The sequence below is a fragment of the Nymphalis io genome, chromosome 27, assembly GCF_905147045.1.
Source record: "Nymphalis io chromosome 27, ilAglIoxx1.1, whole genome shotgun sequence".
NCBI lineage: Eukaryota > Metazoa > Arthropoda > Insecta > Lepidoptera > Nymphalidae > Nymphalis > Nymphalis io.
In genome coordinates this window covers 5,429,217-5,551,112 of record NC_065914.1, presented here as the reverse complement: position 1 = coordinate 5,551,112, position 121,896 = coordinate 5,429,217, and the positions used below count along the sequence as shown (strand labels likewise).

At 34.0% G+C, this 121,896-nt stretch overlaps 1 protein-coding gene across 1 annotated transcript; it reads left to right on the top strand.

Annotated features, from left to right (window-relative positions):
* Positions 1-2,758: 2,758 nt before the first annotated feature.
* Positions 2,759-119,878, top strand: LOC126778828 (scavenger receptor class B member 1). The gene is made up of 13 exons (XM_050502530.1): positions 2,759-2,929; positions 54,656-54,802; positions 92,971-93,062; positions 94,935-95,095; positions 104,523-104,661; positions 106,062-106,189; positions 107,113-107,197; positions 108,514-108,644; positions 113,517-113,638; positions 114,138-114,272; positions 115,002-115,120; positions 115,657-115,788; positions 115,864-119,878. Exons 2-13 carry the CDS (start codon positions 54,682-54,684, stop codon positions 116,380-116,382), a joined length of 1,884 nt encoding a protein of 627 aa, XP_050358487.1. The 5' UTR covers positions 2,759-2,929; positions 54,656-54,681; the 3' UTR covers positions 116,383-119,878.
* The last annotated feature ends 2,018 nt before the right edge of the window (positions 119,879-121,896 follow it).

The window sequence follows — 121,896 nt, the reverse complement described above, 5'->3', positions numbered from 1 at the left end:
AAGTATGTCGGTATAGATTTAAGGGAATGTTTTTCTTATGTATGTTTCCAATTGTATGTTGCCCTATCTAGATCCGATGCGGCCAAAAACCAATAATTACTTATATACCACAAAAATCCAACTAATTATGTTGTATATTCTGAAATATTATAAATCAGCTCATTGTGATTTATTTGAGTTATACGCGGGTGAAACCGCGAGCACAGCTAGTCATTAAAAAAAATATTAAACATACTAGGGCCAGGATCTGGGGCACTCCTATTAACATATATGAAATTAGTAGTATCCTGATCCACCAATAACCGTTATTTAAGTAATGGTACGTATATGAGCAGTGACTTAAACTTATACTTTATACTTTAGCTTAAATAATTTTGCCGCGGAATTAAAAAAAAAAGACCTCGGAATTAAAAAATATCTTGAGCTAAAATGTTTTTTTCAAAAAGACACGCTTCCATAATTTTATATTATTATCTATTACGTCAAACAAAAACTAACCTTATTAACGTTACAACAAATTCTATTGTTCTCTAATTGAATACAGAAGTAAATTAGTTTTCACAGTGACAAACGAATATACGGTAAGCAGTTATGACGTGCAGTGCGGTCTGCGAATTATTCACCCAGAGACACTACGACTGTCATAGAAGAAATTATGTATGCTAAAAATATATATCAATAATTGATAAAACACTCGTTATACCTAAAGCGCGCCTTCGAGTCTCGACCAAGGGTATATTATTTATAGTAAAATAGTAAATGTCATTAGTACATCTGGGAGATATTTCAGCGCTTATTTTTCGATACAAATTTACAGTAAGTAACCGCCTGTTATGTCCCACTGCTGGGCTAAGGCATCCTCTCCCTTTTTGAGGAGAAAGTTTAAAGCTTATTCCACCACGCTGCTCCAATGCGGGTTGCTAGAATACACATGTGACATAATTTCAATGAAATTAGACACATGCAGGTTTCCTCACGATGTTTTCCTTCACCGTCAAGCACGATATGAATTATAATCACAAATTAAGCACATGAAAATTCGGTGGTGCTTGCCCGGGTTTGAACCCATGATCATCGATTAAGATTCACGCGTTCTAACCACTAGGCCATCTCGGCTTTTACAAATACAAATTTAGCGGGTTATATAATAGGCGAGTTCCAATATAAACACAACCACAGATAGTGAAACTAACTGCTGTTTTTAAAAATTATAATCCGTCTTTGTTTAGGATCCATCCTAATTGACTATTTCATTGGTCTGGTGGTTAGATATAAGACTGCAGATCCTAATTTATTGGGTTTTTCTGTCGAAGATTCTCAATAGCAGCCTGGAGTCTGGAAGTTGGAAGTGTCACTTCCGTGCCCTGGAATATGCGTAAAGCCTACGTTCTACGTTTACCGGTTGTTTCGGATTGCCATCCTATCGGATTATGAGGGTGAGCGAATAGCAAGTGCATCTGTGTTTGCATTATACTGCGCACTTAATAATAATAATATCCTGGGACATTATTCACACACGGCCATCTGATCCCAAACTAAGCAGAGCTCGTATTATACTAGACAACTAATATACTACTTTTCTTTTGTAAATATATACTTAGGTATAAAGATAATTACACCCAGAGGACAAACTGACATGTTTATACACACAAATGTCCTGGGTGGGAATGTCTGGCTGGGTCGAAAGGCAATTATCTACCAACTTAGCCAACCGGCTCGGCAAATCGGCTTGACTAATCTCTATTGAGATTGGCCGCCGTGGCACACACAGCCCAACATATGTGGAGATTGTTACTTAATTAGTATGTTTTTTTTTTCTATATGGCACTACTAAAATTTAACAGGTAAAATAATTACGAAGAATTGTACACCATACCGCTTTATTAATCTAATATCCTTTGACCAAAAATCAATTAGAGATGAGAAAGCATTTCATACATACCATTTATTTTGTTTTCTCTATATAAATGTATGTTTTCTTAACTCTGGTGTACAGTAAAGTATATTCTATTGTATATATTGCAAATGCAACGCCGTAATAAACACGTATTACGTACAAAACAATTAAGGGATACATTTAGTTAACAGTTATGATCGAAATAAGTGGCCCAGTGGAGCGAAAGCTATGACGCACCTGCGGATTCGTAAGTCTTTTGTTTACTAAGAAAGTTATCTAAGGTCATTTTTGTTAGCTAAGGTCGTTGCGTGCCCTTCTTACACTGGAAAAAACGTATTACGCGTTTCTGTGTGTCCAAGGCGCCGAGTGTGCACCGAACATCGGAACCCCCTAAAAAACCAGCGGTACACTATCCGTCTTAACGAGGAGTGCCACGGGATTGCTTGCGCATGCTACCGTGACGGAGACATTGCCTGCAAATAAATGTAATTTTCTTAAAAGAAATTTTAAATCAAAGTTCAATCTCAAAATATCTCTATCATCTGTATCTTAATTATTTTGTTCCCAACGTTTAAATAAATAAAAAAGTGTGTGTTGACATTCTAACATTAAGAAAAAGCCTTAACAAAAAATTATATATTATATCCGCATCTATGATAAGCAGTTCTACTTTTCCAAACACCACACGCCACTTTAAATTTAACCGTTTCATGCAAATCAATGACTTATTGGTAAACATTTTAAGATTCAAAATGGGAAAAAATGTCATTGTTCATAATTATGTACAGAACGCGCAAGCCGAGTTACAACCAAAGACTGATTCAGGCAATCGCGGTTACACGCAGTTGGCCGTTTCGGGCCGAATAGTTTTAACGTCTCGCGCATGTGCAGAAAATGCATCGGAATTAGTAAAAGCATCGGAACAATTTCGCGCGCTTTTTTGACAGTGTTTTTTTTTAAAGTGTTGTTTTGAAATGTGACAGTGATTTAAATTTGGAATTTGTTATAACAATTTTCTCTTCATTTATTTAGGTACGTAATTTTTTTTTAATAATTATAAGATTTTATTTAATTATATATAAATTTCTTTTTAAAAACTATAAATTAAAAACAAAATCGCATGGCTGTAACACAATTAACGGAAACTTTCAGATTTAATCTTCAATGAAAGTAAAGTAATGATTTGCATGGAATCATTATTTTACTTTAATTTAACGTTTTTCTTCTTTAGAAATTGCAACAATTATTAAGAACTTATGAACTAAGACTCGAGCGCGATTTACAAAAAAAAAAAAAAAGACAAATGAAATAATACAAAAAAGGTTTTTTACACATAATTCTTTGTCATCTTATTTTATTATACACAATGATTGCTATATTATGTCATTATCGGTTTTTGCTAAGCTTTCACTGTCCAGTGGGGATATTGTATGTAGGGCAGTAGGACAGTCGAAAGTGATCTCAAGATACGGAGGCTGCGGGCAGTGCATTTTGTAAATGTCATATCTCTGATGCTATTCATATTTTATTATTATTGGCGGCATTTTTTTTTTTGCCTTAAGTACAATTTATTCTTCATTCAAATAATTTTATTACAAAATATTTTTAAATGACTAAATTATATTTAAATTAATAAACGATAAAATTACTACAACTAAAATTAAAAATAAGGATTATGTCAATATTATAAAAAAAGTTTTTATAATTTTATTATAATTAATTACTAAAAATATATACAAACTTCTTATTATTATTTACAGTAGCAAGCTTTAATCTAATATTTATTATTATAGATTGAAAAGTATATGATTATAGATTAAAAATTTAATAAAAATACAAACTTATTTAAAATATTATTACGATAAAAAGTAATACAGAGACAAACTTAATTTATGTAAAATGAAAAATAATTGGTTAAAATTAAATATATAGTAATTTATATTATTATTAACAACCCCCACCAACAACATAGACAGGTTGTATGTCCAATCAATTTTATATTTTTATACTTTTTCATTAAAAAAAATAAACATTTGAATATTAACATTTTTCAAAGTAAGTAACGAATCAACCAGATTATATTTAATCCAGAAAAGTTTGTCTTTTATTAAGACGTTTATTAGGTGTTGCTATATTTATTAATTTCCTAACACCAACCTAACAAGCTCGGTATTGCAACATATTAAAATTTATGTTCATTTGAAATTAGAATGGATTTCTAATATGGAATGGATACATAAAAATTATATATAAAGTTTTTTAAAATAAAATAAGGCGTTAATAAAGGTAATTAAAAAAAATAAAATTTAAAACATTGTTCTTTTATTAAAATTTTAAACAATATTCAATTATTTAATGAACAGAAACCGTGTTATTGTTTTGTTTTCTAATTCTTAATTCAAGGTAAAATTTTACCGGTATTTTCATAAATTTACTAATAATAATTACTGTGGATTGTATATTTATTTGCTTTAATAATAGTTCACAAGACGCATCGATTTTGTTCAATCATTATATTAAAAAAAAAAATTAAATTTAGAAGTACTAATAATAAATCTCAAATACTAGCCATTTGAGTGGGATATATTATTATAATGTATGTGTGTGCGCAATCACAGGTGTATTCTATATTCACTCTCATAGTCCAATAGGACGGTAATCCGACACGATTGAAGAGAGATTTCATTCCCAGGCACGGTAGTATAACACTGTCCACTTCTTAACTTAACAATTAAATCACATTATAACTTATACATTAAACAAATACAATATTTTAATGTACCATTGTTTTAAGTGTTATTAAGTTACCTTACATAATCTCAGACATCTTAAATATCAAAACTAATTACTATAACGTTCGAAATTGTAACTTCGGTTTAAAGACATTTATTTATTTCTCATTAAGAACACAAAAGTTCACTTATAATAAGAAATTACAATAATTTTGCCTGAGGGTACATTTAAAAGTTTGCCTTCCGAATTATATACAGTGAGATAAAATGTTGCGGGTAGTTATATTACACAAACATGTTTAGGTAGGGGTTAAATTAACTTATAAATTATTTTGCACATATTCCATTACACGTTTTTTGAATATAGGAAAACTCTTGCTATTAATGATTAAGTCTGATAATTTATTATAAATTTGAACTCCTTCAAATAAAATGTTTTTCTTTCCATAGTTGGTTCTGGTTTTTGGAAGTTTTAGTTTATTACGTTTTCTAGTGTGGTATGTATGTGTTTTTTTATGAAAGTGTAATTGTGAATGTGTTTTATTTGTTATTATTTTTCTAATCAACATGCAGGTTTTTAAAGTGTATAATTGATTTATATTAAGAAATTTTGTTTTTTTTGTATAATTCAGCGGATGGCGTCATATAATCATATTTATAAAGAACTTTAATAATTTTATTTTGTAAAGTTTGTAATGGCTTTATGTTAGAGTTCGCAGCAGTTCCCCATATTTCAATAAGATATTCTATATGAGGTTTTACTAAAGAATTATAAATAATAGGACGAATTTTATTAGGTATACATAAGGAAATTTTACGTAGTGCTCCTATCAAAGGGGATATTTTATTTTTAAGATGATCAATGTGGTATTGCCAGGTTAACTTGCTATCCATTATAAGACCTAAATATTTTTCATGATCAGTTTTATTTATAGGTTCGTTAAAAATTGTTAGTTGGTCATGATTTGGTATATTTTTATTTTTAGGCGCGAAGATCATATATGATGTCTTTTTGGTATTAATAGTTAATAAAGTAGACAGAAGCCATTCGCTAATAACATTTAAATCACGTTGAGCTACGTCAATTATATTTTTAATGTTATCACCAAAGTAAAATAAGCTTGTGTCATCCGCGTAAAGAGTTACATCTCCAGACAAATTGTACTAATGCTATTTATATAAATTAAAAATAATAGCGGTCCCAAGATAGAGCCTTGTGGTACTCCATATGTTAACGTTGCGGGCTTACTTTGAAATTTTCTGATTTTAACAATTTGCTTGCGACGCTGTAAATATGATTCTAAGATTTTGATTGCCGAACCTGTTATACCTTCTTTATGTAGTTTTTGTAACAATAAATTATGGCTGACCGTGTCGAAAGCCTTTTTAAATCGATAAAGATACCTAGAACGATTTGCTTACTATCCAACGCGTTTGTAATTTTGGTGACAATATCCACAGTTGCTGAAAGTTTATTAGATTTCGGACGAAAGCCATATTGTTGACTAAAAAAGAAGTTTTGTTTATTGAGGTAATTATAAAGACGGACATATATTAATTTTTCTAAAATTTTTGACAAAACTGGTAAAACAGATATCGGCCGATAATTCCCTGGATCTGTTTTACTTCCGGATTTATAAATTGGCGTAACTTTAGCAATCTTTAGACTTTCGGGGAATTTTCCTTGTGTAAGACATTTGTTAAAACAGTCAGTAAGATTATCTAGAATAAAGTATTTTATACACTTTATATCTTTTACTCCGATGTTATCGATGCCTTTACTTGTGTTTACGTTCAATTTGTCGATTATTTCACTAACCTCTTTTTTTGTGGTGGGTGCAAATGACTGAATAGTGTTATTTTGTGAATGTTTTCACATTTAGACTGGAAGTAAGTTTTTGATGATATGATTGGAGTATTTTACTTGCTAAATCTGAACCAACAGTGGAAAAGAAATCATTAAAAAGTTAACAAATCTCATAAGGATCATTTACTACTATATTGGAATCTCGAACAAGATTAGGAGGTATGATATTTATCTTATTTTTGTTATTGACGAGACTGTTAATTAAATCCCACATTTTTCTTGGTCGCTTTTTACATTTTTCAAAGGCGTTGGAATAGGAGTTAATTTTAGCATTTCGTGTAGTTTTGAAACCTTCGTACCTTTTGGTTTTGAATGTTGTTTCCCTTTCGGTATTTTTAATATCAGCTCTATGTTGGTTCCAGGCAATATTTCGATCACGCAAACTATTCAACACCTCTTTGTTTATCCAGTCTTCTCTGGGTTTTTTTAAAATGTTTATTTTTGTGCATTTATTTTCTTGAATTTTAGTCTTAATTAAATTTTCTAATATTTCATAATCGTAGTCTTTATTTTGGATCACAGTTATTTCCATTGATTTATATAAAGCAGTATAATCAGTTGCCAAGTATTCATGTGTCTCTCTTTTCTTATCAACTTTAATCTGTTTGATATCTAGGTAAATCTGCTTATGGTCAGACAAGGGGGTATCAAGGAGAGCCATGTGGAAATTCACACCTTCCATATTTGTCAAAACGTGGTCTATAATAGATTTTGTTGTGTGTGTTTCTCTTGTACAAAAGTCTTCATTGAGATTGTTAAGGATTGCATATCCAGCTTCATTTATCATGTTCTTATAGTTATTTGTATTATGGTCATCACTTAACAGATTGATATTAAAATCTCCAAATATTAAGCATCTACGTTTTTTCTCTAGCTGTTGACTGTAGCTTTCTATAAAATCTTTTGTTTTTGTATTAGGTGGTTTATATATAGCTCCAATATTAATTGCATATTTTTCTATATATATCCAAATGTATTCGTTTTCTTCTCTATTAATAACTTCAACATTTTCATGCATAAGACAATTATGAATATATATAGATACTCCTCCCCCAATCCCACCCTTTCTATAACTATATATGTGCGTATAATTTGGAATCTCAAGTAATGATGCATCTAAATCAGACTTTATTCATGTTTCAGTAATCAGTATTATATGTATAGTGCTTTTTATTGAGTGTAGTATGCATTTTATTTCATCTAATTTATCAATTTTTACAAGACTTCTTATATTTGTATATAAAAATTTTAATGATGATTTAGTTTTATGTATTTAACTTGAACTGATTGTCTTCGCATGCTTTATTTTTTCTAACCGTACATAAGTATATACATACAAATACATTCTCTTAGAACTAAACGGACAACAAATAATTATAGTTATAAGTAATTAGAATCATAATTACTAGTGTAAATAAATACTAGATGTATATTTAAATGGCATTTAAATGTTGCCAGAATAAAATATTTCTTAATAATGGTACTTGATGGTAGGGCTTTGTGCAAGCCCGTTTGAGTAAGTGTTAGTATTGATTTGTTTCGATTTGAAGGGTGAGTAAGCCAGTGTAAAAACTTACAAAAAACATTCTTCCCAAGTTTATCCCATTGACTATGTAAGGGATGGTTAATATTTCTTACAGTGCTTATGTCTATTTGTCAAGCTGTCTATCTATTTTGAATAAGAATATATAATGGGATTTATTTTGGAAACACAAAAGTGTTCCCATGAGCGAATATACGGTCAGTTTTTTTATATCTCTGCTAAAACAACTGTAACAAGGTCGTGTTTGTAAATCATAATTGTTTTGGATATTATAGACATTAAGGATTACGAAAGCCTACTTATAAATATATATAAACCGTAAAAATATATTATATTAAATTTGATTATGATAACTATTAAAAGAAAATTGACGCATTTGAAATTTATCCGTTTAAGTGGAATACAACTACAAAGGCACCGATTAACAAATTAATTATATACTGGCTCACTCACACAGGAAATAAGTTCTTAGGCAACAGTCTGTTCTATTGCCACATACCAAATTAATATTGCTGTCTCAGTCGAATGGTCAGTGAGCCAGTGTAATAATATAAACAAAGAATAAAATAAAGAACCAACTACTGACAGTTTTTTTTTAATACGGGGACGTTATTGTCTGTGGTCGTAACTTGTCGATATTTTTTTAGCAATCATTAATTATTTTTAGGGCATAACTATGATACTTTTGTTCTTACGCTCCATTGGGTAGAACACTTGAATTTTAACCGAAGATTTTGGGTTGAAAAGCCTGACAAGACCTGAATATTTATTTGTTACGTGTATATAATTCAACTCTTATATAATAATAATAATGTCCTCCAGACCGCTTTCGGCCACGGCAGCCAATCTCAAGAGATATTAGCCAACTGCGCAGTAGATATTATAGTGCATAAGTGTGTGCGCAAACACACAAAAAATCAGGTGCACTCTTTATTACTTAACTCTCATAACTCTGTTGGGACGGCAATCCGACACGATCGGAAAGAGTTCAGGCGCAGGATCAACGGCTTTATGTGCTTTTCGAGGCACGGGAGTGTACACACTTACAACTTCCAGACTCCGGGCTGTTACTGAGAATTTTCTGACAGAAAAACCGAATAACTTTTTATTGGCCCGACTTGGAAATTGAACAGTGTTACTTTTTCAAAATATAAAGTACCCATAATGTTCCTTAGATGGGCACTAAGTTTTTTAACAAAATATCACATATAAACCTAAAACACAAATTGAATTGTTAAAAATAACTTAAACTCCGGTTTAGCGAGTCACAATATTTATTAAATTATTATTTTATTATTATATATTATAAATATTTATTAAAATTCTCGTTATAAGTAAAACGTTGATATTGTTGAATTTATATTTATAATTTCTCATAATATGCACTCGTTTTACCTCGTGTATATTTTTCAAAAGGAAACCTGCATGCGTCGTAATTCAATAGTTCTCTCTTTGTGTACCCGTTTTGGAGCGTGGTGGAATATACACGAAACATTTCAAAAAATTAGGCTTCAGCCCAACAGTGGGACACAAACACTTTACTTTCACATAGTGTTATATATAGTATGTGTATTTTATATTTACATTTATTTATTACTTTGTTTTAATTATAGACTAATGTTATTTTTTTTATTATAACAGCACCATCTACCTCATATCCTATGAGGTTTTACTTACACCGTTGTTAGCCTGGAAGAGATAACTATGTAGCGATAAGGTCGCCAAAATTGTATGCTACTTTTATTTAGGCTGTATCCATGTATTGTTTTTTTCTCTTTGTGTGTACAATAAAGTATAAATAAAGTAAATTATTTACTTTTTCCCCCAATTATTGTAGAATACAACATGAACCAGAATAGTGTAGATAAATTTAATTAAAATTTAATTAATAAAACTAAATTATGTTAATATGTATAATGTTATATATTTAAATTAAGGTTAAAAGGCTCTTGTGCGACTCAGAACTGTTAACAATCGATTACCGCCATTATTGATAAATATGTAGTATATAAGCCGAGATGGCCCAGTGGTAAGAACGCGTGAATCTTCATGTTCCGATGTTCCGAAACCGATGTTCGTGGGTTCAAGCCCGGGCAAGCACCACTGAAGTTTTTCATGTGCTTAGTTTGTGACTATAACTCATCTCGTCCTTTTCTGTGAAGGAAAATGTCGTGAGGAAACCTGCGTTTGTCTAATTTCACTGAAATTCTATCACATGTGTATTCCACCAACCCGCTTTGGAGAAGCGTTTATAAGCTCTTCTCTAAGCGTTTATAAGCTTTTATAAATCTTCTCCTCAAAAAGGGAGAAGAGGCCTTAGCCCAGCAGTGGAACATTTACAGTTTGTTACCATGTACCACCATAATAAATATTTCTTTTTTGAAAAACCGTAACCACTGAGCGACTTGACAATTATTCTCGAAAAGAGTCTCCATTTTGTGCAAGCCGGATAGGTTCATCTTATGAGATATTCTACCACCAAACAGCTATTGTTGTGTTCCGGTTTGAAGTATCATCAGTGCAACTACACCGATTCCTCATCCACTACGACGTACCTAGACGGGCTGGCATACGCAGATGCCTACCCCGCCCCTTGATCGTTTTAGGGGACTTCAACGCTTACTCCAGGGCTTGGGTTAACCCCAGAGACCTCAGAATCGTCAGACATTAATTTCTAGGCTTATTGGTGCCAACTAAATCACGTGACACGATACGATACGATATGATAATAAGGTAAATATTAGACGCCGTTTTCTGAACTCCGTTTTGGCAACTACATTTTTCTTAAACGAAATCATCTGTTCTGTATTATTTAATTATTTTTGAAGAATTTGAAATAGTTTTTGAACATTATTTATGCAAATATCGTTATATGATCGCTTACATTAAGTCATTAGGCCAATCAATTTTTTTTTTAAAGTATTTAGGTCAAGTTCGAGAACCAATCATTATATAATGACTTGGAAATTTAGTTTTATTCACATATTTAGTATCTGTATTCGTAATATATGATAATAGTAGAAAAATAGAATTATGTGTAATATACACGTAATCTTGTCAAATTTTACAATAAAGCGGTTTATGTCGGCCATATTAGCTTTCTAGTGACGTCATATAGTTTTGATATAAGACATTTATTGTTTGTTGAATGAAGATAATTCAATAGATTAGTGCTGAAAAACTTTAATTGTACTCTAATGACTGATAGAAAGAGATATTTATATATTTTTTATTAGTTTTAGCTTGCGTGGTGGGGATAAGGAGTCAGCTGTTAGATAAAAAAGGCTATGTCCTTTCTTTGGGTTCGTTCTACCTTCATATCAAGTTTCATCAAAATCAATTCAGTGGTTTAGTCGTGAAAACGTAACACACTTTCGCCTTTTTAATATTAATATAGATTCACGATTTTTGCTATCATAGTTCCTGAACGCAAATTAATGAACACAGATAATATTATTATTATATTATCTGCTTTTTTCAGTTAAATATAAGCTTCTGAAGTCATTATTAAGTTCTCCCATACTAGATAATAGCGGAAACGCCATAATAAGGTTCGAAGACCATTACACTTTGGAATCAGACCACCAACCAGCCAGTTATTGCATTACACACGACCCACTAGCGAATGTTGTAATACCTTATAATCAACTATTTCATACTTTTACTAACCCAAGCTAAACAACATCTACGCGCTCTTTCACACTTAACGACGGCACAGTTACGTGAAAGGGACAGCAATAGTGAATGGTTAATTTATTTTAATTTTTGTTTATCAACTTCCGCTTTTTCGTCAGTAGCTTGTTTAAGAAAAGGACAAAATATATTCGCATCTTTGTTTTTCATTTAAATAAGAATGATATAATGACGTAAATTAATTAAATATATATACATTTCTATGTAATGCAGTCTATTGTATGTCTTATTTAAGTAAATAATTATAACTGCACCTGTCCTTCGATTACCTTCCCTTATTTCCCTAACAGATTGTCTGGAGTCACTTTGTGATAAGGCCATATATTTAACATGTTATTTACATATACATACATATATCATAAATTATATATAATAAATATCGTGTGTAATAAAAAATAAAGATTTACAAAAAATAAATTTATTTAAGCATCCTTTTAACAGTACGTTAGATTCTCCTTATTATTATTTTAAAATAAAGCTACGACCGGTTCGAAATGTAGATTCTACCTAGAAGAGACAAGAAACTCAGTAGTTACTCTTTTCCCACCTAATAACATATCTATGTAATTTAAATTAGTAAGTAATTATCCCTTTATATAAGCTTCTTACTTGCCTATATAATTTATTAAAGCTAGAGGTTAAACAATTAATATTAAAGACTTTAAACAACATATTAACAAATATGTGTGAATTTAACGTACCGTTCAATTTAAGTAATTAATAAGTGTAAGGCGAGATGGCCCAGTGGTTAGTACGTGGGAATCTTAACCGATGTTCGTGGTTTCAACTGAATTTTTGTGCGCTTAATTTGTGTTTATAATTCATCTCGTGCTTGACGGTGAACAAATCATCGTGAGGAAACCTGCATGTATCTAATTTCACTGAAATTCTGCCACATGTATTCCACCAACCCGCATTGGAGCACCGTGTATAAGCTACAAACCTTCTCCTCAAAAAGGAGAGGAGGCCTAGCCCAGCATTGGGACATATACAGGCTGCTACCATTACTATGTAAGTAAGTTTATTTTAAGTTATATAAGATTCTATTTGGTTTCATTACAACGATACCAATCTACAAATGTGTAACGGTTACGATACGTTTCCGATTCTATTCCGAACCAACTTCGATTTAACCGCGACTGGATCGTTGAGTTAGTGGGAACGGTTAAACGACAACGATTACGTTTCGATTCGATTGCGATAAAGTGATAATTTGTTAGTAGAATTTTCCCCTTGTCAAAGTCACTAGACGCTATGGCGTCTAGTCGAGAGGAATCGTTTGTTCTTTTTACGTCTAACTGTAAAATGACGATCTAAAAGCGGGGTATCTTTTCGGCTCACGAATTGAATGTATTCTTTATAGCTGACCGTTCACTTTCCGATCTGTTAAGGAAAAAATATCAATTGAATTTTTTTTTTTAAATATACTTATATGACCTGCTTTAAAAGAAAACCGAATTCTATATCAAATTATATTATAATTCGAACGATTGTGTAACATACAAACAAACTTAAACATTCATAACATTAATCAAGATAAATAAAGATTAAAAAAAAAAACAAAATAAATGTACAAAAATAAATTTTATTTATCTTATATAATCTGTTGTAATTTAGCTTAATTAAAAGCGCGCCACAAAATCTGACATCTGCCACAGATTATAATTAATTTTGTTTCGAAATTGATGCCCCGTGTATAAAGCATTTTATTCGCCACACTTAACAAAATAACACGGTTTAGTTGCTGTCTTATCTTTATACGTACATACTCACCGTAGCTTTTTACAGATTTTATTTTGAGATACTGAGATATATAATTACAATTATTAAATATTATTTGTGCTATTAGCAAATGAAACACTTGGAGCTTGATAAGAGTGTAAAACGGAACAGCCGTAAATATCCCATTGCTGGACTAGTCACAACCTGTGGATGTTTTGGGGCTCAATCCAACCGCTGTTCCAACGTGGGTGGATAGATACACATGCAGGTTTCCTCACGATATTTAACACCCCATAATATTGCTTCCACTTATGACAAAGTCGTTTTATTTTTCATTCCACAAAATGGAAAATGAGTAACGACATTCGTATATTTTTATTTAAATATATTTATTTTAATACATTGAGTAGCAAATTATTATATCTGGAATACATTTGGAACATATATAAATAATAACGAATAAAATCTAGTTAGCTATTCGTGCTAATAAAATGAAAGTACTCTTTTCTTTTTTTTGTTATTATAAAAACCCCTATTTCCATTTAAGCAATCCTATTTTTTTTTTTTTTTATATTCTCCGGGAGGGCAAATGACTCTACTCCACCTGTTGGTAAGTGGTAGTAGAGTCCAAACGCGACGACGGCCAGTACAGACGGGAAAAACGTTCTGCACTAGCCGCCTTCGCCTTGCCGGCCCGCAAGATGCCTCTTCACGCCTCGTTTGAAGGAACCCGGGTTGTAAGAGGAGGTTGTAAGGAAGTGCGACAAAGAAAGGAGTTGCCAAATTTCTTTGTTCGCGATGGAATTGATGTCACAGTTAGGCGGTGACATCGAGAACCAGCTCGCGTGGACTTAAGAAGGAAGGGGGAAGCAGGAATTAGAGAGAATAATTCCTCAGAGCACTCGCCGTGATACAGTCGATAGAAAGCGCTCAGTGCTGCTATCTCACGACGCAATTGTAAAGGTTCAAGGGTGTTTGTGACCTTTACGTCACCAATAATGCGTACGGCACGTCGCTGCAACCGGTCCAAGGCCTCAAGTAGGTACTTAGCGGAGCCATCCCAACGGTGCGAGCAATATTCCACGCAAGACCGTACCTGTGTTTTGTACAGCAGGCACAGTTGTTGTGGTGTGAAAAAGCGCCGCACCTTGTTCAGAACTCCGAGTTTCCATGAAGCTGTTTTTATAACAGCCTCGATGTAATCCCTTGGACTAAGGTCGCAGCGAACGTCAATCCCCAGCATGGCGATTTTGCTTTGCATCACCAGCGGAGTACCACAGAGGGAGGGAAGAGGGGAAAATGTTGACTTTTTCGCCGTGAGAGCGCATACCTGTGTTTTCTTGGCATTAAACTCAACAAGATTATCAGAGCCCCATTTGGCGATGAGCTCTAACGTCCTATCGAGTTCAATGACAAGATACTTCCGCCTCTCCTCAATTTCCGCTCGCCCAGCCACTGCGCGTCCGTGGTATCCACCATGCACTGTACTATCGTCTGCATAGCAATGTATGTTCCCAAGAGAGAGCATATCATTGATATGCAAAAGAAAGAGTGTGGGAGATAGCACAGATCCCTGGGGGACCCCAGCATTCACTACATAGAATTGTGAAGCGCAACCATCAACTAAAACACGAAGGCTACGCTTGTGTAGGAAGCTGGCAATCCAGGTGCATAGCTGAGCAGGCAGACCATATGCCGGCAGCTTGGAGAGAAGACTTCTGTGCCAGACCCTGTCGAAAGCCTTGGAGATATCGAGGCTGACAACCAACGATTCTCCATGCTTGTCGATAGCTTCACCCCAGAGGTGCGTTACGTACGCTAGAAGATCACCTGTGGACCGTTTTGGTCGAAACCCGTATTGACGATCATTAATTAAAGAGTGATCTTCTAGGTAATGGATCGGTTGGTTGTTTAAAATCCGTTCCATCATCTTACAAAGTACTGAGGTGATAGCTATTGGCCGATAATTTGCCGGGTCAGACCGATCCCCTTTTTTGGGAACCGCTTGCACATTAGCTCTTCTCCAAGCCTCCGGCACACTTCCCGAAGAGAGAGAAAGTTGGAACAGGCGCGTTAACACAGGAGACAGCTCCGCTGCGCACTTCTTCAGCACTATGGCTGGTATTCCATCGGGACCGCTAGCTTTCCGTACATCAAGTGATTGCAGCTCCGCACGCACATCACGTTGCCTAATTTTAATGTCAGGCATCGTATGGCCACATGCAGGTATTGTAGGTGGCAGTGCACTACAATCATCGATGACGGAATTGTCGGCAAAGAGTTTAGCCAGGAGATCAGCTTGCTCTTGCGGACTGTGAGCTAACGATCCGTCCGGATTTCTGAGCGGTGGCAGCGAAGGTTGGCAGAAATTGTTTTGCACAGACTTGGTCAGACGCCAGAAGCTACGGGAGCCCCTAGGATGCGAAACAAGGTCATGACCAATCTGTACAATGCGCTGTGCATCCGCTCTCGTGTATGCCTTTCTACAGGACTTGGAATTTTTATTATAGTTTGCTTTCAGTGAGTCAATGTTAGATGCCCCGCTAATGCAGCCGTTGATCCACTTGCGATATGCCGCCTGCTTAGCTGATACAGCATCGGCACATTCACGAGTGAACCAACGGTTACGCGTACTCCTACTGACGAGATCTGAGCTAGGAATGTAGTATTCCATTCCCAGCATGATCTCGCCAGCAACAGCAGCGGCACTAGCTGTCGGGTCATTCCCACTGAAGCAACGTTCCTTCCAAGGGACCGACGCATAGTAATCGCGCATACCGTCCCAATCCGCCGACTTATAGTGCCAAACGCGACGTTTGCATACCGCTAGTGGCGGCAGCTTGGCCTGTGGCACTCTGGTAGAAATAAGGCTATGATCCGAAGAGCCAAGAGGAGCCTGAACCACAACCTGATATTCCACCGGGTGAGAAGTCAGCAGAAGGTCCAGTAGAGAAGGTGCTTGACCATCAATGTCTGGGATCCTGGTGGGCTGATCAACCAGTTGGGTCAAGTCATGTGTGAGAGCAAAATCATGAGCAGTCCTTCCAGCATGGTCAGTTTTGAGGGATTTCAACCAGGATTCATGGTGAGCATTAAAATCCCCCAAAAACACCAATTCCGCGTTAGGAAATTGCTCTTGCGCAGCATCTGCCACCCGACTAAGATGGTCAAATAATCGGCTTGTCTCCAAGTCACCATTGTGGGATCTGTAGAGGCACACGTAGACTCGGCTCTGACGAACCAGGTCCACACGTACCACCAACATGGAGAAGGAGGGGTCCTCCAAGCAGCGCAGTCGGTGACAGCAAACATCCGTCCTGACGAACAAGCATACTCCGGCTTTCGCTTTGAAGGATTCTTCAAGCGTGTAGCCGGGATAATTAAGGTAGCTGGTATCGGCAGGACGGAGTATTTGTGTCTCCGTGAGAAACAACATTGCTGGCCGTGCTGTCTCGAGATGGTGGTGGACAGCGTTGAGGTTAGTGTGGAGTCCTCGGATGTTAGAGAACTCGACCTCAAACAGCGAGGGTATGGTGGGGGTGTGCACCGCTGTACGACCGTTATTTCTGTTTTGTTGCGCCATTTGGGAAAAATAGAATGGAAAAGAGACTTGAAGCGAGCGATGTATTGCCACGATAGGGATGGGCAAAGCGTGGAGGCGTGTTTCCCCAAGTGGTTGCCAAAAGGGAAAATACACTGACCCGCCGGACGGAAGGGCCCCCGAACCCCCCCGGAAGTGGCCGCCGGGACCCCACCTACCGGTCACCAACCGGCACGACGGTCCACCCCGAAATTATGCGTGGCCTGGTGGGGCAGCCTCACGAGCTGGTTAGGCACGCTCGGGCCCCTGTACTATGCCACGGGCGGCCAGCGGAACAGCCGTTTCTTCGGGTCTCCCTGTCCGGCAGGTCAATACATTTTCCCCCGTTTCCCCCGGCATTGGTTCAACAGCCGTCTCCAATTGGACCAACACCCATCGCGGCAATACTCGCTCGGGCTCTGGCTGTACGCTGGCTGACCTCGAAACGCGGCTGCAAGCCACTTCACGAGTTTTTCACCATGCCTACGGTGGTAACAAGCCAGGCGGATGTTAGCATCCTACCACCACCTATTGGTCGAAATTAATATTTTTAAGAACAGAGAACGCATTGATTGGTCGTAATCTGTTTTAATAATATTAGTATTACAAAAATATTACACTTATGATATCTCCCTAAACGGTTTCGACATCGACCACTCTCAAACGAGACTAGCCACTTCCGTTGGATATTATAGTGCACAGGGATCTTTTACCACTATGTAGGTACCACCCACTCGTGAGATATTCTACCGCCTTACATAAATATTTGAAATTGTGTTTTTTGAAAGATGAATGAGTCAATTTAGCCAACTTAGTTCTCAAGGTTGGTAGCACATCATTGATATTTCTTACAGGGTAAGAAATAAAAATAAATGTCTATGGGTGACCACTTATCAGGCTCATTGCCCGCCTTATATTAAATTAAAAAATATATAAAACAATCAGCAAACTTATCCTACAAAGAACTATCGGCTTGCGTACTTTCCGAGGCAAGAGATAGTAAACATTGCCAACTTCTTAAGTCTGCTGGTGAAAATTTCTTCTTAGATAAACCTGAACTTTTATCTTTGGTCTGCGAAAGTTTGATCATTTTTCTCAGTATTGGTCAAAGTTAAAGTGACTGGCAATCAGACTTCGAAGATTTTATTTTTTATTTTTTTATTTTTATTATATCTGGGAAACAAACAGTACACGCCACATATACTACACAACAAATTAACTCGATCACACACCAATCAAGTTTCCACTCAAAACTAATTCATGTATGACAGTAAACAAGCAATTTTGTAAATTACAAATAATAATTATTAAGATTCAAACAGTTAACAACAGCAAAACAATATTATATAATAAAAATTAAATAGATAAAATAAAAACATTGACTAAGTTAACAAATGCACACAAACTCTTTTTTTAAATGTATTGTGCGTACAAGAAAACATGTCCAAGGCAATAAACTTTCTATTGTAGCTCTTACAAGAGCGATATATAAATTCATTTTGAGCATAATTGGTTCGAGTGGAGGGTAAGTGGAATAAAGCACTATTGCGTAATCTGCACGCCTTATCTCTTCTCTCTATTCTATATATTGATCACACACCATCGTCCCTTAAAGAACACTTTAAATTTCTTGGTTGCGATAGCGCACAGAACCTGCGTTCTTCGGATGATAATAAACTAGTTACCCCCTGCAGCCGGACACAAACCTATTGTAACTCTTTTACTGCAAAAACCATCAAACTATGGAATGCACTACCCACAGATATTCGGCAGTCGAATACATTGAGTATTTTTAAATACCGCTTGAAAAGATAGATAGATAGATAGATAGATAGATAGATAAAGTCTTTATTTGGATCACACCACATGAGTAAAAATAAGAAGAAATGACAAAAGTAACACAGAGTTTAAGTTAATTTATGTCGTAGAAAAAGATAAATAAAAAATTAACTAACTTACAAAAATATTTACAAAAATATTTTGCATCCAATTTTATTTAATCTATATCTATTAAATATAATTGGATGCAAAAAGCTATTATTTGTCTCTATCCAAGTAAGGTATGTATGTATGTATGAAGTAGTATATAGTTTATAATTATCTATGTATAATTTTATATATATATATATATATATATGTATTTATATTTATATGTGTATGGATGTATATATGTATGTATGTGTAAAGTTAGTTAGTTAGTAGTTTATTAAATATTTAGTTTCTCTTTTTTATATGTAAATGCACTTACCTGTTCTCTTACAAAAATTCTTTCACCATAGGTTGTCTGTGAGAGATCGCTAGATATGTTATGCAACAAGTATTAAAAAAATAAATTTTTTATTTGCTAGGATATTGTATAATAAATAACAATATATAATAATAATTTAACGGTTCTTATGGTTGCAAACTATTTACCTAACATAGCAAGTTCAACGGTAATTAAATTTAGTAAAAACAAGCCATATCAAATCAATTATAGATTATAGCTTTATCTGAGTATGGGGGGGCGCAGTCAAGGTATAAGCTATCTATCCAGCGGTTCTTGTACATTTATAATTAATAAAGTGGATATGAGTTGACCTATAATGTGAATGTTGCCTTATTGTTCACGCAGATATCACCTGTAATTGAGGTACCAGTTTTGTCTTAATTTTTTCAACTCTGTACATTTATGTATGTGTGTACTTTGTTGGTGATGTAATAAATAAATAAATACCAGGTACCAGACTTTGTGAAAGCCCGTCTCGGTATGTACCACCGACCTATCAGATATTCTATCACCAAACAGCAGCAACTTGTTTGACGGTAGAATATTTGACGTTTTGCTTTTATTTATTTGTGTATATAGAATAATTAGCCTGGATATAAAATATAACGCAGTTGAATGGCAGAAAATTCGAGAATATTTAGTCTGACGTCATCTCTCATCCGTCTCATCAATATACCGTAATGATCATCATTTTTCTTTGGTATGTGAACTCGTTTTTTACATTGATTGGCACAATTGATGGACAGACAGCAAAACAATTAAAATACATACATATATCTAGTATGTTTTATCTGTTTACATTTTTTTTTTGTTTAATTCTCTATTAATGCAACAAATTGAACTGAACTTTCAAACAACAAAAAATTGTATTTGAATGAAAGACAAATTTTTTGGTGAATTGTCTTTGTCTTTTGGTTATATGTCTGTGTGTTCGTTTATGAACTGAGCTGTTACACTGGCTCACTAACTATTCAGACCATAACACAAAAATACTAAATACTGCTGTTTGGTGCCAGAACATCTGATGATTGGGTACCCAGACTTGCACTTGGACTTACCATCAAGTATGACAAAGTTGTTGGGTTTTTTATCACAACAATTTCAGTAACAACCTGGGGTTTGCTGGTTGGTACTGGTTTCATTTCCAGTCCATAGAAACCTTTAGCCATTAGTCCTGTAGTCTTAATCTTTCAGCTCGTGGTTATCATATCTGAGTTTCTTGCCGGGTTCTACTTGAACATCACCGGTCTGACGATTCAAAAGTAAATTAAGAGACTTTTTCAATGATGATTTTTTTTATTTCATTTGACATATCCAAGCTAGTAATAATGACTCCGGACAGGAATCGAACTTTCTACCCTGTGTTAATAACCAGGACAAAAAGAAAAGTATGAATACAAGATCTTAAGCAAACGAACAAGACTTTCTCTTTAACACTAACAAAGCGTTTTGCCCAATCAAGTATAAGTAAGGAGTGTGTATACTTTTGTATATATGTGTGTTTGTTACCAATTAGAGCCTAAACGTTAAATTTTGGAAAGAATAGATAATTTTAAGAAATATACTGAGTGTGATTATTTTTAGGACGATGTACCATCGACCACTTTATAGTAAATGGTCACAACAACGCATAGAAAGCGGTGCTACAAATGAAACAACAGTGCTATTCCGCTATGAACTCACTTCACTAATCAGAGGCGAATTGTTGACAACCGACTTATGTTGATATGCTATTTTGGTACGTGGGTTTTTGAAATGTTATGATTATAACGGTCAATGTCGCATATCACTTTGTGATATTTTACGACAGTATTCTGCGGTGAGTTTCGAGTTTGTTCTTACAGAATAGCCGTACAGGATACTCTGTCTAGAGCTCAATGAATGCGCCGCCAGCATTAGGATCAAAGACGCTAGGTTCTGTAATTACACTGGCTCACTCACGATTGACAATTTAAGGTAAAGAGAGTATAATCGATAAAAGAACACAAGAATCACTAATACAAACATTACACTACTGGTGGTAGGGCTTTGTGCAAGCTCGTCTGGGTAGGTACCACCCACTCATCAGATATTCTACCGCAAAACAGCAATACTTGATATTGTTGTGTTCCGGTTTGAAGGGTGAGTGAGCCAGTGTAATTACAGGCACAAGGGACATAAAATCTTGGTTCCCAAGGTTGGTGGCGCATTGGATATGTAGGCGATGGTTGACATTTCTTACAATGCCAATGTCTAAGAGCGTTGGTGACCACTTACCATCAGGTGGCCCATATGCTCGTCCGCCTTCCTTTTCTATAAAAAAAAAAAAAAAAAAAAAAAAAAAAAAAAAAAAAAAAAAAAAAAAAACACTAATATAATATACGTAAAAGTATAGTTAAAAATATTGTCATCAATTAAAGCAAGCTTTGTGAATACGTCTCGTATAAAAACAATTCATGTTTATAATACGCATTAACCAAAACTTGTATGGTCAGCAGAAAAATTTAAATTTATTTATATTTTATTTTATCTACCGTTAGTTATTTATTTTTACTTTATTTATGTCATGTTTATATTCTAGCTGATTAAGACTTCGTCGGCGCAGTTCGTTGTGCTGACATGAAAGCAGAGATGCGCTCGACAAATATGCTGTTTTTTTAACGGTATAGTGTATTTAAGCCCGTGGTCTCCTATAAACACGCTTACTTTACCATCGTACGCCACGTCACGATGCTTATTATAGACATGCACTATTTTGGTTTCATTATAAATTTAAATTAAAAATTTTAAAATCCGTCCACCAACAATTCATCAAACAAACAATTACTGTAAACACTTATTATCGTTTATTCATCCCCTCTTCCACCCCCCATAACTATTAAACGGTTGAATCAATATTCTTCGAACATAGCCTAAAACACTCTCGATTAAGAAATCTTTCAAACAAAGTAACTAAATTATGATCGGTTTATACATTCGAAAGCTACGATCTCAAGTGGACAGACAAACAGAGATACAGACCCACAGGTTAAACTTATAACATCCCACGTTTTGCGTCGTAAAAACGCTGGTGTCTGCAAACTGACGTCGTAGGTGACGTTCAAACACTTTGGATTACGTATCTTGTTATTCAGAGCTATTGTAGCGTAAACAACATAACAATTTAAAAAAAAACGACACGTTTATCGACTATATCTGTGATAGAGACGTCGTTCGCTGCTGAGTATTAAACGCTGATGCTTTCTGGCGATCGATCGATCGATCAATCGATCCGATGTTCACACTGAAGCCGGACGTTACCTATATCAGTTAAAAAGAGAGCGAAGCCCATGTAGCTTTCGGTGGTCAAATTGATATGATATTTCCTTAAAAAAAAAGGAAACCCTACTATACTTTTACTGTGATAGGTCTGGTTTGTCGTATAAATGAGCCAGTGTAATTACAGGTAGGTACGAGGGACATGTCATCTTAGTCCCCATTTTTGGTTGCGTATTATGGGTAAGCAATGATTAAAATTTCTTACAGCACCATTATCTATCGGCGGGCACTTGCCTTCCTGCCTTTTTATTTTAAGTATTAACAATAAAAGTTAAATAAAATTGCATGCACAGATAAGCAAGTTAAATATTTATTTATATAGATAAATAACAAAAACAATAAAATCGTTATAAATAATTGGAATATCATATGAGGAAAATACGCAATATAAATTAAATTCAATAAAGCAATAAATAAACTTAACGCTTACCATGTCACGCCGTACGCAGAGTCGCGAGGTAATATTTCAAACGACTGGCGTCTGCACATCGCAGGCGTTCAAACGCTTCGCGCGTTTTTCATTTCGAACCATTGCAGCGTAAGCGTTATATCGAGCGTCATTACAAAATGTCAAACTATATATCATCACACGATATTGTTTATCAACTATTGTTGTTATCGAAACGTCGTTTGCTGTTGTATAGTGATCGCTGACGCTGTCGTTGAAACGTCGAACGTAACCTAAAACAAATACAATCTCCCATTAAATGCTATACGCCTGACTTCAGCGTTGGATTTTGGATACATTATAGAAAAACAAAATTTTGTATCTTAAATATCTAAATTGAAAACAATATTATACGGAACCTAGTACGAATCTAGCTCGCGTTTATTAACTTTTTCATTTATAATTGCTTACGTCAAAGCTAACGTCGTGGTTTGCACTTGAACAGATAACACGATACACAAATCTCCTCTAACCGTTTGCTTGCTTAAAATATAAATATGAGATACAAATCAAACTGGGGCACCACTCAAAGGTCAGGGGAAAGCACGCGAAAATATCTCAAATTATTCGTTCAGACGACATTGTTGACACAACCTTGTAACTGTACAGTGTGCTTAAAAAATATAATTAAAGTCCAGCAGGGTAGGTACTAACCACTCATCATACTGGCGGTAATAATATTGTTGCGTTCCGCTCTAAGGGTTGATACAGTGTAACTACAGGCATAAGGAACATGACATCTTTGTTTTAAGATTTGGTGTCGGTTACTTACAGCGCTAAGGTGTATGAGCGGTGTTGAACACTTTCCATCAAGTGGCTCATTTGCCCGTCTTACTATATTATAAATAAAATAAAAAAATTAAACCCGACCAACCTGATTTAACAGGGATAGTTAATACATCTTAATATATATTTTAAATATATATATCTCATATTTATTTAAAATTCATTTTCGCCTGGGGCTTCGACAACGAACCAGCAATAGAGCAAATTTGTGTAATAAGCTTCTAAAGTTCTCTCCAGAAAGTGCTAAATCCAGCCGTGGATCATTTACGCGATACCTTGCGAATAAAAAAGCCGATGGCCTGATCGTGAGTTCAAATCCAGGCAATCCACGCTGAATTTTCATGTGCTTAATTTGTGTTTATAATTCATCTCTTGCTTAACAGTGAAACCTGCATGTGTCTTTCATTTCACTGAAATTCTGCCACATGTGTCTTCCACCAACCATTGAAGCAGCGTGGTGGAACAAACTCCAAACCTCCCCGAAAAAGGAGATGAGGCCTTAGCCCAGTGAGACATTAACAGACTGTTACTTTACCTTGCAAATAATAAAATAAGTAGTCGCTTCGAATTAACAATGATATACTAATGATTACATAATCGATTTGTCAAATCTATCTTCATATATATTCGAACCAGGTCAAGATTTTGTAATATTGGTTCTAGAAAAAACCTAATCGGTTTCATATGAGACAATATTGGTTGATTTCTTCGATAATTTTTAAAATGAATATATATTTTCAATGCAACTAAGTATATTATATCGTATGATATGTATTTATGAACATTAAAGCCTTAAATATATTTAACGGATTATAATCCCAACCGAATCTTTAGACACAGTGTTGTCAGCATAGCTAACCTCACCCTCCTTATCCATAATGAATTTAATAAAATGTGAACTTAATAAAATAAGTAATGAAAACTACGGACAATGTGTAACAATTTTAATGCACAAAACACTTTCCTTATCCTTAATCGTATTGTTTATTTTTTATTATTGTATTAATCCTTTTGTATCGCAATTCTGATCCTCTGGGTGAAAAATTAACCAACCCTCCTGTCAGCGGTAAACGCAATAAGTCGATACGTTATATTTTTAATAAAAGTTTTTAAATTACTTCAAAAAACTTGGTTATACAGTATTTGGTCACGACATCGACTTTAAACAGATTAAGTTGGATATTTTGTATATAAAAAAATGATTATGCTACTTTTAATATTAAGTGCGTTTTATTTTATGTACGAAGTAGTCGTTTTCTTTGATTTTTTATTGTAGATTTAGAGGCAACAAGTGTAGGTATGAATATTTTTTTTCTCGTCGAAATCCATCACTCAGCTATCATTACAGCAATTTAGGTTAAAAATAGTTTTTTTTTTGCAAGAATAGAATGCAAGTCATTAAACGGTATTACAAAATTTTATTAAGAACTAAGTAATTTTTTTATAGATTAGATAGGCGGATGAGCATATGAGTTACCTGATGGTAAGTAGTCACCAACGACCATAGATATTGGCATTGTAAGACATGTTAACCATCGCTTACATCGCCAATGCGCCACCAACATTGGGAACTAAGATCTTTGATCGTTCTATCTATCGTATCTAAGATCGTTATCTTCGCGTGCCTTTAATTACACTGGTTCACTCACCTTTCAAACCGGAACACAACAATACCAAGTACTGCTGGTTTGTGGTAGAACATCTGATGAGTGGGTACCTACTCAGACGAGCTTGCAGAAAGCCCTACCACCAGCATATTTAAAAACGAACATCTTAACTTTACTGGTGGTAGGGCTTTGTGCAAGCTCGTCTGGGTAGGTACCACCCACTCATCAGATATTCTACCGCAAAACAGCAATACTTGATATTGTTGTGTTCCGGTTTGAAGGGTGAGTGAGCCAGTGTAATTACAGGCACAAGGGACATAAAATCTTAGTTCCCAAGGTTGGTGGCGCATTGGATATGTAAGCGATGGTTGACATTTCTTACAATGCCAATGTCTAAGAGCGTTGGTGACCACTTACCATCAGGTGGCCCATATGCTCGTCCGCCTTCCTTTACTATAAAAAAAAAAAACTTGCACAAACCAAAGTCAATGTCACATATGACATTCTGTCATTTGACGATCATGTTCCGCGATGAGTCAACTCTGGTCTTACAGGCGACTTCTACAGACAAATTGTCACTTCATCGCAATCGAATCGAAGCGTAATCATTGCCAATTAAACTTTATAATATTCAGTAATTTAATGATCGACTATTGGCATATAAGTTAACAATTAAGTTTGGTTTTGACAACGGTATATGTTAGCATCATATCGGTTCGGTTCCGATCCGAATAAATATGGAATAGTCAAAGGTGGATTGGAATTGAATCGGGCACGAATCGTCATCGTTATGTATTAGAAGAATTGGCACCCTGAATAACTCAACTGTCTTGTAACACACCATGAAGCTATAATGACTATGTCCTATAGAATATCACTCTTTAACAGCTTAGTGTCAACAAATTACAAAAGAAATATTATAATAATATATTTTATTGTAAGCCAAAAATATATTGTAAAAACGCGATGGCCCAGTGGTTATGACGTGAATCTTAATCGATGATTGCAAGCAAGCACCAATGTATTTTCAGGTGCTTAATTCGTGTTTATAAATAGTCTTGTGCTCGTGAAGGAAGAGATCGTGAGAAAACTTGCATGTTGTGGCTGACGACCACGCTGTAAGCTCCAAACCTTTTCTTCAAACGAAGAGGCCTTAGCCCAGCAATGGGATATTGCTTGCCTGGGTTTGAACTCGGAATCATTGATTAAGAATTTAAGAGTCTTCTAACCAAAGCGCCATCACGACACCTTACACTACACATATGTAAAATATCGCTACTAGCCACAGGGGTGGCGCAACGTTTATAGCGAATAAAACGGACCTACTAGATTATATACTTGCAAAAGTGCAGACGTGGTCGTGTATTTGATAGTAACCTGTGAGTTTGTTGTAATATCAGCTTACCCCCATAGAACGCCAACCATCTTGGGCACCCTGCATCCTGCATCCCGTACCTGCCACCTTTTTCAAATCGTCGGTTCACTTTGCCGCAGGGCGTTCTACACTACGTTTGCCTAAGCGTGTGCCTACAATTAAATATTACTTGAAACACTAAGTACGAGTCAGACATGACTGGTTGATAAATACATGCGGCATTACATCCGTTGGGTTGCCTCACGATCATTTCCGTACAACACGATGAACTATAAACACAAATTAATCATATGAAAAAAAAATCACGTTCCATGTTCCACTACACCTTACCTCACCGACTTGTAAACATTTCCATTTGAATATAAAATCAACAAATTATAATAATTCAATTATCGTAACCAATGAATGACACATCTTTGCGTGACAATCTAAGGTTGCTTATTATTGTTATGATCTTAGAACAAAATGTAATGTAAGTGGTATGTTTTTCTTTCATTTTTATCCCCACAGACATGTTGTGACTTTGGTGTATCTTGTCTTTAATCTATATTGAGCATGTTTATTACGAAGTATCACAATCTACGTTTCAGGATGAAAAACTTTTGAGAGTGTTAGTTGTCTTGTGTCTGTGTTTGTTGAGCCCTCAAAGGTAGGTTTCTCTCGAGCGTTGAGCGATTGTTGTAAGCACCGAAGCAGTCTGGTGACTCTCGGCAGCTGTGAAACGTTGAAGTTGATATTTATAGTGAAATTTATTACTAAATTAAGGGTAAATGAATAATATATATTATGTTTAACTTGGTGGTAGGGATATTCTATCGCGAAATAGCAATGCTTAGTATTGCTGAACTCCGGTTTCAAAGGTGAGTGTGCCAGTGTAACTACAGGCAAAAGGGACATAATATATTAGTTCATAATAATTCGTCAAAAGATTGGTGGCGCATGGACAAGTAAAAATTGGTTTATATTTCTTTAAGCACGAATGTCTTACTTGCCATGTGTAGGCTATTCCCTAAGAATAAACTTGAAGCTCACCGCAGTAAGCCGTCGTGAAACGCCATAAAGTGATATGCGACATTGACCGTAATAATAATAACATTTCAAGAATACACGCATCAAAATAGTATATCACAATAAGTCGGTTGTCAACATTTCACAAGAGCGTAATGAAGTGAGTGGCACTGCAGGTGGCTCCAATGCCCGTCAACCAACCTATTTTATATATATTTAAAAAAATGAGACATTAAGTATTTTTATAATGATATATAGCAACATTGTATAAAGTATATGTGTCAAACACACACAAAGGAACAGAGAGTGGCGGCGAAGAGGGGGCATAACATAAGAGTGTCATTCGGACGTACCCCAAGGCGCACTAAGAGACGTTTCACACAATAAAACAATCGAATGAATAAAACTTTACCAATGCATGTTCGAAACGAAAAAAAAAAACGAATAGAATTCGAATTAAAAACAATCGAAAATCTTTAAACAATGACAGGAGTGTGATTAAACGTGCGCGCGCAGCTGGGGGCTGGTGACGCGGGCCTTTCAGTCGTTTTTTTTTTTAAATCTCTGTCAATCGTAGGCCAAGGTATCGTTAACGTATGCCATAATTCGTTTATGTTTAGGTTGTAAAAATATCGTTTCATAGTTATAACTATAACGCTTAAAGCGAATATGTAGGGTTTTTTAAGGTGAAGGATTATTGCAGTAATTAAACTAAATGCACTGTTTATATTTTTTTTTGTTTTATTTTAGTTTTTTTTTTACCGATCGTTGTTACCTATACCAACAAATATATACTAAAATGTGTACGGTCACGTGATTCAATTCGGTATGCATGTTAAATTGTTGTAATAAATAAGGCTTATTGTACTGTACAGGATTATATAAATGATAAAAGAGTTTTATTTAAGTATTCGTTGATGTTCATTGATACATATATTACAATGTACATTTTCTGAAAGCGTATCTATTGAGTCTCTTGCCGGTTCTTCTCGATATAAACTACGCTGCGAACCGGATCTTTATGTTAAAATTGTAAAAATACGATTCAAAAATGCTTGTATATCATATAGCCTACATGAATATATTTTGATTCGTACATTGACTTTGATATGTATATATATATGTAATTATGTGCGACTAATCTCAAGATAGATTAGCCAATTACACTACAGTGCAGGCGTATGTACGCAAACACAGGTGCACTCTCTCCCTCACTCTCATAAAACGATGAAACGGCAAATCCGATACGACCGGAAATAATTCAGGCGCAAGACCAACGGCTTTACGTGCTTTCCGAGATTGGTTTCCGTCAAAACTATATTTATAATTAGAATATGTATGGCTAATTTCTTGTAACACTGATGTCGCAGTAATTAGAACACCGTAGGCTTTGGGTTCGAACTCGGACAAGCACCGCTGAATTATCATGTGCATTTGTATTTATTATTCATCTCGGTGGTGAAGGAAATCGCGAGGAAACCTGCAGGTGTTATATGAAAACTTGTCGGATGCGTATCCACATTCCAGCAGAGTGGTGGAAAATGCTGCATAACTTATCGACCTCAAACGGAGAAGAGGGCTTAGATCAGCACTGTATTTTTTTATAGTAATATATAAAACTCACATACTCGTTACATAAAAAATCTTTGCAATATAAACTAACACACATTATCAAAATTCAATATAAACAAAAATTTTATTGTGAAATGATTAGTGAGTGTACTAAAAATTTGAATATTTACAATCGAGGTCGTTCATTCATTCGTTCATTATGGACCTTTGAGCTTTAAACTGCTACTCAATGTTGTTACCTATATGATATAAGAAAAAAAAAATTAAGCGGGCAATATCTGTTTATCTTTATATATTTGATATTAGTTTTTTTTTTTTTGTTTTAACACACACTTTCGTCAATTTCAATGAAATTAGATACATGCAGGCTTCCTCACGAGGTTTTCCTTTACCGTAATCCACGAGATTACTTATAATAACGAGTTAAGCACATGCAAATTCAGTGGTGCGGGTTTGAACCCATGATCATCGGTTAAGATTCACGCGTTCGTACGCCTGGGCCATCTCGGCTAAGCTCGGCTCGTCTGTTCCCACGGTAGACAAAATAGTTTTAAATGTTTAAATACAAAATACACCCAAAGTCGCGACGGAATTGAGCCCGCAACCACGCAGCGGAAAAGCATACTATCAACTGCGCTAACGGGCTATTCCTCATTTATAGCCAATTTAGTTATGTAAATATGTTAGATATAATACATACTTAAGCAAACAAATTGAAATTGCAGAAAAAAACAATAGTTTGGTGAAATTTTAGTAAATAATATGATTAAAATATTATACATAAGCGCTAGCATTTCCAGTAACCTCTGCTCTATGAATAGCTTCAAGGTTTAGGTTATACCCAGTTTAGAAATATGTTACGCAACTGTATTTATCAATAATATATAGTTATATAAACATCATCAGTTAAAGCCTTAAGTATTAAATAGAATAGTAAATTATGTAAAGTAACAATGTAAGCACAGTGCTGGACCTTGACTCGTTTTAGAGGAAAAGTTATAGAACTTTCTTCGCCACGCCACTCCAATGCAGGTCTTATCTAACACATGGAGATTTCCTCACGGTGTTTTTGCTGGTGCTATTTTTTACTGACAACACGTATGTCAAATTTAATTACGATCTTTTAAGTAGTTACGCGTAACGAACGAAAACACAAACACTTTTTCGCATTTATAACATTAATTAGAATAATTAGGGTTAATAAGTAGGGATACAAGTTTCTAAGCCGGGCATCTTTAAGGTTAAACATCTTCTAGACAAATGTGTACCATCTTATATTGTATCAGTTCTTAACACTAGATATTGTAATCAAGCGTAAGTCTGTAAGTGGTATAAGGTTTGTTCTTCACTCTAAGAGTACGTGAGGCACGTAGCGCCTGTCAGAGACATACGCTAGCTCGAAATGGGGTTTGAATCCGGGTCCTCGGAATCCGTGGCCTTATAAACTCTATTAATTAACTATTAACCAGAGAAGCAGTTAACATAGATACGTGGAATATGACATAGGCATTATTTATTTAATCCATATTTATTTTAGTTTTCTTTAATTATAAATTGGTTTAACAACCTTTATGGCTCGATGTTTCACATCAGCCGAATCTGATCTGATTTCTAAAATAACACCTTTTTGGTCAGAATATAATGACGCAATATATAACACTAGGAAATGCATATCTCGGTCAGGGTTGCCATAAAAACGTTTATATTCAAAATATTCACTTTTTTATTGAAAGTAATTATTATTTATTTTTTAGACAACTCAAATATTGTTTGCCATAAAAAAGATAATTACATTTTACGTTACATATCTTATAATTAACTTGATTGGCTATTCAAAAGAGTTTTTAAATCAATTATATTTTTAAATTTAATTCATACTTGCAAAATTTGACTTTTACTCTCGACAAAAAAAAATCTAATAACATTTTTTTTTAGTCCTAACCTAAATGCGGGACCTCAGAAATCAGCCTTAAAAGCTAGCCACTAAACGAACACCATCATCATCCACGGCCTTCCATATCCGAAAATGTCAAACTCATCGGGAAGTTATTAAAAATTTCACACCTCCTTGAATTAATAAAAGCTTATAATAACGTGACAGCCCTAGCTATATTATCTGTGTGTCACTAGGTAATCTGACGTAATAGACGTAACTTGTTCTGTGCTTGCGGTGGTAGGTACTCGGATGGTATGGGAAAATGTCACGCAAAAACACCATCATTATTGTGTCAATATTATCATGGTGTTTGTAAATATTTTGATGATTTTACTGATAAATAGAAAAAAAAACTACTAAGCTAATATACATATAACTTATACTTGAAGATGCAGCGTGTTTCGAGATTGTTTTAGTATATAATCTCATTATATAAGTAGCTGCGCTTAGGGGAACTCCCCTTCCTTAATATGTATGTTAATTATAAAGCCAAACTGATATTTTTTTTATTGTTTGGTAGCTATTGATGAGTCTTAGTGTTTTATCAATAGAAACATTTTGTAAATATAAATAGGAATGGTCGAAACAGGAAATAATCAATAAAAAAATAACGAGCCGTGATGGTCCAGTGGATAGAAACGTGAATCTTAACCGATAACATCTAATTCAATCCCGGGATAAATTTGTATTTATAATTCATTTCATTTTGCTCGGCTGTGAAGGAAAACATCGAGAAAGTCCAACCAATCAAGTTTGCAGTATAGAATGCGTTCGGTACTCAAGACACATCCTTCTAGCAAGATGTCCTGTCCAAAGGAAATTAAATTTTGAATTTAGAATAAAATAATTTGAAATGGGCTTATAATAATTTTTGACAGCCGAAGAACTTTTTTTTCTATATTAGAGGCAAATGTTTTAGAAAGAATTAATTTCAAACAATAGTTGTCACCAAATATCCGATTTTGCAAAGGCATTACATTCTTCTTAGGACAAAGTATTCGATTCCTTAATAAAATCCCGTAGGCATTTTACATAATCTATAAATATATTATACATACATAAATGCGAAAGTAACTATGTTACGCTTTCGCGGCTAAACCACCAATTTTGATGAAATTTAATATGAAGTAACTTTTAATCGTAAGGAGAACATAGGCTACTTTTGATTTGATTTTTTAAATGTTTGGACTAGCGCTTGACTGTTATCACACCTGATGGAAAGTGAGATACAGTCTAAGGTAGAGCGCCATGCCTTTTGAATACTTAACACCTGTCTGTTTTATTATTTACCGTCGTAGTTCAGCTAATTTTCACAAAAAAATATTTATGCACCTAAACCATCCAAATAAATGTGTCCGTTCATTGGTGAAAACCTTATGAAAATAATTTAGTAGTTTTTGAGTTTACCACGATTTGAGACATGTGGAGGGGTTACAGTTATATTTTATACAGTTATGTTTTATATATATTTTACATAAATGATAACGCTGACACATAGACATTGGCATTGAAAGAAATGTTAACCATCCCTTACAACACCAGTGCGCCACCAACCTTGGTAACTAAGATGTTATGTCCCTTGTGCCTGTAATTACACTGGCTCACTCACCCTTTAAACCGAAACAGAACAATACCAAGTACTGCTGTTTTGCGGTAGAATATCTGATGAGTGGGTGGTACCTAACCAGACGAGCTTGCACAAAGCCCTACCACCAGTAAAACCAGTATATCTTTGTATGATATTCTAGGCAATCAAAAAAATAAAGCTCATATTAATATGATTTGTTTAAGCAAGATGTAATAAATCATAATGAAGGCATATTATATTGTAGAATAGTATAAAGATGATAAAAGAGCTTGGGAGTTAGTATCCGTGGATTGTCATACAAGACACATAGCTTTCATTGAACATGGTTAATATATATACACAAGTTGGACTGACGATATTGTAAGGGTCGCGGAAAGTTGTTGGATGCGGATAACGCGAGACCAGTCGTCAAATCCTTGGGGGAGACCTTTATCCAGCTGTGGACATTTTCCGGCTGATACGATGAAGTACATATATTATGATCGTTGAAAAATAATAACAATTGAGTTTCTTGCCGGTTCTTCTCGGTAAATTCTACATTCCATCAAGATTCCAAATTGCTCGTAATAATCTAAATAAAGTCCGTTTTGCTCTTGATTTTATTTTATTAAAAGCCTGTGAATGTCCCACTGCTGGGCTAAGGTCTCCTCTCCCTTTTTGAGGGTTTGGAGCTTAATACACCACGCTGCGCCAATGCTGGTTGGTGGAATACACATGTGGCAGAATTTCAGTGAAATTAGACACATGCAGGTTTCCTCACGATGTTTTCCTTCACCGTCAAGCACGAGATGAATTATTATCACAAATTAAGCACATGAAAATTCAGTGGTGCTTGCCCGGGTATTTAATTGAAAAATCTTAAATACGTATTTATATATTAACATTGTCACAATAAATTGAGCAGTAAACAGTTTTGATACTTGACATTGAACATTGTTATCTATTTTGAAGGTTAAATCAAGTTTTTTTTTTACGATACAACATTAAATGTATAAAAACAACTAATATCAAGCGAGGCGAAACGAAAGGTCGTAACAGCCGCTTGGCGCAGGTGTTGACGTTGCTTTACAAATGATTACCTCTTGCGGTCGCTTTCACTTGGCGTGACCAAGACCAAGTGACATATACACACAAACCCGTGCGAGATTATCGCAAAGTTACTGTATAATCACTAGCATATATATTATAAAATATATATGTATATATATAGTTTATAATAATTTAATTAATTTATCTAAGCTTTAAGATATATAATATATATACCTATATAAATATATGATGGCCCGTATGGTAATGACTTATATTTAAAAGATAAATAATAAGTTATCAATTGTACTTAGTCAACTTACTTTTAATATGTTACTCTTCTAAATATCATAAATATTAATTATCGCCGCATAGAAAACAATGCTTGACTTTTTTAAGGAATTACTAATATTCCTATTTACCCCTCCAATTAAGCGTTAAGCTTGTGACCATTGGTGTCAGCCATTGCACTTTTGACGTTTAACAATTTACTATATTAAGCGACAATATTATTTGTCTTAAAATAAATCGAAACCAAATGATAATATTATTATTATTAGAAGTAATTTTGATTCGCCACCGGATCGGAACGTGGGTTGGATCGGTTAAGATTCACGCGTTCTTACCACTGGGTCATCTCGGCCTTTTATTTTTATTTCGACATAATATTATTATTGAGTTTATAATATTAACAGCTAAACCCAACACACGTTATCCTTATATAATAAATATATTACACATATATACTATTCTACGTATTCGGCCAGTTATTATGTATTCAAATACCGAATATTTTAAAACAGAAGTAAATAACAAAACACGGTAAAAGCACGGTCATGTAAGTTATATTAATGCTGAACATACATTGGTTGTTCTCTAAAGCGTATTTTTTACTTTATCTATCTAAAAGATCAATGGATAGTAAAATATGTCAATATTTTTTTTAAGAGATCAACAACACGTAACTATTAAAATTTTAACCAAGTGGGTAGTTAAGTTGGAAGACTGTACACTCCCGTGCCTCGGAAAGCACGTAAAGCCGTCGGTCCTGCGCCTGAACTCTTTCCGATCGTGTCGGATTGCCGTCCCATCGGATTATCAGAGTTAGGGAATAGAGAGTGCACCTGTGTTTGCGCACACACTTGTGCACTATAATATCTCCTGCGTAGTTGGCTAATCTCTCTTGAGATTGGCCGCCGTGGCTGAAATCGGTCTGGAGGACATTATCATTGTTATTATTAGTTATTATGTAGTAACAACAAAATTAAAAAATAAGATCGTAATTATCGTAAATTTAAATTATAGATTTTAGAGAAAATTAAATTACTATTTTTGATTTATCTATATTTTATAGTTATATGATAAATGCGAAAGTATATGTCTGTTACGCTTTCAAGACAAAAACACTGAGGAAGGATATACGCTACTTTATCCCCCCTCCCCCCATGCCTAACATGCTGATGAAGCCGCTGGGGAATACTGGTTAGTAATAATAGAAGTTAATGAGCCATTAGGGTGCAGAAACAACATTTTCGCATTATTGAGTGTTGCGAGGCGTTCGTGTATTAATGCATGCCGAATAGATTTGCAAAATATATGGCTAAATATTCGGCCACGCCAGTTGCAGAATATTCATATATAATTTTTTTTTTTTTTATAGAATTGGAAGGTGGACGAGCATATGGGCCACCTGATGGTAAGTGGTCACCAAACGCCCTTAGACATTGGCATTGTAAGAAATGTCAACCATCGCTTATAGCCAATGCGCCACCAACCTTGGGAACTAAGATTTTATGTCCCTTGTGCCTGTAATCACACTGGCTCACTCACCCTTCAAACCGGAACACAACAATATCAAGTATTGCTGTTTTGCGGTAGAATGTCTGATGAGTGGGTGGTACCTACCCAGACGAGCTTGCACAAAGCCCTACCCCCACAGTAAAATACCACCAGTACATCGAAGTCCTTTATTATCTAAAACAGATTTCCTACATCCGTTTTTGAATATAAATTACAAACAATATTACTGTTTCGACTTTGCAAACATCTTTCAAAACAGGATTTTTATTACCTATCAACTGTTATTTCCTTGCCTTTATGTTAATTTTCAAAGACATTTGTTATCAAATTATTAATTACCTGTATTGATTTTTTTTGTCACACAGTGGTGAGCTTTGGACAATCACGATACTTACCACTAAAACGGAAATATAGTATGTCCCTTGTGTCTGTAGTTACACTCCCCTTCAACATGGAACACAATACTAAGTACGCCTGTTTGGAGGTACTCGAGTATTTAAAAATTGTAATGTGTAAAAATACTAAAACGACAGACTGCAATTAAATATAATATCTTTTTAAATAAGCAGATAAGTCTTACCGTACCGTAACAGCCTGTAAATGTCCCTCTGCTGGGCTAAAGGCTTTCTCCCCCCTTTTTGAGGAGAAGGTTTGGAGCTTATTCCGACACACTGTTTACATGCGGGTTGGTGGAATACACATGTGGCAGAATTTCAGTGAAATTAGACACATGCAGGTTTCCTCACGATGTTTTCCTTCACCGTAAAAGCACGAGATAAATTATAATCACAAATTAAACACATGAAAATTCAGCGGTGCTTGCCCGGGTTTGAACCCACGATCATCCTTTAAGATTCGCGCGTTCTTACCCTTGAGCCATCTCGGCTTATAAGTCTTAGAAAGTTAATAAAAAAAACATTGCGAGTAATATTTTATTATACAAGTAAAGTATCTTAGCATAAATATTTTTTAGGTTAAATTATACAAATGACACTGACGCTAAATAAATCAATTTAAAATATAAATCTGCACTAACTTTCCGCCCGCGGCTTCGGTCGTGGTCTTTGTGTTAGCTCAAGTTATAAGCCGTCTCTATTCAAGATTCCATCCATGCATTCTATCAAAACACCGTTTTTGCGTGATTGAGTAACAAACATCCGAACATACACTCATACTATTAGAAGCATAAATTACAATTACTTTGTGTAGGTACAAATTAATTTTATTCACAATTGGGTCACCTGATGGTTAGTGGTCACCATCCATAAACATTGCCATTGTAGAAATATCCGTCCCTTATATCACCAAGTTTGTAAACAGAAATACTTTTTCTCTTTAATTGTTTGCCAGTAACTCCTTCTAAATTAAACTAGTTTCTTACAAATATAGATTGACCATGATGATGAATGATTGAATGAAATGATTGAGACATTCATTCATTTTATATATAAATATCTGAAAGGGAAAGCCGAAGAACCGGTCCATCGCGCGATTACGTTCGTTCTCATAGTTTCTCGGTCACTCGCTTTATTTGAAGAATTTCTGCATTCTATTTACAATATATTTTTATAGCATATAATTTCATTGTAAACAATGATATCGAGATATAAGTATATGTTTAGGTATACTGACTTGTGGACAGACATTTGGATTGTTAAAAATATTAACTATCCCTTACCCCAGTCGATTTTATGTTCCTTGTGTCTGTAGTCTCTCTTTCAACTACGGCACTGGTGGTAGGGTTTTGTGCAAGCTCGTCTGGATAGGTACAACCCACTCATCAGATATTCTACCGCAAAATATCAGTACTTGGTAATGTTGTGTTCCAGTTTGAAGGGTGAGTGAACCAGTGTAATTACAGGCACAAGGGATATAACATCTTAGTTCCTAAGGTTGGTGGTGCATTGGCGATGTATGCGATGGTTAATATTTCTTACAATGCCAATGTCTATGGGGGTTGGCGACCACTTACCATCAGGTGGCCCATACGCTCTTCTACCTACCAATACTATAAAAAAACCTACCCAGACGGACTTGCACAAGTTGCACAAAGCCCAAATTCTCGATGAATAATAATAAATATTGATAACTTTTATATATAGACGCGTATATATTTAATATCACAATGCCCTTCCGGTTGCATCGGAGTTTCCGTGTCATGGCGTACCAGTGTAATTACAGGCACAAGAGACATAACATCTTGGTTACCAAGGTTAGTGGAGCATTTGCGATGAAGGTGTTGGTTAAAATTTCATAAAACGCAAATGTCTATAGAAGGGTGAGACCACATATCTTCAGGTAGCCCATTTGCTTATTTTTTATAAATAAAATATACACATATATATAACCCTCGTTAATTGGCAGGGTCACAAATTCTGTGGAGATATGAATAAAATCATTAAAAATATATATCGATATACATATATAGAGTATATGTATATATATATATATATATATATGCTATATAGGTGATACCACTGACTGTCTCATCGTGTTCGATTGACTTCAAAATTTAGCATACTTACTCCTTTTATGATGTAGACGCTCACTAAGAACGCAAATTCTATCCAAAATAATTTTTTTTCGTCTACCCGTACAAAGCGGACTCGGGTAGCTAGTATTATATACAATTGTATTACATGATTTGTTATGACATTATAATTATATATACATAACTAAATAGCAAGATATTTTCCATATTTAATCAGTATCTACTAACTTATAAGGCTTTACATAAGCCCCACCATTGTGCTTGACTTGTGCTATGTCCTAAAACCCATATTTGAGTGCATTCGCATAACAAGTTACTGCAGTGACCTCCATCTCTTTATAATGTAACCTAGTAACAAATAGAATTGGAATTCTTAACAGTAACTTGTGACATTATTGTTATTAATTAAAACAAGTGTATTAGTGGATGGTAAGACCTTGAGAACTAAGATGTTATATATCCTTGAGCCTGTAGATACACTGGCTCACTTTACTATTGCTGTTTAGCACAAGGGACATAGCATCTTAGTTTCAATGGTTGGTTACCACTTACCATCAGGTAGTCCATTGACCTGATTCCATGAGACATAATTCGTTACGTGCCGAAACGTGTAACGTCAATAAAAAATTAACATGTTTGTCGTAACGTGAACGTAACCTACGTTCTAATAAAATGATATTTATGATATTATTTTGATGTTCTCATAGCTTAACATAAATTACCGGAGTTTTTCTACCGAAATTCTTTGTTTTTCTTACAACCACAAACATTTCAAATTAATATTTAAATCTGTACGTAATTAAAATTAAAATTGACTCGAGTATTTATATTTCAATATACACAAGTTTTTGCAAGCAAAGTTCATCAAAACGATGTGTCCCCAGTATTTTTGGGGTATTGAAGTCAGTCAGTCATTATAAGTATTTAAACACGATATATATAATTATAATGTAATATATATTTAAAATTTTCTTGTCATTACAAAACATGACTAACAACATGGTATAAACTTTATAAAAAAAATATCATCTCATCTCTCAGCCGAAAGACGTCCACTGCTGGACAAAGGCCTCCCCCACGGATTTCCATTTTGGCCGGTCTTGCGCTGCCCGCATCCAGCGGCTTCCCGCGACTCGTTCTAAGTCGTCGGTCCACCTTGTAGGGGGCCTGCCCACGCTGTGTCTTCCGGTTCGTGGTCGCCACTCGAGAACCTTTCTGCCCCAGCGGCCGTCGATTCTGCGAGCAATGTGTCCCGCCCACTGCCACTTCAATTTAGCAATTCTTCGGGCTATGTCGGTTACTTTGATTTCATCATTCCTGATTCGATCTCGCAGAGAAACTCCGAGCATTGCCCTCTCCATTGCCCTTTGAGTGACCTTGAGCCTTCTTATGAGGCCCATTGTGAGCGACCACGTCTCTGATCCGTAAGTCATCACTATTTATTGATAATTGGTTAAAACTTACTTAAAGAAAAATAAACAACTAACATTGAACTGACGCGATATTACTCGCGATCTTGATTATAAATATAAAAATATGTTATAGTGTATAATATAAGCCGAGATGGCCTAGTGGTAAGAACGCGTGAATCTTAACCGATGATCGTGCGTTCAAACCCGGGCAAGCACCACTGAATTTTCATGTGCTTAATTTGTGATTATAATTCATCTCATGCTTAACAGCGAAGGAAAACATCGTGAGGAAACCTGCATGTATCTAATACCACTGAAATTCTGCCACATGTGTATTCCACCAAGCCGCATTGGAGCAGTGTGGTGGAATAAGTTCTAAAACCTTCTCCTTAAAAAAGGAAAGGAGACCTTAGCCCAGCAGTGAGACATTCACAGGTTGTTACTAGTGTATAATACACCAGAGCTTTTAACAAATATGGAATATGTAAATATACGATATGTTTATCTTTATTGCTACTTCGATTGGAATTCGTACTCTGCCTGTCCGTTACACATTTAAAGCTAAACCACTGAACCGATTTTGATAATTTTTGGTATAAAGAAAGCTTGAACTTTAAAGACGACGAAGCTCCAAGACTTATCCGTAAAAGCAGATGATTCTTAAGCCTAGCTGTATATAATAGCTTGAAAATGTCCCAACATTTTTAAGCTATTACAAACTTATCTTTTGCTCTTATTGAAATTAAAAATTAAAGTCTGGAGGTTATCATTTGGTTAAGATGGTTTGCTACACTAGTTCCACCCTTGAACATTTTGGCTTACTAATAATCTTATCACATATCGAATGAGATTAAAATATGTTGACACACAGACAACGGCGTTATCTCGTCGGTTAGATGCAAAATATTCTCTCAATATCACGTATGACACAGAAAACACGTAGGAGTAATGTTTCATATTTTAGCTATACTTTTTTTTAATTTCTAATAAGTTGGCAGACTGGCAAACGTCTAGTTAAGTGGTATTTTCGGGTAATGAGATATGTATGTGGAGTGGCACATTGTGGTAGTTACTCTCTCTCTATTCAAGTGGAAACCCAGCAATATATATAAATATATATTATATGCTATATATGAACACGAATTAAGATCATGATAATTAAGTGATGCTTTGATTAGAACCTTCTATATATTCTACCGAATTTTCTGTTAATTAAACATTTTATCGAGATTAATTATTCATTTTATTTAGGCTAGACTTGACGTCACTGCCTTTTTTTTACGAGAATATTTAAATAAAAAATCTATTTTAATTTAGGTGCTTATATTTTTTTGTAACGTATTTACAAAATATGTAACCATTTTATGAAGATCCATATTTTAATTTTATTATGAACTTTGTTTATCATTAAAACGCAGGAAATTTTTAATCAATATCAGCATGTTTTTATGATACAGAATGTGCCTCCTGTCTTTACACACTACATAGACTTTTTCACGTTGTAACTATATATACCTATATATATATATATATATATATATATATATATATATATATATATATTTATTATATATTTGTTTGTCTTTCTTTTGTTTTTGTGTACAGGCGAGAACGAACTCATGGACCTTTTTTTCATGGATCACCTGATGGTAAAAGCGGTGACCACATCCATAGACACTGTCATTGTAAGAAATATCAACCATTCCCCATAGCGCCAATACAACTGTAAACTTCTTTGTCCTATGTGTTACTTACACTGACTCACTCACCCTTCCAATTGGAACACAACTTTACCCTCAGCGATGATGTATTGTTTGTAGGCAATACAATTAATAAGAAAAGGTACATAAGATATTTAAAAGATAAGAAAAAACCATAATAAACCGTCAAGTCATATTCATGAGTTGTGAATCGTTTGTGATCGTCAATCAAGGTCACCATAACGGTTCAGTTTAAATCGTTACCGCTATACGAAAAAAAATCTTTGAACCAACTTAAAATAACGTGCTAATATAACTCCGGTCAAAGACATCGTACAATCGTTCGTTCGTAATAATAGCCCACTATTATGGCATTCAAAGATGGCGGAGTGATGGAGACACGGGGATTGTAATCGAGGGATTCAAACTCAAAATGTAAGCTTCACAGGATTTTTAAGATTTAAGCCGAGATGGCTCAGTGGCTAGAACCCGTGAATCTTAACCGATGATCGTGGATTCAAACACGGGCACGCACCACTGAATGTTCATTTGCTTAATTTATGTTTTTAATTCATCTCTTACTTGGCGGTGAAGGAAAACATTGTGAGGAAACCTGCATGTATCTAACCATCATCATCATCCCTTTATCGCCCACTGCTGGGCATAATTTGCTTGCAGGACATAACATCTTAGTTCCCAAAGTAGGTGGCGCATTGGCGATGTAAGAAACGGTTAATACTTCATAAAGCACCAATGTTTATGTGACCTTAATATTTCGAATGATATTATATGAATTAATTCGTACATGATCATTAAAAATAAACGCAAAACCTAACAGTGGAGTTGGCTTTCGTCCAGCAGTGGGATAATCACTGTTACTTGAAAATAAAACATTTAAATATATATATATATATATATATATATATATATATATATTTAAATGTTTTATTTTATATATATATATATATATATATATATAACAACAACAGAAAATTTGAAATAATTTAGTGAATTTTTAATACAAATTAAACAATTGAAACACGCCTAATTAAAAGAAAAAAAAAAAGAAAATATTATTTATTCAAGTAGACTTATAAGTATATAACACTTTTAAATCCTTATATTACAGAGTAAAATTTAAGGTAAAGCTAGTAGTTTTTTCTTATTTTATTGCAATTCCGGATATTTAGATTGAATGGTATTTGGTCAGCTTATCAAGGCTAATATTACTATTTACCCCTCATATTAAGCGTAAAGCTTGTGTTAGGAGTAAACAATAGCCCAAGGGATCAGGATTGAACCTGCGAATTTTACATCGCTAACCGACCCGTAAACCATTGCACTATTGAAGCTTACTAATTTGTTCAAATATAATTCATGATATCGTCATATTGTTGGATTACTTTAAATATAGCTTTATATAGCACCGGTTTGCAAAATAGATTCTACCGTGAACAACCGACAAGCAACTATGAAACAGTTTATTAAACTATATATTTAATAATAATCTATTCAATACTATAGTTGTCTCGCTTCTTTACACGTCATTAATTCGCTTGACACAATTCCATTGGCTCAAGCGAAGTGACAGTCCCACAGATAAAATATAACAGCAGTAAAAGTGTGGATCGTTTAAGTGGCTCTGACCGCAAATCGAACATTCACAAAAAAAAAAAGAAATTAAATGACTTATCACGCAATACAGAACTACTTCACATTTGTTTCTATTATTTTTTTATACTTCCATAACTATTGTATATATTAATCTGTCGTTGATATTAATAAATAACTATGATTAATCAATTATGTCTGTAATAGCGCTTTACCCGCGACTTCGCTGGCGTCATAATTAAGAATTATTAAATACGCATATAAATGGAATAAGCCCTAAACCTTCTCGTCAAAAAGGGAGAGGAGGCCTTAGCCCAGCAGTGGGACATTAACAGGCTGTTACTGAACTACTTAATGAAATACTCATTTCCGGTTTTTCTTCAAAAATGAACGATTTTCATACAAACATTTTATCACCTTTATTATATCATACAAACTTTTTAAAAGTTTACCTACTGTGTAATATAAACTCCTATGCAAACTCTCATGGTGCTAGCCCCAGTAGTTTGAGCTGTCAGTCAGACATTCTTTTATATGTATGCATAACAGCCTCATTGCCCTCGGTTAGCATAGAAGGCCGCAGACCTAGTTTTCGGCCGCGTTCCTTACTTGAGGTTCAAACTTGTTTCATACCAAATTTCATCAAAATCAGTTTAGAGATTTAGCCGTGAAAGCGTAACAGACTTAGTTACTTTCCCATTTATATTAAAATAGATTATATTTAAATATAACGTGATATATTTGCTATCATTTGAAGGATTATGTTGAGCACTATAATTAGTTATTGTAGAAGGAAAAATGGCATTACTCGAAGTTACTCATTATTGGCATTTATAATCATTATTATTTTTTTATTTTTAATATTATAATTAATATTTAAATGCACCTTACAGTTAATTTCCGTAGTGTTAGCATTGGTTTTATTATTTTTGTAATATAATTATATATATTTCCCCTAATTAAGAGTTGTGTTACGAGTGCGAAAACAATAGTCTATATTCTATTTCACGTATGTATGTCAACATTTTTGTGTACATTGGCTGATATGACGTTGATAGTTGAAGATGTCAGAAAAATATCATGCCGAGTGCCGACTGGGAGCTTTACAATACCAACGTAATACAATACAAACGTGTATGAAGATACGAGTAAAGCTGGAACGTGTAGGGTTATAAATATAATAAGTTTAAAAATAGTAATCAATATGTTTTGTATGTAGACACCACACCACAATGCTCTTGCGTTGTATTGCGAAAAATATTTTACGATTTTACGGTCGAACGCCAATCGTTCACTGGTATAGAATTATATAATTCAATCATTACAATCGTGTTTATTTATTTATTTATATTTTATATCACATTGTAAATAACAGCTGTGATATTGTAAACTCAATTCGAATCTTACTTGTGTTGAAAACCAAGTAATGGAATCGATTATATTTAAAGCGTGTTTCTTTTAAGGCTTCTTTTGCAAGCTCGAGCATCACTAGCGCTTGACTGCAAGGTAGTGTAAACAGGAGTTAAGGCCTTTAGGCACATTGATAGTATAATTATTTTTGGGGTACGGCCTCGCAGCTAGCAGGCCCTAGCCCGGTGCCATGTCAGCCTAGTCATAAATCCGGAGCTGAATGTAAGCAAATAAGAATCGAATAAGGCCTGTTATATTTTCAATGTGGCATCGGTACGTTTCCGGCTTCATGTATAGTAAACCTAAGTTTAGTAATTATTTATATCAACTCACATTGGAGCAGAGTAGTGGAATGAGCTCCGCGCCCTCTGTTGTCCAGCAGTAGGATTTTCTATCTAACACTAAATATTCATAAATACGTTAGTAAGTAAGTAACAGCCTGTAAATGTCCCACTGCTGGGCTAAGGCCTCCTCTCCTTTTTGAGGAGAAGGTTTGGAGCTTATTCCAACACGTTGCTCCAATGCGGGTTGGTGAAATACACATGTGGCAGAATTTCGATGAATTTAGACACATGCAGGTTTCCTCACGATGATTTCCTTCACTGAAAAGCACGAGATGAATTATAAGCAGAAATTAAGCACATGAATATTGAGAGATGCTTACCCGGGTTTGAACCCATGTTCATCGGTTAAGATTCACGCGTTCTTACCATTGGGCCATCTCGACTTCTATAAATACGTTACCTTACGTTCAATTGTATAAAAAAATGCTTAAGAGGTAAAATAGCGACACTGATGACATAGAAACAGTCATGCTAGTATAATTAAAAAAAATCGTGCTTAGATTAATTAATATCTTCGCGTCTTTCCGGGTAATTACATGTGCATGTAAAAAGCCCGTAACAATTGTCAACGTGTCAATCTATTGATGTTATTAACGTCTAACCATGATTAATCAATTATATATGTATAACTGCCTCGTTGATATAGCGGTTAGCATATAAGCCCGCAAACCTTGAGGATAGAAACTCGGTTAGCTCGTTACCTTGGAAAGCATGTAAGTCGTTGGTACGTCTGAACTCTTTATCCTTTCCGTTCCTTACATCGCCAATGTGCAGCTTGGGAATATGGCGTTATGGCTTACTCAGCCATCGAACCGGAACACAACAATACTAAGTATTGCTGTTTTGCGGTAGATTTTGATGAGTGGGTGGTATCTACCCAGACGCGCTTGCACATGTCCCATCAGATCATGACAGAGAATGAAGATATTGAAGAGTTTTTAAAGAGATAAATTATATCGCAATACCATCGCCTAGAACGCCAGAATCAGATTCGTATCACGATAATAGTAATTAAACAAAATATATTAAAATAAATACGAATTTAAACAAAAGATAAAATCGTGTAGTTTTTTTTATTTATACATATTATAGGATGTACTTTCGTATTATTTATATTTTTATACTTTATATAATATAATTCTCTATATATTACTTAGCATACATACATTTGTTTTATTTTACTGCCTCATTGGTCTAGTGGCTAGATGTAATGCCGCTAAGTTGATAAAATTTACTGATAACCGCCTTCACGGATTTCTGTTTACCTAAAAAATTGACTGGAAGAAAATGCGTTCAGGCATCAAGTACGCCTCTTGTTCCAACTATATATTGCGGTAATTAATAATAAAATACATTAATATTATTTTAAATAAGATTGACTTATTTGTTAGAGATGGAAGATGGATGCTAATTACAGATCTTGAATGATTTGACTTGTTATTTTTATGGCAATGACAAGTTACAATAGGATATAAAAAATATATACAGTACAGTACAGTAACAGTAACAGCCTGTTAATGTCCCACTGCTGGGCTAAGGCCTCCTATATATATATATATATATGATATATATATAATCATAAATATAAAATATCGAGGAACATGAAGTGCTTAATTTTTTTTCATAATTTTAAGAGTATACTTCTTAAATTAAGGATTCTCTGGTTCTGCGGCCTTATATCTACCAGACCAGCGAGGCAATCAAAGTAAATAAGATAAATATAAAGATATGCCGTATGCAATAGATTAAAAAATAATAATAAAAAAGTTGTTAGTTTTTTATCACTTGATAACTCTCCTGGCTAAAATTGATCAGTTGGTTTAATTATATTCTTATATTACAATACAGATTAAACAAAGATAAAACGGCGGGCGCAGTATTAAAATAAACACACATAATTAAACTTTGTTCCGTTAAAAGTCGAAAAGTATTGATTACGAAAGGTCGAACCTCCGTCTGTGCAGTCGGTAAAGTTAATAGAAAAAACGCTGTTGTGTAATGTATGTCTACATTCATACGGTTTCGCGGTAATCGTGGCCTCCATTTATTTGAGTATGTTTAATTTATCTACCTTTTACCTTTACAACTTCATTCATGTATTTTATTACGGATTGTTACTTTCCACTGGAAAACTTATCATCCCGGAACTTAGTTGTTTAATTTGTATTAATATTTCTTATAAATAAATTAGAGGTGACCCAGTATAAATTACTCATTGCGAATTATTTTAAGCTAGGAATTTATGTAGGCTACAAGTATTCTTTGTGCCTTATTAATTAAAACCAGTTGCATAGTCAGCCTTAAAAATGTAACAGAAACCTATTTTTTAAACTGTGTGTGGGCATGAAGATAAATATTTTAGTATTTAAAAATAGGCAAGCAGACTCATGCATCTGATAGTAAACCAACACCACCTTAAGATATCGGCACAATGATATAGCTTTTATGGTATATACTGTTTTTGCCTGCCTCGTTGGTCTAGTAGCTTGATGTAAGGCCACAGATCCGGAGGTCCTGAGTTCAATTCCCAGGTCAGCCAGTAAAAAGTTATTAGGTTTTTCTGTCAGAAAATTCTCAGTAACTGCTCGGAGTCTGGCAGTTGGTAGTATACACTCCCGTGCCTCGGAAAGCACGTAATGCCGTTGGTCCTGCGCCCGAACTCTTTCTGATCGTGTCGGATTGGCTAATCTCTCTTGAGATTGGCCGCCGTGGCTCAAATTGGTCTGGAGGACATGACTCTTTTTAGTGATATTTTTTCCACTTATTTTATATCAGCAACTAGAACTTGATGCAAAACACAGTTAGTCGGGAAGTTAGTTCGTTAATTGCTTATAATAATTCAAATGCATAAATTAAGATTTGTTGAATTACCAAAAAAAAGCAAAGGAAATGTATTTTTTAAAATATGTTTAAAAATTGTCGATCAATATATTTTATAATAAATATTTATTTCACATATATATATTTTAATTCGAATATTTCAATATATTTTATCAATTTCCTGCATCTAATTGACTTTTTATAAGCTTGTGCTAAAATAAATTATATTTATAATAACTCAAATACTACCGAACTGATTTTTATCAATGGAAGGAGTGACTCCGAAGAAGGTTTAGGTATAATTATAATTCATGGTTTTCTGTTGAAGATGATTGACGGCGATAGAAGCGAAGGCTTATATTTCTCACAATGCCAAGGGATATGGGCGGTGGTGACCACTTAACATCATACGGTCCAGCGAAATAAATTTAAAAAAATAACCGAAATTACGTATATATATCATTTTTTTTTATAGTATAGGAAGGCGGACGAGCATATGGGCCACCTGATGGTAAGTGGTCACCAACGCTCTTAGACATTAGCATTGTAAGAAATGTCAACCATCGCTTACATATCCAATGCGCCACCAACCTTGGGAACTAAGATTTTATGTCCCTTGTGCCTGTAATTACACTGGCTCACTCACCCTTCAAACCGGAACACAACAATACCAAGTATTGCTGTTTTGCGGTAGAATATCTGATGAGTGGGTGGTACCTACCCAGACGAGCTTGCACAAAGCCCTACCACCAGTGAATTAATAAAAATTATAATTAATAAAAATTATAATTAATAAAAATTAATTCTCTCTAATTCCTGCTTTCCGCTTCCTTCATAAGTCCACACGTGCTGGCTCTCGATGTCAGCGCCTAACTGTGACATCAATTCCATCGCGCACAAAGAAATTTAGCTCTCATTTCTTTGTCGCACTTCCAAAAAATGGAATTCCTTACCAGCTCACGTGTTCCCCTCCTCTTACAACCCGGGTTCCTTCAAACGAGGCGTGAAGAGGCATCTTGCGGGCCGGCAAGGCGGGGACGGCTAGTACAGAACATTCTTCCCGACTGTACTGGCCGTCGTCGCGTTTGGACTCTACTACCACTTACCATCAGGTGGAGTAGAGTCATTTGCCATCCCGGCGCATATAAAAAAAAATAAAATAAAGTAAAGGTAAATTAAAATATATAATCAGAGTTCTGATTAACGACGGCGGTAGATTACTGTCAAGATTAATCGCATTCACTAAATTTTTATCAAAATCGGATAAGGCCGCTAAGGTTTCCCTAAGGAAGTTACAACACATTACATTTTCCCCCGGGTCACCTTAATTTTCCAGGTTCTTTATCAAAGTTATACATACGTCTATGCTATTTGTGCCTGTATTGATTCACATTTTGTACATTTCACTTCCTTTTTTCTAATAAATCGATATGTTTGTATGTTCATCCTTTATGCATTCGTAAAATATTAATCTGATTGTAATGAAACTTTGGTGAAGTGTTTTGCGTACGTCTTCGAAGGTCCTGACCACAAAAACAAGATTTTTATCATTATGTTTGTCTTTTAATATAAACGTTTTCTATGAAAACCCTTATTCTATCCTTGCAAAGGGTGGAATAGTTGGAGTCATGGATATCTTAATTACTATAAACATATTTACAATATAAAGTAAAATCCTACATGAAAAAATACATAATGAGTAATTATTTAACACAAACAAGAAGCTTTAATTACAGGCCGATTATGTATTACAAATATACGCCATATTTGCCCTCTAAAAATAAATTTAATTAATTTTTTTTCATTACTAGCTAGAACTCGATTAAGGACACCAATGATGGTGAAATAACACGATCGTTGGTGCAACTATACCAACGTTGGTGCAATAATACAGGAGGATGTGTTTTTATTACTCAGAATGTTTATATATTTTGAACAGAAGTTATTTTTGTTAGACGTTTCCTTAATATTTTCTATTAGAATAAAAATATATGTCTAGTCTAAATATATGACATAATCTAGGTCACGACTAATAAAGTACTGGTGGTAGGGCTTTGTGCAAGCTCGTCTGGGTAGGTACCACCCACTCATCAGATATTCTACCGCGAAACAGCAATACTTGATATTGTTGTGTTCCGGTTTGAAGGGTGAGTGAGCCAGTGTAATTACAGGCACAAGGGACATAAAATCTTAGTTCCCAAGGTTGGTGGCGCATTGGATATGTAAGCGATGGTTGACATTTCTTACAATGCCAATGTCTAAGAGCGTTGGTGACCACTTACCATCAGGTGGCCCATATGCTCGTCCGCCTTCCTATTCTATAAAAAAAAAAACGAATTGTATATAATGTAAATTATAAAATCAAAATAAACTTTCTTAAAGCACTTTTACACGGCCGTCATTTTAAAGTATATAATGTAAAGCTACTAGAAATAACCAGCAAGAAACTCCATATTTACTCAATCAAAAAATAGGGTGGTAGGGCTTTGTGCAAGCTCGTCTGGGTAGGTACCACCCACTCATCAGATATTCTACCGCAAAACAGCAATACTTAATATTGTTGTGTTCCGGTTTGAAGGGTGAGTGAGCCAGTGTAATTACAGGCACAAGGGACATAAAATCTTAGTTCCCAAGGTTGGTGGCGCATTGGTGATGTAAGCAATGGTTAACATTTCTTACAATGCTAATGTCTAAGGGCGTTTGGTGACCACTTACCATCAGGTGGCCCATATGCTCGTCCGCCTTCCTATTCTATAAAAAATATATATATATATATATACATGTTATAACGTATACAAGTATTATGTATTCTCTATACAAATCGAATACTAACTCCAAGCTCATTTATAAGAACATGAAAATCACGTTTAACACTCAATAAATCACTTGTCAATACATGTATATATTGAAAGCGGATGAAATTGCGAAACGCATCTCATTATATAACAATATTATATACTGAAGCCGAGATGGCCTAGTGGTTATAACGCGTGAATCTTAACCGATGTTCGTGGGTTCAAACCCGGGCAAGCACCACTGAATTTTCATGTGCTTAATTTGTATTTATAATTCACCTCGTGCTTGATGGTGAAGGAAAACATCTTGAGGAAACCTGCATGTGTCTGATATCATTGAAATTCTGCCATATGTGTATTCTACCAACCCGCATTTGAGCAGCGTGGTGGAATAAGCTCCAAACCTTATCCTCAAAAGGAAGAGGAGGCCTAAGCCCATTAGGAGGAAGGAGGAGATTAACAGGCTGTTACTAATACTACTATACCAAACCATTCTCCGAAACGCATTTAATTTATTAATTTTCTAGTTAATAATTACAGAAATAACCTTTTTTATTAGTATATGTATAAAGCTACATAATCTCGTACAGCATAATAATATGCCTTATATATTAATACTTTTTTGTATATAATCAATAAAGATGACATAATATCAATCATTTAGATAATTTGTCCAATATATTTACATTTGTCAACATATAATATAATTCTTAGTTTGTTCTAAATGTCATTTCACGAAAGGCAAAAGTCATGTGTGATCGTTCGACGTCAGCCTTGACCGCGATGGTCCGCAAATATTACATGGAAATGTTGGTAAAAAAAAAATTAAAATTCAAACGACTCTAACCTTTAATACGATAGCAATAAACGCCGGCAACTTTCTAATTATATATATATTTTTTCGAAATTCCCTCTTCTTTATTAGTTAAGTAATAATTTTTAATTTTATATTCTGCGTTAAGAATTTTTAGAAGATAAAGCGTCTACTTGAGAAGACGATTGACAAATACTGTGTTTTCAACAGGTGTAGGTAGCTAAACTTATTTTTTAACGATCGGATGAATGAAGATTGATTGAATACATAACAAAATACAATAAAGAAGTGTCCTTACAAATCACTATATATTATAGTTAAAGCTATGCACTGTCATAGACAGGTTTGGCTTTTTCTATGTTAAATGGTCGCCGCTGCCCATAGATATTGGTGATGTAAGAAATATGAACCGTCCTGACGATAGGACAGACATTTGTGTGCATGAACATGTCTGTTTGTCCTGAGTCTGGTTGTAATTATCTATGTAAGTATTTACAAAAGAAAAGCACTATATGTAGTATATTAGTTGCCTGGTTTCCATAGTACAAGCTCTGCTTAATTTGAAATCAGATGGCCGTGTGTGAATAATGTCCCAGGATATAAACTGTTTCTAATCTCGCCAATGTGCCACCAACCTTGGTAACTAAGATGTTATGTCCCTTGTGCATGTAGTTACACTGTCTCACTCATATTTCAAACCGGAACGCAATAATACTCAGTAATGTTTAGCGGTAGAATATCTGATGAGTGGGTGGTACTTACCCAACATGCACAAAGCCCTACCACCTAGACTTATGTAATACTAGCCATTTGCCAATGACATTTTAACCATAGAATCTTTATATACATGCAGTTGACAGGAATGTGATACACAATTCGTGTTTCCTCTATTCTATGATAGAAATTCGAATAAGTCGTATAATTTCTTATTTTCGGCAAGTTTTATTGATCTTTACTGTGATTAACTGACTGTGAAAGTCAAGCATCCACCAACCACGCCAACTGGCTCGTCATAATAATAACAATACGATACTACTTGTGCTTTAATATTTGTCATACTTGAATGACACTTGTCATAGCGATCGCTTTCACAGTATACAAATCTTCTACAGCGCCACCTAGCGACTAGTTACAACAATCCTTTTTAGTTTTTTCGGTGTGTCATTTCCGAACCGGTTGTAGTTTCTAATTTGACTATCAATAAGTGGTAGCGTAATGCTTCTGTGTTAGACACATCATAAAGACACATAGCTCGAAACAAACATGTGTAAATATCAATTTACACCTCATTAATGCGTAATGTCTAGATATCTAGAAATCTTTAAGGCAAGGTTAGGTTAGCCCTTGACCGAAATTCCAGACAAATACTATTTACAATAAATAATATACATTGGTTATATATAAAGACCATCTCAACGTTTTTATAAGCCTGCATATTTTTTTTGTATTAATCTCTTTATTTATGGTATAATCCGATGTTTAATAAATAAATTTAATATATAGAGTACAGTAACACTGCTGGACTAAGTCCTCCTCCCCCTTTTCGAGGAAAAGGCTTAGAGCTTATTCCACCACGCTTCTCCAATGCGGGTTGGTAAAATACATATGTGGCGGAATTTTAGTAAAAATTAGACACATGCAGGTTTCCTCACGATGTTTTTCCTACACTGTTAATAATATAAATTTCAGTGGTGCTTGCCCGGGCTTGAAACCACGATCATCGGTTAAAATTCACGCGTTCTTACCACTCGGCCATCTCGGTTTTATATGATGGCTTTCTCATTATTTTAGGGAACCCAAAAACGTAAGCAATACTAACTGCCATTACAACTGTAGTTAATGCTACGCCCGAAGTCACGCTCTAGTTAAAAAGAAATAATATTTGAATTAATTAATTGGCTTCTTTCTAAACTGGAAGTGTTTTTAAATAACAATTTTACTTTTAACTAATGACCTTAATCTTATTCATATGAAGTAAATGCCCCACTGCTGGGATTGGACACATGCTAACCTCATGATGTTTTCTATCACGAACACAATATGAATTATAAACACAAATTAAGTGATTCAGATTAGATCAGTGGTTAATACACCGAAGATTGTCTTCGGTGTACTAACCACTGAGCCATCTCGATTGATAATGCTGGTATATTGGTCTAGAGGCTGGTTTAAATGGCAGCAGTTCACGAGGTCCTGGGTTTGGCTATTAAAAATTAACTTGATTTTTTTATTAAGTCTATTTTTGACTAAACAATTTTAACAAAAGAAAGGAAATAACAATAACTACAATGGCCCTGCGATTAAAAGCTATACAGCCTTACTTATAACACATATTTATCTCTTTCTATCATCATTGATTCGTCATTCGAAAGAAGAAAACATTGTTTAACTAATGACGTCCTTTAATGGAAGAATTTAGTAAAATGTGTTGTTAGGTTTCTAGCTAACCATATTATTAACAGTAGAATCAAAAAACTGCCCTAATTGCTTAATAGTGACAAATATTAATTGCTGTTAATAGTAATAATAATAATATCCTGGGACATTATTCACAAACGGCCATCTGATCCCAAACTAAGCAGAGCTTGTACTATGGAAATCAGGCAACTCATACTACATATACTACTTCTCTTTTGTAAATACATACTTATATAGATATTTACACCCAGACTCAGGATAAACAGACATGTTCATCCACACAAATGTCTGTCCTGGGACTCGAACCCACAACAAAGTATCTACCACGCCAACCGGCCCGTCAAGTAAAAAAGTTATAATTGTATAATGCCGTCATAGTGCTTTCATATGCTCTCTACTTGTATTGGTATTAATATACAAGTTGTCATGGTAACGGACACAAAATAATGTATTTGTATAGGTTAGTAATACTGTCACACACTAAGATACTTCAGCCCTTCGGCTGCTATCTGGCAAAAGCACCCTTCTCTTAAGGAAAGTTAGAGTTCATTCAAATTAACGTTATTTTTGATTAAAAACACATATTGAAATATGTTTTGTGTGTAACTTATTAGATTACCAAATAAATTCACTATTTACCAGGTGGTACTATTGTGTACCGCCCACTTCAGTTATTTTAACGCTTAATAGCAATACTTGGTATTGTTGTTTCGGCTTGAAGCGTGAGTGAGCCAGTGTACCAGGCACAAGTCATCTTAGTTTCTAAGGTTGGTGGCGTTTTGGCGATTTAATTTTTGTACATCGCCAATGTCTATGGGTGGTAGTGACAACTTACCACTAGGTGGCCCATTTGCCCGTCCATCTATAACATAAAAAATGCTTCTCCAGTGACCGTTGGATGATAAAATCCAAATTGCCTCACGATGATTCCGTTTGTGACTAATAACTCAATTAGTAAAAACTCGAAAATTCAACTAGATCGAATTTGAACCGGCAATGTTCAGTTAATATCCGCATGTTTTATCCACTGAGCTATCCGCTCTTTAACTTGTCATTACCGATACTATTAATATAATAAAACATTTTGTCAACAGGGGCGTCGAATGTGTAACATTACATAATGGGCCATAAGCAATACTTGGCCGTGGGCCAGTCGGCCCGGAACCGGCTCTTCGGGATACCTAACAAGAAACCAGTGCCGCTGAACATGTTGATATCGCAACAGGGGAAGTTAAATCATGGTAAGTAAATAAAGACATTATAAATATATGTAATACTAAACTTTAAAAATAAGTATTATATAAAAAAAAATCGACACTCACTTCATTACTCACGAGTGAAATCTTGACAACCGACCGTGAAATTTTGCCTGCACGCTCTGAGGTACAGATAAGGACATAGGATGCGGGACACTGCCCCCCCACCTTCCCAACCACAAGTGGGCGGAAACTCATATTAAATGAAATAATTCGATTTTGAGCAAATTTTGATATAATTATTTTACTTTTTCTATTTTTAAATAATAAACAATGTTTGTAATTTATGTGTATATGTCATATACGTATTTATAAACTATTCATATTGTGATGAAACCGCGGACAGAATCGAACGCTCCGCCCCAAAAAAACCCTTTTTTTTCTCTGTTTATTAATATAATGCCCGTTAATATGATTATTATGAAAACGATGTGCGATTATCCCGTAATAGATTCGTCTTACCTTGCTTTAGTTGATAACATATATTTTTAAACGTCTAATCAAATTTAAAAATTTGATTATAAAGTCAGTATAATTCATATCAATAAGCTTTGAAATTTTTTTATCTTTTCTATCACTAGAATCCTAATAAAAATTATAGCTTATATATTTATGGTATTTGTAACGGGGTCATTATAAAAAAAGTATATTTTGATTTTAGAAAGAATTATTTGAAATTGTGATTTTGTTTATTTTAATTTTTTTTAGACATTCGTTCGTGTCTGAAGTGTAAAACGTTTTACATCGAGCTCATTTTTTAATTATTAAATACATAACTTTAAATATAAATAAATCTATATAAATCCGCTTTACAATCAGTTTTAATAAATAATCAAGCATTGCTTACTCGACCCACAAACATTACATATGAAATATTAGAAGCCGATCATGCAATTTTTATGCATTGCCTCATAATTACGCGTTTTTATAATTTATCATTACGCGGTCCAAGTGATAAGAGGTCAGTTTTAATTTTTTTTCCGCAGAAAATAGGTGAGCGGATTGGATATTATATGTTGGTAAATGGTCGTCATTGCGAAATATATGTATTTTTTTAGGATGGTAAGTGGTCACCAACGCCCATCGATATTGGCATTGTAAGAAATATTAACCATTGTTTACATAGCCAATGTGCCACCAACCTTGGGAACTAAGATGTTATGTCCCTTATGCCTGTCACACTGGCTCACTCACCCTTCAACCGGAACACAACAATACAAAGTACTGCTGTTGCGGTAGAATATCTGATGAGTGGGATAACCTACCCAGACGAGCACAAAGCCCTACCACCAGTAAAATTAAGCATCTAACGTCAACGCGAAATCAACCTTGGTAAAATATTACGCCCCTTGTGCCTATAGTGTGAACTACAAGTTCACTCGTCTTTCAAATCTTAACACAACAATACTAAATATTGCTGTTTGGCGGTAGAATATGTGATTTGGGGTACTTGCACAGACGGGCTTGCACGAAGTCCCACCACTAAATGAGTTATTTACTAAACGATATTCTATACCTCTTTATAGTGTTAGTAAAGATATATACTTGTACAGTGTAAAACTATCCTTATTTGTTAGTTTTTTTAATATGATTTCAATTTATAAGTCGATAAAAATAAAAATAAACTTTTTATGATGTACATTAACTGTATATCGTATTTTTTTTTGCAATATATAATATATATATGACGAGACGAGGCGCCGTCATCGATTTAAGGCTATTAAATTTTCGACGAGAGTGATTATATACTTTTTGTTCTTATGTCACTATGTCGGAACGCCAAACGGACAGCCATCTCGTGGAAAGTCATTGATGGATCGCTGTTAATTTTAATTACGTTTGAATTATAATACAAGATGTAATTTAACTAATATCTCTAGTGAAACGCCGATTTATATACATATTTTTTTTATTGAACAGGTAGGCGGACGAGTATATGGGATACCATATGGTAAGTGGTCACCAACGACATTGACATTGTAGGAAATGTTAACCATTACTTACATAATCAATGCACCACCTTTTTTCTCGCTGGAAAAACGCATTACGCGTTTCCCACACGGGAACAGTGGGGAGGTATGTGGAACTCACCGGTTTTCGAGGTGCCAAGTGCACCCCGAACATCGGAATACCCACTAAAACACCAGCGGTACCCATTTCGTCTTAACGAGGAGCACCACGGGATCGCTTGGCCAATTTGCAGTAGAATATCTGATGAGTGGGTGGTACCTACCCAGACGAGCTTGCACAAAGCCCTACCACCAGTAAATGTTATATAAAAATTAATATGCCGCCGCTATCGCTTATGAATTGGCGCATACAAATAAAACACGCGATTCTTAAATATGCAGTGTGCTGTCTGCAGTGGCGTCGTATTACGAATTGTTGAATTTTTATTTCGTAAAATTGACGACAATTTTTTTAAACGTTTATTTAGCACTTATATGACAAATAAATGTACGTAATATTAATTAAAACTAATTATTCCTTGCGACTAAATTTCTAACATTAAATTCTGTTTTATCTATTATATTTCATATTCATATAGTATATAAATGTCCTACTGCTGGGCTAAATTGGAATGCTTGGAGTTTATTCCACCACGCTCCAAAAAGTGCCAAATTAAATACAAGTGATAAATTTTCATAAACTATAGTCTCCCAAAATTACAAGTACGAAAATAACCATCAAATAAGGCAGTTCCCAAGCATGTCTTGGAGCAGACACGGCTTTTAGAGTTGAAATAATAACACCATTAAAAAAGTGTGAAATAAGGAACGTTATCAAGCAAAAATATTTACATTATTATAATCACGTTATAAATCATTATTAACGACACGTAATTAACCGATTATAATCTAATTGTCTATGGAAAAAACTATAAGATTATCTCTGTTGGGAAGATTAATTCATAGGAAAATATTTTATTATCTATATAAATTATAATAAAAATAAAACTGTACGTGTAGCATCGTACACTTGATTGTATAATGTCATACAAATTAAAAAATATTATAGCTCTCTCTCTATTTATATCTACGTTATATCTTTCTTCTCTTTCATGTACCGAAATATGCTTAAACGTGACGCGTCGTTGAAGTGTTGGTTAAAAATTATAGTTTACTATGATATGAAACTTAAAATATCTAGATTCAACAAACATAAGATTTTTTTATAATATAGATAGGCGGAAGAGCATATGGGCGACCTGATGGTAAGTGGTCACCAACGCCCATAGACATTGGCATTGTAAGAAATATTAACCATCGCTTACATCGCCAATGCGCCACCAACCTTGGGAACTAAGACGTTGTCCCTTGTGCCTGTAATTACACTGGCTCACTCACCCTTCAAACCGGAACAAAACAATACCAAGTACTGCTGTTTTGCGGTAGAATATCTGATGAGTGGGTGCTATCAGACGATCTTGCACAAAGCTCTACCACCACTATGCAATTAGCATATGAAAATTCAGTGGTGCTTGCCCAGGTTTAAACCCAGGTTAAAATTCACGTGTATGTATTAGAGATGTTAAATAAATAGATTAAAAGAAATAAAACCTTATCCTTATACATATAGGAATTATTGTATAAAAACAGTATACAAAGCATTTCGAAATTCTAACTTATATTCATCCCACAAAGCAAAAAGAACGTGATCGCTTATAAGCATAAGTTCTTGTCAATACTTCTATAGTAATATTATGAATATAGACTAATACCAAACCTCCCAATGACACGCTATCGGAAACTAATACACTAGAATTTACTTATTTAAATATATATATATATATATATATATATATATATATATATATATATATATATATATAACGCGAGACGTGTTGTCCGTGCCTTTGGTGGATTAGCTTATTTTTATTAATGTTATTTTAATCTGCTTGCATGTTTATACACAGTAGGGCTTTGTGCAAGCCCCTGGGTAGGTACCACTCATCAGATATTCTACCGCTAAACAGCAGTACATAGTATCGTTGCGTTCCGGTTTGAAGGCTGAGTGAGGCAGTGTAACTACGGGCACAAGGAAAACAACTTTGTGACTAAGGTTGGTGGCGGAATAAAGGAATAGTATAAAGTAATATTTAATAGTAATATTTCTTACATCACAAATGTCTATGAGGTGACCACTTAATATCATGTAGCCCATTTGCCCGTCTGTCTACCAATACGATAAAAAACAGCATCACAATCTAAGTTTCAGGACCAAATAGTCAAGACATAGATGTTGATTTGCATTATTTATCGCAGTCCAGATAAAGTCCAGGTGATTATAATAGTTAAAAATGTATAAAAAAATCCATAGCGCGTTTGCTAGAACATTATATTTAATTATGGCAAAAACTTGAAAGCAATTTATATGCAAAATATATCTATATGAAATACAGATATTTATGATTAAAAAACTGGACGAACGGGATGTAAGATAAATTATATCACAACAAATGTATTTTTATTTGTCAAAAAACTAGTACCATGATTATAATTACGTGTTGTTAAAAGCCGAGATGGCCCAGTGGTAAGAACGCGGGCAAGCACCACTGAATTTTCATATGCTTAATTAGTGATTATAATTCCTCTCGTGCTTGACGGTTAAGTAAAACATCGTGAGGAAACCTGCATGTGTCTAATTTCACTGAAATTCTGCCACATGTGTATTCCACCAACCCGCATTGGAGCAGCGCGGTGGAATAAGCTCTAAACCTTCTCCTCAAAAGGGGAGGAGGCCTTAGCCCAGCAGTGGGACATTCACAGGCTGTTACTTTTACTTTTTTCAAAGACTTAAAGTTGAGTAAACTTAAAAAATATTTTAATAAATAAGCAATAGGATGTGAATATTAACCATTCCTTACATCACCAACGCCACTAGCCTTAGGAACTAAGATGTTATGTTGCTAGTGCTTGACGTTTCACTGGCTAACTTATCCTTCAAACCAAAACACAACAATACCATGTAATTCTGCTTGGCCGTCGAGTAAATGATGATAGCGTATTAAAACGCAGGCAAACACCGCTGAATTATAAATTGCTCATTTTGAAATGAATATCTGTCATGAATGAATATCTGTCATGTGGTTCCACCACCATAAATTGGAACTGCGTCGTTGGTCTAGGGGCATAATAAGTAAGGCCACAGACCCGGAGGTCCTGGATTCAATTCCCAGGTCAGGCCAATAAAAAGTTATTGGATTTTTCTGACAGAAAAATTCTCAGTAGCAGCTTGGAGTCTGGAAGTTGGAAGTGTATACGCTCCCGTGCCATGGAAAGCAAGTAAAGCCGTTCGTCCTGCGCCTGAACTCTTTCCGGTCGTGTCGGATTGCCATCGGATTATGAGAGTTAGGGAATAGAGAATGCACTTGTGTTTGCGCACACACTTGTGCGCTATAATATCTCCTGCGCAGTTGGCTAATCTCTCTTGAGATTGGCCGCCGTGGCCGAAATCGGTCTAGAGGACATTATTATTATTATTGGACCAGGTGGAATAGCTACAAAAATATTTTCAATAGGAGAGGAGGACTAAGCGCAGCATTGAGATTGTCACTTACTTATATATAAAAATGCAAATTGCATGTACATATATATCAGAGTAATTAACTGATGTAATATACGATATTATTTTTTTATATGATTAAGTTGGCATTTCGAAACAAGCGACTTCCGGTTGTATCTGTGTCAAGTGCACGGAAGACCCTGGAATGCCCCTGGCTACTTGAAAGTGGTCTTACCACATTCTTAAGATGAGTTGACTAGTGTTGTAAGTTAATCGATATATAGATTCTTATATAAGTTCATCGTTTTTACAAATATATGCTTAAATAATTAAAAAGTACATTAGTTTGATAAAATATTGTATACATTTCTGTTTTATACACAAAAAATATCCAAATAAACCTTTATTCTAATAGGCTCAAGGGTATAATAAGGGTACTTTTGAAAACTTTTCACTTTTCTACTTTTTACCGGTTCGGAGGGTAGATTCTACCAAAAAGAACCGACAATCAACTCTTTTTCAACCTTTTAATTACAGAGTTAATCAAATACAATTTTTTGCATATCCTGCTTAGAAATCAACAAATAACTTTTTTATAATTTAAATATAATCTTGTGTTGAGTAATATGTGTTATTTATCAAAATTTTTATCGTCATGATAATTTAATTTATTAAGACGCAAAATTAAAAAATACGTTTGTCATTATTATAGAATCGAACAACGTGTCTCAAGAAAGATTTACTGACTTTGCAAAGTCGGAAAAGTAAAGCGTTTAGAATAAAATATCCGTTCCAGATAAATCACGTTTATATTACCGAGATGAGATTTAATCAAAGAGATACGAATATAAAGTAGGTAGTACGAGGTAAAGTATAAATTAAAGTAAAGTACGAGAGATGGTCCAGTGGTAATAACGCCTGAATCTTAACCGATGATCGTGGGTTCAAACCCGGGCAAGCACCACTGTATTTTCACGTGCTTAATTTGTAATAATAATTCATCTCGTGCTTGACGGTGAAGGATGACATCGTGAGGAAACCTGCATGTATCTAATTTCACTGAAATTCTGCCACATATGTATTCCACCGACCCGCATTGGAGCAGCGTGGTGGAATAAGCTTCCTTTTTCTTTCCTTTTTAATAACCTTCTCCTCAAAAAGGGAGAGGAGGCCTTAGCCCAGCAGTGGGACATTCACAGGCTGTTACTGTACTGTACGAGAGGTCGTGTGAAAACTTTTGGAAAACTTAGAAATATCTAAAAACACTACTAAGGGCAATGTGTAACGTCACTATTAACGACTCGTTTTCTTTTTTTTTTTATTTCTATCAACAAACGCAGATTTTCTCACGATTGTTTTAATCGACGAACAAGAAATATATAAACAAATTACTTTATTACGTAAAAAGTTAGCACTTATCACTCATCAGATATTCTACCGCCAAACGCAAGACTTAGTACTGATGCGTTTCGGTTTGAAGGGTGTGATCCAGTGTCCACAGGCACAAGGGACATAATATGTTCGTTCAAGGTTGATGGTGCATTGGTGATGTAAAATGCGGTTAATATTTCTTAATTCGCCAATATCTATAAGCGGTGGTGACCAGAAAAGTTATAACTCCCGAAGGGGAACAGATTAACATATGAGCAAAAAATTACTGATAAATCGTCGTAATGTAAACTGGATATCGATATGATCGCATACCTAGTGCCATCTTGAAATTACTGTCATCGCTGACATTGCCAAAAGTACTCGGTATGTAATTATAATAACCCTTTTAAAGTTATTCATTACTAGCCTGACCTAAATGCACAATAATTTCATCTCTGAGCGAGTCAGGGCCGTGTCGTGTAACCTAGATTCTGATCAGTTTTAAAGACCTACTCGTTTTAAATAAAACAATTCGTATTCATTAATATTATCATTACATATGTATATTTTAAAAATAACAATCTGTTTTGATTCATACAAATTTATATTTATAAACAATATTTAGTAATATCATCACAAATATCAGTCGGAAATACAATATGCATTTATGCAGAAAATATCATACAAGATCTAGGAAATATTTGAGTGCAAACACAGGTGCAACCTCTATTCCTTCACTCATGCACACACACACACACAAACGTACACATTAATAACTACACTAAGATAGTCCTGCACACTGGCTAGGTGATCAAATGAAGTGGAAATTCTAAGATGCAGGTTGTCGCCTAGTTTGGAAGTCAATAAAGTTATTTTTGAGTATCAACTATAATTAGCCTACCACATGTCATGTACCTAGTTTTTATATTATAATTGTGTGTGCGTTTTCTTTATTATTATACCCTTTTTTTAATTAAAAATATAAAAAAACTATTTATCATAATATACTACTATAATATATATACAAGGAGACTCTAATGAGCACTTTTGAATTGTCAAGATTAAATTAAATTTAGCTATCACCGATATGTAGATTCTACCGAGAATAAATATGAAAATCAGTAGTTATTCTTTTTTGACAATTAAGCTACATTGATAATTAAATACAATAATGTGAAACATTTCTGAACAGCACTGTTCTATTTTCGAATCCGTTTTGTCTCGAATGTTCTCCTTAACAGAACGAGGAGTCTTTTGACAGTTACAGTTTTTTAAATTTCGAATTTTGTATTAATAAATGAATATAAATTAAATACAATAGTGTGAAACATTTCTGGACAGCACTGTTCTATTTTTGAATCCGTTTTGACTCGAATATACTCCTTAACCGAACGAAGAGGCTTTTGACAGTTAGTTTTTTAAATTTGGAATTTTGTTTTAATAAATGAATCTAAATTAAATACGATAGTGTGGAACATTTCTGGATAGCACTGTTCTATTTTCGAATCCGTTTTGTCTCGAATGTTCTCCTTAACAGAACGAGGAGGCTTTTGACAGTAAAAGTTTTTTAAATTTGGAATTTTGTTTGAATAAATGAATATAAGTTTTGTATTTTAATAATCACGACTTCACACGACCTTCTTTTGAAATCCTTTAACAGTATCCAAGGATTTTAAATACGTGCCGACTTCTTGATTTTTTTAAGTTTGACGTTAATCTGGCTAATCATTAAATATCTTCCGTCCGATCTTTGTTGGACCAAATCTTGATCCAATGTCAAGGCCAAGGTCGGTTAACGTACGAACGGGGAGGAGGCGTATCATATCAATTTAATAGCCTCTTTGTCTAGCTAATAATCCAGACAGATTATTCGACTGCTGATTACGATCTTGGACTTAATATTTGGTGTTAGGGCTTTGTGCCCAAACGGGTAGGTACCACCCACTCATCACACATTGTGCCACCAAACAGCAATTCTTTGTAATGCTGCGTTTCGGTTAAAAGAGTGAGTGAGCCAGTATTATATCTTAGTTCCCAAAGTTGGTGGTGCCTTGGTGTTGTAAGAAATGGTTAATATTTCTGATGGTACCAAAGTTTATAAGCCTCAATCTCAAGAGAGATTAGCCAACTACGCGGGACATATTATAGTGCATAAGTGTGTACAAACACAGATGCACCATTCTCACACTCCCATAATCTCATACGACCGGAAAGTACGTTTCGAAGCAAGGAGGTACACTTCTAGCTTAGTTGCTTCTGAGAATATTTGACAGAAAAACCCAATTACTGCTTATCGCCCGGACCAGAGGTTCGAACCCCAGAACACGGGATCTATCTTATATCAAGCCATAAAGCAACACGGCAGCATACTTTTACTGTTACTTTGAAATAAAAAAAAGAAAGGTTTAGAGCTTATTCCACCACGCTGCTCCAATGCGGGTTGGTAGAAGAAGATTTTCGTTCATCGATGTCGAATTATACTGCAGACAAGCGAATGGACCAACTGATAGTTATACGACACCACCGCTAGTAGATATTGGTGCTGTAAGAAATATTAACAATTCCACACATCGCCGATGCGCCACCAAACATGGGAACTAAGAATCTATGTCCCTTGTGCCTGTAATTACATTTTCCTACTCAGGTGAGAGCAGAGTGAGCCCGTGTAACTACAGTCAATTTCAAATCGATCTTGCATAAAGCTCTACCACCAAATAAAGCGCAGAGTTTTTTAAAAAACTGACTGACAAATATACGTGAATCTATTTGACAATTAACTGACTTCACTTCAAGGTAGTCCGACTTTACAAACAACCAATTTATAATATTACTCTGTCTAAAATTATTTCAATGTTGTGTAAACAATAGCGTGATTTAGAGAATGTATTAACGCCATCTATGAGTCAGGTAAGTTAACTTTTCCGTTAAATGTCTCTCATAATATTTAAGCGAGTATTCTAACGACTATTTTGATTTATTATGGACGAAAAATACATCGTCTGTTACGTGATCGCTTAATAAATAAAATAATATAAAGTTTAACTGTAGTTTATGCTAATTTAGAAGTTCACTATAATACCAAGTTCGCCCAGCGGTTGAAATTTGAGAAATTTGCATTTTTTTTATATTATAGATAGACGGGTAAATAAATGGGCCACCCGATGTTAAATGGTCTTGACAACTCATCAATAGCTTGCAAACAAAAATAAAAGAAAATCGTTTGACAATGTTGAAATATTGTTTATATAAACAGTACAGCCCCGGCAAGCTGAATTTTCATTTGCCTAATTTGTGTTTATAATTCATCTCGTGCTTTAGGGTGAAGGAAAACATAGTGAGGAAACCTGCATGTGTCTAATTTCATTGAAATTATGCCACATGTGTATTCCACCAACCCGCATTGGAGCAGTGTGGTGGAATAAGCTCCAAACCTTCTCCTCAAAATGAGGAGAGGAGGCCTTTAGCCCAGCAGTGGGACATTCACAGGCTGTTTCGGTTTCGGTTTCGGAATGTTCCTTTTCGTAATTGATTTGCGATATCGTTTATAATTTTTTCAGTGTGATTGTATATATATATTACGAGATCTCCCTAAACTATGATCGATTCTCTTGATATTTGTCAAGTACCCCTTCCCCAACGTAGACGCTCACTAAGAACGGATTCTACGCAAATCCTATACAAAATATATTTTTCTTCTTATCTACTCGAAGCCGGGATGATAAGCTAGTTACGTTATAATTGCGTTAATTTTCAATGGTAGACTTTTGACTATCAATTAGTAAGTGTAACGATTCTATATTTAATCAAGATTTTAGTCTTTGAATTTGATATAATTAGTATTTTTTTAATACTAGCAATGCCGGTTTATCAAGGTAATAATATTCCTATCATACCCCTCCATTTAACTGTACTTGTGTTAGGAGGATATTATATTGCTAGACGTTTAAGCCGTTGCGCTATTGCTAGAACAACATTTGTGATGTATCGTAATAAAATTAAAAAAATATATGTTAAAGATAAAGGCTGAGTACAGCGGTGCAGAGGCAATAGTGCCAGCGTCTTGGGTACAATTCCACTGGTCAATCTTTTAGACGGCGAGTCTTTGATTTAAATTTGTAATGTGTATTTTGTTTTTTCTATTTTAATTTTTCATCCAAATAGTAAATTCATATGTTAAAATCATACATCTACTCTACTACTGGCTATACACCTGCAATCCGGTGTTGCAGATGTTCATAGATGGTGAAGATTTTCCATCACGGAAACCTGCTCGTTTGCCCCCTATTAAATATATCTAAAGACTTTAAAAAAAAAACAGTTATTTAACAGACGGATATATTTACAAATTTTATTTTATATTTGGTAAGCAAACATTAGGTAATAGGAAAAACTTTTTTCTCTTTCCTCCTTACGCGTTCAACGTAAAAACCCATAATATGCGTCCTTCACTTGTTCCTTTTAAATAAACTTTGACATTAAAAAAAATACAAGTCATATATACAAAAAAATTAACAATAAGCGACTAATATCTTCAAACATGTATAATATATTGCTAATAATAATGTACCTTAGGGTAAATATCCTTCATATATATATGTACTCATAATTTAAACTTCGTATTGGAATTACTTGATTATCTATACAGGGCTTATATATTAATTGTATATGCAGCCCGGGATTTATGCCTAGGCCCTCATGGCGCTAATAGAATTATACTGTAACTAGGCTAGATTTCCAAGGACCTGTAGGTCCCACGAATAGTTAGCAAACAAAAAGAAAATCGTACTAAATTATTGTGTCTTACTATGTAACTCATCCCCTGGTTCCAAGGCCTCATTGTTGTAATTTTTTTATAAAAGGGGTCAATGGCAACTTATCTCTGAAGTTCAATATGCCAATAAGATATCCGTTTCCGCCCGTGTCGATAAGGGAAAGGAAATAATAATGTTGATATATTTTTATTTATCAAATATTGGGGGCGTATTCAGGATATTGGTTTTCTTTTCAATCTTTTGTATGTCATATTATTGTATATGTTAATATGGGGGACAATATAAGTAACTCTGTAGTTTAATATCAATAGTTCAATCCACGTTGACGCCCTGTGTGTCTTCGATATTGAAATGACTATATAAGAGCTTATGACGGTTGGCTTAGTGGCTTAACAGATTGCAGATTGCAAGATCCTTGCTTCAAAACCCTGATCGGGCGGATAAAATTATTTAGTTTTTCTGTTGACATATTCAGAGAGTGAACTTGTGTTTGCGTACACTTGTGTAATATAATATATCCGGCACAGAAAGCTGATCTCTATTAAAAATGGCCGCCGTAATTATAACCACATTCGCAAACATTAAGCGAGTTATCTTAATGCATCATCTTTAATCGAAAATATAATTTCGATAGATTAATACGAAAATTAAACTTTAAACAGATTTCCGACACCTCAAGTTAATACATTCATCCTGAGGTATTATTCATTTCTATCATAAAACTCCACAGCTATATTTAATTTCGTATAATCAAAATTTTATATCGTATAGTAATAAATAAGACTTATTTTAATATAATAAAGAAATAAATGGATAATAAAAAGCGTGTTGTTGGTCCATTGATTTGAATATTGGATATATAAATTAAATTGTATATAAATCGTTGAGTATATAATTTTATTTGAGTTTCTTGTCGGTTCGGTTGAATCTTCTGTCCTTTTATCTTCGTGTCTTCTGTTCTGTCTATGTCAGGTGGTAGCTCGATATTTAGATTAACAATTTCGTCACGATTCGAAATTGCATAATAACAGCATACTATATTATTATTTAGGGAGAAACTTCATGTTTCTTTGACAATATTAAAGTATGACTTCAATTACTTCAAATATATTTTATATCATATTTAATAATACTGATACTGAAAAGATAGCGACAAACACGTTTTTATAACTCATTTAAAACCGATAGCTTGAATATACGTTTAATAAAATATTATTGATAATAAGAACATTAGACGGAATCAGTGAACAATATATTATTTTCACATATGTCGTCCGCCAATAAATGTACATATCAAATACCTTAAACGAAGGTCAATGGCATTCCGGATAAGCTCTAAGACATTCAAGCAGAAATTAAAAAATATACATAATCACAATTATAAAATAAAAACATATAAATTAATAAAACCTATTTATTTTATAAATGTCACTCTACAAATAACAGATCAATTAAAAATCTAATAAATATATAAAAAATGGGAGTTTCAACGGTCGCGGTTGCAACGTAAATTATTTCGCTGTATATGTTGTTTATTAAATACAATCCGACACGACCGGCTTTACATGCTTTCCGAGGCACGGGAGTATACACACATCCAACTTCCAGACACCGGGCTACTGAGAATTTTTCTGACAGAAAAACCCGATAACTTTTATTGACCCGACCTGGGAATTGAAACCAGAACCTCCGGGTCTGCGGCCTTATATCAAGCCACAAAACCAACGAGGCGGTTAACTATACAATAATATATTTTTGTTAACATACAAACAAATACTACATATACTATAACAAAAATTTCTTTGCGGTCAAAGTCATACACTTATTTCAGCCTAGCTCTCATTCGCCAAGTGTATTTAGTGTAAAATGCGAAATGTTATTTTGTTCCACAAAAGACGAATATTATCAAAAACTTTATTTTAAACAAAAATAAATTATCTTTGGTTTAACGTTACAAAGCAATGTGCAAAAAAATGGCTACCAGCGCTCAGCTTTGAATGAATTATCAACCAGTCGGATGCTACGTGCAATTAAAGAAATACCGAGATATGCTAATATACGTTGGAAAGGAAGATAGCGGAGATGTATCATTCGCTTAACAAGCTGAATAGTTTCTTCTAGTTAGCAAGTTCCTAACTAAGTACTACAGACAGAATTCCTAATAGTGCGTAGATAGTTTTACCTGCGTCTGATCTCTGTCCAGTCTTGGCAGACTGCCTTCCTACGTCGACTTTGTTAGTAGGATTAACGAATCCACTTGTATGTGAATTTTGTCGACCATATCACAGGGTTACAGGGCCGTGTAACACTGGTACAGTCGTAAAAGAAATATCTCACAAAAAGTAAAAATGTTCATCCCCTCTATCCCTTTCCACTAATTTTCAATGTGTTAAACCCCCAGTTGTTTGAGCTGTGCGTTGATATGCCATGTCATGATCAGCCAGTCAGTGTTTTACTCTAAGTAAAGAGATAATTTAAGAGATAATTGTAAAATGATGGCTGATAAATAAATGTTCTAAAATATATTCGGAGTGGTTATTGGGAATACCTTGATCAAAATCAGGCGAAACCGTAAAATTGAATATTTATATTTAAAATAATGAATATTTAAATTGCTTACGTAATAATCGAAAATGGCCACGAGATGAGCAAAGACGAAGGATCATGCGTAAACGGAGGCCGTTGTCCTGACGAGGAATTTAATAAAGAGAAAAACTATTTTGTTATTTAAATGAAATTATTAAAAACACCAAAACATATTAGCATAAAAAATAATATCGCGGAAAAAAACTACCGATTCCGTATTTACCATAAATTATTTTGTCATAAACAAAACAGTAAATTATAAACATTGAGACCTTGAAAATTTTTGAGAGGTTTCCGATAAAATTATTTAACACTAACGTTAGTTAATACATGATTAATTATATTATTTCAACTTAAGATTTATAAAATAATAATTCAATCAATTATAGACTGAAGTTGATATTTTTTGAAATTTATAATACCTTACTAAAAAAACTACTAAACAAAATATGCAACGCGATGATGCAACGCGTTTCGAAAAAAGGTTTTAGTGTATAAACTATAATCGTGATTTTCATGTTCTTGTCACGTTTAAAAAAAACCTTTGGTAAACATTCAACTCCCAAATGTTTTACTTTGCAAATTTGCTATATTTTAATTTACATAATTATTAACATTAAAGCCTTAAATATATAATATACAAATTTAAAATTAATGTACAAATCGTGATTGCGGGGAATGATGGCAAGAATGCTAACATCATTTTCCCTTTAAATCGCAATTCCGATTCCATTATTTCCCTATTATATATATATATATATATATATAATAGGGAATATATATATATATATATATATATATTTCTTTTTTTTAATTGTGTAACTACATAACCAATATAATAATTAAAAATATGTTTTTAATAAATGATAATTATTCTTCAAATGAATAATTTATAAATCCAGTATTTTTTTTTTATGTAATAAAAACATGATTCACAAATTTGTCAATTTTTTTTTTAAATTATTTGTATGACCTTTTTTTATTTGCATTTTATCAGATGACAAATTCGTTCTGAATTCAAAATCATTTATTCGGTATATATATATAATTATTAACTGTCAAATAAAAACTACCAGCGGTTCGGAATAGAAAATTCGGAATAGAACTACTGTAGAAGAACCGGCGAAAGAAACTGAGCGGTTTATCCTTTATTTTGTATTGATTGCCATTTTTAACCGACACGATACAAAAACACTCCTATGACCCAAAAAATAATAACAAAAATAATAAAAATTATACGAATAGCGATTTTGCAGATTAAAAATCTTATTAACATCGGCTGTGAAACCCGAAATTAGAATGCCATATATTTTTATATGTTTATAAAATTGGTAGGCGGACGTTTTAATCGGCATCCTGATGGTAAGTAGTTACTAACGCCCAGACATTGGCGCCGAAAATATTAACAATTCATTACCTCGGCAAGGCGCCACCAACCTTGGGAGCTAAAATGTTATGTCTTGCCTGTAGTTACTGTTCAAACCGGAACACTGCAATGACTAATGAATGGGTGGTACCTCCCCGGATGGGCTTGCACAAAGCCCTACCACCAAGTAAATTACAATTGCATGGTGGTGGGGAACTGGTGAAATAATTAAAATACACTAGGGGAGCCTTATCTACGAGTCTAATTCCTTAAACTGCAGAACTGAGCCTATTCCCTAATCTATTTATTTATCAAGACCCCGTTGGAACATAACATCTAATGTGTCCTCATGTGAAAGACAATAGAAGTCTTTTCAAAATGGCCGCCAAATATAAGGTTGTCGAATTGAAGAGGTATATGAATGAACAATCGAACAATGTAATTTTCTAGACAGGTCGACGTCAAAACATTTTTTTATCTCAAACCATTGTTTTGTAAACGTTGATTGATATTTATTTATTACACAAAATATAAAGTTGTAATACGTTTTACTTAATAATGCTTTTACCAGCGGTAGGAGTTTGTGCAGGATTTTTGTCAAGGATTTCTTAGTGATGTGATTCTCTGCCTTACAACATGTTATTTGTTGTGGCTTATAATTAATGTTTGTAAAAGCTACCAAATATTATAATTGGATATAGAGCGTATATAATATAGTTTTCCTAATTATTCTATGTATCCAGTATGTATAGAAGTTTATCTTGAATAATTGTATAGAAAAATGAAAAATTCAAATACATTTCGACTCTCGGTAGACTGCCTCGTTGGTCTAGTGGCTAGATGTAAGGCAAACAGAAACTACAGAAACCAAGGTCCTGGGTCCAAATTCCAGGTCGGACCAATAAATTATTATTATAATTATTATACCAATATGTTATTGGGTTTTTAGTAGAAGTTGGTGTGTACACTCATGTGCCTCAGAAAGCTCGTAAAGCATTCGTCCTGAGCCTGAACCTTTTTTTAACGTGTCGGATTGCCGTCCCATCGGATTATGAAATTTTGAAATTAATTAATTTTTGCACTATAATATAACCTAAGCAGTCTGCTAGAATTTCTTGAAAATGGCCATCGTAGATCGGAATCGGTTCGAATATAACATCATTTATATAATATTTTTTTTATTGAGTATTTAATTTAAGTTCAGAATTTAAAAATATTCACTTATAATTTTAAACAAAAGAAAAATATAATGTTTTTAAGTTGACAATAATTAGTATTCATCCATTGTAAGCGTTATTTTTTTTTTTGATTTTTTGTCATTATTTAATACGTTTACAAGCAAAACCCGCGGCTTCGCCAGCGTGGAATTTCGTAAGGAAATCTTGTTTCTTGTGTCCTTGAAAATTGCAATTTTAAATGTTTAAGCCATTAGATACCATATAACAATAGACATAAAATATAATATGCTTTATTGTACACCAAAAGAGTTACAGTAATACACAGCTTAAACATAACCAAAAAACTTTAATATACAAAGGCAGTCTTATCGCTAAAAGAACGATCTCTACCAGACAACCTTTGGGTAGAGGACATAAAATAATTAAAGCGCTAAGGAGTTACTCACGATGTTATCATTTACCATAAAAACAACTAAGCACATGAAAATTCAGTGGTGTTTACGCCGATTTAAAACCCACAGATATGTTGAGATTGTTTTTTACCACAAGCTCATCTTGACACTATATATAAAAGCATTTCGATTATATACTCGCCACTTATCACAAGCACTCTGATGATCGTGGGTTCAAACCCGGGCAAGCACCACTGAATTTTCATGTGCTTAATTTGTGATTATAATTTATCTCGTGCTTTACGGTGAAGGAAAACATCGTGAGGAAACCTGCATGTGTCTAATTTCACTGAAATTCTGCCACATGTGAATTCTACCAACCCGCATTGGAGCAGCGTGGTGGAATAAGCTCCAAACCTTCTCCTCAAAAAGAGGAGAGGAGGCCTTTAGCCCAGCAATGGGACATTCACAGGCTGTTACGGTACGGTACTCATCACAAGATCACAAAATCCGCCCGATTGACTTGAAAGTCACAGTTACTCCGTCCCCGACGTAGACGCTCACTAAGAACGGATTTTACGCAAATCCTATCCAAAATACATTTTTCCTCTTATCTACCCGTTCGAAGTCGGGACTATTAGCTAGTATGTTTATATATATAATAATAATATAATAAAGGTAAACAGTTTTGTCCTAAGTAAACACCCATTAAAATTACGAGTGTCTCTTTATGATACCTTTATGACATGATACCAATATAAGCCGTAATGTGTGCATATAATAAAATGTTGTTCGTTATAATTTACCTCAAATACTTTTAGCGTTGCCAATTAACATCGTGTTAAAGAAACTTTTATTAATAAAGTTTAATACTTGATTAATGAAGGTACCACCCACTCATCAGATATTCTACCGCAAGACAGCAGTACTTGGTATTGTTTTGTTCCGGTATGAAGGGTGAATGAGCCAGTGTTATTACAAGCACAATATGTATATAGGTGAAGTAAGCGAGGGTTAATATTTCTTACAATGCCAATGTCTAAGGGCGTTTGGTGACCACTTACCATCAGCGATGTAAAAGTCACATGTTCAATTGTGATGATAGTTGTTCCCTTGGGCTATTGTCGTCCCCACTCACAGCACAGGCTTTACGCTTACTTGGAGGGGTAAATAGCAATATTAGTCATTCTTTTTTTTTTACTAGAACCAATGTCTTATATACTTAAAATACAAAATTAAAATAAAAAGAACAAAGTACACATTACAAATTTTAATTTAGTTAAATTTATTTCTTTAATTTATTCTATTTTTAGGGCAGAAGTGAAATATTAATTAGAAAGAAGTCATTAATCACAATTTAATAAAATTAAGGACACGAATGGAACAAATGAAATTAGCTAATTATGTGATATAAAAACGTTTACAAATCACATCAATGTCTCATTTAACAGATAGCAACTACTACGATAACCGCGCGTAAAAAAATAAGAAAAACAAAAGAACGTCCGTGACAGCTACGACATGCTATTTTCCATAGATAATCTCTATCAAAATTATATACTAAAACCTTCTCCGAAACTGCATTTTCTGGTATAAGTTTTATGTGTATTGGTTTAATAGATTTTTTTCATTTATGCATTATAAAAAAAAATGGTGTTTGTGTCAAGGTACTCACGAGAATTGATGCGTAAACATATGAGCCCTACCATGTACCGAACTTACGCACACATTAAAGCATTTACAAGAGCAAATCTTACGCTGACGTTATCTAACGCTCGAAATATTACGCTTACTCGTCTGACGCTCAAAGTCTCAGTTCCGTGTAACCGAGCGCTAAGGTGTTTACACATCAAAACGTCTGATTTATAAATTAATAAATAAACTAAAAACCGTCTTTATCTTCGCAATCGGCACACACTTATTAGTCTAATTAAAAAGTTACGTCTACAAGAGAACACGGATTATATAATAGTTTCATCATTTCTCGATCGTCTCTCGTTATGTATGTCACCCGGTTATGCTTCGTGAATATACAAGTTTTTAATGTGCATTCCTGAATAATTTGTCTTTATATATATTTTATACATAATATGATTAATATTTAGAGTATTGCGATAGATATACAACGTATTGCTGTTTAATGGTAGAGTATGAATGGGTGGAAATACCCAGGCATGTTTGAAGATAATATAATGCAAGTATTAAAAAATAACAAAATTAATTTATTAACAGTTTCATAAGGGTATGCTAATAGCGTCAACATAAAAATGGATTCGTAATTCTAAGTTCATTTCCCTTTAAATGTCATTAAACCTGGTCTCAATAACGATAAAAAAAGTTTTATCCCAATGCTGTCATGGATATATTGCTCTCAAGATATTTTGAAGCAAATTTTATGACATTCTTCATTGTATTAAACATACATTGATCATATTCATTAAATGTTTCTTTTTTACTATCTCTACTACAATATTTAACTTTTTGAGTTTTATTCTGTCGCTACTTTTATATTGTGATTAATTTATACAAAATACATCTACACATTTAGTACATATATGTTTAAAAAAAATTTTTTTTTATAAAGTAGGAAGGCGGACGAGCATATGGGCCACCTGATGGTAAGTGGTCACCAACGCCCTTAGACATTGGCATTGTAAGAAATGTCAACCATCGCTTACATAGCCAATGCGCCACCAACCTTGGGAACTAAGGTTTTATTTCCCTTGTGCCTGTAATTACACTGGCTCACTCACCCTTCAAACCGCATCACAACAATATCAAGTACTGCTGTTTTGCGGTATAATATCTGATGACTGGGTGGTACCTACCCAGACGAGCTTGCAAGCTTGCACAAAGCCCTATAAGTAAAAAATCTTCAAAATCTTGTTCGATAGACTTCAAGACTGACCCATCGCCGTGAAATTTGGTACATGACTATTTTTCTCAATTTCAAAGGCCGGAGCCGCCGCAGAAAAAGCTGACGTGAATATTTGCAAACATCAAATCCTATTCAAAATTATGTCTTTGTCATATGCACTTGAAAGGCTTGGAGTAATAGTGCAAAAATTTTATTAAAAATATAAAACCTCGTTCATCTTATCGCCTCTACTGGTGTTAACAGTTACCGAAATGCTGCAACGGGGAAATGCTGCTAACATTCTTGCCACCATTCCCCGCGGTCATGATTTGCACATGCACATTTTATTAGTATACATTTAACGGTTTAATATAAATAATTATTGTAAAGAATTTATACATCCTTTTTTTCATAAATGTATTTATTTATACTAATATTATAAAGAGATAAGATTTAATTTTTGTGTATGTTTGTTTGTAATGGATTAACTCAAAATCGACGTAGACGATATAAACATTTATTTTACCTATAGAAAGCTGCATTATCTGTGAGTAACATAGGCTATATTTTATTTTAAAAAAAATTAGAGGTCCATACGGAAATTGCCAGAATGTAACCCAAGCTATGCTAGTGTACTATATACTTTGTTGCAATATGTTCAACCGATAACATATAATAAATGGATAATATACAAAACTAACAGTGCAGCATTATATACTTACATTATTTATTTATCTTATTTATTTGCATGTGTGTGTTTATTAGACTAAAATACGTTTTGAATGATAAAACTTTTAGCGTCCTATTAGGCGCTTTTTATTAAAATGCACTTACATATACTTGTATTTGTATGTCTGGCTGATATTTTGAAACGTAATTAAAACCAGTTTCATCAAACCAATTTACCTTTAATTATGCGAACACTAGTACAGACGACAAAACAATTACAAAAAATTAAATTGACTAAAAATTACCGGTTTATTTAAAAAGGCTAAATTACTAATCTTTTTATGCTTTTTTTTTAAACCACTTTAAAATTGAAATCAAAATATCTGATCAAAACCCTAAAATTATCTTGATAGCAAAAAAATCACGAAATGTTCTCTAAAGTTTGTGTTTTTCTGATATACAATAGTAATGCTATAGGTTATTGAGACTAATTTAAATTGAATAATTAATTATATTTTAATTAAATATAGTCAGCCCAGGATTTATGTTCAGGCCTAAAAGGCCTAACCCAGCCGAGGACCCAGCCATAAAAAGCATAATTTTACTATAAACGCTTCGGAATGGGGGCCTCAAATGTCATTGCTTAGGAGCCTTGGGTCTCTATGTCCAGCCCTGAATATATAACATAGTATATACAGTAGTAATAAGCGACGCGTAGGTGAAAAATGAAATTTTAATCGTTTTGGACGTACTTAAAAAAATGATGAAAACATTATATCTAATACGGAATTCACGTGCACTTTCCTGACATTAGTCAGTTATCATTGAAGGTCAAGTGCAGTAACAGACAAAGGTTTGGTCACGCATTGGCGTGAGTCCAAATCATTTCATCACGAGGACGAACCGAACAATCGAACTGTCACCACTTTAAATAATTTTCACATCGCATTCCATTCATATGTGATCTTAGACTCAAACTCCTTATTTTCAAAACATCCTTCCTTGTTATATGTACCCAAATATGTAATGACAATCTTTTTTTATCTCAAATAGGTAGGCAGTCACTTGTAGACATTCGCACTTTAAGAAACATTAATCATCCGTTACATCAACGCGTCAAAAACCTTGGGAACTAAGATGTTATGTCCCTTGTGTTTGTAGTTACACTGGCTTACTTCCCCGTCAAACCGGATCGCAATAATACTAAGTATAACATGTGCAGACGTTACCTGAGTTAGGTGTTACCTGCCCGGGCTTACAGAGCACCAGGTGAAGAAAAATTGAGGATAAGCATTCAATCGACTGTCGAAATGTCGACTGCATAGAGCCGCGTTTGGCGCATTTGAAAGTTTTTTCGAGATATCTTTCGAAATATCTAGGATTTATCGTTTGCCTCGCGTGTGCCTCAGGTGTGTAAATTTCCTTACGATTTTTTTTCACGAGATTAATTATAAGCACAAATTAATTACATGAAAATTCAGTGGTGCTTGCCCGGGTTTGAACTCACGATCATCGGTTAAGATTCACGCGTTCTAACCACTAGGCCATCTCAGCTTTTTAATTTATATTAATTAAGTAATATCAAATTCAAAAAGCTACTGAAGCAAAATTCTGAATAACAACTAATTAAATTTTTAATGAAAAGAGTCGTATGAGCTAGTTTTAGCCTTTTTCACCAAAAGGCTTAAGCCCTGCCAAATATATATTTTTTACCACTTTTAATCTTTAAAATATTATCGAGATTTTGATTAAAAAATTACATTTCATAAATCGAACGCGAAATATGTAAATTCAAATCTCATACATAATTTGTGAAGTTAATTTTTATATTATATATTTATATTATCATTTATATTTTCGTTATCTGTTGTCATTTGTAAAACACGTGTTTTTAATCTGTTTGTTTATTTTTTTGTGGTTGAATTATAATTTTAATTGTATCTATATAACAAGTGAGAAATAAAAAAATTAACAAGGGATACAATATTAAATATCATTTACATAAAATTGAAGATGTGAGTCGATGAAGGCGATACGTAACTTTTTATACATAAACTTATAATAAAGTTTCAATTCCTATTTTATATATTATAGCCAGTGTAATTACAGGCACAAGGGACATAAAATCTTAGTTTCCAAGGTTGGTGGCGCATTGGTGATGTAAGCGATGGTTAACATTTTTTAGAATGCCAATGTCTATGGCCGAGACATAAGCCGAGATGGCCTAGTGGTTAGAACGCGTGCATCTTAACCGATGATCGTGGGTTCAAACCCGGGCAAGCACCACTGAATTTTCATGTGCTTAATTCGTGTTTATAATTCATCTCGTGCTTGACGGTGAAGGAAAACATCGTGAGGAAACCTGCATGTGTCTAATTTCATTGAAATTATGCCACATGTGTATTCTACCAATCCGCATTGGAGCAGCGTGGTGGAATAAGCTCCAAACCTTCTCCTCAAAAGGGAGAGGAGGCCTTAGCCCAGCAGTGGGACATTAACAGGCTGTTACTACTAATGTCTATGGGCGTTAGTGACCACTTACCATCAGGTGGCCCATATGCTCGTCCGCCTTCCTATTCTCTAAAAAAATCCATGTTAAATTTGAAAAAATAGATTTAATACATTTGAACATAACGCCTTATTCAGTCGGTTCATGTAATCAGTAAATGCATAAATAGAACAATGTAAGTAATATGTGTATTATCGCTGTTATATGCCTTTTGTCTTATTTATTTATTTTTACATATAAGATATACATATCTTAATAGTCACAAAATTATCCGACATAGACCCCATTCATCTACTGTATGATCCTAAGTACTTTGAAGTTGATCCCGTGGCGCTCCTCGTTACGGAAAGGGTACCGCTGGTTTTAGTTCGGGTTGCACTCAGCGCCTTGGACACCGGCGAGTCCCACATACCTCCCACCATTCCCGTGAGGAAAACGCGTAATGCGATTATCCAGCGTGAAAAAAAGCTCATTGTATGGACATATTCGTTAAAAACCTTCATATAAATTCGATGGCAGCAAAGTAGATACGGACGTCTGCATTTTTGTGAAAATGCTTTTTTTACGAAAATAAGCTCATATTAATCTTATCTAGAAGTCTGTATAATTTTTTTTTTTTTAATTTTTCTAAGTAATTACAATTTTCTGGTACGTAAATGAATACACCTACACTCGATTTTTAAAATACGCCGCAGTAGAAACGGACATTTGAATTTGTGCGCCTTTACTTCGGAGTATCCACAGATGATTGAACCGCAAACAAAGACATCAGTCACTTATCACACTCTTGCGCATACGCGGTTAATTTATCGCACTTTTTGTTAAAATAATATTGTTTATAACATTCTACGTTTATGTATCCTTAAAATATTAGTTTCTATCAAGATACCTACCATGATTTTTACAAAAATATCAAACACAGTAGCGTATTGGAATCAACAGCAGTTGACGACGCGGAATTTAAATAATAACATAGTTTATTCGCACCTAATCGTTAACGTTTTGATTACTTTCTTTTTTCATTAGAAGTAGTTTGAAAGTGATAATAATTATTGAGTTATAAGATTATTTTTTTTAATTTTATACTCGGTAACTAATCTTTACTAATATTATAAAGCTAAAGAGTTTGTTTGGTTGAACGCGCTATTCTCAAAAATTACCGGTTCAAAAAAAATTATGTTAGTGTTCCCTTTTATTCTATTTAACATCAAGCCACAACCAATAGGAGCTAAGCATCAATAAAAAATGTTGCAGAAACGGTGAAAATGTATTCTTTTTGAGAGATTCCGTTGCGTGCGCTGCCTAAACGGTTAAAGATAAGCAACAATCACGTATGCCAGAATTGTTTTTCTTAAAAGATAAAAAAAAGCATCCACGATATCATATTTGTATCATTTAAGGATGACTTACTATTACCTTTTTTTATGGTAATCATATTAGTTCGAAAATAATCCATTATTTGCGTAGATTTTCTTCTCATTGTTTTGTTAAATTTATAATTACTCGTTTTTTTAATAGTTAGTTAATCATAAGTACTTATTTTTTAAATACAGATTTACCTTTCAGTTTTAAAAGGATACAATTTCTTATTAAGGTATCGTTTGCAGTCATAATAAGTCAAATAAAGTACAGAGACAGACATTAAAATATACAGTACAGTATCACAGTAACAGCCTGTGAATGTCCCACTGCTGGGCTAAGGCCTCCTCTCCCTTTTTGAGGAGAAGGTAAAAATATATCGGAATAGATTTAAGGGAATTCAGTTTTTCTCATGGCCAATTGTATGTTGCCCTATCTAGATCTGGGTGCGGCGAAAAATGTTGTTATTACTGAAATACTATAAGTCCGCTTTTAGTGATTTCTTTAAGGATATACACGGGTGGAACCGCGGGCACAGCTCGTTACCAATAAAACACTTAACTGAGTGATTAAAAATAGCCTGATATTCTGTAAATTCAAGGGTGATTATACTTTTAAGAAACAGTGATATTTATTTTTTATCTGTATGTTAGTATTATACATTATTTATATTAATTAATAAAAAAATGGTTTTTTTATAATTAATCTAAAGTATAATTTACTTAAATATAGTTTTGATTTTTTTTGTCCATAAACAAAAATATATAATTATTATGAATAAATAATAAATAAAACAGTATTATTGTATATGCATTATTATTAAAACAAAACATTTGTGTGGTTTAGGAATATAAATGAGTTTAACTGAGAGTCGTAGATGAAGCTATGTGAAATGTTATACGCAAAGTAAATGAAGACATCTACAAAATTTTAGTCTAAAAATAATAAATAGTGTTTTTATGTCTCTTAGATTTCTTTAAATATCCTTAAAAAATAGTTCCGGCGGTTGTTATCTTAATTTATTAAATATTTTAATTATAATGAGCTCTATTTTGATTACAACGAATAAACGGATATCAGGCAGATGTCTTCTTTTACGTTGAGGCTTTTACAAAGTAAAAAAATACATCTACATTATTTCATAAAAACAACGAAATAGCGATAAAACTCGTTTTACAATAAATAAAAAATATTATATTAAATCATCGTAGAAAATTTCAAGTTAATTGATACATAAATGTCGAAATGGTAACTATTTTTTACTTAATGTGCTCTCCTGAAAAATTGCTATTATGTAGATGTCCGTATCTACTTTGTTGCCATCGAATTAATTTAAGGACATATGGTTAAATGAAAGTGAGATTTTTAAAGTAGAATCAAATTTCATTCTGGTTAGAAAAAAGTATATTACGGTTTTTTTTTTATTTTTGACCATTATTATTTTAATAATCACTTATTATAATTTATGTTTGTAATTATATAATAAAAACTTATGTATAAATGGAGAATAACAAAGTGTATCTTCCATTGTTGAATCCCAGTTCTTTTAGGAGGCCTACAGCCTTACATTCTAACTGATATATCGGCTGAACCGTAATGAAACTGTTTAGACTCATTTCGATTCTTAGCGAAGTATCTGTTACATTCAATTGGTGTAAAAGTTGTCCAAATATTCAATTCATTTATTGAAATATTAGAAAAATACTTTAACAGAGCTTTGGAACAAATTTAATAAATATTTCGAAACCTATTTCACCAATCGAATGTGACAATATGACGTAGCGTTATGACAACATTTTTTCATTAAATTCGTTCGACAATCGTATGGAAATAGTTCCCTACAAAATATGAAATAAAAATAAATGTTAAATATTATAACCTACAATTATTTTTTATCTGTTTAAATAGTTTTATACTCGTGTACAGTTTACTATCCGTAATTACAACCACATATAATATTATAAATACATATACATACTTACTTATTTACTTAACGATACAAAAAAATCAAATATTATTTAAATTGTCGCACTACCAAAACCACAAAAGTGTATCTCGTGTGCATTTTCGTTTCTAGATTTACATAAAATATACACTAAAATTGTTTCCTCAAAAAATGTATAATTTAGATGCTGATATATTTATTTGTTGAAACTATGTACAGACATTTTCATAATATACAAAATTAAAAAAAAAAAACAAAACACATTACAAATTTATGGCAAAAACACGCCGTCTAAAAGATTGTCCTGTATCTGACTCAACCTTGGGCCAGCTCTTGGGTCACCAGAAGTGTAGACCAGTTTCTTAGAAATATCTTTTATGATTTTTTTGTATCGGACGACCATGGACCTAATGTTTCAAAACCCAGCCCCTCAAATTCATATCCGTTGGATATAAGTAAATATTTGCGGCGCTTGAGTATTAGGGCAGCTTCAGCGGCTTAAAAGTTTAAATGTCAAATCGGGTTAATAAAATGTAGTTATAATGTACTAATTTTTCTTTATAATTAAAATTCAAATTAAATTCTCATTAACAAACTAGTTTGAATTTTTATAATGACGTATCTCAAAAATTTAATTATTTTTATTTTTATCATTTCAAATATAAATGAATAGAAATATTCCGTCTAAGTCTGTTTTCTGTCACGTTTAAATCTAGCCTTCAGCAATTAAGCGAAACACGCAACTCATACAAGCTTTATTTTATGTATTCGCTTGCGTTATATATCTATATCAATATATATCATAGCTAGTATATTCGTAAAATATTGCTTTATTTTTTTTATTTGTGTACGCACCTTTTTGATTTATTTTATATATATAATAAGTTTAAAAAGCCGATATGGCCCAGTGGTAAGGACGCGGGAATCTTAACCGATGATCGTGGGTTCAAACCCGGGCTGGCAGCACTGAATTTTCATGTGCTTAATTTGTGATCACAAATCGGTGAAGGAAAACATCGTGAGGAAACCTGCATGTGTCTAATTTCACTGAAATTCTGCCACATGTGTGTTTCACCAACCCGCATTGGAGCAGCGTGGTGGAATAAGCTCCAAACCTTCTCCTCAAAAAGGGAGAGGAGGCCTTAGCCCAGCAGTGGGACATTCACAGGCTGTTTCTTACTTTTTATAATAGGTTTTACATACTTATTATTAATGAAGTTAACCGTTTATAACATATAATGAATTTATCTAATTTCATGGCTATTTACATATAAAATTATTAATAACTTAATTGTTGATATAGGTTTCCGTATTTGTAAATGAACTGTGAGTATTTGGAAAATAATTAGGGCCTTCCGCTGCTTTGCTGCCCCAAGGTCTAGCTTCGAAATCCAGCTCTGCCAGTTGGAGGTCGATAGCGTAATATCGGTGATTATGTGAGTGAGGGTATAGAGAGTGCACTTGCGTTTGTGTTCCGTTGCGTCAGTAGAACATCATGGAGAGGCTAGTGTGGCCTTTTAACACCCACACAAAGAAACAGCCCTCAATATTTTTTTATATTATAGGTAGGCGAACGAGCATATGGGCCACCTGATGGTAAGTGGTCACCAACGCCCATAGACATCGGCATTGTAAGAAATGTTAACCATCGCTTACATCGCCAAGGCGCCACTAACCTTGGGAACTAAGATGTTGTCCTTTGTGCCTGTAATTGCACTGCCTCACTCACCCTTCAAACCGGAACACAACAATACCAAGTGCAGTTCTTTTGCGGTAGAATATCTGATGAGTGGGTATCAGGCGAGCTTGCACAAAGCCCTACCGCCAGTAAAAAACATTTTTATATACAGAAACATACCATTTCTTATCACTTACATATAAAATGACTTGCCTTGTTTCTAAGGTGCAAACGACACGATGTAGTTAAATACAGAAAAAAACTTAATTGTCCTATCAGTAATTACACATTTAATGACCTCTAGAGCTATTCTCTAGGATCAATATTCAAACTCAGCTTAGAACACGATCGTGTAATAATTAACGGGCCGGTTGGCGTGGTTGGTAGATGACTTGCCTTTCACGCCGAAGGTTGTGGGTTCGTTTCCCACTAAGGAACATTTGTGTGCATGAATATGTCTGATTGTCCTGAGTCTGAGTGTAATTATCTATATAAGCACGTTTTTACGAAAGAAAAGTAGTATATCAGTTGTCTGATTTCCGTAGTACATGCTATGCTTAGATTAGATAGTCGTGTGTGAATAATGTCCCAGGATATTATTATTATTTTAAAATAGGCAGGCGGACTGGCCAATCGGCCTCCTATTGATATACAGTCACCATCATTGACAAACACAACAATACTATGTATTGCTGTTTGACAGTAGAATATGTGATGAGAGCGTGGTACCCAGACGGGCTCACACAGAGCCCTACCACCAAGTGACCCGCGAATCTTTATCAAAATTATCCTATATTATATAATATTGCTAGCGCATTTTAGATGATTATTTCCCGGTTACTGCATACAAGAAATATATCCTACTCACGGATCGTAGAATTGTCTACGAATCATGTGATATCATTAGTTCGCCATTTACGAATCAGGAGGCTACGAATAACGGATAGTTTGTTAAATATAAAAAGTAACAGCCTTCATCTCCTTTCTGAGAAAATGGTTAGAGCTTACTCCACCACGCTGCCCCACGTGGCGGATTTTCATCTATAATATAGGTTCCTCACATGTTTTCCATCACCGCCGAGCGCGATATGAATTATAAATACAAATAAAGCATTAATATTCAGTGGTGTTCACTGGGGTTTGAACTCGGAATCATCGATTAAAAATTTAAGATTCACCTTTTCCAACTGCTGTGCCATCACTGATAAATAAATGTACGGAGATTACTATGCAAGTGTTTTTTTCAAAAGGGCAATTTTTCAAACAATTGTTACTTGTAATTTTTTTAGCGATGTCATTGCCATATGCGTAATTAAAAAAAATCGCACAAAATGTATGGGACATTATAATTTAAGTCGGCATTAAAATTCGATGCCCTAAAACCAATTAAACCTGCATTACGGAAATCCAGACTCGTTTTAAAACATAACTGTACTTACTGTGTCTTATAAGATGATGAAGTGCTCGGCAAACGAAAACATCACAAGGAATTTGTCCAGCAGTGGGATATTAACTTTTAAAATGATGATTCGAAAATGCTTTTTTTGGGGTTTATTTTTTTAATCTTCTTTCTTTGTAATTTCCTGAATATCTGCCTTCTGCGTTTGTTCTAATAGAATGAGTGTTTGTATGTATGCATGATGACAATTACTTTTAAATTACATATTAATATTATAAATGCGAAAGTAACTCTGTCGTTCTGTATGTCTGTTACGCTTTCACGACTAAACCACTGAATCGAATTTCATGAAATTTGATATGAAGCAAGCTTGAGCCCCAACTTGCCCCCAAGGAAGGACATAGCACATACTTTTTTATACCTGACACTCCCCCCCCCTAATCCCCCAGTGAAGCCGTTTTTATATTATTAGTTAATAAACGGTAAACTCTCAAGTTGAGTATTATGTTTCATACCGGAAGTAATTGGACACTATAATGACAGTTATTACATACAAATATACATAGTATGGTACAAGTACATACAATAAATATAATTATTAGTATATATATTATATATTTCTAGCGAGTGAGGATAGCGAAATTATCATCATATTACAAGGCATCACATCACATTTCTCGGGGGTTGGGCTTTGTGCAAGACCATCTGAATAGGTACCACCAGTTCATCAAACTCCACCGTTCGAAGACTGAGTGAGCTAGTGTACAGGCATAAAGAACAAAGAATCTTAGTTCCCAGATTATTCTGTACATCTTTAAATATTACGCGAGTCAAATAAACCACCAGGTGGAAGTAGCAGTCGCCAATCGTAGTAGTAGATACTTAATGTATTTACAATGCAATTTTTCTATCTCACTATTTTTAATTACAATGAATCTCTTGCCTCCATATCTTCTACGGCGGAGATTTTAAAAACTAGCCATATACTTAAGCCGAGATGGCCCAGTGTTAAGAAAGCGTAAATCTTAACCGATGATCGTGGGATCAAACCCGGGCAAGCAACACTAAATTTTCATATGCTTAATTTGTGATTATAATTCATCTCTTGATTTACGGTGAAGGAAAACATCATGAGAAAACCTGCATGTGTATAATTTCACTGAAATTCTGCCACATGTATATTCCACCAACGCGCACTGGAGCAGCGTGGTGGAATAAGCTCCAAAACTTCCCCTCAAAAAGAGAGAGGAGGCGTTGAGCCCAGCAGTGGGACATTCGCAGGCTGTTTTACGGATACGGTACATACTTAAGCACAAATGTGGGCGGAAATTACTACAATATTACTCACTATTCTCTCACTGCCATCGTCTGATGATACAGCACCACGAGCAGAGAACTATAAAACGCAGGACCAATGGCTTTACATGAATTTTTAATCTCATCTGATATTGTCAGCTTACTAATTTTGTTCTGCTACTGAGAATTCTGTAATAGAAAAATTTAATAAAATTTCTGTCTACAGTCTACATTCACAAGGGACATATCATCTTAGTTCCCAAAAAAACTGTTATTGTATAACCTATAATTGTAAAAAATTAGCAAAAAAAACCCGTTGAGTTTCTTTCACCGGTTCTTCTAAGGAGTTATCTATTTCCAATCCAGTGGTAGATTTATGATAATCAAAAAGTAAGTGTAACGCTTGTTTATTGAATAAAGATTACTTACTGTGACATGATTAGCGAAGGCGACGACACAAGGTGTATTGGGTGCAACTGTTTTGACTGTTACTTTAAGCGATGGTGTCCATTTAACACCAGGTGGCCTATCTGGCCTGTCCGCCTTCTTCGTTTTATATAATAAAATATATACTTTTCAAAGTTGTATCCGATAACGAATACCGAGAAACAAGGAATCGATGTATTTTTTTTTATAGAATAGGAAGGTGGACGAGAATATGGGCCACCTGATGGTAAGTGGTCACCAAACGCCCTTAGACATTGGCATTGTAAGAAATGTCAACCATCGCTTATAGCCAATGCGCCACCAACCTTGGGAACTAAGATTTTATATCCCTTGTGCCTGTAATTACGCTGGCTCACTCACCCTTCAAACCGGAACACAACAATATCAAGTATTGCTATTTTGTGGTAGAATATCTGATGAGTGGGTGGTACCTACCCAGACGAGCTTGCACAAAGCCCTACCACCAGTAAAATGACAAGATGTTACTCAAATAAAGCCATTTCAAGTATATCCACGCCTTAAAACACCGAGATCTACAGCACTAAGCAAAGCTACTAATCAAAAAATACTTATACACACTCATAATTAGCGTAGAGATCATGTAACTGCTATGCTAACGGTCACGGCCTTACAATAAATATAAAGGTAAATGGTTCTCAAACCGTGGTCCGTAATCTGGAGTTCCGTGGAACACGCATTTAAAAAGCTAGTTTTGCTAAAAATAATATATTACAAAATACATAATTTAAAAATTATTTAGTTATGTAACTTTTTTTTTAATAGCACCTTGAAGCTGAGGTTGCTATCTTGTATCCTCGATTCGATATGATTTTGTTTATGTATTTCCATAATGCACTTATTTATGCGAGCGATCTTGTTTTTCTTATTGCGTCCTTAAATTCAAAATGGTTGACCTCTGATATAATTCGTATATGATATAACTCGCTTTTAAACCAACAACAATATCTTTTTGAATTTAAAGTGCACCAATCATTCCCGACGTTCAACCAATTGACGATCACCAGCTTATATTATCTATCATCCATTGTAACTTAATATTAAAACTGACATAAAAGCACAATTAAACAATTTTAACGGGACTTGTTCGGTTCAGTAAACGGTCATTAGATCCTTTAACGATAAAAATATATTCCAGTCTTTATTTTAACTGTAAAATGTGATAAAGTTTTTTATATTTTATTATTAATACGTGAATATTAAAATTCGTCCTACATTTTGGCAAAACGTATTACATAACAGCAATGCTAATTATTGTCATGTTTCAGTGTGTGCGTCAACATAACTACAAGCAAAGAAACGTAACATCATAGTTTTCTAGGCCAAGCATTGATAACTCTTTTCAACACTTGGTCGGTGATATTTTGCTTCCCCCGGCCTGCAAATGGGCTACCTGATAGTATGTGATCAACACCACCCATAGACTGGGAAATATTAACCATTCCTGACATTGTTAATGCACCACCAACCTTGGGAAGTAAGATGCCATGTCCCGTGTGCCTGTAGTACTGACTCATTCCCTTTTCAAACCGGAACATAACAAAGTGCTTAGTAGGTGATATAAACATACGGTTGATATTTATTTATTCACTTATTGTTTTATTAAGCACACGTGTTAAAGCATTCAACACAATTAAAATCAACAAAAAAAAAATACATCATATCAATTACAAGTGTACAAAGCATTCATAATAATAAAATTAATTACATAATTTTACAGTAAGTAATCATTGTAGCAGTTAATAAAAAATACAAAATTAATCACATATATTTAAATAATTTGATTTAATTAACTATTGTATAAAATTATTACATATTTAAATCAATTTTGTAAAAGTAATATTCTAATAGTCAAAGTTTAAAATTATTAAAATTATCATAGAAAATATCCAATTCTGATATGGCCTGAGAGAAAATATTGTTGTGAACACATAACGGCGGTAGAAGAGAACCACGATTAGTTTCGACAAATGGGATGTGGAAAGTGTTTCGTTTGTAGGGAACTGCTAAGTAATTCATTGTTCTGAACACCGTTCAAGATTCTGTGCACTAAAGATCGACTTTGTTAGAACTGTCTGTGACAAATTCCATTACCAAAATAAGCTATGTTTGGTGAAATTACGTTATACCCTCTCAATGTCCTATCAGTGAATGCTTTATAAAAGATTTTAAACTACAGAAGCACATTCCAGATGGCTATAAACAAAATTATAGCAATGTTTTTTGTTGCGGCAGAGAATCCTCTAGTGTTACGTTTTAGAAAAACCGAGAGTATTAGTTGCTTATTTATGGATTTAGTGGTATTCTGGACGAATTTTAATATGTTACCATGATACGACCCACATCTTTAATCCCACTTTAAACACAGCTACTTTCCGTAGCTGGGTAACTTCAATAGTGTAGTTTGAAAGCGGTTTTATCGTTCTAGAATATTCGATAAAGAAGATGAAGATGAAGATAAGAGAAAAGAAATGCTCTTTACATTGAGAGTCATTTTCGTTTCACCAAAGACTGATTCTAATTGAAAGAAATGTAAACAAAAGATGAGAACGTGAAGGCTAATGCTATCCCGGATTTTAGGAAAAGATTTTCAAAGTCCACGTGCCTAGACCACTATGTGTCCCATCCTGTACTCTTAAATTAATTATATATCATCTGCAAATGAAAAAGTTTATTCATTAAGAAAATATGGTTGAAGGCTTCCTACAAAGTGATTGACCTAACCATGCACTTTGATTGTCGTCAATAATGCTATGAGTGTGCTGGTATGAGTGATTTCATGGAATAATTGTATAACCCGTTGACTGTCTCGCTGGTCTTGTCTTGTAAGGCTGTTGATCCCGTGATTCTGAGTTCATACCCCATAAGACCAGTAGATGTGAATTGTGATAAAGATGGTTAATCGAGTCAAATAAATCGAAATATACAGTTTTTGTAATAAAATAAATATTATTGTTATAATAATATATAGCAACACAATATTTACATCACACACACACAAGGGAGAAGAGATCAGCAACGCAGAGATATGATGAGTCCGTCTCACCCCCAAGTTACGCCAAAAGATGTTTTATATCAAAAGTTATTTACCTGGTGGTAGGGCTTTGTGCTCGTTTGGGTGGGCCAAACCCACTCATCAGTTATTCTGTCACTAAGCTGCGATACTTAGTATTGTTGTGTTCGGGTTTGGAGAATGAGTGAACCAGTGTAATTACAGGCATAAGGGCATCTCAGTTCCCAAGGTTGGCAATGTAAGGAATGGTTATTATTTCTTACATCGCCAATGGGCTGTGGTGACAACTTACTCTTATATGTCCCATTTGCTTGTCTGCCTATCTATAACATAAAAAAATGGTTTTGTATCGCGGTACGGGGTTTCAGAAAAAACGTAAAGCATTGGCTCTGCTCCTGAACTTTTTCGTCGTGACGAATAAACCATTAAATCGGATTATGAGGATGAGCACACGTCTAGACAACTATAATATCCTGCACAGTGAACTGTGGTGTTGTGTCTCTCGACAATGGCAGTCGCCGAAATCGGTCAAGAGCAGAATATCATTACCCGCGCTTATAAAGATGTAAAACATGAGTAGCGACCGTTATAATAGCACCTCACTCGCTCAGCATTCGCACCTCTTTACACTATGTACAGTTAGAAAAAAAGTTCATAATTTGCGCATATAAGTTAATTTTACATTGAATATTTATTCGTAACAAATATTGCCTTGTAATGTAGTTATTGTGGTGGTAGACCGACAAATGGACCCGTTTTATTGTAAATGGTCACCACCACTATTAGACATAGACGCCATAAAAATATTAAACATTCCTTATATTGCCGATGTGTCGCAATCCTTGGAAATTATTAAGGTTATGTCCCTTGTGCACGAAGTTTTTCTGGCTTACTCACCATTTCAACCGGAGTAAAACAATACTAAGCATTGTTATTTGACGGTGGAATAAATGATAAGTGAGCGGTACCTACCCGGACAGGCTTGCACAAAGCCCTACCACGAAGTAAACTTGTTCATGCATAGCTTATCAAACAACACTAAAATAAATACAAATCTTTTATCCGTTTGATATGTTGTAAAAATAAATTAAAAATTAAAGTTGTCGCTGTCTGTACAAATATACTAACTTTCCGTTACTTATAAATCTTTCTTTATGGGACAACATTGGAATGTTTCATATGTTTTATTTTATCTTTTTGCTAAGTTCCAAAATAGAATTTAAATATTCTTCAAACAGGTATCGGGTTTTGTGGGATTCAAAACCACTGCAATGGCCGTTCTCAGTCTCAATTTAAAAGGCTGTGAAATCGTTTCCATACTACCTATTCACTGCAGAGCGTTCAGCTCTTTCTCGAACGCTCTGTCTATGTTACTTTGTTTCGATATGTAATCAAAAGTAAAAAGCAAATTTCAATATCTTAATTTTATACTTTTCTCTCAATACCTCGACAGTTACCAAAAATAAGTGAAAACTTAATATGATCTAAATTGTATACCGTACAAAAAACAATAAAAACGCATATTATAATAATTATCGTACCATGACAAAAAGACAAGCTATTGCAGAAACAACAAAATCTACCCTCTTTATGAAGATAGGCGGAGCTCATCTTGGTTGATATTTTGAAGTTAAACTTTTCTAAGCACCCAATATCTTAACATGCTGGGTGAACACGACACATTCGCAGGTACTCTCGTCTGAAACAAAATTACTATTCCGTTTGAACATAGTATGTATTTTATAATAATAATAATAATATCTTTATTCCTCAGGCAACAAGGCCCATACTTTTGGTACATGATAATTAAACATAACAATATACATTAATAATTAGAATCACAATCACAAAAATAATAATAATAAAAATATATAGGAATTATTATTATTATATTTTTATTTATTAATTATTATTATTTTATTTTTATATTACATTTTCCCTCGTATGAAATAATAAACACCTAAACACACGGGCCGTAGCCAAGCGCAAGTAGGGTCTAGGTGATCGTATAAGAAGCTGGCATGTGTTCAGGATGATTGCCTTTTGGAATAAATTATGAGTGTGTTTTATAATTATTATTATTATTCATAACCGGTTTCGAATGTTCTCCAGTAGACGTGTACGGTCATTTTTTTGCGTACAAAAATTATTTGTTAAAACAAAAGTGAAAAATAATAATCATCTGTTTTAATAAAAATAAAACATATTTGAATTTATTATATAGTTTTTTTAAATATTCTATTTTTGTTTGTCTTTTTTTCATTATCTTTAAAAGATACACATTTTACACTGAAAGTCAAAACTACAGCCTTTGAATGTCCATGCTGGGCGAAAGCCTCATCATATTGTTATGAGAAACCACTACACCAATAGGGGTTGGTGGATTCACGTGTTACAGATTTTTATTTCAACACATGCAGGTTTCCTCACGATGTTTTCCTTTACCACCGAGCAAGAGATGAATTATAAACACAAATTAGGGAAATGAAAATTCAGTAGCGCTTGCTTGGGTTTGAACCCGCAATCAACGGAAAAGAATCTCATGTTCTAACCACTGGGGCATGGATCCTTAGTAATTTTCTCGCCAGAAAAACCCAACAACTTTTCATCAGCCTGGGGTTTGAACCAAACTCGAAACTCACCGCAGAAAACGGACGTGAAATGTATAATCATAACATTTCAAGAACACACGCATCAAAATAGTATATCACCATAAATCTGTTGTCAACTTGACGGGTGAGTAATGAAATGAGTTCTTCCTCACGCGATCGCGGCCTAATCTAGTCACTAGACTCATTTCACTATTATGACTTTTTTTTTATTTGACCATTTCTATCTTCTATCCATTTTGTTATCACGATACGATAGCGATACTAACTGATTTTTTTTGTCTCTTGAAAACGTTTCTTTCATATGAAGTGGGTAGCACTACAACTAAAAAAACAAAGGTTTTTCCTCCATCTATTTGGGGAGCGTCACGGAATCGCTTACGCATATTACAGTGACGCCGGTTGGCCATTAAAGAGATTCCCGGAATACAGACTAGCCCCCTAGTCCTTACGCTTACGGCGAAGGGAAGAAGGTGCGCATACCGTTGACGCCTCCTCCCTGGTCTTTTATTTATTTATTTATTTATTGAAATAGTTATACCATCAACTTATCACTTTATTTTAATAAATTGTCACCATGAAAATAAACAAAATAAAATCACCTAAATCGGTACAGCCGTTTAGGAGCAGTTCGGTGACATATAAAGATACAGAAAAAACATTTGTTTAGTTATTTGGTAATCCAAACTACTTATTTACCTTCTTTATTATATTAAGTATTATATAATATGTAACTAAAACCAAAATAGGATTACACTCGTTTATATTCGTTTTTTATTTTTATTTTATAGTATAGGTAGGTGGACGAGCATATGGGCCACCTGATGGTAAGTGGTCACCAACGCCCATAGACATTCAAGAAATTTTAACCATCACTTACATCGCCAATGCGCCACCAACCGTGGGAACTGAGATGTTATGTTCCTTGTGCCTTTAATTACACTGGCTCTCTCACCCTCCAAACCGGAACACAAGAATACCAAGTACTGCTGTTTTGCGGTAGAATATCTGATGAGTGGGTGGTACCTACCCAGACGAGCTTGCACAAAGCTTCAACATATATTGAATTACTTAGAAGTAAATAAATTAAAAATATAGTGAATGAGTTGTGTAAGTGCATATGTGTAAGTTTATACATAAATTATATTATTTATATACATAAAGATATGTTGTATTTGTTTCAGGTCGCCTCGCAGTGATAACGTTCAGCATATGCACAGTGGTTCTAGGGGTGATACTATCCTTCGTGCCCTGGCTCGATTATATAATATTTAGGGTATGTACACTTTTATATATATACAAGAACGACCGAACAATCCAACACCATGCTTTTAACTAATCTTCAAAACGTATGTGACCATTTTAATCGATCACAGCCTAACTTAAAAAAAACTCTAGCTAAATCAATTCAGCAATGCCATCTTCTTAATAATTCTTTCCAATGTCAAATCAATGATGATAGAAAGAGAAAAGTCAGTGTTTAAGTAAATAGGTTTTCTAAAAATAATGACACAATGCCCCGTTGGATAATGTTAAAGATTCGCTTCGCGTCATACTTTTTTCGCTTTCAATAAAAGCAGCCTACAGTACAGGATTATATAAATGAGCTTAGAGCTAGTATTCATGGATGTTCATACAGGATACATAAATGTAATTATATATGGAATCTAGCGAGTTTCTTGCCGGTTCTTCTTGGTTTCACATTCCGAACCGGCGGTAGCTTTATATTAAATAAAAATTGTCTGAGGACTAATGATTTAAATTAATTTTTTAATTTAAAAGTGCTTGTTAGAGCAATTATTTATAGAATTGGTAGACGGACGAGCAAATGGGCCATCTGATGGTAAGCAGTCACTAACGCCCATAGAGATTGGCATTGAACATTTTGGGTCATAACATCTTAGTTCCCAAGATTTTTGGCGCATTAGTGATGTAAGCGATGGTTAACATTTCTTACAATGCCAATGTCTATGGGCGTTGGTGACCACTTGCCATCAGGTTGCCCATATGCTCGTCCGCCTTGCACTTGCACTTGCAGAAAAGGATTTCTACAAAAGAAAAAAAAACACAACTCTCAAGCATTTTGTTCTTGAATCTGACCAAAAAAATAATAAGAAAAAATTATTATATTTTTAACAATTAAATAGTTAATTAGTTTTCTTAATTTTTCCATATTAACTGGATTACGCCCAGGCTTGAGTCAAGGCAATATTTACAAAGTCGCGTCGTAGTTAAACGATCGCCTCCAGGCTGTTTAAGTTAAATATATTTATGTAACGTTTTTGTTTTAAAGTCACGCTTGCTCTAATCGAGTTTCCAAAGGTTGAGGCATTGACATTCCACCTTCAGAGACCACGAATATTATTAAAAAAACAAAATGTACGAGGTTAGTATTAAAAACTTTTATTTACAAACATGGTCTGCACCTAAGGTACACAATTGGATGCCTGTGTTATACATATATGTATATGTGGTAACAACCGACTGATACACAAAATACATACTTATGCAAATAAGACATCCATCCTAAGGTCGGGAATCAAACTCACAACCCCGAAGCGGAGTGCAGTGCACAGCCAACTGCGCCAAAGGGCCAGTCGCTCATGACATATTATAGTTAACAAATGTGTGCGAAAACTTATTTAGACTCTCTCTTCCCTCACTCTTTTAACCTGGGACGGCAAATCGAAGAGTTCGGGCGCAGAACCAACGGCTGTACGGCTGTACGTTCAGCCAACGAAGTGATAAATTACATGCTGAAATTATATATTTATATTTAATTATATATAGTATTTCTAATCAAACCTACAACCTACTGTTATAGTAACAGCCTGTGAATGTCTAAGGCCTACTCTCCCTTTGAAGCGATGGTTTGAAGCTTATTCCACTACGCTGCTCCAAGATAGGTTGGTGGATATACGAAAGGCAGAATTTCAGTGAAATTAGGCACATGTAGGTTTACATACGACGGTTACCTTCACTGCCGAGAAAGAGATGAATTATAGGCAAAAATAAAATACACGAAGATTCGGGGTTGCTTGTCGGGGATTAACCACGACCCTTGGTTAAAATTCAGCCGTTGTAACCACTAGACCCTCTCGAATTAGTTATAAGTTAGGTTTAACTAAAGTACTATCTTTGTCACCAGGAATTGAAACTATGGAATGGCTCACTGAGCTACAGCTACTGGCAGCGTCCTGGCGTGATGAGGCTTACCAAAGTGTACATCTTCAATGTCACGAATCCTCAAGGATTTTTGGAGAACGGTGAAAAGCCTAAGCTGAATGAAGTCGGACCGTTTGTTTACAGGCAAGTGATACTTAGCAACGTACTAATATTATTCATCATGAAGTTTTGCATACGCGTCGACAGGGGAAAAGAAGGGTTACTAACTCAATTCCCCCCCCACTCCTTGTCCCTATTTTACGTCACTATATATTATAAAACAAAGTGCCCCTGCCGCGTTTGCCTATCCGTCTGTTCGAACGCGACAAACTAAGAAACTACCAAACAGATTTTGATACGATTTTCACCACTGGATGGAGAAATTCAAGAGAAAGGTTTTATTTAGGTGAATAATTTATTATTATTTTTTGTGTAAGTTGGGTGATATATGACGATAAGTGTTAAAGATGTCAGAAAAAATCATGCCGACTGGCGTGAGCCGCGTAAACCAATAGAGTTATATGTATTTACCAGGGTTCACAACCGTACGATAATTATCGTACAAGGACGATAATATCATACCTTATTACACTAATACCGTATACCGTAGTACACTAATATCGTACGTGGATTATATGATAATGTCTATTATGATGTATAATTTGATAATTACACGCACCAATAACAGTTTTTACAGTCAGCGCCATCTATTGGCTCATTTCTTTCTTAGGAACAATAGCAGCCGCTTCATATCTTGGCTTGATGCGGAGTGTTGGCAGTTACAATATTTCGCGGGATCAAAACGAATCGACGGCCTTTTTTTAGTGTACTGGTGATTTTAACTGTAATTGCAAATTATTTCAAATATATTGTTGTGATTTTGTATAATATTATTGTATTTTATAATCATTATCCTGTTGTACAATAATATACGATAATTTTGAGGGCCCTGGTACGATAACGGGCTTTACGTTGTGAACCCTGGTATGTACCTTTATTCCGTCCGTGCGAAGTCGGAACGGGTAACTAGTTTATTATAAAACTACACAATACCTCCTAAATGTACAAACTAACGAACTGTAATATCATGATTTATTCATATATAATCTGTTCCTTTTTTTCTAAGCAATAAAAATAAATAAATAACATATGGTCTTATTTATTAAATTTGCTTAGCGTCTGATTAGCAATTAGTACTATACAATGAATTCTCTCTTTCTATCATAATTGATTTGACATTCGAAAGAAGAAGACACATTGCTTGAATAATCGTCGCTATACAACCTTTATAAATAAGGCCGTTATGCCTCAAAATGACCTCATTGGTCGAGATCAAAAATAGTTTGTATTCATTATGGATTCGAAAAAAAATTGCAAGTTAAATTAAAGTTAATATAGGTAGTCAAGTGTAATATTCTTATATTAATTAATAAGGATATATTAATTAATAACTGTTCGTATTAAAAAATATAACAGAACTATTTACAAATAACATGAAATATTTAAATTAAGTTTCTTTACCTTTACTTCTCTGCCATTTGAATATATTATATAAATAAATCTGTATATTTTCAAAAAATAAACCTGTATTGCTTAGTAACTGCCAATAAAAATCCTAAAAGCATTCGATGTTGATAACATTTTCAACTTATATGTACCCAAAAATAATCTTTATAGTATTAAAAAGTTTCTTTTTATAAGTAAATTATGATGTTTTTATTTTATGTAACTAAGGTTCGTTTTAGTCTTGTGCTAATTAGGATATAATTTAAGGCTATCTGATAAACTTCACCTTGAAAACGGTCATTTTGGCAATAAAATAATTGTCACAACTTGCAGCAAAACTGAAGACATTAAATTAATTACTTTACAAGTGCTATACAAAATTGTTGACAGGAATATACAGTGATTATACGATTTGATTCTAATTATTATTAATTACAGTTAAAAAAAATTACTTATATTATTGTAATTATAAAATATCTTCTAAAAGTTCCAATTGATAAGCTATGAGATGACAGTTTTTTTTGTGAATTTTGTTCCATGTAATACTTATTGGTTAATAAAAGTATTTAAAAAAAACTTCACACAATCCTTCAAACCGGTACATAAAATACTATATATTGCTTATTATACATCGTTTAAAATTAAATGTGTTCAGAACTTAAAAGCTACAGTCAACCAGCCAGTAACAGCCTGTGAATGCTCCACTGCTGGGCTAAGGCCTCCTCTCTCTTCTTGAGGAGCTCTTTTTGAGGAGAAGGTTTGTGGAGCTTATTCCATCATGCTGCTCCAGTGCGGGTTGGTGAAATACCAATGTGGCAGAATTTCGGTGAAATTAGACACATGCAGGTTTCTTCACGATGTTTTGCTTCACCGTCAAGCACGAAATGAATTATAATCAAAAATTAAACACATGAAAATTCAGTGGTGCTTGCCCGGGTTTGAACACGCGATCATCGGTTAAGATTCACGCGTTCTTACCACTGGGCCATCTCCGTTTCCTCGGTTAAAAGCTACAGTGGAATAAAGAAACTCATATAAATACATACGTGCATGAAACCTGACACCATTACACACCATTTCTGGTGACAAACCTACTTCTTGTTACCACTGGAAGCAATACAATAAGAGTAAGAAAGAATAGAGCGAGATTTTTTTTGACACAAATGTTTTGGTGTCCAATGTCCAAGTATTTTTATAACGCCCATAGCATATCGCAATGGTTTACCTAGCGATGTAAAAGTCGCAGGTTCGATTCGCCTTGGGCTTCTGTCGTCCACACGTCTAACACATCTACGCTTAATTTTGGGGGTAAATGGGAATATTAGTAAACCCTAAAATGGGCATTATACCCATCCCATACCTTATACCTTTATAATAAATAAAATGACATAAAGTATAAATATTGCACTAATGTCTTATAAAGTTCTTGATAATTGTATTTAGTTCGACTCAACTTTTAAAATTAAAATTAATTTAAATGGATAAATTATTATCTTTACTAAACACGAAAATGTCAACTAAGATAAAAAAGGGATGTCAAAGTTTTTTTAATGTTATTTTTGTTTTAAAGATACAAGACCAAAGTTCTGCGAAGTTCCAAATTTTTAAAAGCACATTAATTATGACCGTGAACATTTTATCTAAATTTTCAAGATACAGTGGAGTATTATATATTTCCTTTCAAGATAATGGCATTATTATACACAGCAATTTATACGTCTTCAATCTTTTTAAAGCCAAGGTATTTAGTATGTTTTCGTTTTAATATTATTTCTTTATGCAACGGATGTAATAATAATTAAACAATTATGACAGTATTTCGACCATGGTTTCAAGGAACTGGGAGCCAATTCTACTAACAAATTGTCCCTTTATCGCAATCGAATCGAAGCGTGATCGTTGTCGTTTATCTATTTTCCTATTCTTTAATTTATTTATCGACTATTGGCATAAAAGTTAACAATTAACTTAAAAAATTAATTTGGTTTTCACACAATGGTATGTGTTAACATCATATTAAAAAAAAACATATTAAAAAAAACTGTCAAAAAAATTAATAAAAAAAGAAAATGGGAAAAAAGGAAAATATATATTAAAAAATATATATAAATAATAATAAAATAAAATGATGAACAGATTTCAATAAATATGCCGCATCCATACTTTTGTATTCCTGAGGTGACACGGCGGGCGATATGTTTAACAAGCTCGTCGATCGTCGAAAAATTTCTGCATCTACCTTCTTTCTTATGAATTTTTGTAACACTGTACGCTTAGATTTTTATATTAGTTTGTGACTTTCTCATGTAAGTGAATTTCTGTAATTCTTTATGAGAAATAAATTCTTTAAGCTTAACATCATATCGGTTCGGTTCGGTTCCGATCCGAATAAATATAGAATAGTAAAAGTTGGATTGGAATTGAATCGGGAATGTATTGTAATCGTTATAGATTAGTAGAATTAGCACCCTGATATTACTTGTAAACACAGTGCTAACACAGTTTTCTGTACTAACTTAGTTCAATGTGTTATTAGGACGTGTCTTAAGTCCAAGAGAGAGGTGGGGCAAAGGAGCTTGGTTTTATGTACTATCCGAGGCATGAGAGTGTATCTCAATTTGTTAACTGCTGAAATTGGTTGAGAAAATATCGGCCCAAATCGTGACTCAAGCCACTTCAAGAGCCACCAGACCAATTTAGCTGTTTTGTTAAAATTTTAAAAATTCTAGCAAATGAATAAAAATATTATATTATTAATAGCCGATTATTAATTATTAATTATATTATTAATAGCCGAGATGGCCCTGTGGTAAGAAAGCGTGAATCTTAACCGATGATCGTGGGTTCAAACCCGGGCAAGCACCACTGAATTTTCATGTGCTTAATTTGTGATTATAATTCATCTCGTGCTTTACGGTGAAGGAAAACATCGTGAGGAAACCTGCATGTGTCTAATTTCACTGAAATTCTGCCACATGTGAATTCTACCAACCCGCATTGGAGCAGCGTGGTGGAATAAGCTCCAAACCTTCTCCTCAAAAAGAGGAGAGGAGGCCTTTAGCCCAGCAGTGGGACATTCACAGGCTGTTACGGTTACGGTTACGGAATAAAAATATTAATTTTACTAGGTAGACTTTTCTGCAAAGTTTCGTTTACATATTTCGTTCGTTAATCAGCTTATTATAGAAGATTACCTGAAATAGTAATCAATCGACATCAAATTATTCTGTTATAGAGAGAGGAGTAAAGGGTGAGTGAGCCAGTGTTACTCCAGGCACAAGGGTCATAACGTCTTAGTTCCCAAGGTTGGTGGCGCATTGACGATATAAGGAATAGTTAATATTTTCGCCTGCCTATAACATAAATATATATATATATATTCAGCTGGACTATGATACATTCGTAAAACGTTTAATAAATAAAAATATAATTAAAATTTCATGTGATATAATAACATAATTTAATATTCTGATCTGACAGCTAGCAGTGAGCTTTCAATGTCAAGCTAATTGACCACAATGTCAAAACCGGTGACTGGCTTAACCGCTACTAGTATCTACCCGCGGCCCACGTGTGAGTAAGTGAGGTGTTAGGTACACTTATCCCTTATGTGTTATTAAATATCTTTTTCTATAACCTTGACAACGTTTATGGAAAATTTTATCATCAGTTGAGAAGTAATAACGTGAAAATGTAACAAGCAATCGAATTAGCATCGTAACTTGGCATTTACAATATTACTAGCAAGGATAGCCACCAATAATTCTCGAGGTTGTTCGCAAAGAATAGTTCTACTAGATCTAATAACAACAATCCGGTTTGAAGAGTGAGCCAGTGTAACTACAGGCACAAGGTACATAGCACCTTCGGTCCCAAGGTCGGTTGCGCAATGGCGATGTTAGGAATGGTTGAAATTACGGCAACAATGCCTGGGTGGAGAAGATCACTTACCATCATGGCCCAATTGCTAGGCTACCTTCCGCAAATACACAAACGTGTTTCCATACAGCTATGTGAAAATCGCGGTCAAACAGCAACGATTTCTGTGTGACATAATATGATTTAACCCTGATCAGAATTATTTATGTAATTATATAAAAGTTCATTATTATTTATGAATCTATCATTAATATTCATAACTACGACCTTAAAAACTAGATATATATATATATGTATTCAGTTTTTCCGATTCCGAATTCTGATTATTGTCAATAGATGGCGCTGTTTCCATTTCATACAAATCAGTCAATGCTATCGAACAAGTTACAAAAACTCGAGAAAAGGCGATTAAGTTTAATAATACATTATGAGCTTCGAAAAGACATCAATCATACTAATATTATAAACGAGAAAGTCTAAATTGTGAGATGCACATATCTTTTTTACTCTTTCACGCAAAACTACTGATTTAATATATAGCCTTCTCATACCTCTCCACATACACGCAGGCTTGGGTTTAAATATTGTTATTACCGTAAAAAAATGTTTAAAAAAACGTTATCTGTTCTAAAAATTAAAAATATCACAAATCATTTTAAAAATACTTTTTAAATTAAAAGTGCGTCGAACAGACTCAGTTCTTTGTCTATACAATTGAGTTACATTAAGAAATGGATTTAATAAAATAAATATTACCTATTTTTATTCAAGACATAATAAACGTTCATTAATTAATATTATGTGATAATTCCATTTAACTATACAATATCAGAAGTTTGAATCAATTACATTGTAATATTATACGTGCAAATCTTTATATAAATATTAATGTCCTCCAAACCAATTTCGGCTACGGCGGCCAATCTCAAGAGAGAATAGCCAACTGCGCAGGAGATATCATAGTGCACAAGTGTGTCCGCAAACACAGGTGCACTCTCTATTCCCTAACTCTCATAATCCGATCGGACGGCATTCCGACACGACCGGAAAGAATTCAGGCGCAGGACCAACATTTAACGTGCTTTCCGAAGTACGGGAGTGTACACACTCCCAACTTCCAGACACCGGGCTGCTACTGAGAATTTTCTGACAGAAAAATAACTTTTTATTAGTCCGACCTGGGTCTGCCGCCTTACGTCAAGCCACTATACCAACGAGGCAGTCAACATAGCTTTATATATAAAGGGTAATAACACTATATATCGCTATTATTGCACATAACGATCTTGAATTGTCAAAAAAGCCGAGATGGCCTAGTGGTAAGAACGCGTGAATCTTAACCGATGATCGTGGGTTCAAACCCGGGCAAGCACCACTGAATTTTCATGTGCTTAATTTGTGATTATAATTCATCTCGTGCTTGACGGTGAAGGAAAACATCGTGAGGAAACCTGCATGTGTCTAATTTCATCGAAATTCTGCCACATGTGTATTCCACCAACCCGCATTAGAGCAGCGTGGTGGAATAAGCTCCAAACCTTCTCCTCAAAAAGAGGTGCGGAGGTCTTTAGCCCAGCAGTGGGACATTCACAGGTGGTTACGGTAAATGCAACATTGAGAATTAGAACCTTTAACAGGTTACACGCGACTAAATAGTGTAACTTAGGTTTTCAACATTTTAAGAGTAAATTACTTTGTGAATTCTAAACACTGTATTACACTACAGAATAAGGGGCTCTCTTATACATAAATTAAAAAGTAACAGCCTGTTAATGTCCCACTGCTGGGCTAAGGCCTCTTCTCCCTTTTTAGGTTTGGAGCTTATTCCAACACGCTGCTCCAATGCGGGTTGGTAGAATACACATGTGGCATAATTTAAATGAAATTAGACACATGCAGGTTTCCTCACTATGTTTTCCTTCACCGTTAAGCACGAGATGAATTATAAACACAAATTAAGCACATGAAAATTCAGTGGTGCTTGCCCGGGTTTGAACCCACGATCATCGGTTAAGATTCACGCGTTCTAACCACTAGGCCATTTCGGCTCTTATACATAAGATGTTTTAATGATATACATAAATCTAGCTCCAAGGCTGTTTGTAAAGTCTTATTACGATACGGTTTAGTCACGTTAAGGTAACAAAAATGAATATAACTGGCAAAGCTGGGGGTGACTCTACTAATCTATAAGGATTACGACACGTTCCCGATTCAAATCCAATCCAACTTTGACTATTCTATATTCATTCAGATCGAAACCGAACCGAGATGGTGTTAACTTATACCGTTATGTCAAAACCAAACGTAATTATTAACTTTATGCCAATAATCGATAATTAAATTAAAGAATAGGAAAACGGTTTAATGGCAACGATCACGCTTCGATTAGATTGCGACCAATTGACAATTTTTTAGTAGAACTGGGCCCCTCTATGTGTCAAATGTATTGCAACAGCTGTACCCTCCCTGGAACAGCTTGCCTTCCCCTTCTCTATAAGACAAGATTATATTTCTGGGTTTTAAAATTTAAAAAAAAACTGTGTGTCAATGTACTCACATGAATTGATGTGACATTTGAGCTCTCAGTCCGTGTACCGATCTCACGCACACATTATCACACTTACAATAACATATCTTACGCTGACGTCATCTGACGCTGGAAATCTTACGCTGACATCATCTGACGCTTGAACTCTTTTTACCCCCTACCGTGTACCATGCGCTAAGATGATTACACATAAAAAATAACAGACAAACAACTATGTACCGACGGCAAAAAAAATATATAAAAATACACTTCGAAAGTGAAATTACAACGAATTTACGTAATTAATGTAACAGCGGGCATATAACACGTGAAAGTTTTAAAAACAATATTTTTATCCAATCAAATTATAGTATAAAGGTACTTTCGTAACTCGACTTGATAATATCAATTTATTTATTTACTATCAAAACCTGGTTGACGAAGTATATAATACATAAAAAGAATTTTAAATATAAGGTATGTTTAAATGATATAAATTTCTGAATTAACTCTAACATATACGATTATACTTGGTGGTCTGGGTAAGTATCACCCTCTGATCAGATGTTCTACCGCTAAATAACAGTACTTAGTATTGTTGTGTGCCGGTTTGAAAGGTGAATGAGCCAGTTACAGTCACAAGGGACATAAAATCTTAGTTCCTAAGACGTAAGAAATGGTTAATGTTTCTTGTTAACGTGTATGGGCGGTGGTGACCACTTACCATCAGGTGGCCGATTTGCTCGTCTACATACTGATTTTATACAAAAACGAAACCTCCACTAGAAACCCTTATATTTTAACAGAAAAATATATAGCCTACGTCCATAGGTTTCATTATAAATATTGATCAAAGTTGAATCGATAAAATTTCAGCAATTACCTTCTACATCCTAACTTATAAGCTTTATCTCTTTATATTATATAAGATGTATTACGAATGAAATGATTGTACATATATACTCAACTATAAATCCTCCAAATATAGGAGAACACAGCATGTTTCAAATTGGTATCTATTATGCGAACATGAAAAATTGTCGTATTTTTTTGGATAATATAAAAGAAGGGTCAAACTTCTTTATTTAAAAGAAATATAGGGCCATATATGTAAACAAAGGAAATTGGTCGAGTGACATTTAACAATAACGTATTATTTTTACCTTAACTCACCCTTACCTTGACGGAAATAGCAATTGCTTGACTTGTTATTGAAGTCATAAGTTCTAACTTACAACTTTTTTTTTCGATCTCGATGACAATGTCTTTGACCGATTTCGGCCACTGCGGCCAATCTCAAGTGAGCCAACTGCGCAGGATTAAGTACACAAGAGTGTGCGCAAACACAATTGCACTCTCTATTCCCTAACTTTCATAATCCGATGGGACGGCAATACGACTGAAAAACGTTCAGACGCAGGACGGCTTTGCGTGCTTTCCGAGGCCTAGGAGTATACACAAATTTAATTTCCAGGGGCTGCAATTGAGAATTTTCGAAAGAAAATCCCTTTATTTTTACTTGCCCGACCTGTGGTTCGAAGGTTCTTGATATCTGCGGCCTTATACTAGACCAACCAGTCACGAGAATAATATACAACTGGTATAGATTTCTTAGTTAAGTAGAGCAATTATTTATACTCAACATTTTGTTCACAGGGAAGATATGGAAAAAGTAAATATAAAGTTTCATGATAACGACACGGTGACATATCAACATAACAAGATTTTAAGATTCGTACCGGAATTATCCGTAGACAAGACACAGAAACTGGTCGTACCAAACATACCGCTTTTGGTAAGTACGTATATATATTTAAACACACAAAAATATATCTAATGGTCATAATGCATATGGTAAATTGAAATACAAACATGCTGTGTCTTCTTCTTTCGTATTTTAAATCAATAATGACAGAAAGAGAGACATCAGGTTACTAAACAGCCGCTAAGCAGATTTTAAATAAGGCCGTTAACATGTATGGATTGAAATCAACTTATATGAACTTGGCTAACTTATAAAGCCGAGATAGCCCAGTGGTAAGAATGCGTGAATTTTAACCGATGATCATGGGTTCAAACCCGGACAAGCACCACTGAATTTTCATGTGCTTATTTTATATGTAATTCTTCTCGTGCTTGACAGTGAAGGAAAACATCGTGAGGAAACCTGCATGTGTCTAATTTCACTGAAATTCTGCCACATGTGTATTCCATAATACCCGCATTGGAACAGCGTGGTTGAATAAGCCCCAAACGTTCTCCTCAAAAAAAGGAAGAGGAGGCCTTAGCCCAGCAGTGGGACATTCACAGGCTATTACGATAGGAACTTAACGCTTTTTATAATCTATATATTCCTCTTTTTGTGTAAAAGTAACCTTTAAATGTCCCACTGCAGGGCTAAGACGTTATCTTCTTTTTTGAGAATGTTCAGAGATTATTCCACCGCGCTGCTGCACACTGCGTGTTGGCTTAAACAAATTTCCATCCGCTACATGAAAGTTTTCTCATAATGTTTTCCTACACCGATGACTTCATCGTGCTCAGTGGTGTAGGCGGTGCAGGCGGCAAGTTTATAACTATAAACATATTTTAAGCACATGAACATACATACAGTGGTGCTTGCCTGGGCTTGAATTCGGATCATAGATTAAGATTCTCGTCTACTAAATACTGGGGCATCACGGCTCGTTGTATTGTGTGGTAATAATTTATCTTTTTCAACATAATTTATATGCAAAGTTAAAAATATCTACATATATATTATGAATACTGGGGGTAGGGTTTTGTGCAAGCTCGTCTGGGTAGGTATCACCCACTCATCGGATATTCTACCGCAAAACAGCAGTACTTGATATTGTTGTGTTCCGGTTTGAAGGATGAGTGAGCCAGTGTAATAACATGCACAAGGGACATAAAATCTTAGTTCCCAAGGTTGGTGACGCATTGACTATGTAAGCGTTAGTTGACATTTCTTACAATGCCAATGTCTATGGGCGTTGGTGACCACTTCCCATCAGGTGGCCCATACGCTCGTCCACCTTCATATTCTATAAAAAAAATAGAACAGAATTATCATTTATTTATAAACCACTATACAACGAACACTAAAATACAAACAAATTCAATTGTTATATTTTATTAAGCCTTATGTATTAATTATTTATTTAACGTTCGCTAATATATTTCCCTTTTCAGACAGTCACCTCATTCTCCCCAAACCTCGCTGGCTGGCTGTTCAACTTGCTCGTTTCGGGCTTAGCGATAACATACAGGGAACGAGCTAAGCCGTTCGTTCATGTTACAGCCGAAGAACTCGTATTTGGGTTAGTTTATATACCAAGTAATATTTATATATATATTATATAATTAATATTTTGAGAAATAGCTTATAAAACTGTCGAAATAAAATTCGCAATAATAATAATTTAATTTGCACAAAAAAGTACAGCAACACTTTTGGTATTTACAAAAGTATAATGTTTTCGAAAACTGTTGATCGTTGACCTCTATGATAGGAAAATCCTTTGTTATAAATGTCAAGCATCCGTCTATCATTAATACAACACATATTAAAGTTAACCTTGCGTAAAGTGCACTTTTCATAGATTTTATGAATGATGTGTGATTTCAAATAAGTAAAAAAACAAAAGAAAAATGTGCCAAAAAATAAAAATAGAATAAATTAAATCTCATAACAAAAACGTTTGTTTTTTGTGGACTAACGACAAAATGAGTACTGTAATTTAGATTGTGAAGCTATGGTTTAGATTGTGAAGCTGTCTGGAAATAAAATCATTTATCAAATCAAATCTAACGTAAGTCAAAAGCAAAGATAGATTGATTGTGTCTTATGTGTGTGACTAATGTTTGCGCATACACTTGTATACCCTGGGACATTATTCACGGCCATCTGATCCCAAACTAAGCAGAGCTTGTACTATGGAAGCCAGACAACTGATATACGACATATACTATTTTACTTTTATAAATACGTACATTATATAGATAATTATACCTAGACTCAGGACAAACAGACATGTTCATGTACACAAATGTCTGTCCTGGGTGGGGATCGAACCCACAACCTTCGGCGTGAAAGGCAAGTATCTACCAACCACGCCAACCGGCCCGTCAATGTGCTCTTTAATATCTCCTTCGCAATAGGTTAGTCTCCAGAAATTAGCCACCATAACCGAAATCGGTATTGAGGATAATGAATCAAACACAATATATTTTATTTTTTTAGTTACAATGACCCTCTAGTCACTCTCGCGCACTATTTCTACCCCAAGGGAAAACGACCAAACAGTCAAATGGGACTTTTGCTCGCCGTAAGTACAACATATTTAACCTATACAATTTATATATTTACGAATGTCTGGCATTATTTGTCAATAAATTCAGGAACAATATAAATGGACTCTATAAGACCAAGTATATAGTGGTATTCTTGAGGATCACCCTCCCATATATATTCGGTCCAAAAAACTGTATCCAAGATAAATGATGAAGTAAATGCTTCGTGAGTATCGTGTAACATTTTAGATCTGGTTTAAAAATGACTAAATTGAATTTTTTATTGATTTTTTTCTTCTTATTTTGCTTTCTGAAACTGGTCTTTGGTCTAGACCAGATGATAAAGACTAGGCATAATGGATGGACACGTGGACTTCAATCAAAGGTGCGTGACATTTTGGGCACTTTTTATGGTTCGTCTTGATTTGAAACGATTTTAGGAATCGTAAACATGTATTGGAAAATATGGCGTTTGCTGTTTATATTTCGCACTCTTCTTCGAAGGGAGAAAAGCTTTGACAAGATTGAAGGTTATTTTCTAGCTGTTTTATATGGTCTTAGAGAATAAATTCGAAACTCGTTAAAGAAAGTTGAAAAATATCGAAAATCGATTAATGCTGATTACCTTTATATATCATCTTATTTTTAACATAATTATTGTTTTAAGTGTCTCGTGTTCAGAATTTGTTATGTTCATAATGAAATTCAGATGAGTTTCGATTTTATTATATAGAATATAAAAATGGTTTTTCAGCGTTTGAAAATTTTTAGTTATGATTACATTTATTGGTCTAGATCTAGGTACAAGACACTCATCAGTTAGTACTCAATAGAGTTTTGTAGGCACAAGGGATATAACATCTTAAAAATGACGCACACTGTCAATTTCAGATCTGTCACTATATTTTATATCACCATTAGCCAAAAGTCACAGTTATAAAACACATTTTTCATAAATCTACCGCAAAGATGCAGTATTTATTATTATTGTGCACAGGCACAAGGAACATAACGTCTTAGTTCCCAAGGTTGGTGACGCATTGGCGAAAAAAGTGATGGTTAACATTTCTTACAATACCAACACGTCTATGGACGTTGGTGACCACTTACCATCAGGTGGTCCATATGCTCGTCCACCTATCTATTCAATAAAAAATAAAATAAAACAGGACACGTAACGATTTTGTGTTTAACTGTGTGTTCATAAAATTCTATGTTTCACCAAACCTGTGTTTCATCAAACGATATATAAGCGAAATGGATAAAACTCCAAGCTATATCTTTAATATTTATACTCTTACTATACTTATTACAACTGTAATTATACAATGGCTGTTATTTTCGATTTAAGAGGAACGGAACACTGGACGAAGTATCGACGATTTACACCGGTCAGGACATGGAGAAGTTCGGATACTTGGACAAACTTAATGGCCTGGACCATCTACCATACTGGCCTGAGAGTCCTTGCAATAACATAAGGTAAGACCTTAAGCGGATAAAGTAAACATAACCAGCTTTATCAAGGACATTTTTTTTTTAATTTCTTTTTATCCTAATTTTTTTTCCTCACATTAATATATATTTAAATTTTTTTTTTAAAGTCTTAAAGTTTTTTTGTATTTTATTTTACATTTAGACTAAACACTGTGTTTTTTTCGTGGCTTTTATTCAAACCGCAATAAGACATTGTTAACAAATTTTTAACACGTACATTTTAAATTGCGCACAAATATTTTTACAAGTTTTACAGTAATAAGAATATAAAATTGCGCTTTTTTTGTGCAATGTAAGAATTCTTAAGTCCTCATTTATATATATACTAGCCACTCCACGCAGCTTCACCCTGAAGGTCCTAGGACCTTAGGAGCTATGCAATATATTGGCTAGCTAACCAAAAAATATTTTAAAATCAGACTTGCAATTCTTTAAATTAACGCGTTCAAACAAACTTCAGCCTTATGTAATATTTTCACCCGCGAAATTGAGGGAACCACCACCACTGACAACGTGTATGCCAAATTTCATGATGATCGGTTGAGCTGGTAACACGTGACAGCGTCTAAAACAATATACAAGTGATACAAAAAAAACTTAAAAGCGAACTTATTATAAAAAGCATACTCATCTCTTGCAGAGATTTCTTCCAACAACGAGGGTTCTGTGTATTTACTTGGTTTAGGGCTAAAGGCTATTAGTTAGGGCTTTATGTCTGTCTGGGTTGGCCACACCCACTCATCAGATATACCGTTAAACAGCAATGCTTAGTACTGTTGTGTTCCGGTTTGAAGGGTGAATAAGTTAGTCTAACTACAGTTAGTTCTAAGTGTCTAGAAGTAAGTCTTAATAATTCTTACTACGCCAATGTATAGAGGTGGAATTCACTTACCATAAGTTGGCCTCTTTGCCAACCTCCTTAATATAAATTAAAAAAAATAGATTATATTCATTATTAATTTCGGCTAGTAAGCTCTATTTTAATTTGCCAGAACTAAACAGCCATTCCGATTGGGATATATATCATGTATATATAATGTAAATAAATAATCCCTTATCTCAGAAACGATATAACTAATTTAGATTATAATTAAATCACGTTTTACCCATAAACATGTCGTAAAAGATTTATATCATTTATTTATTCACATAATTCTTTTAATTCGTCTGTATTTACATAAATGAAATGAAAAAAAATATAATTAAAAAAAATAAACACTAATATAATAGCGATTACGGCTAATAGAAAATCAGATGGTTATAGAGATAAGATGAAAAATGATTTTCTAATATGTTTAATGTCTTGTTTAGTGCATTAACTAGTTTCTAAGAATATAGATTCTTAGCTCAAATTTCGAATCGTAAGAACAATATACTATCGGGTTTTTAATGGCACTGATCGGAGAGGCGCTATCATGGCGATACGTGGCTCTCCTTATGGGAAAGTGATCTCCCACACTCCTCGCTAATGTGTACGGCAGCACGAAGCTTTCCCAGCCGCCGTCTTAGGACAAACGAGGCCTCTATCTCACGCATCCACATCCCAAGGTTACGCTGTATTTTTTATGCTCCCAGCATCGGGACTGTGGGCTGGTTAGTCCCATTAAAACAACGTTTGAATAAAATCTATAAACATTAAGTATCAAGTTAACAGTCACTGCATCCTTTCTAGGGCAAGGCATTCGGGTCTATAATTAAAACGAGAAGTATTTATCCACTTAATTTTAAAGATTAAATAAAAACAATAATTATTAAATTTAAAGTCATTGTTTATAGAGGATTATCTGACTCCGGTTTTGTACGGTTTACGTAATTAGCTACGAGTAATTTAGTGGTAAAACGACAATGCGGATTATAAGAGACAGTACATAGACATTGACGCTGTAAGAAAAATTAAACATCCCTTACATCACTAATGCGGCAACAGCTTTGCGAACTAATATATTATATGTATTATATAATAAATTATGTCCCTCGTGTCTTTAGCTACACTGGCTCACTCATCCTTCTACCAAGACTTGCACAAAGCGATCAAATGAATCGCTCGTAAAATCAGTCATTTGAACAATTAAATTAAAATATAATTTATATGTGTGCCCATTTTGACCTCTCGTGTTTTATTACAAGTATTAAATATAATACATTATTTGAAGTCACGTACTTGCACGTTTTAAAATTCATCCCAGATAACATAACGTCTCCGGTTTTTCCAATTACAAAGATTATTTATTTACCCAATTAAAAAAAATATTGCATATAAAATATATATAACCATTTTAAAGTAAATATGTTTTACATGAAATGTTTTTTAATGTTGTTATTGACATTAAAGCCTAAATATGTACAGATAAAAATTTTAAAAATAGCTACTGTATAAATTGCGTGGATGGTGGTAAGAATGCTAGCAGATTTCTTCTCTGAATCGCAATTTCGATTCTCTAGCCGAAAAATGAATCAGCCCTCCTGCCTCCAGTACATACAGACGGGGTGTTATATTTATTATATTTTTGCACTATTACTTCAGAAAGTATTTTTTTATTATTAAATTTCTATTTTGATGAAACTGACTCCTTGCGTACATTGTACGAGCGGCCGAAAAATAGTTTGTTTAAAATTCTTTCTCCCTGTACAGCTTTATTTGTATTCATCTGTATACAAAATGATTTACTTCAGTAATTATCCTTTGTCAGCTTTTTTTTCGTATGCCGTAACTGTTTACGTTATTTACTAGCAAGCCCAGCATCGCACATGCATAATCAAGGTTCAAAATTCAATTATATATTCTGTTTTATATTTATATATGTTTAGGTATTTAATTTGTTATAAACACTGTCGGGTAGAACAATATACTAAAATGGCCTCTTTGGTCTAGTAGCTAGATGTAAGGCAGCACTCCTAGTCCTGGAATCAAGCCACAGATCGGACCAATAACGGGAAGTGGTTACACTACTCCTCGGAAAGTGCGTAAAGACGTTGATCCTGCACCTGAGCTCTTTCCGTTCATGACAGATTGCCGTCCCATCGGATTATGAACGTAAGCGAATAGAGGGAACCAATCCATACAGTGTCTACAATTTTCGTTATTGATTCGTGGAAGAAATGCACTTTGAATTTCAACGAAGTTGTACTCAAAACTGGAAGTAAAATTTAAGTTATAAGTAGTTAAGTGGAATAGTTTTATATTATAAATAAAGATATATTAATCGAGAACTGTTCGTTGTTTATGTAGCCTAGATTTTCGTACGTAACCTGACAGATTCCAATCGACGCTGTGACTAAACAATAGCATTAATTCTTATACTTTCAACTGTTTTGAGATTCAAAATTTAAACAAATTCGAATATAGAACAGTTCCAAATTCAAAATTGCCGGGAAATATGGAAACGACAGAACTTAAAAGGCGTGCCTAGTATTAGCAAATCGCATTGAGTATGCCAATCCAAGGTTTGTTTATCTTTACTAAACCTTACATTGGAATTGACTTAAGACTGTACTTTCCAAGTAACCGTTTCGTGAGTCAGTCAGTGAGTCAATTTGTGTTATTGTCTTATTGTTACATTATTCATATTATATATTCATATAAAGTACTGAGTATTTTTTGTTTGCTTAAGAAAATAAATACTAAATAATTTTCCTTTTACAAAGCTTGTAAGTAATGATTATACTATTATTGTTGAGTAGTAAGGGAATCGCCTTACCTAGACGAATACATAAGAATGACGTAACGTATTCTCTGCGCCAATAGCAAGAGCCAAAATCGGGACTTAAATCTCCATATTTAAAAAGAACAACACCAACACCACATCCCCACTTTGAAGACCCACCAAAAATATCACATTTGCTTAATTTGTATTCAGCGGTGTAGGGATAGTATCGTTAGGAAACCTGCATGTTTCGAATTATTCTACCAGAAATATTTAAACTAGACTTGGGTAAAATGTAATCAGATTAATGATAATTGATTACGATTTGTGTGTAATCATCAATCACGATTATAGTTTAACGAAAGTTAAACACTAGTGACACTGCTTGTTGCACAAAACCATTTGCTCTTGAGCATAAGCTCATATTATATATTATATAAAAACGCTTTAACTTAACATTGTCCTGTTACTAAATTAGTTGTGAGCAATAAATAAAATATAATTGAAGATCAAGTACTGTAGGGCTAAATTGTACGAACAAATTCGAAACTCAACGCAGAAAACGTTCGTTAATTGTAAGATGGTGATATGCGAAATTGATCATAATAATCATAACATTTCAGGAATACACGCATCAAAATAGTATATCACAAAAAGTCCGTTGTCAACATTTCACGGTTGAGTAATGACTGCTGTTCTTATAGAACGCCACTCGACTAAACTATACAAAAAAATATTGTTTTAAGATAAATTATTATATTTCCATTTAAGAGTTAACTTATGTATTACCTGTATACGGACTGTATATTTGTTTTGTCAATGTTTCTATATAAGGATGACGAAAGGATGTCACACTATTCATATTACTTACCTTAAGACAGATTTTATATTGATTTTCTACTTAAGATTAACAACAATATAAATATTTTTTCCTGTAACATTTTAACAGAAATAATATTTATATATTAAACAGATGTTCATATTTACATTGAGGAATATACAATTATCTTTATATATAAATAAAAATGAATGTTTCTTCGTAAGAATGAATTGTGATAAAGGTTCCTATTATAGCTCGCGAGGGTTCCAAAAAACAAGAATTTTTCTTTATAAAGCCAATGTCAAAATGCAATGGTGTCTATTTATCATGAGGTGGTTTAATGTTTAGAGTGACTTTTATCGTTTCTCATCAACTCTTTTGTCTTGATTTCAGAGCGTCTGAAGGTTCATTCTTCCCCCCAAAACTGATAGCGAAGAACGAAATCATCTACGTGTACGACAAAGACTTGTGCAGGATCATGCCTCTTAAATTCAGGAAAACCGTTTACAAAGAAGGTTAGATTTTTATTTAAAAAATACCAAATGAATATTCAATAAGTTTTTTCCGAACAAACTAAATTATATTAAACATTTTGAACGGATTTCTTTATCGTTGTAACTCAACTAAGATTCAAATTACTAATTATTATTAGAAATCTAAATTGAACAATTTTTTTTCATCGTAAAAGCGTTAATTTATTCTACCAAATTAGCTCAAAAAAGGAAGAGTAAAATAACGCCCTTAAGCGTCCCAATACTGGGCAAACGTCCCCGTTTGTCCTATCAAACAAAAGGTTTAGAGGTTGTTCCACCACGCTGCGCCCTTGTGGATATAATTTAATTAGGCAAACTTCTCTTTTAAAGGAGACCTTATCCCAGCAGTGAGAAATTTACAGGTTGTTGCTTTTTTTTGGTTCTTCACGATTCCTTCACGACCGAGCATGAGATGGCAATCTAATAGCCTGGATATCGCCCATATCATCACTGCTGTAATGAAATTATTATCTATTTTTAGGCATACAAGCAGGTCTTTACACACCGCCGAGTAATTACTTAGAAAATGCAGAAGTGAATCCAGAAAATAAGTGCTATTGTCAAGGGGAGAAGTGCCCACCAAGGGGGTTGCAAAACATAAGCCCATGTCAATATAGTAAGTTATTACTGATTTTATCAGATTTTTACAAGTGCCTATACAACCAATCACCAAACATAAGAAGGTGCTTTTATGCTCACTCTTCAAACCGGAACACAGCAATACAAATTGTTACTCTTTGACTTTACATTAATTGGGTGCGTAAATCCCTACCTAAATGATTTATAACTAATTCCTTTCTTTATTTAAATTTAATTGATATTTTAAATTTTATTGAATGAAAATTGATTAATATTTTAAAAATAGAGTTTTTGAGATCGATTTGTATTGTATATTTTAAATATAGAATAAGTCGAATAATTGATAAGTCAAACAAACTTAGACTCAGCCAGTCACAAATATAACCGACAAAGAGCAGTGTAGCAAAGGAACGAATTTGCTCTGATAAAAAAAGTAAAGATTACTTTTGTCACCAGCAAAACTATTTAAGAATCTTTGAAAGGGTCTATCTATCTAGGGCCTTGCTGGTAAATTCCCGAGCACTCAGTGTGATAACTCACTTAGTTCAAGTTGTCTAACTTACAAAATGCATTATGGTATGGTATAAAACATCTTAATTCACAAGGTGGTGCATTGACGATGGAAGGGATGGTTAATATTTTTTACAGTGCCAATGTATACGGTTGTGGCTATTTAGCATTTGGTGGTCCAGTTGCCAGTATGCCTACGTACCTATTTTAAATAAATAAAAAAACGTTTTTTTTAAACAGTTTACTTCAATTTCAGATGCACCAGTCTACTTATCTTACCCCCATTTTTATGATGCTGAACCGTCACTTTTAGAAGCCTTCGAAGGTCTCAAGCCAGATAAGAAAAAACATGAAAGCTATGTTTTATTACAACAAGTACGTTTTTTTTTTAAAGTACACCTCCAAACCGACTCAAAGCTGAAGTGCTCACGGATTTAATGAACTAATAGTTTTTGGCTGTTTCGCTTACGTTTGTTGGGAGGTGTAGTTACAAAACAACAAATAAACAAACTTTTGCCATTATAATATTAAGATAGGATGGAAACCTTTAGTTGGCTTTTACGTCCCTCAAGTTTCGAGAAATCCAGCTCCATTCTACCCTGCTGGAAACCACACGACAATTAATTCAATAGAAAACTAATTTTGCCAATATCTTAATTTTATTAAAAGTTAAATAATGATGAAATGCTTTAAGCAAGGTCTTTGTTTATTCTAAGAACACGTTAAAACATTAGCGGTATTTGAAAACTTGTTTAGCTTGATAGAAAACCAGATCTGCGGGCTGCACAAATCAAGTATATATTATTTTAATTATAAATTCTTATTGAAATAGTTTTTGTTATATTCAAAGATAACATCCTAAATTAGGAAGACCTTAGCTAATTATCTAATATTTTCAATAATGTTTGCAGAAAATAGGAGTACCAATCGAAGCTCAAGTGAGGGTTCAACTCAACCTGAAAGTGGACCAGGCTCCAAATATCAGGGTCAACAATATCCACAAATTTCCCGACATCATATTCCCTGTGATGTGGGCGCAAGAAGTAAGTAATGCTAGCCCAATTTTTTTATTCATGATTTTTTTTTTCAATTCCTATTACAATAATTTATCCTTTCAGGGTATTGATGGCATCCCAACTTCAATATGGAAGTGGATTTTCTTGGGTACAACGTTTGGTCCAATCGTAGCACCAATTATATCATATTCGTTAATAATAATAGGTCTCGCGATATTAATAAAAGTATTCATAAAAGCGTACAAAAGTTTTGTCATAGGACAAAACTCTTTAGAAATTGTAGAATTAGGACGTGAAACTATAAGGCGCGGTTCGACGCTCATAATAAACAGTTCGCACAAACTTTTACCCAACAAAGAGGCGTCATACCAACCTTTGAACCAATCCAACCCAAATATTCCTCATGGCAGTCGAGAAGAAAAATTACAAGAATTAAATTTTATAAATCGATCAGATAATATCAGTACCAGTATTGACGAACTGAAATCAATACTGAATAGAGATTTCGTCAAAGCGAATTTCACAGAAACAGAACGAGAATCATTAATACATTCGGATAACACTTTCATTATGTCCGAACATCGTCGGAGTAGGATATACAAAGTAACTGACAGTTATTAGTAATTAATTTTGAGCTTCCAATGAACAAAAATGTTTTTTATGACTAATTCGTTAATCGTTACCTCTTCTCGTTTACATTTTTGACATTTGACGGTAATCTGTAAAAATGACGTTTGATATATTTTGAACATTATCTATGTGTTGACTTTTTTAAAATCAAGGCAAAGATTTGACATATTGAATGTAAATTATCGTCGTTTCTTTGCACAAAATATGTTTTGTGTTGAGATTCGCTGTGTTCGAAATGTATAACGAATACTGTAATTGTGAAATTGTCAAATTGTATTTTGACAAATACGTATGGTAAGTATTTTTTTATTAGTTATAAAATATTGCTCAATTGGAAACGATTAGAATTTACCAAATATTAATGATTGACTGTAGTAATAACATAAAGAATATACTTCATTTAATCTTATTACATTTATTTATATATTTTCATACATAATATATATTAAAAATAATTACATATTTATAGACTACACTTATAACAATCAAAAGATCAGAAAAAAAAAACAAATTTATTTTCATTTTTTTAAATAATAATTTTACTTTTAAAATTCGAACAACAGAAAAAAATAATTGTAATTATATTTTTTTTTATTTAGTGAAGTTACCAAGGCCATAACAGGGATCAATTCAACTAATTTATATCAGTAACGATACGTTTATTCAATCCAACTTCGAATATTCTATATCTGTTTAGTACTTAACCTATATACCGTAATGTCAAAACATAATTATTACCGTAATATATCGATATTTATAATGGCAAAACATTACGTTTCAATTATTCGACAAAGTGATAATTTGTTAGTAAATTTTTCCCCAGTATATTGAAGATAAATAACAGTTCTACTTTATTATGACAAAATAGATAAATATGATTAACTTTGACTCTGACTTAAGACTTATTAATAAAATGTAAAAATAACATAATTATTTAATAATAAAATAGTTTACTTTTGGGGTGACCAAGCAATCCAAATTTTATATATATATATGTATATAACAAAAAATATACAGAAAGTTAGTTTGACGTTATAATAATATCCAATATTGAATTTAAATGACAATACAATTTACAGTAATATATTAATTAGTATTTTATAATATAAATATATATTATCTGTGTATATATTATCTGTCATCTCGGGTGACACACATCGCGGAGCGCGGGAAAATACAATGGCGGATATTGTATGTGAAGAACGCGCGAAGTGAAGACGGTGTGTGTGCATAGCAAGCTGATATAAAAAATATAATAAATCTTATTTAGTTTGTAATACCGACCTTACGTCGTGCATTAAAGTGTAAACATTACAGTGGCCATCGTCAGCGTTTTAGCTAAGGCGCAACCTTTAAGGCAATTTGCGAGCTCACAAAAAACCACTGCAGTACAGGCACACATAAAATACTTGTATCCAGTGCTGTTCATGACTGCTAGCTACGTAGCTGGCCATCATATCGATGAAAGTGATCACTAACGCTCCACAATTATTTTTTATTCTAAATATTCCTTATAACATCGAATCTAAAATTAGTTAGATCCCAATCCATTAAACAATATGTAAAAGATATTTCCAGATATCAGATATTAATAAAATAGATGATAATGAAAATAGTCTCCTTATTAATTTCTTACTTATCTTATATAAAAACAATTCATCAGCTATCATCACTATCAGCAACGAAACATTTTTGTCATATATTTCGACATCTTCTTCCCGTCAATATATGTGGTCTTTGTAAAATGACATTTAACAGTGTTGTTGGTTATCTAGTAATTGTATAATGATAATAATATTAGAATTTTCAACAAAATATTCGGACTGTTATATATTAAAAATTTTAACCTTATATTTAAAAAGGTGGGGACGGTCCTTGAAAGATATTCATATCCTTAAATGTACTTAAATTGATTTTTGTTTATATCAGTGTTTTTCAACGTTCTTCTCTAAAGAATAATTTAAAATCCTACTTCTTTAATATACAATATGTAGTCGAATTTTTACCACAGTTCAACAGAACAAAAAATACGTAAATCTTTTACTATTTATACGAGTATATAATATTATGTACATTGTAATTGACAGTTTTTATAGAAAATTACCTTAGAATCATAGACGTAAAACTTTGACCGTGTTAATATTTAGAATAATTAATCATTAGAATATTTTTTACCTTTTATTAGCAAATTAAAAAAATATATGAACCGTCTATATACATGTCGAAAAACACTGGTTTCTACTTTTTAATTGTAATAATATTAGTGGAATGGCAGTAGATATATTACTGTTTGATATATTTTTCTTCACTAAACATAGAGTTAACATATTACAAAATAAAGTTACCAATTAAATAATATATTTATTGTAGAAAATGCTATATATATTAAGCATTGTATAGACGAAATTATTTTTGCTTTAATATTGCAAATGTATTATTTTTGTTTTAATTACCTCATTTAATATTGAAGTATGGACTGTAGGGGTAATAAGGTCATATGTTACTCAAAAAAGTGTCAACTGAAATGTCTGATATAAGGATTTCATACTCTTTTTACGTGCTTATCAATTGGGATTCAAAACATGATTGATATAACAAATTGAAAATATCTCCTTTTAAAGGAGGGCTTCCAAGTATTAGCGTGTTCCTTTAAATCTTTGCCATCTTAATTTTCGTACATTTTGAAGAACACCTTTTATACAGAAGATAATTTCAATTGCCTCTACATTACACATATCGATCCAGATTTAGGCAAAATGCAATCAAATTAATGATTAGCGATAACGATTACAATACGTAATCATTAATCACGATTACAGTATAACCAAAATAATCAAGTGCCCCAGAACAGCGCACAATCAATCAATGTTAATAGTGATTGATTGTACACATTGTAACCGTAATCGTTCATCATTAATCTGATTACATTATACCCAAGTCTGCCTCGAAATATAAACTTATAATAATATAATATATATATTTTTACGTCAATGAATAAGTAATTTAATTAAATAATGACAAAATGTATACAGAAAATTAGTTAAAATGTAATGTTTTAAAAATAATAAATTGTTAACATGAATTGTTAAATAACAAATCTAGGGCTCTTGGGTGTTTTTTTATTTGCTCAATTTATATTTGTTACATAATTATACTGTTTGTGGTTTATTTTCATAATTATTTTTTTCGGGTTGTTGTCTTGCATTTTATTTATTTAGCCTAATTTTTATTTCGCGCTTTTTTTACGGTGTTGCCACAAACTTTATAATATTGTAATGTAAAAGCTCATATTAAGCTTTAAGAATAAAGACTTTAGACTAATATTATAATTATGTAAATGGTTTACATAAGACATTCCAATTTTTATGTAATTGAGAGGGTATTAAGGACATTACTTAGTAGTTTATACATATGATAATGTAAATAATACTTTAAGGTCAAAATTTTTGTATCCAGTACCTTGTTATAATAAAATGTGAATATTCAATCGTGTTCTTTATTTTTGAAACATATAGAAAACTAGATATATTAAAATTGTAATATAATTTCACTTATGAAAACCATAATATACTACCCAATGCTAGTCTAGTGCTCGTGTTACAGAATCTCAATAAAATTAAACGCATACTGGTTTCTTCCCGATGTTATCCGTCGCATAGCGCAAGAGGGATTAAAAGCACAAATTAAGCACATGAAAATTCAGTGGTGCTTGCCTCGATTTTAATCCACAATCTTCGGTTAATATTTACGCGTTATAACCACTGGACCATCCTGGCTCATAAAATAATGTTAGTCTGAGTAGACTTGGACAAAATTTAATCAGATTAATGATTAAAAATCACAAATATAATGCGTGATCATAAATCAAGATTACAGATTAAATAAATCAATCACGAAAGTTATTATATTCTTTTACTAATGATTTGTAACCGTAATCTTGACTTATTTTTCTGATACATTCAAAAATTCGAAAAAATAAAAAGAATTGCCTTTTTTAAATTAATTATTTATTATACGAAAAAAAAATTATAACATTTGCACTGTGCGGCTTAAATTAGATTTTAATAGCAACCTCTTTTCAACCATTTCATCTGAAAGTTTTTGTAACGTTGGTAAGTTGGTCATTGTTGCATACGAAAAGAGTCTGTCGATAGGACCCGAGGACGGTAAGAGCGTGTTATATTTCTTAAAAACAGTCTTAATTTCAGGATATTCTTTTAGCATGGATACATCCCGATCCTGATCTGCTAGATAATTAGATATAATGACATCGGCCTTAGATCGTTGCACTTGATTAACACCACCTGAATCAGTCTCTGAAGAACCAGTATCAAACTCAAAATAGCTGTCATCATATTTAAAATTGGATGCGACAGGAAATGATTCAGGTTCCTCGTGGGTTTCCATGCCAACCGCTTCTTTGAAAATGGACCTGATGCTCGAATGTTGTTCTACATTGACGCACACAATCCATTTGTCCTTGAATCTAGGATAAGACATTGCAGCGATAACTGCATACTGTGCTACCTTCGAGGAGAAATTGAAAAACTCTGCAAATCGCTCTTCCACGCTCTCTAAATATTTCTCTGCCAATTGTTTACAATAAATTAGCGTTTCTGTGTTCAGTTTTTTCAACTTCTTTCGCAGAGATAATAGACATGGTAATAAAATACCGTAATACATGTCTTCGTCGCCTTGTAGTATGTCCAGGGCCTCTGCTATTGGTTTTGAACAATTCAAGTATTCAGTAATATATTGAAAATCACAGTCGCGTAAAACGTTTGTCAATCCCAATGACAGATGGAGCTGAGCGCTCTTGTCCTGTATCGATGCAATTTGTCTGAGAGCATCATAAAGTTCGTTCCATCTAGTGGTTCCTGGTTTGGAAAGAGTATGGCCAAGAATATTATATATTACTTCAGCTAATTTCGGGCAGCTGGCTAGGTTCCACAAATCGTTGCATTTTTTAATAACTGGATTATGAATGTGTGCGATAGTAGTTTCATTATTTCTTAATACATTATTGGCGTCCGTAGTGACACATAGATTTAATTTGTAGGCACAACATCTTAGATGTTGGGGCAAATCTAATAATTTTGGCTGAGGAGAAATATGTTCAACAGAAGCTAAAGGATCAACTTCATATTTAAGAGTAAATGAAGGATCCTCTTCTGATTCTGAGTTATTATAGCTTTCCATGTCTACGCCAAATTCTTTAAATGCTTTCTCAAAATTATTTCCACAATCAGTAACCGTGGCTAGGACTCTTTGGGAGTCGAGGCCAAACTCAGCATGTACCGCTTCAATTGAAAATGCTATTTGGTCGTAGCTATGCTTACCTGAAAATCCTCGGCACGTCAGGGTTCTGGATTTCCGTTTAAGGTCTGTGTCTATCCAATGTGCCGTGATGGCAAAAAAGCTTCGAGTGTTCGCCAACCAGATGTCGGCAGATGTGCAGACTTCTTTGACATCGTACAATTCGTTCTTGATATTTGTGATTTCCTT

Coding starts and splice junctions, on each gene's coding strand:
- LOC126778828 (XM_050502530.1), top strand. CDS start 54,682: ATGGGCCATAAGCAATACTTGGCCGTGGGCCAGTCGGCCCGGAACCGG. Junction 107,198..108,513: donor AAATGGGACTTTTGCTCGCC/GTAAGTACAACA, acceptor TTTCGATTTAAG/AGGAACGGAACACTGGACGA. Junction 108,645..113,516: donor AGTCCTTGCAATAACATAAG/GTAAGACCTTAA, acceptor TCTTGATTTCAG/AGCGTCTGAAGGTTCATTCT.